This window comes from Tursiops truncatus, chromosome 1 (genome assembly GCF_011762595.2).
Source record: "Tursiops truncatus isolate mTurTru1 chromosome 1, mTurTru1.mat.Y, whole genome shotgun sequence".
NCBI lineage: Eukaryota > Metazoa > Chordata > Mammalia > Artiodactyla > Delphinidae > Tursiops > Tursiops truncatus.
Window position 1 is genome coordinate 145,118,518 of NC_047034.1, and position 144,179 is coordinate 145,262,696.

At 42.6% G+C, this 144,179-nt stretch overlaps 3 protein-coding genes and 1 long non-coding RNA gene across 22 annotated transcripts; 2 read left to right on the plus strand and 2 right to left on the minus strand.

Moving 5' to 3' along the window:
- Positions 1-2,337: 2,337 nt before the first annotated feature.
- On the minus strand, positions 2,338-34,219 carry CMPK1 (cytidine/uridine monophosphate kinase 1). Of its 2 annotated transcripts, XM_019937848.3 has the most exons (6): positions 33,896-34,216; positions 10,003-10,149; positions 6,107-6,259; positions 4,781-4,857; positions 4,442-4,538; positions 2,338-3,421 (listed from the first exon to the last, which is right to left on the minus strand). In XM_019937848.3, exons 1-6 carry the CDS (start codon positions 34,064-34,066, stop codon positions 3,380-3,382), a joined length of 687 nt encoding a protein of 228 aa, XP_019793407.1. In that variant the 5' UTR covers positions 34,067-34,216; the 3' UTR covers positions 2,338-3,379. The 2 variants fall into 2 exon arrangements, with proteins under 2 accessions (XP_019793407.1, XP_073646177.1); XM_073790076.1 differs by lacking the exon at positions 2,338-3,421 and having other exon boundaries at positions 4,454-4,585; positions 33,896-34,219.
- Positions 33,228-97,210, plus strand: STIL (STIL centriolar assembly protein). 7 transcript variants are annotated; one of them, XR_012325112.1, is made up of 19 exons: positions 33,452-33,607; positions 42,380-42,881; positions 44,966-45,052; positions 48,422-48,529; positions 50,922-51,034; positions 51,354-51,541; positions 52,493-52,740; positions 55,287-55,370; positions 57,231-57,317; positions 63,522-63,672; positions 66,182-66,291; positions 72,443-72,557; positions 73,705-74,673; positions 80,259-80,424; positions 81,633-81,861; positions 86,222-86,435; positions 87,721-87,971; positions 88,085-88,669; positions 95,709-95,841. XR_012325112.1 is itself a non-coding variant. In XM_019937846.2 (18 exons), exons 3-18 carry the CDS (start codon positions 45,009-45,011, stop codon positions 96,493-96,495), a joined length of 3,864 nt encoding a protein of 1,287 aa, XP_019793405.1. In that variant the 5' UTR covers positions 33,228-33,327; positions 42,380-42,881; positions 44,966-45,008; the 3' UTR covers positions 96,496-97,210. The 7 variants fall into 7 exon arrangements, 6 of the variants coding, with proteins under 6 accessions (XP_019793405.1, XP_019793404.1, XP_019793406.1 ...); XM_019937846.2 differs by lacking the exons at positions 33,452-33,607; positions 88,085-88,669 and adding an exon at positions 33,228-33,327 and having other exon boundaries at positions 95,709-97,210; XM_019937845.3 differs by lacking the exon at positions 88,085-88,669 and having other exon boundaries at positions 95,709-97,210.
- A 14,459-nt stretch (positions 97,211-111,669) lies between these two features.
- On the plus strand, positions 111,670-127,330 carry TAL1 (TAL bHLH transcription factor 1, erythroid differentiation factor). Of its 12 annotated transcripts, none has more exons than XM_033867042.2 (5): positions 111,670-111,735; positions 114,491-114,652; positions 118,093-118,530; positions 119,852-119,946; positions 123,700-127,330. In XM_033867042.2, exons 3-5 carry the CDS (start codon positions 118,094-118,096, stop codon positions 124,152-124,154), a joined length of 987 nt encoding a protein of 328 aa, XP_033722933.1. In that variant the 5' UTR covers positions 111,670-111,735; positions 114,491-114,652; position 118,093; the 3' UTR covers positions 124,155-127,330. The 12 variants fall into 12 exon arrangements, 11 of the variants coding, with proteins under 11 accessions (XP_033722933.1, XP_033722932.1, XP_073646188.1 ...); XM_033867041.2 differs by lacking the exon at positions 111,670-111,735 and adding an exon at positions 111,744-112,797; XM_073790087.1 differs by lacking the exon at positions 111,670-111,735 and adding an exon at positions 112,797-112,934.
- LOC109550382 (uncharacterized) lies at positions 112,566-114,181 on the minus strand. The gene is made up of 2 exons (XR_002176875.3): positions 114,078-114,181; positions 112,566-112,826 (listed from the first exon to the last, which is right to left on the minus strand). It is a non-coding gene; the product is annotated as an uncharacterized lncRNA (long non-coding RNA).
- Positions 127,331-144,179: the final 16,849 nt, after the last annotated feature.

Here is a 144,179-nt window from a genome sequence, read left to right on the forward strand (position 1 = left end):
GATGCAGTAACCCACCTCTGCAGATGCTTTTCCTCTGGTTGGCTAGGGCATCAAAGACCAGTGCTAAGAAGTTGCATAAAGTTACTTCAACATGTATCACAAAATAAAAAAAACAATTTTCTGTGGCTGCAAGAACTTCACCACCTAGAGAAATGCTGATTAATTACCTCTGTCTCACTGAACAGTACAAAATAATTAAGCCCGCTTCTCTTATGCCTGAGTCTTAGAAGGACAAAGTCATGAAACAAAAGCCTCTTTGAAGAATGAATGGGATGGCAGAGATCCCACAGGAGTCTGAGCCCTGGTGATAGCCTGGAGCTGGTATGGCTGACATAGGGCATAGGGTGGTAGCCAGAAATTCAACTTAGTCCTTCAGCTCTCCCCAGAACAGGAAAGATGATGACCTGCAGAATTTAGCTAAAGTCCAGAATTAACATCACAATCAAAATAACCACACCCCTTCAAAGGAAAGCAGACTTGAATCCAAGAGAGTACTTACACTGAAGTCAGAGATGAAGAAATAAAGGGATAAGTGATTAGGACCATTTTTACCTTTTCCTTTGGTACACAATATATGAACTTCCTTCCTTTCATTTAAAAAAAATTGCTTAGAATAAAGGAGTACTTAATTAAGCTGAAGTATGCAAGAAGGCTAGGGAGAATTGCAATAAGCTATATAAAAATGACTGAAGTTAGCCAACAGAAGACATCTGAAGGTCTGTCCACGTCAGAGTGTTAGTTTTAGATAGAAAACTCTTGGAAGGCAGAGTATGTGTTTATAGCACTGTGGCTTGTGCAATTAGTATATGTCTGCAGATGAAGGACCAAACCTCCAGGGAAAAGATGCTGACCTTGTCTGGCCAAAACTGTCAACCACTATTATCTCCAGGGACCACTGGAATGTCAGGCAACCACTTAAATTACATGGACAAAGCTACAAGGCCACAGAAAACCCCGCATCCTGATACACATTGCCTGCTGCCAATTTCCCCCTCAAAGAGACAAGCAATTAATGCTGCAGGCCAGTAATGAATTGGGCTACTTGTGCCTCAATCTGGATTACTTCTTGAAGGAACAGGATAAAGTCATGCTTTCTGCTTAATTCAAGACGCATCAACATCACACACAGAGCGGAAAATTCTCTTGGATCCTGAACTCTGCTTTTGCCCTGTGAGGACCCACATGTTAAATATGATACTTCTGGATCTTCGGTACGCTTGAGAGAACAGAAATCTGAACCAGCAAACAGCAAAGCCCACAGCACAGAATTTATTGGGATTACTCACTAAATATTGATAACTCATACACATCCAACATCATCGAATAAAAATAATGTTAGTCAATTTTTTAAAAACAGCAAGCCTTCCATTGGGGTCTTTAAAGTCAAAAACTCACTGATGACTGTATCTTTAATAAATGAAATGACCAAAACTAGTGAAGTCAGATGTAACTCAATCAACTCCTAAACTCAATATTGCCAACATGTTTTTCTACTTAAAAAGCAAACAAAAAGGAAAGCCTCGTAATTTAGCAATTACTATGTTTCTGGGTTTTTGCTCTCAAATGCCACAGAAAGATATGTGATGAAAGGAAGCAAAGCACCTAGTCTCAGCAGTCTTCTTAAAAACCTTAAGTTTGCTTTCACAATATAAATATAAATATTTAGATCCCCATCCAATGGATTTCTTCACTTATGTGAGCAGGAATGTTCTCAAAATCTTAGTCTTTACTCTTGCTTCATACTACAGCTGTTTGATTGAACTACCACTACCAGTAAAATCCCTCAGTATTGGCTAGATTAAATCACTAGATAAGAATTCATTACAATCTCTTCCAAGAAACCAAGATAATCTTAACACAGATTTTAGTGGCTAATATGTTACAGTACTTATGGATACTTTGTTTTCTATGGCAAGTATGTTGAAAATTCATCACTAATAAGTGAATTTCATAACACACACAGAAATAAATAAATCTATTACAATTTAAGAACATCCATAAATTGTCCTCACTATTCCCAATGATTTAAATATAAAATGTAATTATACAAAATCAAAATTCCTTGCCCAGTTTAACCCTGTATACCAAACAGTATAAGTGCTGAAAATGAGAAAAATTTTAATAAATCTCACATTAAGAACCTTGGATACCACTTTGCATTAGTGATGGCGGAAAAAGGTAAGGAGAAAAATTTTCCAGAGATTTTTAAAGGAAGAATGAATGTAAGAGAAAATTCCTTTGGACTCTATACTTTTTTAAGAATTCTGTACCTTTTAATACTTCAACATGATGCCAAGAAAAGAATTTACTGAATAAAAGTAGCCAGGAAGGGAATCAAACATTTGTAAGATAAATTTATTATTTTTCTGACCAAAGTGCAATTTTTAAATCTTCTTAAACAACTACGAAAAAAAGTATTCAAGAAAATAAAATACAAATGGGAAATTTAACCATTAGATTTCTTCTGCTTTGTACTAACCCTATGCTTAGTCTAGAAAACAAACAAAAAAAGCTTTGAAGTTTTACTAAAACGCTAACCAAATCATTTTACCATAAATCTACTAAGTACATGCATTTCAAGGTTCCACTACTAGGAATTTTGTTAAGATCAGTTTAATCATTAATAACATTATATAATAGAGCAAAAGGAACACATGTCATTAGATGTGATCCTTGCCCCTTACCCTCAGATTTATGTCAGAATAAAACTGACAATTCCACCAGGCTCTGAAACCCCAGTGCCCCCATCCCAACCCCTGGAAGCAAAGACTATGCCCTGCAAACAACTCTGTACAAACTGTAGTAAAACAAAGCTTAAGTTTTCTTACCTTTCTATAGGAAATGGTCAGCTATTTGATAAATACTAAAATACTTCTAGGAATTCATTTCATGACTTTGTTTACCAAACACACTGTCCAAGAACTCACTACACAAAAAGTTCCTTAGAATTTGGTCCATAAATTCACTTAACAGGTTGGAAATTTAAATCCTGCAAGAGAAAGAAGACGTGGGGAATCCCTAATCCAAACATGTTGTAATTACTTAAGGGATATACGCACATACTAAAAAGTTTTGCTCACAGGAGGCACAAACTATAAAAGGGATATTCTTTTTGAATAAAAACAAAGAACTAGCTAACACCCTTCTTTGTTTTGTCAGCACCATAGCTAAGATGAAGTTAGACTCGAATTCACTGTCTACTCCTGTGACCAAAAAAAAAAAGATGAAGATAAAAAATTTAATTTGTCTTACTACATACTTTCCAGCCATTAATTGAGATGTAATTATGAAAGATTAAAATTGCCTTAAAAAGGGGTTGTGATAGCAGCTATCAGAGCAATATTCAAGCCTGATTTCAAGGATGCTTTCAGGTTTAGAGTTAGCCTTCTTTGTCAAAAATCTTCACAACTTCATCAAAAACCTGTAAAGGAAAAGGATAATAATAATAATTTAAAAGGCAAATATTGTTAAAACACCATATGGCTAAGTTCCTGTTAAAAGTCAATTTTACATGAATTTTCAAAATGGATTATTAAAAAAAACACATTATAATTTCTTAGTTTCATCTATTTTACTTTAGACAGTAGTACAATACCGTAAATAATTATGAACGTGTTGCTTCAATATAAAATTATGAACATGTTGCTTCAATTTTACTAGTGCTTTTAGGACAAAACAAACTTCTTGATAGGCTACCAATATTATAAAAAGTAAAAGTAAACTGAAGTGGCTTATCTTCCTAGTTCTGATTCTAAAACACTAAGTCTTCTGTATTACCTCACCTCTACAGGAAGGGACCGTGGATAAAAAACCAAAAATGACTACATGATAAAAAAAAGGTCCAGGGGAAGATGATTCAGGGAATCAGGGAAAGATGAGGTGAATTTAAGAGATACTAGTAGCGGCTGGGCACTGAGAGTCCACAAACCACAGTACAGAGACCCAAGATTCATGAAGGAAGAGGCAAGCATTGGGTCGTGGAAACCCTGTACCTTTGGAGCTACATGCTCTGTGATGGAAGAGATGAAAGAAACCGGGGGCTCTTCAGCTAGATGATTTGCTATTCATGTTACAGATTTTTAAAAAATGATCATGGTCCAAATCACAGTTCTGAAAATGCCAATTTTCCAGTGCTTGAGAAAAGAGGTTTGGAATTAATACACCACCCACTTTTTACAAAGAACAAGTCTGAAATTGTAAAACCCATTTTAGACTCTATTCAAAAAGAAGTACACCTGAAACTAACACAATATTGTAAATTGATAAAATATACATACTTTAATTTAAAAAAAGAAGAAAAAGCCTAGCTTTTCATTCAGTCTCCAGTGTTTTGAAAAGCAAACTAATCTGTCATGGTATTTCTTTTTCTCCTGCATATTGCTCCCCTCCCTGCCCCAAATCACACTGTTACTTTACTATTAGGCAGGCTAGGGATACTCACTTCATCAACAGATTTAGAAGCATCTATTTTCTTGACTTTCCCCATTTCTTCATATAAGTCAATAATTGGCTTTGTTGACTGAAGATAGGTTTGAATTCTGCAACAGAAGCAAATATTGCGAAGTTCTAAGCATACTTCTCTCCCCTGTTTAGGACAGATCGGGGGACAATACAGAATAAAACCCAGTTGGCTCCCTCCCTTATCAGCTTTTTAGACAAGCCATTCTACATATTTAAGCATGACATTTTCTTTTTCTGGTCCAAAATGGGGCACGTGTTTAATCTGTTACTCAAGTTCCAAACTGAGACGTGGTGGCAATGTGTAAAAACTGCAAAGTACCTCTTTTCCAAGCTCTCTCTGTTGTCATCACTTCTACCACTACTCTTTCCCCTCTCAAGACATCGTTCAATACAGATCTAAAAAGAGAAATATATAAAAAGTTATTTTTAAAAAGATATGAATTTGCCAGTCTTTTAAACCTGAAAAGAGAAGAAAGTTCGAAGAGATTACCAACAAAACCCTGCATTAAACCCAATGTGTTTAATTCATTAATCAACATGCAAAGTTGAAACATGTGGTTCAATTTATATAAACTAGGTTAAATAAGTACAGAGCATAATAAGAATTCATTCATGACTCAGTTTTTCCTGTGTATTTTTTTTCAAACCGCAATAAAGAGATGATCTCTATGTGTATGGTTCCATCTATTATTAACTTATTAGGTATGAATTACATGCGTCAAACTTTGTTCCATTTTTGCTTACTTTTTGATAATTCCATAAATATCCAAATATTTAAGAGTTAACATATTTGCATTTGAATAAAGCATCCCTTGTTAATCGTGAATAAACATTCCTTAGTTATAAAGCTGTGGTAACATTCTAAAATTAACTCTGAAGAATAAGTGAAAACATATTTTTGGGGGTTGGAAAAAGAGAGTTACATTTTAAAACAACTCAAAGGCTGCAGCAAGTCTCTCCACCACAGGCACATTTGCAATTCAACCTAAGAATAGTCAACTTCCTTCAAGGCAGTACTGCTGATTCTTATTCTTTCAGGCCGTTGGCATTAATTTAATAAAGTTTATATTACAGCTGTCATACAGAGTCAGGCCTTTTAATTAAATGATTCCGGGAAAAAAAAAAAAGATACCGAGAAATTCATTTAGTTATTCGAAAGTATGTCTGGGTATGTTATTAGAAGAACCAGAAAGAAAAAGACTGCTTTCCTGCTTTTTTTCATTTCACTCTTAGAAGACAAATCAGGCTATCATACATGTTTCTTTAAAGTAGAAAGTTTTCCCAACTTCCCAGAAATGTGTGTTTCTTTTCCAGCAAACGACATCCTAAGGCAAGATACTCTCTGATAATAGTGCCTACTCAAGAAGTAACAATGCAGCTTCATTACCTAACATGGTATGAGTCAATTCTTCACGCAAAACACAAATTCTTGTTATTTTGAAAATAAAGCAAGTTTTAGGCCCACAATATTGCTGATGCCAAATAGCTTAAGACAGTGCTGTTCTGTGCATCCAACTTACCAATTCAAAAACTACTGCTGTCAATATAAAATGTAAATATAAGTGAAACAAATCACTTTCTTTTTCTCTAATAGTTGACCATCAGCTGTTTAAAGCCCATATAGGCAGATAAAGATTTTCATTACCTCATTATTACAGTCAAAAAACAAAACGAAAGATACATCAGCCTTCCCATCCATGGTCTTGTTCCAACCTTGAAGGTTGTCTTGATTTCTTGGAAACCCATCAATCAAGAATTTATTCTTCTGAGCATTGGCCGCCATCGTCTGATCCATTTCCTAATGAAAAAGGGAAGATTTAAGTTCAACACTACATTAATGCAATTTCTTAAGCAGAGTGGTAGCTATATGGGTGTGTTTTATTATTCTTCTTTAAATCATAAGCATGGAGGGTGCATAGGAAAAAAAAGACTTCAAGGAAATAACATGTTTGCCTCAAACTGGTAGAGTTATGGTTATGTATCCCCCATTTTATACACATACACACACAATTTTTTTCTGTAGTTTTAAAATTTTCTACAGTTAAGCATATATTATTTTCACGAAGTTATAAACAGCAAAAAGAGAAAAATAAGCATTAACCAGTATCTTTGCTCCAGTCAATAGAGACCCTTATCTTGCCTTCCCTTTCCTCGTCCCAGGTCATTTTGCTATGGTAGGAAGTATGCTGCTTCTATAGGTACTCAGATTCTCTGCAATAATTCAAGTCCAACTGCAAAAAGCTTTGGATATATAAAGAGATTGCTAGCATTAATTATTAGTGTAGGAGTCAATACTCTTTTTTTTTTTTTTAAACTGAAGCTAATTTAAACCTAAATGCCACTGGCCACACCAAAACACAGGTAGCAAAGGAAACAATACATTCAGAAAGACAGCAAGAATTGCACATTTCACCATCCTCTTCCAAAGTCTGAATTTAGGTAGAATGTGGAAATATGTGACTGGGAGATGCAGATCTCGAATCTCCAAATCCTTACCGCTATCAATCACCATGAGGTAAGCACAGATGCATGCCTTCAACAAACTCCAGAGGAGCCTCTACTCTAAAGCAAACCGACATCCAGTTCCCTCAGTGCTCAAACTTTCCTGGTTCCTCAAGAAGAACAATGGCTGTCAGGACCCTTAATTCCTTTATCTGAGGGTTGGCTTTAACCCAGCATCTAGCTTCTCCAATATCCACAAAATTTCAGAATGCTTTTGGACTCCTGCTATAGCATTTCTATCACAATTATGGTAGTAGAAGATATCTGAAGGGGTACATCAATATTCTACTCACTCAACATACACTCATTCAAGGCCTATCATCAGGGAACATGAAGAGCAAGCTCATGGCCCCTGGCGGGCTCACAGTCCAGTGCGTAACAAATATGTGTAAGTAAACGTGCTAAGTTCTATACTGAGGTATGCAAGGATGCTGTGATAAAACGAAGAAGCAAGCACAAACTACCTGGGAAACTGCCAGGAAGAGCTTTACCAAAGAGGTGGCAGAGGAGCTGAATTCTGAATAATGAAATGGCAGGCAGACAGGGATCAAGGTACTCCAGATGGTGTCAACTGGATGTTAAAGGCTCAGAAATGAAGAAGCATAACAGCTTTGATGAATCTGAAATAAGCTGGTAGAGGTGAACCTTAGGATGCGTGTAGAGAGTGGAAGGAGAAATGACTAGAAAGTAGGTAGGGCCAAAATTAATGAAGAACTTGTTATACCACACTAAGGATTTGGTTTTTATTCTGCAAGCAATACAGGATCACTGAGAAATTTTAAGTAATAGAAGAACATGCTCCCATCACCTTTAGAAAAAAAAATCACTGACTGTACCATGAAGGATGGATTAGAAGGGGACAAAGATGGATTAAAGGCAAAAGACTAATGATAAGGCTCTAGTGATGGTCCAAATAAGAAAAAAAGAGGATCTTGGGACTTCCCTGGTGGTGCAGTGGTTAAGGATCCACCTGCCAATGCAGGGGACACGGGTTCGATCCCCAGTCCAGGAAGATCTCACATACCGCGGAGCAACTAAGCCCATGCACTGCAACTACTGAGCCTGCGAGCCACAACTACTGAAGCCTGCAAGCCTAGAGCCTGTGCTCCACAACAAGGGCACGGGCTTGCAATGGGAAGCCCGCACACCACAACGAAGAGCAGCCCCTGCTCGACACAACTAGAGAAAGTCCGCTCACAGCAACGAGGAGTCAATGCAGCCAAAATATAAATAAGTAAAAAATGAAAAATATATTTCAGTGATTGATCTCCCAACATAATGTCTGCATTCTTCCCAATATTATTTAAAAAAAAAAAAGACAAAAAGAGGGTCTGAACTAAGATGATAGTACTAATAGAGGAGAAAAAAACTATCAATAAATGAGGATAAAGAGAAAGATAATTGAAAGGATCTTCTCACTGAGTAGATTTGGGAAATTGAGGAAGAGGTGGAAAATATAGGATGGCTCCCAGATTTCTGGCTTGGGCAGCTCGGTAGACGGTAGAACCATTAACCAGGATAGGAAATAAAGGGTGATCACATTTTAGATGATACAGTCAGACTCGGACATGTTGATTTTGAGATACTTGTGAGACATTCAGATGGATGCCTAATAGTTAGTTAGAAATATAGGTCTGGGGAATTCCCTGGCAGTCCAGTGGTTAGGACTCTGTGCTTCCACTGCTGGTGGTGCAGGTTCAATCCTTGGTCAGGGAACCAAGATCCTCCAAGAGGCAGAGTGCAGCCAAAAAAAAAAAAAAAAAAAAAGAAATATAGGTCTGGAGTTCAGAAAAAGAGATTTGTGCTAGAGTTATACATAGATTCTGGGATCATTAGCACAGTGTAAACCTTGGACATGGCTAACAACATCCAGCAAGAAATGTATAAAATAAGAGGAGGACCAAGGATGAAACCCCGAGAAGCATCATGGTTTAAGAAACTTGCAGAAGAAGAGTTATCAAAGGAGATTTAAGAAACAGCAGTCACTGAAGGAGGAAGAGAATCAAGAGAAATGGTGTCACAGAGAACAAAGGAGGAAGGAGTTTCAAAAAGACAGGAAGTTAAAGGCTACAAGAAAAATGACTGAAAATATCCCCTAGATTTGATAGAGATCACTGGTAACATCAGCAAGAATAGTTTCAATGAAGATGGAAATAGAGTCTTAGTGCAAAGAGCTGAAGAGTAGAAAATGAAAAAGTAAAAAATGTAGACTATTCTTTCACAATTAAGCATAAAAGTGGAGAAAGGGCATTAAATCCAGAGAACAAGGAGAGAGGATTTAGTTACTCTGAATGGAAGCATTCCAATCTCTGAAACAAGAGTTAAGAATGTGTGTGAATGAGCCACTCTTCAAGTTTCTCTGGTTCCAATCAGAAGCTCATGTATCTCTTTTCCATTGGGCTTCAACTATTTCTTGCTGTGCCCACTCTTCCATTTCTCCTTCACGTTTCTCGTATGTGAAAATATCTATTAATGACTATAATCTTGAGAATCTATAGTGGAGAGTTATCATGTAAATGCAAGGTATCTGTTTTTAGATGGGACCTATTTTAGTTTGACAGCTGTTAGTCTCAGCATTTCACACTGAAGATGGTGATGCATGCACCAGAAAAGGAAACATCAAGACTGAGAGAATGGCAGCAATGGGAGGGTCATGGGAGGGAGAGAGGGAGGGAAAGAAAGAGGGAGGGAAAGAAAGAGGGAGGGAGGGACAAAGTCTGGAAGAAAACGGAAATGGGAAAGGAGGAAAAAGAAATAGAAATGGAAGGAGGATGGACTGTCTGCACGCTGGGAAGGGTCAAGCGTACACATATGAATGTTCAGTTGTAGCTGATCCTAGACCAAGGTAGAGAATGTTTCCTACGGTCCAATTTCTTCCCAGGTGAAGTGGAATTTCCAGTTCTGCCATTCTCAAACACCATGACCACCCTCCACAATCAAGAAATTCAATACTCTGATTTTTTTCGTTACTCAAAGGGAAGCAGATTTAATTTCTCAGTTCCTTGGTGGTTTTAACTGGTTGGCATTCACACTCCTTACCCTCCTCAACAAACTGATGGTTATCTCAACTGGCACAATCTTTCCATCTTTAATGTACTTTTCAATGAGTTCACCATACTGTGAATCTGGGTTCTTCCTTTCATCACGAAGAAGCTCTCCTGCAGAAAGGTGTGTGTAGCCATATTTCTGAAAGAACAAACACATAGGAAAAAGATCAAAATACATTCAACCCAGGGTTAGGACTACTGTTTGTTTCCCTTCATGGTAACTTTTATATTCTAATTTTTCTATAATAAACAAGCTCTGCTTATATAATAAATAAGTAATAAAGAAAAATTGAAGAGAGATTTCATACAATCCAGTTTGCTTAAAAAATATCCTTAATCTATGTAGCATATGGTAGCTATAATGTTCACAAATCATGCAATCAACCCGAAACTTATTTAACCATTCAAGGCATTAACAGCTCATCATATTCCTTCACAAACACAAAGTTTAAATGTTTTTAATAATGTTCAAAGAAATGTCTAACAAAAATCTATATAATTCAAGGCAAAACCCCCCCAAATCTTACCACAGTTGGCTGTACCCACCTTCTATAAGATCTTCCCTTCCTTAAACTCAACACATCTAAATTGAACTCATCAGCACTTACACAAACCCCATTCTTCTGTTTTGTTCCCTTTCTCAGTAAACAGTACAAGTCCTACCCCTCCATGAAATTAGCTTTCCTGACCACTCTGGAGAGTGGACACATAATCAAATAGTGTCTTAGAATATCACTGTCTCTCCATCTAAACCAGTATCTTCTTTACCACTCTCAAAAGTCCATTTCCCACCTCTCTAGTTGTGACTAGAGAGGTCTCATCTGTAAAATGGGAATATAGATACCTATTTTATAATTCAGTGGTGATGATTAAATGAGATAATGTATTTATATAAAATGCCTACCAAAGAGCCTGACAGGCAGCAGGAGATAAAAGCCATCAATTACCTCCTTGACATCATGAAGATACTTATCTTAAATAACCTGGAAGCATTTTTATATTATATATACACACCATTTTTATATTATTACATACACGCGTGTGTGTGCATGTGTGCATATATATGTATTCACTTTAAAGGTTTTTGGGTTTTTTAAAAAATAAATTTATTTATTTATTTTTGGCTGTGTTGAGTCTTCATGGCTGTGCGCGGGCTTTCTCTAGTTGTGACGAGTGGGGGCTACTCTTTGTTGCAGTGTCTGGGCTTCTCACTGCAGTGGCTTCTCTCTGCTGCAGAGCACGGGCCCCAGAGCGCACAGGCTTAAGTAGTTGTGGCACGCAGGCTCAGTAGTTGTGGCTCATGGGCTCTAGAGCACAGGCTCAGCAGTTGCGGTGCATGGGCTTAGTTGCTCCGCAGCATGTGGGATCTTCCCGGATCAGGGCTCGAACTCGTGTCCCCTGAGTTGGCAGGCGGATTCTTGACCACTGTACCACCAGGGAAGTCCGGCTTTAAAGGTTTTGACAGAGAGACCAATCAAAGGACTTAAGTGAGATAAAAGATATGAATACACTGTGAAAGGTCAGGAGTATAGTAGTATTACAATTGTGATAGTCATTATTAAGGATTTACAAATGATGTATTAGGTCAGGGTATAGGATAATAGTTGAACTAAGTCACATAAGATGCTATAGTGTTATTCTGCCATTTCCCCGTGGTTGGAATGAGAAAACAATACAGATCTAAGAGACAATTATGAATACTGAAAAGCTTCTTCCTCCACATGAACTAGCATGTTCCCTTTTATTAAATCAAAAGAACTGTAAAATCTATTTTCATAATAATAATTTCCATAATAATAAAATAGATTATTTTTACTCTCAAATATCAGAACACTGAGATCTATATTCAATGTTCAATTACAGCAATCATCTAGTCCCAAATTTTTACGATTCCCTAAATGGGTTTTTATCTCATTCATAGTAAGTGTACCATAAATATTTGATAACTTAAATTTTATCTTTAATTTCAATGTTAAGATTTGAGGCAGCCCACACTCCCACCCCTCCTTCCAGAATAGAATGTTTCAATTGCACATTTTACAAAACTTAACTCTCTCAATTACTGAGGCTACAGTGAGTTTTCTCTCTCTCTCTCTTTTTTTTTTTAAGATTGCAGAAGCCATTCTTTACTCCTTTTCTATCTCTAAAAATTGCTGGCTAAACTTGTTCTTGTTTATTACTAAAGTGAGCCAACAATAAGGTAGTCAGCAAAGAAAAACAAACTAAATAGTTTATTTGCTGACTAAAATTGGATATAAAGTTTGAGGAGAATAAACAAAAACCATAGTATCACTCATGTCTCTCTTAGGCATACAATAGCTCCTTGCATGAAAAGAAATGATCAAAAGTGTATTTAGTTGTTGTAACAGGCTTTTAAAAACACTCCCATCATTTACAGAAAATGGAAATAAATACAAAAGTACTTAATTATTTAAATTGTTATTTTAAAATTATTTTCACACCACACCATTTTTAAATGTCTACTTTTATCACCAAGTATAAATTTTTGAAAGACGGGTATGGATATGGAAAAGACTTTATAAAAAACGAGATGTGACCTACTTTCCCATTTACTATGTACAATTTTCAGAAAGCATTTTGCAACGGCTGTCCACAAAATTTTACAGCAGCTTCATTTTCCACTGCTTACTCTGGCTCCTGCTTGGAAGTCTATGCTTGCTGGATGCTCTCATCTGGTCTAGAGATTATAGCATATGGTAATATTGAATAAATGCAGAGACAAACAGTGCTAAACAATGGCAAACGCTCAGTGAAACACCAACAATACAGATTGCTCTGTACAGATTGCCTTGGCTGTATGAACAACATATACATTTAGAAACCCAGCTAGTAATTTAGAAATTAGTACACACACTGTTTGTTTCCTGACATTGAAGAGCTCAAATCTGCAAGCTTACATTACATTACAATGGGTTTTGGCATATCACTTTTTTAAAAGAGAGACTAGTTGTAAATTGTAGAAGTGTACAAATGATATGTTTTTTAAAAATTACACAGAAAACAACCTTATCTGCAAAGTCCAAGGAGATAAGGAATTTAAATAAATATTATCATGTCAAATCTATATATGTCTATTTCTCATCCACATTCCATTTTTTAAAATCCTCTATTTACCAGTTACTTTTTTATACTATATTTTTCTTAAGGATTTTGCTGAAGCTTTCCACTTACCACAGAGTTTCTACAACAAAAAAGCAACTATCACTTACACACTAGTTATTATGGTATTTAATTATAGCTAGACTTTAAAGAGCATGTTTTCAAAGCATTCTGCTGTCATTAAATAGTCACTGATGCCAATTTTGAGGAAAGCAAGAATGGATATTTCCCAGGCTTAACCCAAACTTTTTCACATTCTCTGAAATTTCCTAGCAATTAAAATCTAGTGGGTCACTAATTACAGTCTTAAGACCAACATTTAAACCACAGCAAATTATAAACACTATAAACTATAATAGCTACAATTACAAGCCACTATTCAGCTAAAAATAGTAGTTTTCTAGTGACAAATGTATAAATTCAATTCATTTAGAGTAAACGTCTAAATTTTTTTACTTTCATTTTCTCCTTTAAGAAGCTGAAAAACAACTCAATAACTTCTGTGAATTAGACACTAAGATTTGGAGGGAGGAGAAATGCACCATACTCTCAGCAAGTACAGAACAGCACTCTGTTACTACAACTAAGCAAATGTTGACAATTTTACGGTATCAAATCTCAAATCATCTTGATAACTTCTCTCCCTTCTTAGCAATTCTCTTTCTTCCTTTCTAAATTTAGGTAATGTCGTTCTATGTGAATAAAAACAACAACAAAAAGAATCAAAACCAAAACAATAGCAAAAAAAAGAGTTCAAGGTACAAATGATGCGTAAATGGCAAGTCCTTGGGGGCAGAGGAGAACCACATGCCAGGCACCTCCTCCTGTGAGTATGGCAATTAGAAAGTGCCATTGGACTGCTACTGAGCCTTGAGCTACATAGAGGGAACACAGCAGAGATAGCAGAAACAAATATATTTTTAAAGCAACTGAATTAAAACTATTGGTCCTTTAAATAGCTGACACATCTATGAAGCATCTAAGACTAAGTTACTTTGCATTCCCTGTAAGATGAGTGAACCTTAAAAATCTAGTTCTGATTATGTACTGTGAACAAGGCACCTTCAGCGTAACACCTGGAAATGCTATCCGGAGCCATCCAGACTCACCAGTTTGGCACTGTTGCAAACAATGTCTTTAGAGCTTACAGCATCCCAGCAACACTTCATGTAAGGCTATCATTTATTTCAAAAGGCATTTCCAACAGAACTTTTTCTGATTACTTTGAGATGTCTGATAAGCACTTTCCAGTAACATTACCTGCCAGTCTTGGAGAACTTACTTTTGACTCTAAGAACTGCTGTACAGTGCCCAGATGCTTAAAATTGGTGAACTGTTTAGGGTTCCTTCCAGTTTTACCCACAGAGGGTTAGAAAAAGGATTTTTCTTATAATCACCATTTTACAGAGGTTAGAAAGAAAGAAAGAAAGGGAGGGAGGGAAGGAGGGAGGAATGGGAGTGGATAGAGAGAGAGAAAGGGAAGGGGTAGGGAAAAGAGGAAGGAAGGAGGAAAGGAGGCATAGGAAGGAAAGAAGACAGTGGGAGAAAGGTTAAATAGAATATCTGACTTAAATTGCTAGCTGATTTCCAATCTCATTTTTAGTCCGCCCTCATTGTATTTCCAAATGTGTACATCACGTCTGACCATGCCTATTTAATTACAAATCTACATATTAACTATAAACTATGAAAGTTATAAACCAAGCTAAATCTTTTCCTAGGCAAAATCTTTAGCAGACAGACTCCAAATTAACATGAAGCATATTTCTTTCTCTAATTAAAGAGTGATAGTTTAAAAGCTTATATCCTGCAAAGGAGAAAGGAGGAGGGATATAATCCATTCAACTGCAGACAATACAGCACTATTTTATTTTCCTCAATGTTTTGCTCTTCACGTAAGAAAACCTTAATTCAGGCAATACATGGAACTTATTTTAAATCCATAAATATTTATTAAGTCTCTATAAAGTGCCAGGCAATGTGCTAATTTGGGGAAATAAATAGGTTATATTCACAAAGGATGAAATAATGACTTACATATTTACAGTGACTTGAGCCCTACTATTAATTAATAAAGTCAATTTTTCATATTTGCATTAACTTTTCCTAAGGAATTCAGTCTTTACCAGCACTGTCTGCTTGGGGAAGAGGTGATTCTTCAGAGGCAATGACAAGAAGGTAGAACAATAAATAAAACTTAAAGAAAGGGTGATTTAGAAGCCATGAAATAGACTGTTTTCTCATTTGTGTAAGGCCTCAATATCCCTCTGACATTTTGCAGAAGACTTCTCAGAATATTGAGGATTTTGGCATCTGTTCTACATACCAAATGGACCCTATAGCAACTGTGAATTGGAATTTTCACACTCCAATTTCATTCCAGTTGGTCATTTCCAGTATTTTTACTTCTTTTAATTCATCTCAGCCATTCTGAATCAATGCACATTCCCTATAACAGAAAGGGATGGAAAATAGTCAAAGATGAAGATGAGGCCCAGAAGCCTCCAGGGATTCCAGGAGCTCAATAATTTGAAAATTTCCAACATTAATGGATAGGTACAGAGGTCTTGTTAATCTTAAGAAACACTCATCTCATCTTGTTAATTAAATAATCAGTTTTTTTTTTTTTTTTTTTTTTTTTGCGGTACGCGGGCCTCTCACTGTTGTGGCCTCTCCCGTTGCGGAGCACAGGCTCTGGACGCGCAGGCTCAGGGGCCACGGCTCACGGGCCCAGCCTTTCCGTGGCATGTGGGATCTTCCCGGACCGGGGCACGAACCCGTGTCCCCTGTATTGGCAGGCGGACTCTCAACCACTGCGCCACCAGGGAAGCCCTAAATAATCAATTCGTATAGTCACTGCAGAGCCTACAAGCAACACACTCATATCACTACAACACAAACGCTGTTGCAGGTGGTCTAAGAGCCTAGAATTCACAGTTAATTCAATTCCTGTGAGAACACTCAGAGGATATACATCAAACCACTCAAATGAATCTCTAGCCTCTATTCACTTTATGAAAGAGAGGTTTCTTAAACACTAAGCAGTACAGTACCAACTGTACTTATTTTTTTAAAAAAAGGTAAGTAACATTAAAATGAGAATACCATTTACCCAGGGAATACCAAAAGAAAGTCACCCTAAGAAATATAACTACTTGGGAATACAATTTGTAAAGAGCCTCACTACAAAATAACCACAACATTTTAACAGCTTGGGTTCTCTTTAAGAACTAGAATTTATTTGGATTTACCAATCAACACTTGAGAAAAATGTGCAAAGGATACCAAACACTGAATTCAGTAATATATGCAAACATAAAATTTGAGCACTTGCAACATTATCAAACAAATGGAGAAATGCATTTAGAGAAACACAGAGGCTTCAGCAAGGATCAGAAGAACATAAGAACCGTGCATGAAGTCACATACTTAGAACACTGAACTAATAATGTGAGATAAGGGTTTTTTTTTTTTGCGGTACACGGGCCTCTCACTGTTGTGGCCTCTCCCGTTGCGGAGCACAGGCTCCGGACGCGCAAGCTCAGCAGCCACGGCTCATGGGCCCAGTCGCTACGCGGCATGTGGGATTTTCCCAGACCAGGGCACAAACCCGTGTCCCCTGCATCGGCAGGCGGACTCTCAACCACTGCGCCACCAGGGAAGCCCGAGATAAGGTTTTATAACTAAACTCTTTCACAATCCAGTGTGACTCTAGGAAATTTATTTAACCTTTTTTAGACTTCAGTTTCTTCATTTGTAAAACAAATAATATCTATACTACCAGAAATCATATCTATACTACATTACACTATCAGCCACAGCCAAATATCATTATTAGCTGTTAAAACTAGGAGTGTGAAGAACATACTCCTAAAAACACGGTCTACGCTACTAGATTCAAGACCTACTATGAGAGCACTCAGACGGGTCAGGGAGGAGTTAGACTAACTCATATAGGCTATTCCTGGAGCAAAGTCCAAGATAATCAGTGGCTAAACTACTAATTACATAGCAATAAAGGAGTGAAGTCAAAGAATAACTATAGAACAAGGAAAATATGATACATGAAAATGCAATTCACTATGAAAATACCCTCAAACACACAGGCTCCAAAAACTGGCATCACAGATGTATTTGAGTACATTAAAAATCTTATGAGAACAAGAATGCTTACTATCTTCTTATAAACAAACAGATCAATAGCCTTCCAACCAATTAGCAATGGCTAATTAGAAAATATACATTTTAAAAGATCCTATTCGAGTCAATTGTACCTCAATTTAAAAAATCCTATACAAAACAGTACTAAAAACTTAAATTTAGGGATAAATCTAAAACTAGTATATAAGAATTATAAGAAGAAACTAGAAACACTTAAAATCAGTATCATAAAAAGAAGGCATTCTATGTTCCTGGATAGAAACATTCGATACTGTAAATATTTAAATTTTCCACAAATTAATCTATAAACTGATGGCATCCGCAATCAAACTTCACCTGGGATTATTTATTTTTTAATGAAACTTGATGAGTTGATTCTCAAGTTTATCAGGAAGGGTAAATGTGAGAGAATGACCAAATTCGAAAATAATATTAACAACTACAAATGGGAACGTGTCCTACCAGGTGGCATAAAATATTATAAAGCTACAGTAATTAAAACAGCATGATACTGGTATAAAAATAGACAAACGGAAAAATGAAATTCAACAGAGTCCATAAACAGACCCAAGTATAAATGGGAATTCAATAAGTGACAGAGTCATCATCTAAAAGTCAATGGGGAAAAGATGAACTATTTAATAAATGATACTATGCAACTGGCTACCCATCTGAAAAAAAATTAGACTCTTGCATCATATCATATGCAAAACTAAATTCCAGGTAAATTAGAGTTCTAAAACAATACAATATAAGCAAAAAACAAAACAACCCTAGGATAGTACCAGGGGAAGATAATCTTGAGATAGAGAAAGATACTCCAAAACAAGAACCAAAACAGCTAAGATTTATGTTTGACCACGTGAACAATAAAAACTTATCACAGATATAACCAAATGACAAGCAATAGCTTGGGAGAAAATATTTTCACCATACAAAGGTGATAGGGTAATATACGTTGTATACAAAGAGATCCTACTAACAAAGAAAATAGCTCAATACAAAAATGGGCAAAGAAAAAACAATTCAGAGAAAACAACAGATGCTCAACCTTACTGGTAATCATGAAAATGCAAATTAAAGCAATGAGATTTCATTTTTCACCCATCAGATTGGTTAAAATAAAGACATATCTCGCTATGGCAAGGGTGGGGGTGGGGAAGAACCAGCATCCTGACAGTTCGTGGGAGTGTAAATTGGTTCAGCCTTTTTAGAGGGCAATTTGGCAGAGTCTAACAAAATTTAAGTTTGCATACCCTTTGGCTCAGTAATTCCATTTCTAGGGGCTGTGCTACTGAAATAGTTGCACATGTGCACAAAGACATATGTAATGAATGTTTATGTCAGCATCATCTGTAAACAGAAAATCTAAATGTCCACAAATATATGAATAGTTAAATAGATTATTGTATATATTATGAATGGAGTTGAGCTATCTGCATGTTCTGATATGGAAAGCTATCCAAGATACACTGTTAAGCAAAAAAAATAACAATAGACAACGTTTGTGTGCGTGCATTTTTATCTGTGTATAAATACATCAAAAGAGGACCAGAAAGCCACACACAAAAACGTTGGTAGGTGATTACATAAGGAGAGTAGGCTGGGACTTCCCTGGCGGCGCAGTGGCTACGAATCCGCCTGCCAATGCAGGGGACACGGGTTCCATCCCTGGTCCGGGAAGATCCCACATGCAGCAGAGCAACTAAGCCCGTGCACCACTACAGAGCTTGTGCTGTAGAGCTCGCGATCTACAACTACTGAGCCTGTGTGCCACAACTCCTGAAACCCGTGCGCCTAGAGCCCATGCTCCACAACAAGAGAAGCCACTGCCATGAGAAGCCTGCGCACCGCAACGAAGAGTAGCCCCTGCTTACCGCAACTAGAGAAAGCCCATGCGCAGCAATGAAGACCCAAAGCAACCAAAAAAAAAAAAAGAGTAGGCTAAGGTTAAGGAGAACTTTCACCTTACGTACTTCTGAATTGTTTCAATCTCAATGTACATGTATATAAACTTACTAAATTTTTAATTTAAAAAAAGCATATATTCTATCCACACATCTCTAAATGGCAAATATCACAAAGACTGTTTTTTTTTAATTTTAATTTAATTAATTTATTTTTTATACAGCATCACAAAGTAAGATTGTTGATTTAAGTGTTTTATTAATATCAAATCCTAAGAGAACAGCAAAATGAACTGCCTCACATTAGGAATAAAAATCCCTACATAAAAAACATTGTCTAAGGGCTTCCCTGATGGCGCAGTGGTTAAGAAGCTGCCTGCCAATGCAGGGGACACGGGTTCGAGCCCTGGTCCAGGAAGATCCCACATGCCGCGGAGCAACTAAGCCCGTGTGCCACAACTACGGAGCCTGCGCTCTAGAGCCCGTGAGCCACAACTACTGAGCCTGCGATCCACAACTACTGAAGCCTGCGTGCCTAGAACCCATGCTCTGCAACAAGAGAAGCCACCGCAATGAGAAGCCTGCACACCACAACAAAGAGTAGCCCCCACTCACTGCAACTAGAGAAAGCCTGCGCACAGCAACGAAGACCCAACACAGCCATAAATAAATAAATAAATAAATAAAAATATATTCCATCAATAATGTGTGTAATGGAACGCTGTAAAAAAAAAACATTATCTAAGTTCAAGAAAAAAGAAAAACAGTACCTGTACAATCACAAACTTATTTAAAATTTAAAACTAAATCACTGTAGAGAATAGCAGCAAAAATCAAGTCAAATGTTTAGATAAAAATTTCTCTGGAAAGTGATCCATTCCTTAAACAAAGGAGAAACAAAAGTATAATATAGCAACACTGAAACACACTGCATGGGCATGAAGTCAAGAGTTATAGAAAGAGACAGAAAGCAGTCCAGTTTTATAGCCTAAAAACAGATGGAAATTTAGAGACATACTCAGTTGAGAGGATCCAAAAAGCACAGCAGCAAAAGTTTAAAAGGAAACATATTTCAGTGAAGCCTTACTCTAGACACTAGAGGTCAAAATTATAAGCAAGATGTTCTGGAAATGACACCTCCATGACAGACAATGTACCCACACTACTTCTAGTCTCCAGAATGACCCCTTGGAGCACTTTCAGAACTTTATTGTGCCAACCACTCTCAACTGACGTTTTTTTAAAAAGAGAAAATTAATCTAGCTTAGACAACAAAGAATCATCATCATTTTTAGTCCATCAACCTGTGCTAATAGGACAAAGTGTGAAGAAAATCAATATTTGGCTTTAAAAAATAGTATATGTTTCCAAACTTTTTTGGTGTAACATTTACCTTCATGATTACATTTTTCTCAATCTAAAATTAAAGTCAGTCTAAGAATATACATTTTTGATGGTATAGCCGTCATATCCTAGCCCAGCCTGGGATTCAATGTTGACCATAGACAACTGTACCCATTTATATAATGTAGAACAGGATATAAGGGATTACTGGTTCTTGATTAGAATCTAACTTCTTCACACAAAGGAAATGTCCTAAAAAGTGGTAAGCTTATGGGAAATATTTATGGAAAGCTTTCTTTCCTGCCACGACTACACAACAGGAAGAATGCTGAAAACCATTTTGCAAAATGGACAACCTCTCCCACCTCTCTAGCCTGACTTAACTTGGACCCAATTATGCCCTGTTGCAGAGCATGGGCTCTAGGCACGTGGGCTTCAGTAGTTGTGGCACACGGGTTTCAGTAGTTGTGGCTGATGGGCTTCGGTAGTTGTGGCTCACGGGCTCTAGAGCTCGGGCTCAGTAGCTGTGGTGCACAGGCTTAGTTGCTCTGCAGCATGTAGGATCTTCCGAGATCAGGGCTCAAGCCCGTGTCCCCTGCATTGGCAGGCAGATTCCTAACCACTGTGCCACCAGCGAAGTCCTGAATTCTACACTTTAAATGGATGAGTTGTATGGTATATAAATTATATCTCCAAGTATTTTTAAAAAAACACAGAATACAACTTCTGAAAAGTCAGAAACAAAATTTCCAAAACAAGGAATCAATTAATTAAATATGTAATCTACAGAGTACAATATCATATAGATTATGTAGTAAAAGTACATTTATTAACATGGTGATATGTTTGTGATATTATAAGTAAAAATCAGGTTTCCAGAGTATGAGCCTACTAAAAAAAAAAAAAAATCTCTGGAAAAATATGTCCCAAAATATTGATTAATGGTGGTTTTCTCTGGATGGTAAGATTACTGGTAATTTTTACACCCTTCTTTTTACTCATCTGTATTTTCTAATTTTTCTATAATGTATGTGTACTACTTATATAATTAAAAAGTAACCAAAAGTGGGACCTCCCTGGTGGTGCAGTGGTTAAGACTCTGCACTCCCAATGCAGGGGCCCAGGTTTAATCCCTGGTCAGGGAACTGGATCCTACATGCATGTCGCAACCAAGAGTTCACATGCCACAACTAAGGAGCCCATGCAGGGGGCCCAGGTTCAATCCCTGGTCAGGGAACTGGATCCTACATGCATGTTGCAACCAAGAGTTCACACGCCACAACTAAGGAGCCCATGAGCTGCACTAAGACCCGGTGCAACCAAATAAATTAAATAAATATTTTTTTTAAAAGTAACCAAAAGTAAAAGTATGCATATTTTTAATAACAGGACAGTTAAGGTGCATATTCAGGCTTAACTTATGAAACTTATCCAGTCATTAGGTCATTAGCTCCATCTGGCAACTAGTAACCTATTTTGAATATAAAGAGCATGTACACTATAAACTTTTCCTTAAATCCACTTGCCCTTTCTAGGATTTTAAAATCTAAGTTAACTCCAAACATTTTCTCTAAGTAGAAAGACCTTTCATGTTTGATAGACTCTAAAATACCATCCTGGGTTTTTAAAAATCTGTAAACTGATTAGTGTGGGTAATCATTTCCTTATGCTGTAGTAAACAATGGGAATACAATGCTCCCCAAAACTACTTTAATCTAAATTACTCTTTGATCTCTTCACTGTAGATCTTTTCTAAAACAATGCTAGCCTTTACAAATTTACTGAGTGCCATGTACTGTGCTGAACACTGTAGAAGCATTATGCTGTTTCATCTTTATAACAATCTAGTGAAATTGTCATTATTATCATCAGTTTACAAATGAAGATAACAGAATCAGAAAAGTTAAGCAACATAGCCACAGGTGTTAGACTGAGATGTGAACCAACAACTGACTTCAAAGTCTACATTGTTTCTACTACTATGCTATATTGTAAGAAAGTTGGCTCCAATGTCCCATTTCTTAAATATTTTTAATTAAAAAAAATTCACACACAATTGTTCTACTTCAAAAAACTACTCCTTTTCCAGCCTTTACACTTTCTTTGTTATCACTCTGAAGTTCTATGTAAACATGAAATACAGTGGGAATTTATTAAATACAATTCCTTGGTGCTCCCATTCATACAGCATAGAATGGCAAAGAAGATACACATATTCATAATGATTGGATTAACATGCCTCTTGAATGTGACTACACAGGATTACAACACTATCTAACAATGAAGTCTCAGTATACAGAACTGTTGTAGGGCTGGCAAGACCACCTATTTCCATATCTCTCATTTTATGAAAGGGGAAACTGAGATAAGCTGACTTGCTAGTTAGCAGACAGGAAACTGGCACTCAGGTCTCCTGACTCTCAGTGACGATTATTCCACAGTGGGCCTCTGAGGTAATTCCTAGGTGACAGACATGGAAATACAGAGTCTTGCCATCAAGCTACTATGGCCTTCGCATGACAGAATCTGCTGGTGGAAATTGAAAAGGAGACTCCAAGTTCATGGACTTTATCATTTTGTTGTATCCTAGCATGGAGAGAGGATCAGGAACTTTATCCACACACAGAGCCAGGCATATCTGACCCACCATTCAGCCAGATTCTGACCATCCTTCGTTTGCTTCGTTCTTGCCTTTCTCCACTTGTGACACCATTTCCATTTCCACTTGCCTCACCCAACAATCATTAAATAAGTAGCAAATAAAAATTTCCAGTTTAAAAACCTAAATTAACCATCAAGTCAATTCCCAATTACATAATATCAATAAAACATCTTCTGGACTGTCTCTTTACTCCCAGTAGACACCAAGAGAACAGAAATTCATGTTATTATCTACCTAATTATACTTAAAGTCTTATACGTTAAACACATAGAACTTTTCAGTGGCAAACATCAATGACTAATGCATCATGGAAATTCCAAACACAAAGTGAGCAAAGAAGCAGTCTTTTGTAGAGCCCCAAACTAAGCATATTCAATTGATTGTTGGTATAGAATATACCCTAATGATAAATGGAACCAACTTACCGGTCTTCTGGAGATAACTGATGGAAACCAAGCATGGAACATGTGGTTTTTTGGGGATCCAGTTCCTCAAAGTGAAAGTTTCTAAGAATGGTACGTAATAACTGGGGCTTCTTCCTTTACCAAAGTGCTGTTTGGTTAGCTTTGTTCACCAGCAGCAGGAAACTGTCAGCTAACAGTATGTTCAGTCACACCTGTTCTCTATTAAGTTCTAAATGCTCTTATCACATGTTCAGTCTATAAAAATGTCCTTAATTTAACTGAAATGTTAGAATAAATACATTCTCATATGCCAACTGGGCTAAAAGTACTAGCTTTAAGGTTAGCAAGAGTCAGTGTGATCAAGCTAACATGACACAAAGAGTAAGATGGTTATCCCGTCTCCACCTTTTCTCTCTTATCTAGTCTGAAAGTCCCACTACTAGAGTGGTTTCTCTGAAATGCTCTCAATTTCAATTCAGAAGAACAACCATTAAAATACTGTACTCCTATGTGACTTTCGGAGGTCTCACGTGACTACAGTCCTCTCCTATTAGCATCTTAACTAGGTGTTTAATCGATTACCATCACTAAAACTTTAATCCAAAGGATGTAAATCAAGTAGATTTCAATGGGAGTAAGGATAAGGGGAAGAACTGACATTGAAGAGGTGTTCTGAGCTAGGGCAGACCTAGGTAGAGGTGTCTAATTTTGATGGGGGTGGAAAATATACATTCATTCAGAGAAACTCCTCCCAGGACTTCCCTGGTGGTGCAGTGGTTAAGAATTCCCCTGCCAATGCAGGGGACACGGGTTCGAGCCCTGGTCCAGTAAGATCCCACATGCCACGGAGCAACTAAGCCCGTGCGCCACAACTACTGAGCCTGCACTCTAGAGCCTGCGAGCCACAACTACTGAGCCTGTGTGCCACAACTACTGAAGCCTGTGAGCCTAGAGCCCGTGCTCCGCAACAAGAGAAACCACCGAAATGAGAAGCCCACATAACACGATGAAGAGCAGCTCCTGCTTGCCGCAACTGGAGAAAGCCTTCGTGCCGAAGACCCAACAGAGCCATAAATAAATAAATAAATAAAACTTACTAAAAAAAGAGAGGAACCCCTCCCAGCACAGCACACTCATGTAGTTGGATACATATACATAATCTCTAATATTTGTATATTTATTAATATATAATTTTATTATTTTTTAATGTATGACTGAGCTGGCCAAAAATTAAAGGAGTAACTCAAATTCAGATAAATCAAGAAAGCACAAATTCAGAAGAGCGAGAGAGTGCTGGAGCTATGGCTGCCCTGGGGACTTTCCCCATCCCCAAATCACAGGTGGCTAGAGCCCAGGATTTAATCAGCCACAGAGAGGGGCAAGGAGACAAAGACTGAGACCTAAATAGGATTGGAGGTCAGATCAATGAGCTCCACATAAAGTCAGGACCTCTCAAGGATGATACCCTAGGTGCTTGAACTAGGAAAAAAGAACCTACCATGTAAAGAGTACAGCAAAATTTCCTAACCACAAGCCCATACTGATTAAAGAACCTTCTGAAGGATATACTTCAAGAAAGAAAATGATCTCAGAAGGAAGATCTGAGGTGCAAAAATAAATGGTTAGTAAAGAAAATGGTATGTATGTAAGTTATTCTAAACAAACATTTGTTATAAAACATTAACAGGTCATTTGCGGGGATTAAAAAAAAAGTCAATATAGAATTAAAATCCTAAAAAAAAGAATAGGACAGAAAATAGAGTTGTGTCCTAAGGTATTTGTATTGTTTGGGGGAGAGTAAAAATATTAATATTAGACTTAAGTTAAATAATATGTGTGCTTAAAATTTCTAGGGTAACCACTAAAAACAGATTGTACAGCTTCCAAAGTACAAAGGAATAAATCAGGAAGGAAAAAATTCTTAAGCAAGTCAAAAGGGCAGGCAAAACTAACACAGAAAAAGTACGATGATGATGATGATAATAAAAATAATAGTTAACATTTATATAGGAATTATCACATGCCAGGCACTGCTCTAAGTACTTTACATACATTAGCTCATTTAGTCCTCACAACACCCCTCTGAGTTAGATACTATATATTATTGTTCCCATTTTACAGATGAGGAAATTGAGGCATAGAGAAACTAAACCTTTGCTAAGATCTCACACATAGTAGGTGTTACGATAAGATTCAAACCCAGACAGTCTAACTCCGGAGTCTGAACTCTACATACTGCCTAGTAGACAATACACTGGTATGACACTTTGACATTTGTTCATATCCTTGCACATCAATTTTTCTTCAGTCTACTGACTAAGAATGACCGCCGAAGTGTAGCTACTGACGCTGCTCAAGATATTTCTTTCATTGACTATTTATAGATAAGCACAGAATAGGCAAGGAGAGAGATGCTAACATATATGAAGTGGCTAACACAAAGTAGGCACTGTGCCAGACATTTTATTACATGGATTCTCTTGGCTAGTCCTCATAATCACCCTGTAAAGTAGATTAATATCCCAAATTTTCAGGGGAGAAAACCAAAGAGCCAAAAATTTAAATAACTCACTAAATGGCAGAAATCCAGGTATGACTGGCTTCAAAATCTACTTACCAAATGTTTATTCAGCATCAATTTATGCCAGACATTGTACTAGACACTGAAGATATAAGAGTAAATTTAGAAATCTAAGGTTCTCATCCTTATGGAGCTTATGGTGTAATGAGGGAGACAATCCAATAACCATGAAATTAAACGTGAACTACAAACATAAATGTTATAAAGGACAACAGAATTAAAAACTGAAAGGACAAAAGAATAACAAACTGACAGATGTTTTGAAGTGCTTTGAGATCACATAATAGAGAAATCTGACCTAGTCTAAAAATGTGAGGGCCAGTTTCACTGAGGAAATCATTTTTAGCTCATGGTTCCCAAACTGAATGCCAAAGTACCCTGGAGCACTGCAGCGAATTCACAAGAGTGCCCTGGGTTTACATTTTTAAGGGAAACAGAGCAATACTGTTAGATATCATGTGAACGATCAGCTATTAGATACCATGTGAACTATCAGCTCAGGGTAGTTCACAATTTCAACTTTAGATCATGCACATTCTTTTCGAAGACACATCTTTGTGATGCTGACTTTTTGGTGGGCAGTTGCTGTGATAAAAATAAGTACCACGTGAAAATTAATGTGGAAAATAAAATGAGTATGGAAGCGTCTAACCTGATTCCAAGGTATGAGAAACTGGGCAGTGCCAACAGGCATTTACATCCAATTAGAAGTGATTGTGGTTACATAAGAATGAAATAAAGTTGCTACTTCTTCTCTTAATGTATATGTACTGTTTCTTCAAACAGCTACTAAGTTGTTAGAAAATACTTATTAAGTATTGTTTGGATCCAGTTACTCAATAAATACAACTGTTAGATACTTATTTTGGACTAAGGTGTTTGTGAAAAAAAATACTGACACACTAAGGGGACCATGAACTGAGAATGTTTGGGAATCTCTGAATTAAGCTAAGATCTTAAGGATAAGTAGGCACCTCAAACACCATGCAGTAGAATGAACAGGAGCAAAAGACAGGGTCCCCATCCTTGACGACATTACAATCTAGTTAGGGAGGCAAATCTAAAAGATAAACAGTTTTGTTTTGTTTTGTTTTGGCCACGTTGCACAGCTTGAGGGATCTCAGTTCCCTGACCAGGGATTGAACCCAGGCCATGGCAGTGAAAGCCCAGAATCCTAACCACTAGGCCACCAGGGAACTCCTGATAAACAATTTTAAAACAATTTAATGTTAAACTTTAATATTTGCAAAAATCTTTCATATCTTTTCTCATGAAATTCTATTAAGTATGTGTCTTATCTCTACTCTAAATTGAGAACCTCTAGAAGGCAGTATCCCCCAACACAGAGCAAATAGTTTGCACTTAGGAAGTGTTTTCTGGGTCAATCTCACTTGCGTCCATTTACTCTCCTTAGCCTTTTCTCAGAATTGAAACCTCCAACTACCCTATGCAAGGGTAACTCTGCTTTAAGTGTTCTCCACTCCCCCACATCTCCTGGCTGCTTCTTTCCTACTGTCCTTCTAAATTCAGCTCATACATATCACTGCCCCCGAGGAAGCCTTCCCTGACCCACTGAGCTGTAACTTAAATGTCCCTTATCTAAATGGTCTGTGTGTATATTTCTGTCATAGGACTTATCACTCTGTCCTGTCACAGTCACTGTTTAACTTCTATATCTCACAGCTCACTGTAAACTTTTGACAGTAGGGTCTGTGTCTTATTCACCTTAGCAACTATCACAGTGCCTAGCTCTCAAAGAATGTTTTCTGAATAAATGACAAGTAAAGGGAAATTTTTTTTTAAGTCTAATTATGCCGTTCACCTTAATGGACTTCTTGGAAAAAATGAGTAATTTACTCAGAAAAACTTTGAAGAGGAGATTAACAGATTTGAAAAAATTAAAATGATTGATAATCATCCAGTGCTAATAAAAAAAAAAGCATACAACTGATGATAGAAATGTAAGTATAATGTTTTTGAAAAGTAATCAAACAATTATCAATTAAAATTAAAAATGCACTTATCTTCTGACTTAGCAATCCCACTTTTAGGAATTTTGCTTGCAAAAATAAAAGCATCCATATGCAATATTATATTTACAAGGAAATTTACTGAAGCACTGTTTGCAATAGCAGAATAATTTCCTGAAATCTACCCTGAGTGTCCATCAATGGGGGGAATGGTACAACTATGCTATGGTAACATCCATATTATGGACTATTCTGCAGCTACTAATAAAAATAAGTTAAGTCTATGTGTAGAGGCCTGAGAGGGCCATGATACATTCAGTAAAAAAAAACAGAATAGTCCCATTTGGAGGTTAAAAAGGTAACTATATGCACTTTTATTTGTAAAAATATTGAGAAAGAGTTAATACCAGACAGTAAATACTGGTGAGAGGTCACCAACTCAGGGTTAGAGGTCACCAACAAATATGTATTACTACTGTAACTTAAAATGGAAAGAAAAAAATGAAGTTTTCAAAAGTAAGAATAGTAAATAACCTGAACATATTCTCCCCTCCTCCAAATTCTTAACAACAACAACAACAAAAATCCCACATTACCATTACCTTAATGAAAGGGTGGTGCTTCAGGAGAGTCGAGGATTCTGTGGACTCTCTTTTACAGATAATTTAAACTTTCCTTTAAAAAAAACAAAAAAGCCCAAAAAACCTATCTCTTACTCCAGCCCATCCCACCAAAAGGAGAAAGGCCTGTTCTGAAGCAAGCTTAATGTCCAGTGGATCTTCCTATCTCGTTTCTTTAATGAGTGGTAGTCTGCTTTAGGGATTTGTAACCAGGAGCTTAAAAGTTTTAGAATGCTCATCAGATTTTTACAACTATACCATTTATTCACTGAGAGTAAACTGAAGTGTTACATGAGAAATCAGAGTAAGACAGAGGTTTCATTCAAATGCTTCTGGTCCTGAAATTGGGAGTACTAACTGCTCCTTGGGCGCCCCCTGGAGACCGAATTTTAAATTTTTTTACATCTTTAGGACAAACTGGTGTGCTATCTGTTCATTCAAAGAATACTTATTAAGCACCTATATGTCAGGCACAATGTTCAACACTAGAGACAAAAAGATAAATAAAATCAAATTTCTGTTTTCTACATACTTAAAGTCAGTATCACCCAAAACTTTCTAAGCATAGCAGGTAGGGTACAATGTCTAAGTTATCCGTACAGGTCCTGGAGGAAGTTAAAACACAAGATGATAAAAATGCTTCTGGGGTGCTCCCGAAAGCAATTTGGCATGGATATAAACTTTAGCATAATTGTTCATTTAAGGAGAATGTTCACCTTCTTTAAAAGAGAGTAGGTTTAAATATCCCAGCTAACACATGCAAAACTGTGGTTGTTATTTTCAGACAAGTTTAGGTTATGGCACTATAATTTTTCTTGGGCCAAAACAATACAAATAAAGCTTAATTAAAAAAATTCAAAAATGACACAGTATCTTCCATCATGATTTTTTAGTCACAAGTTATTCCACAATAATAACTCCACTCTGAGCACTTGACTCCTGATTGCACTGCTTTAGAAAATGGCTAATTTTCAAAAACAAATTTGAGTGTGAGAAGACAGACTTAAAAATTAGTTAGAAAATAAAACAAAACTGAAAAAGATCAGTTCAACTAAATGGGCAAAATTCAATCTCAAAGCCTCCCTCAAACCTTTCCTTTCCAGTTCACAACACTTTCAGAAGATGCTGCATCAGATTTGCCTTTTCTTCCTCAAGGTCTGGGAGAGCAAGTAGTACAGGTAGAATTCACAGCAGGAAAAAAAAAAAAAAAACAAGCAACAGCTTCCCTGTGGTGACACCCTCAACCATAACTGCAATGTCCCAGGATATTAGAGGGCCAGATATTCTCAGGTTCTGTAGCAAGGGTCCAAAGATGTACTTCTGGTGGCCTGAGTTGGAAATTAATGTAATCTTCCCAAAGAAACAATTCTGTTTCAGCCACATTTCAGGTACCCTGTTAGCTAAATTAGTAATGGCATGATAGTTGGGGAATTTAACCTTGATTTATATAACTTTTCCCCTACAGAAAAAAATTAGCTCCAAAAATTACAATCGTTTGGGATTCAGCTTACATTTGCCCGTATAATAAAACACTGAGTAAAAATGCAAGAGACTCACAAAAGAAACAAACCAAAAAATCCTCTGACTTAACTGACCATAGACATTCCATTGTTTAATCCACTAGAAGACAGCAACTGCTGAATTATAAGCTATTTGCAATTGTAAGAAAACAGTTGAATTTAAGCTCATATAAGTGTTGAAATCTTAAAGAATAAGATAATACATTATAGAACATATCTCATCATGGAAACCTTATAATTCTTAATTAACAGGTTTAAAATATTATCCACCATTATCAAACAGAGTAAAGAATAAATACTAATTACAGAATGTGGAGATTATTTTTAACCCATTGGAGTAATATGGGTATTATCAGTTTGGGTGTGAACACTTAAAAGTCACATTATGATTCAAAAACAAAATATTTAAATACATTCCAATACATCAGTCATAAACCAATTTTTTTTTTTTTTTTTTTTTTTTTGCAGTACACGGGCCTCTCACTGTTGCAGCCTCTCCCATTGCGGAGCACAGGCTCCGGACGCGCAGGCCCAGCAGCCACGGCTCACGGGCCCAGCCGCTCTGCGGCATGTGGGATCCTCCCGGACTGGGGCACGAACCCGTGTCCCCTGCATCGGCAGGCAGACCCCCAACCACTGCACCACCAGGGAAGCCCCATAAACCAATTTTTAAAAAGTAAAACTACAGTGCACTTCAAAGTAAAAACAACCAACCTCATAAATTAAGAACAGGAACTCTAAAACAGAGGAAAAAATTATTTGCATCCATGCATGCCAGATATTTTACCTCATTTCATATTCATAAATACCATACCAGACAGGTGTTATTTCTTCCTTCTTACAGAGGAACCCAAGGTAAAACAACAACTTCTCTGGGACTAAAGAGATAGTAAATGGAACAGTTAGGGTTTGAACCCATATCTGTTTGACTCTAGTAAAGTCTTTTCCCCCTCAGAATGGGAGAAAATATTAGTGACCGACAACAGATTCATCTCCAAAATATACAAACAGCTCCTGCAGCTCAATATTAAAAAAACAAACAACCCAATCAAAAAATGGGCGGATGATCTAAATAGACATTTCTCCGAAGAAGACATACAGATGGCTAAAAAGCATCATTACATCATTGCTAATTATTAGAAAAATGCAAAATAAAACTACAGTGAGGTATCACCTCACACACATCAGAATGGCCATCATCAAAAAATCCACAAACAGGGCTTCCCTAGTGGCGCAGTGGTTGAGAGTCCGCCTGCCACGGGTTCGTGCCCCGGTCCGGGAAGATCCCACATGCCGCGGAGCAGCTGGGCCCGTGAGCCATGGCCGCTGAGCCTGCGCGTCCAGAGCCTGTGCTCTGCAACGGGAGAGGCCACAACAGTGAGAGGCCCGCGTACCACAAAAAAAAAATCCACAAACGACAAAGGCTGGAGAAGGTATGGAGAAAAGGGAACCCTCCCACACCGTTGGTGGGAATGTAAATTGGTATAGCAACTATGGAGATCAGTATGAAGGTTCCTTAAAAAACTAAAAACAGAGCTACCATGTGAGCTAGCAATCCCACTCCCGGGCATGTATCTAGAGATAACCATGATTCAAAAAGATACATGCACCCCAATGTTCACTGCAGTGCTATTTACAATAGCCAGGACATAGGAGCAACCTAAATGTCCTTGACAGAAGAATGGATAAAGAAGATGTGGTTTATACATACAACGGAATATTACTCAGCCATAACAAAGAACGAAATAATGCCACTTGTGGCAACATGGATGGACCCAGAGATTGTCATCATGAGTAAAGAAAGTCAGACAGAGAAAGACAAGTATCATATACCTCTTACATGTGGAATCTATAAAATGGTACAAATGGACTTATCTGTAAAACAGAAACAGAGTCACAGATGTAGAAAACAAGCTTATGGTTACGGGGCGGGGGGGGGGGAAGGGAGGGGGAGGGATAAATTGGGATATTGGGATTGACATTTACACACTACTGTGTATAGAACAGATAACTAATAGGGACCTACTGTATAGTACAAGGAACTTTACTCAATACTCTGTGATGGCCTATATGGGAAAAGAATCTAAAATAGAGTGGATATATGTATATGTATAACTTATTCACTTTGCTGTACACCTGAAACTGATACAACATTGGAAATCAACTATACTTCAATAAAAATAAAAAACAAACAAAAATAAAGTCTTTTCTCCTTCCCCTACTATGCTATTTACATGTAAGAGGTTTCATATATACAACAAAAACCTGAAACCATCCAATTGTCATGTCTTTTAAAAAGTGAAAAGAACGAACAAAAATAAGGAGAAAAATATTTATGTATCTTTTGCTTGAATTAGCTCCACTTATAGTCTTACAAATGATCAACAATTATAAATACAGCTGTAAAACACATAATGAAGATTTTACCATCCAACTTTTTCTGGATGCTCTTTAGAGAATAAAATATAGGACAGGAGTGGGTGAGGAGTAAAATCCCAAAGCTAATAAAAGCCATAACCTGGAAAAGAGGAGGAAACTATTTTAGAAGTTCTGGGTCAAAACTTTTGCTGGTCACCGAGTTTCACAAGGATTCTTTGGTGTTTTACAGCACTACTGGTCTGCTCTTCTGTTTCTAGATATCTTCTGTTTTCCTTCTCTCCCAAACATTCCCCAGATTCTCCAATAAGCCTTTCACCCACACTGCAGCTAACCACGTATCTGTTCGAAAATTGTTAACGGAATTGAAGCATTAACCTTACCACGCTTTGGGGGAAAAAAAAAGTAACACCATTTTAGACTTGGGAGGCATTTCATACTGAGTTTAAATCTGTGTGCACAGCCTCTACTGTTCTAGTGGGGGCAACCGAGACTCGGAGAGAGGAAGTGACTTGGCCATCGACTCAGGGTAAGTTGGCAGCCGGGCCAGAGGTTGAAGTTTGATCTCATACTCCACGGCTTTTTCCAACCACACCAACCCGGGCTGAGCCTCAGGGCTGGTACTGACTTGGACGGGTTCAGAACACCTAAGGTAACGCCCTGTCGCCCGGGTCTCCTTTCTAGGATAAAGACTAATTAGTAGACGGTTCAGAGTTTAGAGGGCCTGCAGGAATGGGCGTGGTGGAAAAACCGGTCTCCCCTTCAGGCAGCGGTGAGCTCACCCAGCCTCTAACCCAAATCGACGCTGCTGCCGCCTCCGGCCGCCCCACAACCAGCGACACAGTGACCTCTGCGCGCTGGGGGCCCCGGAAGCGGACCCTCCCGGGATACCTCTCCCAGCCCACTCTCGAGACGAACTTGGTCCCCAAAATGTAAGGAAAGAGGGGCGCAGGAACAAAGCAATCCCAAACGGTCCCCCTCCTTTCTGGGTACCCCCGAGGCGGGCGGACGTGGACTACCAGTTCCGACATGCCGCGCGCCGGCGGACCCCCGAACCACCGCCACGCCGACGGTGCGCCGGTCGTCGGGACCCGTAGTCCGCGGCTCCGGGGCGGTGGGGGGTGGGGCGCGTGGGGGAGGCGCGGACAGACGCGCGCTGCGGGACTGGCCGGCCCGGCGTCCGGTCAAGCACAGGGAGCCGCCGGCTGCCCGGGCCTCACCTCGACGATGCGGGCGCACTGGGTCCCCTTGCCGGCGCCGGGACCGCCGAGGACGAACACGACCTGCGGCCTCATGAGGCGGTGCGGGCAGAGGAAAAGCGGCCGGCCGGTCAGCAGCGGGAAGCTAAGGCCTAGGACGTACAGCAGCCGGCGGCCGCAGCGGCGAAGCATGCACCGTGGTCGGTAGGACGCTGATGCAGCTGACAGCGGCCGGGCAGGCGTTGGAGCGGGAGCGGGGCACGGAAAAGGGGGCGGGCCGAGCCGGCGCCAGCCGCGGTCCAGCCGCCGTGGCTGCCGAGGCGTCCGCGCCGCGGCCGGAAGGGGCGGGCTTCCGCTGCTCTCTCGTTAGCCGCGCCCCTACGTCCCCCACGCGGGGCCGCGCTCGCGTCCTCCCCGCCCCTCTGCTGGCTCATTGATTCTTTCGGTCCGCGGGTCTTTTATCCTGAGCCTCCTGGTGTCGGGTCTGTGCTGGCGTAAGGGATGTGACCCACGGGAGAGCAAAGCCCATTGTCGCTGCTCGCAAGTTTAAATTCCAGGGGCCAGGCAGCCGACCTGAACAAGTCAACACACGAATAAATAAATGCAAATAGCAATATCGGCTTTGAAGGAACCAAAAGGAGGAATAACAAGAGATGAATGTAATTTGGGTAAGGTAGTCAGACCTCTGAAGAGGTGACATAGAAGCCAAGGCATAAGGATAGCAAAGAGCAAAACTAGGCAAAGACTGGGATAGAGTGTCCCACAAAAAGAGAAAAGGCGAGTGCAAAAAGCCTAAAACTTTCAACTGTTAGAGCAATTGAAAGGCCAGTGAGATCAGAGTTGTGTGAAACGAAGGAGGGAATGAAAGGTGGGAGAGTTTGGCCGACGGCAGATCAGTCAGGCCCTTTGGTTAAGGAAAGCAGTTTGGATTATATTCTAATTGCAACGGGAAGCCCTTTTAACTATAACTCCATTTCCCTGCCCCTTGCATTAGGGAAAAACCTTGAGAACAAAAGGAGTCCAAGGAATGAGTCTTAGTGAACAGACCTTTAAAAGTTGGAGAGAGAAGGAGGAACCTGAGAAGGCAGAGCCAGAAAGGTTAAGAGGAAAACCAGGAGAATGTGGTGTTCCAGCAAAGAGAGTGTTTGGGGTGGGACTGTGGTGGTGTAGTAGTGAACACTTAAAAACAAATGAGTACAGATAAATTGGATTTGGCAGCAGGGAAACTTATGAACTCTACAGTTCTGCCCAAAGCAAATCATACACTGTATCTAATTTGAATCCCGATTGAAAAAGGAGTGGATAGGAGATGAGTAAATGAAAACAATACTGAGAATAAGGGTCAAGGCAAAGTTCATTTAGGATGGGAGATAGGGGCCCTGCTGTCTAATATGGTAGCCCCCATTTAAAAATGCAAAAAACATTGTTAGTTTGTAAGTCTATACCAAAACAGGTGCCCACAGGCTATAGTTGCTGCCCCCTGGCCTAGCAGAATGCCTGGTGTTAGAAGTCCAATCCAAGCTTAGAGGAACGCTCCAAATCCTCCACCTACCAGGGAGGAGGACCTAGGACATGTCAGCTGAAAGTAAGAATGACTGGTCATGTTATAAAGAGGTAGTAGGAGTACAAAAAAAAGGCCATATTGAAGCAAATGTGCCTCTTTTCCATTGTGCATGTTCTCTTAAGTGACTTTTCTGTATCTTATGGCATAATTGCCAGATTTGAAAGATGTTAAGGGGATGGGGGTCTGTGGAAAAGGGCCTAGGAAGCTATTCTTTGGCTTTTAGTGAAAGCCTTGTGCCCTTTTCACATGCGTTAGGAGAGAAACAAAAAGATAGTCTTTCTGGCTCCCATGATAGAATCCACCAGTACTAATGATTCCACATATGAGTCTGGGTTCAAAACTTCATTGTATACTTAGAGCAATATGTAGTGACTTTTCTCTCTTTGACTCCCTGGAGAACTTGACTACAGTAGGCTAAGTTCTTAGTATCCTCCACCTTGCCCATCTCCTGCCAACCATGCTAGGCAACTGAGGAACATACTAAAGAAGAAAGATATAAAAAAAAGTGAAACCTAGATATCCACATCCACCAAGGGTTTTCCAGGAAGTTATTTCCAGGAAGAACAAGACTAGGCCAAAAGGACAGTTTATTATTTGTTGGCTCTTTGGGCCTATTCTGGTTATCTGTTCTTACACAGCAAACCTTAGTGGATTACAACAACAACAAATGCTTGGCGTGGGAACACCACCCCCAGCCCAAACGTCACACACATTTGGTGACCAGAAGTGTTTGGTTTGAGTAGTGCTGTGGGTAGAGAGAGGAGACACATGGGAGTGTCTTTCCAAGACACTTGTTTACCACACCAGGCAGTCCCATGGAGCCAAGCCAAGGAGGCTAGGATCCGTAAACGACAGGGTGCTACTCTGATGCTCGAACATTTAACCCCTCTGCTTGTCTAGAGTGAAAGGTCTAACTCTTAGCGCCTTGGTCCTCATTTGTCCCCAAAGAATTCATTTTGCCTTAGCCTTATATCAGTGCTTCTACTCCTTGGAGGTGGCAGAGAAGCAATGAGTTCCACCTAGATGCAAACAATCAGACCCTCAATAAGAAAATGTCTCAATAAGAATATATTGAGTAAATGGCTGTCACCTGTAAATGGTAGAGGGCCATTTCCTACCTAAATCCATAGATTGAATCCATAGATTACATAAATTTGATTGATATCTATTGAATATCCACTATGTGCCAAGGATTTCACTTATATTCCTTAGTTTTTGGATGATATTCAAACTTTTAAATAATCAGTACAATCAGAATATTTATAGAGATTTCTGGGGCGGAGATTTGCTGTGCCAGGCATCAGTCCTCTAATTGTGGGGTCTTAAGGAGGTCCTAGGTGTCCCAGGAGAGGGGAAGAGGGCATTCAAAGTTCTCAGGAGAGAAGCTATATCTAACTCATATGGAAATAATTCACTTTTAACCACCAACACAATCTCACCAGTTGTCTGTTGGCTAAACATCAAGCCTTGCCTTATAAAATGCTCGTAATGCTATGAAGTTAGTACTGTCATTTTGCAGATTGAAAAAGAGAACCAGGAAGTGGAAGTACTTTGTTCAAGGCCACAGAGGCAGTAGATAGCAAAGTCAAACTCAAACTTAGCGTGTATAGCTTCAAAATATGCATTCTTTCTATACATTACTGACCCTTTATGAGATAAGAAGTTCCATACTCACAAAATCCCTTCAAAGTAAGTTCTGTTACAGATGAGAAGACTGATCTCAGAAAGATGTATAACAAGAGCTATCCTCAAAACCCACTCCTACCCATATGAGTTTATTTATCAAGTACGTTAGGTCTTCGGGGCATATATTCAGTGTATGCATACTGTTCCCAGAGTATAGCTATGTTCCTAGTGAACTCTTGAGGGTCTTGAGAAGTAGGGCCTTGTCACCATTTATGTCCTGTTTATCATAATTGTCCTTTAGATATCTGTTCCCATACTTTCATTTTCCCACTCTTGACCACACCTGTTTGCTGGTATGTGCTGTTCATTTTTCAGGATTCAGCTCAGATTTTACTTCTTCCGGGAAGCTCTCTCTAAATTCCCAAGACTGGGTTAGGTGCCCCTCTTTTGTTTCTACACCCACTACCACCACCACCACACTTACTCCGTTCCTTGTTTACTTCTGGCCTAACACTGTGGCGTATTGTGTATCTCCCTACTAGATTTAGAGCTCCTTGAAGGAAGAGACTATGTCTGATTACTCTTTGTACAACATAACAATGTCTTACTGTTACAATGTGATTTGCTCTCTTAAGGGAACTCCAAGGTTCTTGGAAGATTCAGAATATATAACTTGGTTGCTGCCACTCAAGTTCTATCTACAATGGTCTTTGGCAACTACTTCCTTGTAATTCCAGAAATACCTTTCTTGAGTGTACCTAGGAACTGGTTTCTAGGATCAGTCTGGGTGATGGAGCAAAGATAGGGCATGTGGGTGGCACAGGTGGGTGGGTGGCAGGCCATATGCTTTGCATTCAGGACTTCACAGCCATCTGTTATATTGTGATCTATTTCCTGGAAGGATGCTTAGCCCATTACGCAGCCTGATGCTTAATGGAGGTTCTAAAATGAAGATTCACGTTATTCAGATTTGCACGGTTATTGCTGTAATGCTTTATCAAAGGAGCTTTTATCAAAGATTCTGAGAGCATTGGTTAAAAGAAACATGGTCTTTTAAAAGCTGATGTGCCAAATCTGGCAACAGACAATATGCCTACCCTCCTGGGAGTGACTGTCGGCTAAGCTCAGTCCATACTGCAGAATGGCAGCCTGACCAGTGAAGGGAGATTGTCTTTGGCAGGTCTTACAGTGTTTTTGCCTGTTAACTTTGCAAGCCTAGGTAGTTTGGTTATGCCTACAGTGTCTTTGTCTGCAAAATCAGGATGATGGTAAAAAAAATCAGTGTGGCCAATACTTACAGAGAATTTACCGATGTGTGTTATTTGCTCATTCTAGTCTTTATTCCAAACAATCCAAGCTCTAAAAAATAAGTAAAATAAGTCACATGACTTGACACATAAATTATTATTACCTCTCCCAAGAGGTTTGAGTCTCAAGGAATTGTGCATAAATTAACAGATTAACAGTCCCCCTTAAAAATATGATGTTGCTTAAAAGCAAAGCTGTAGTTGTTTTGAAAAAGCAGCAGTCCAGCTTAGTTCAGAAGTGTAAATACAGAAAGGGAAAGTTGGGTGTTTGGAGAAATTTAGTAAATAAGGGCAGAACCGGTAACTGATTCCAACTTCCCTGTTCCTGGTGAAAACAATAGCTCTTTAATTCCCACGACTAGCCTATTAGCAGGCACATCAGGGTTTATAACACTGAACATTTACCAGGTCTTATCATAAAGAGCATGTCACGTGGTCAGGGACTGAAAGGGAATAAGGAAAAATGAAAACAATTGATATGTTAGAATGTAGAATTTTGGATTAATTTTTCTCTTTACATTTTTTTCTTTGTAGCATTGTTTATGCGACAAATTCATACATTTTTTTAAAAGTATGACATACTGAGAGGCCCGCGTACCGCAAAACAAAAACAAAAACAAAGTATGACATACTGGAAATGGTTCTCTGTGAAGCAAATTAAAGTGCTTAGAAATTTGAAAAATAATACCGGTAGCTTTTCTCTGTAGGGGCCAATAGCCATAGCAATTCCATGGTGTCCTGAAATAACATAAATATATATAAGTAAGGATCAAAGAATAGCACAGTATATATTCAGTCTATTTAAACTGGCCTGTAATCTAACAATAATTCATATTTGCTTTGGATAATTACCTCTTATTACCCCCCCATAAAATTGTGCCTTCCTTGTTCTTTGCTTGTCATGTCCTTCCAATTCCCCATGCCATCTAGCACAAAGCTTAATGTGTAGTAGATCCTTGGTAGAAAATTTGTAGATTTTATTTCACTAAGCTTATTCTCTAATTTAACAAATCAATTCCCTTAATCTCTATGTACGTACAGCAATGTGTTGCTCATTTATTAACACTGGCAGTTGTCAGTATACCTGGACTAATAATATATGGGCAGCCTTTTAATTAACTTTCACACTTATTATGAATTAACTCTTTTATGATAATATACAATATACAAATGAGGAAAATCAATCTTAGAGAGTTTAAATGGCAGAATTGGGGCCAGATGCCCAAAGCCAGTGCTTGTTACATCATACCATATTTCAAAAAAAAATTTTCAATACCTAAGGAATAAGCCCTTTGGACTCCTCCACGTTGTCCTAAATATGAGGCTGAGTCATTCCAATCCAAAAATGAAGTCAGTAATTACTTTTCATTCAATTCAAAAAATATCTACTCTATCCATAGCATTTAACGTATATCCTGCTTAGAAGTCCAGTGGTAATAAAATGTTTAATTGAAGTCTTTTTGAGTTATTATTAAGCAAAAAAGAAGGCATTTATCTTATTTTATTGCTGTTGTTCAAAAAATTAGCATATACTTCAACTCTCCTTTTGTCCCCTCCTTTCTTTTTTTTTAAACAGAGTTTATTTTTAAGAACAGTTTTACACTAACAGGAAAATTGAGAATATAGTAGAGTCTCCTCATACCACCCCCCCACCGCCACCCAGTTTCCCCTATTATTAACATCTTATATTTAGTATGGTACATTGTTACAATTAACTGTCCAATATTGGTCACTATTATTAAGATCCATAGTTTATTTACATTTTCTTAGTTTTTAACCCAGTCTTATTTTTCTGTTCCATGATAGCCCATTACATTTAGTTATCTCTTTAGGCTCCTCTTAGCTAGTTTCTCAGACTCTCCTTGTTTTGATAACCTTTACAGTTTTGAGAAGTACAGTTCAGATACTTAATAGGTTTCCCCACTGTTGGAATTTGTCTGATGTTTTTCTCAGGATAAGTCTGGATTTATAGATTATTGGAAGGAAGACCACAGAGGTAAAGTGCCATTTTCATCACAGCATATCAAGTATACATACTATTGGCCTTGATCACCTGGCTGAAATACTGATGGTCAGGTTTCTCCACTGTAACTCTTTTCCCCACTCCTTTACATACTGTACACCTTGGAAAGCTGTCAATATGCCCAGCCTACACCTAAGGAGTAGAGAGTTGTGTGTTATGCTTGCCCCTTCCTTTTTGTCTAATTCATTTCATCTTACATTTCTCTTTCAGATATTTTAAAGTAGTTCTTTTTTTTTAAAATTAATTAATTAATTAATTTATTTATTTTTGGCTGTGTTGGGTCTTCGTTTCTGTGCCAGGGCTTTCTCTAGTTGTGGCAAGCGGAGGCCACTCTTCATCGCGGTGCACGGGCCTCTCACTATCGTGGCCTCTCTTGTTGCGGAGCACAGGCTCCAGACGTGCAGGCTCAGTAGTTGTGGCTCACGGGCCTAGTTGCTCCGTGGCATGTGGGATCTTCCCAGACCAGGGCTCGAACCCGTGTCCCCTGCATTGGCAGGCGGACTCTCAACCACTGCGCCACCAGGGAAGCCCTAAAGTAGTTCTTAAAAGAAAACATAAATCATGAGGGGCCCACACAAAGTTTTTTTCTTTTACATCCTAAATTCACTCTGTAATCAAATTCTGTTGAGTTTACCTTCAAAATATACACAGAATCCAGCAACCTCTCACCACCTCCATTGCGGTTCAAGCCATCAATCTCTCCCTTACATTATTGCAGCAACCTTCTAACTGGTCTCCTTGCTTCTGCCTTTGCTCCCTACAGTTTATTCTCTATGTGGCAACCATAGTAATGCTTTTAAAACCTAAAATCAGATCTTGTCATTCTCCTATTTAAAATCTTCCATTGGCTTCCAGTCTAACTGAAGAGTGCAGGTAAGTCCTTATAATGCCTTATTTGATCTACCAACACCTCCTCCCTCTTCAGCTGCTGATATTCTTCTAACCCACTTTGCTCAGCACATACTGGCCTCCTGCTCTTCGTTGAAGATGCCAGGAAACTCTCACCCCAGGGCCTTTGCACTTAATGTAAAGCATGGCAGCCATCTAAGTGTGCCACCTGTATCTCTCTCTAGAAAGAATTTGACAATTAGCTGCGCAGAGTACACTTAGCTGACAGCCTCTTGTTATGGTCTTCTGGATCTGCCTTAATTTTGTGCTTGCTCTTTTTGGGAAGCTCCAGGCAATGAATGAGCACAGCAAGGGTTCTAGTCATTTCTGCCTAATGTGGGACTCCTCCAATGGGCAATATTTGCTCCAGAGTTCCCCACTGGGTCAGCCAACTTTGTCAGACGTGCATCACTGGCTAAGCCTCTTCCTGTTCTCACACCAGAGCTGAAGAACTCACCAGCATTTCTCTTAAAATGTGTGCCCTAGGTTCTAGGAATTTTTCCAGGAAAGCAGAGAATGACGCTCTATGGAGCATGTATTTCTTGGCTCGTTTGATACATTTTTCAGGATGGTGTTTTCACTCTGTCAAAAGGGTGGATGCATATTCAGAACAAGACAGGCTACAAATGCAGCGCAGACTTCAACACACTTCCACATTGCTCAAGAAACTAACAAAAGTCTAGAGAAACGTGACATTTGACATTTCGAATCTGGACTCTGCAATAACTAGCTGTGTGATCCCTTGTTGAATAGGGATAGTAATACCTACGTTGACTGTTAGGACAGTCAAATACGATAATGGAGAAGGCTCAATTACCAACGATACTTGTGGAGATAACTATAAATCATCACACTAATACTAATACCATATGCTATATATATAATACCAATACTATATATAATACCAATACCATACATCATACATAATACCAGTTTTCGTTGTGGAGATAAGTATAAATGGCTTATAAATTTGTCACGTTCTTTTCTGCTCAAACAGGAAGGAACTAAAATTTTTTTATGTTATTGAGAGGAAAGGACGATTCTTAGGAAAGAAACTGGAAGAAATCTAACTTCCCCTCTCTTTTTGTCCAATCAAGGGATTTGGTACGCTTCTAGTCGCCGAGCGAGGACCAGGGCAACGAGCACTTCCGGTTTCCTCTGCCATCCTCTCATCCGCCAGGCTGGGCTTTTCACTGCGCGTGCGCAAATCCCGCCCCACCCCGGAACTTAACCGTTGACGAAATTGAAGTGTTTAAATCCTCCGGAATCTAATCCTGGATGGCGGGTGGCGCCCTCCTTTCTCCACGGAAGCTTGGGATTGGTCGGTATGGGACCAGTGCGGGACGCTGATTGGCTGGAGCGCCAGGGTGTCGCGGCGACCGTGAGTGACGCCTTCGGCACCGCCCTTGCTCCCTGACGGGTTGGGCTTCTGACCAGTCAACAGGCGCGGCGCGGACTTCGGTTTCGCGAGTTTCTGTTTGCCGCCCTGGTTCCCGCGACCTCAACGTCCCAGAGGCGGGGCGGAGTCGGCGGAGGCGCTCCTTGGGGCCGACCTCTGTTCCGGCCCAACAAACAAACCTCGACTCGGCGGAGGTTGAGGTGAGTGGGGATATGTGCTTCGGTTCCCCTGAGGAGCGGCAGCAGGACGGGAGGAAGGAGGGTGGGCAACACTCAGGGCCCAGTGGTGGGTTCAGGCCTCCAGGAGCCTGGACTAATGAAATGAAGGGAAGCTAGTAGGAGAAACAAATTAAGCGGACCATGAATTCCTTGGGAATCGTTTGTACGTAGGTGTGTGAACGTGGTTTGGAATCGATAACGTGCCGTTTAAAGTTTTTACTGTGAAAATTTCTTGACTAAAGCCCTGTGTGCTCGGACAGCTACATAGTAGGGAATCAGTTAACGTTTGAAGTTCGTGGTCTACTGGAAGTAATGTATAAACAACAAAGCGTGAAAATGCTGTGTATGTGAACACAGGCGGTAGTAACACCACCATGGTGCCTAGGAAATGGTTTCACAGAGGAGTTGACATTCGGATTGGATTGTGAAGGATGCTGGGGGTTTACCAGAGCTTTCCAAGTAAAGGGGACAGCCTGCATGCAGAGATACTCGGGAACTGCAAGTAGTTCACTTTGATTGTGTTGTTGGAGGAGTGAATAGGGGTTAAGTTTGGAATAATAGGATGGGGCCAGATTTTGAAGGTCCTTTATTCTGTACATAAAGAAGAGCCATCAACTCTTCAAGCAGAATAACTTGATCAGATTTATATAGAAATAACCCTTCTAGCAGCACTGTGGGGACATTTCAGTAAATCTGGTGAGAGCTGATGAAGTCAGGAACTCAGGTAGCAGAGATGGAAAGACAGAATTTACATCGGGGAAGAGGGAGGAAGGAAGAGGTAAGGATGACTTGATGCTTTCTGTTATCCAGGGAGAATATGTTTTGCTAGGTATATGTGTTATGTTTCACTAGCTTTAATTGCTTGTGTGTTACTGTCAGAATAAACTGTCTCGTGTGTTTTTTTAATAATGAGAAGTAGGTCAACATTATCTTTTTACCCTAATGCATAAAGGAAGAGCAGACAAATATGGAGTTTTAAGACTCTTTTGTTTAATGAAGAAAAACGGCACTTTATTACTTCCTAGAGTTACGACTATCGATCTGAATATTGTTATCCATGACAACCAAGTAGCATAGAAGGACTTTAGAGTTTAAAACATGCATTGCCTGGAAGCTGTGTGACGTCCAGATGCCTCTAAGAGGGACTTTTTATCAACCTTACAAGGGCACTTTCAATAGGATTTTGTTCTTGTAAATATTTCCAACTTCTGACTTTAACTAAAAAATTCTTCTAAATGACTTCTGCACCAGCATGAATAACTCTCTCCTTCCTTATCTTGCTTTAAACAATTCATTTTTGCTAGAATTGAAGTAGAATGTACAGGGCCTAAAGATTAACTCTAAGATTTAATAAAAAGACATAGCAAATAATGAACTGTAAAGAAAGGACTTTGAGGTTTGTATTTTGCTTAGATAATATCTAGATTTAGATATCCAGTGGGCAATTAGAAATATGGGCTTGAAACTCAAAAGAGAGGCAGAAGCCGAAAGTTTGGTATATACAGATAGGTGTGGAAACAATTGAGAGTGGATGAGATTACCCAGAGAAGGTATGTGGAGCCAAAGAAACACCACTGACTTGGCACTGATACAAGTTAGTTTGTGGATATGCAGCATTTGCCTCCCATCTCCACAAGATTGAAGATTCATTGACTTTATTATAGACCTAATAAACATCTGGCCCAAATTGTTCCTATTTGCTTCTTTGTGGTTTTCTGAATATTATGAGGCTTTTGGTCAAAATCTCATGCCCAAACTACGACTGCCCTACCCAGCTCACTAAATTCATACAAGGATCTTGGGGCAGAATCTGTACTTTCTTTAATGAATAGATATATTGGTGGGTTTTGCTGCCTAGAATAAATATTAACATTAATTATACTGAATACTGTAAAGTATGAAAATGATCAGAATCCACAGGCACTTTATCTTATTAATTATGGTTGAAGACACTTCACTTAAGTAACCTAACTTTGTCTGTTATTTTCTTAATATGTGGTTAAATCGTGTTTCCTTTTGTTTTTCGTTTTTGTCACTCATTAGTAATATTCTTTTTACTTCTTTAGGATCCTGAGCATGTGAAATTGAGTAAATCATTCACCAACTATCATGGAGCCTACGTATCCTCTCACAGGGACCCAGATGAATACCAGGTATAGAAATATTTTTACAAAATGTTTTCTTTCACAGCTGCTCATATAACTTGGGTTGGAATAGAAGGGAAAAAATAATCTTTAGAACCAGGAAAATCTGGGTCCATATCCCAGCTCTACCTCTTATTAGGTGGATGACCGTGTTCAAGTTATTTAACTTCTCTAAGCCTCAGTTTCCTCATCTGTAAATTGGGGACAGTAATCTCTAACAGAAGATAATTGTGAAGGGTTAAATAAGATTACTAAACTAAAGGATCTGGGACATAGTAGGCACTCAGTAAATATTAGTCTTATTTCCTCCTTCCCTTATTTTAGTTTCACAGAGGGTCTTTTTATTCATGAAATAGTACCTGAACTTTTGAGGCTAAAGATCACATACATATTTATTTACATCCTAGACAAATGGGAAAGTGGTTGAGTTCCTTCTTCTAAACCCTAATTCCTTGATGGGAAAAATTTCACATTGGATGTATCAATTTTCCTACATGTCCGTAAGCCTTTGCCCACTCAAGTGGTATAGGAAGGAGGAGCTTGCCAGCTGTCTCCTGATTTTCTCAGTTTGTCATTACTGTGAGGACCAGGCAAATTGGCTTGTGTTATTTGGCTCTTTGGATCATTTATTGTTCTTTTCTCCCCCAGAGAAGAACAATTAATGCTGACGTGTGAATTTTTTTCTTCTAAACTAGAATTGCATCCATGAGTTACCTTTATTTTCTGTATTATTTTTCTTTGTGCCAGATGTTCTTGATGAAGACAATGGGAAGCATGACCCAAAGAGGCTATCATATTCCTTTTACTTAATTTTGGCCCTTCTGTTCTGTCCTGTTGCTACCTCTTATTCTTTGAAAATTTGTCAACCTCTGTTCTTCTCTTTAATTTTATTATTGGGTCAAATCCATTCCTTACATTCTAGAGAAGTTAATATACTCGTGTGATTTAAACTGATTATTCCTGGTATATTCAACTCTAGTTTTTTAATTCATTTATTGAACTCTGGTTTTCAGTAATCTGTGGGCTTTAGGGCAGCAGTTTTGAATTATTTTTGGTTACAGACCCCTTTGAATATCTGATAGCCATGAATCTCATTCCCTATAAGGAAGAATACTTTTATACATACATGCAACATTTTGCACCCAATTTCAGGGCATTTGTGTCTCTCTTGCCTCTGAAGTCTACCTGTATACCTTAGATTAAGAAAAAAGACTAATAATGGCATTTATTGACATCTTGCTCTTGTGCTAAGCACTTTGCATACATTATTTTTATTTAATCCTCACAACAAACCCATGAGGAGTAGGTACTGTTATTATCCCCCTCTTTTTTTTTTTAAATGAGGAAACTAGCATAGAGAGATGAACTAACCCAAAGTTATATAGTTGGTAAATGGTATAGCCAATATTTAAACCTGAAATGATTTCTACTCTGTACTGCAAGGAGGTAAACCTGAAGTAGTGTAGGTTGGGCTTTAAAGGTACAATGGACTACTTAGAGCAGAAAGAAATAGCTAACATTGAGCACTTAAAATAAGCCAGGAATTTTTCTAAGCATTTTACATTAATTGACTCATATTCAGTATAACTCTACCAGGAGATACTGATGTTATTCTTTTTAACAGCTGAGGAAACTGAGGCACGGAGACATTAAATAACTTGATCAAGGTCACACAGCCAGCAAATTTTGAAGCCAGGTTTCAGACCTAAGCAGCTGATTTCCAGGCTTTGCTTTTAACCCTTATATCATACTGCCTCTCACCAATTGGTAAATAATAAATATATTAGATATAGAGGTATAGATAACTTGACAGTTGGTCACTTACTACCTTTGTGACCTTGAACAAATTTCTTAATTTCAGACTGTGTCCTCATTTCAAAAAAGGGAGATTAAAAATCCTTATAGATATTATGAGCTCAAATCAGACAAAGATTTGAAAGCAAATAGCTAAGAATGTGGTGGATAAAGCACTACATCATTCAGTTTCTACTAGTATAAGCTTTGAAATCAGCCACACTTAGATTCAAATTCCAGCTCTGCTACTTAGTTGCTGTATCAAGTTATAAAAGCTACAGTTTGTTATCTATAAAGTGGACAATAAAGTGTTTCTGGAACAGTTTTAGTGAGAAATATTGTATATGTAAAGTGGCCAGTAGGATGCCTGGTACATAGTAGGTGATCAGTAAATGGGCTAATATATGTATATTTTTTACTGCAATTGACTTCTTTTTTTAAAAAAAAAAAATTTTATTTATTTATTTGGCTGTGCTGGGTCTTAGTTGCGGCACGCGGGATCCTCCGCTGCAGTGCATGGGCTTCTCTCTAGTTGTGGCCCGAGTGCTCATTAGTTGAGGGCACTGGAGCTTAGTTGCCCTGAGGCATGGGGGATCTTAGTTCCCCAACCCAGAGATCGAACCTGCATCCCCTGCATCAGAAGGTGGATTCTTAACCACTGGACCATTAGGAAAGGCCCTGGGGCTAATATTTTAGTTGAGAAGTTTTATCAGATGAAACATGAAAGTAAGATCTAGAACAAGATATTCTTAGTGCATGATATGATAAATATTTTTTCAGTTCAACTATTTCATAATCTACTACCATGCAAATGCACTTTTGTAGGTAGCTCACTGTCAGAGATTTCTTGCTTTAATTACATGTGATTAAAAACTCTGTGATGATATCCTATATGATTTAACATTGAAATCTTGCTTTACATTGCTTGCGTGATCTTTGTGGAGATTTATTAATGAAGTCCTTTTGATGCTTCACTAATTAAATTTATGTGTGGGACTTCCCTGTCCATCCAGTGGTTGAGACTCCACGCTTACACTGCAGGGGGCACAGGTTCGATCCCTGGTGCCTGATGCCACGTGGCACTGCCAAAAAAACCCCCAAAAAACACAGAACAATAACATAAAAAACTCATGTGATAGGGCCCAAGATACCAAATTTGAAAACCCTGAAAAGTTTTTGTGCTTTTCATGATTTTTTAAGTGTTATCTAGAAATCAGTTCAGAAGGATGGATATTAATTTTAAATTTAAATGTAAATACGTGGTTTATATTCATTTTTCAGTTACTTAAAGAAGATTATATAGAATTGATATTCCCAGTTCTTTTTAAAAAGACTCACGTGTATATAAATATATATATGGATAGGATAAAAAGGACAGAAAGTCATACCTAAATTTTGAGTGCTTATTCTCTTGATAGCAGAGTTACAAGTGATTTTTCTTTCCTTTTTACTTTTTAAAAATATTTTTCAATTCTAAAATTACAAAAGTAATCTGAAAACCCTATCATTTACAGTTAAACTGTTTCTTGTAAAATTTCTACTGTTTTTCATTGTGCTTTGATTTAAAAAAAAATTTTTTTTAAGGTTTTCTTCAAGCAGGATGGTGCCTTTCTATTTTCCTCCATCAAAATGTGCACTTTGGAACCCAATGCCAATTGGAGATTATATCTACTTACGTCTCAATTACCACAGGTATAAAACTTTTCTCTTTCCAAATCAAACCAGGTTAAACAGGAGTCAAAAGAATATGTAAGGCAATGATTACAGTGACCCAATTTTTTTTTTTAAACTTTTCTATTCAGGAGCTCCCCTCATACAAAGTATTCTTTCTGCTGCTTCTTAAATCTGTTCCTTGTGCTTTTAAGAAGTAATCTTAATTTCACAGTTAAAATATTCTGCAAATCTAAAGTTCTAAGTATTATAGGAAATCAAAAGAGACAAAATATAATAAAAACTGAGTTTTTCGTCATGTTTCCACATGGTGTCTTTGAAGAACACTGAGAAGATTGATTTTGAGTTGAATAGACCATATTAGAAGGAACATAAAATATTTTGGTTATGGCCAGGATTGTGAAAGAAAGACATAGAAGCTTAATCTTCAAGTAATAGAAAATAGAGATCCACTGAGATTTTGTATTTAAGAAAGTTACTTGCTAAAAGCAGAGTTCTAAGAAGGATGGATCATAGTGGGGAGACCCTAGAGTCAGCCTAATGCAAGATGGTTTTCTGTAATCCAAGGAACGTAGATTTATTCTGTAGTGGTTTAAGGTGGTGTAACTGGAGTCAGACTTCCTGGAGGGTCAAATCCTGATTTTACCCTTTCTTATTTAAGTGACCTCAGTAAAGTAGCCAAGGATCAGTTTCCTTATTTATAAAATGGGGATATGACACTTGTTTCATAGTACTTTTGTAAGGATTAAATGAGACAGGCTGTAAAGCAGCAGTTGGCACAGTACCTGGACATAGGAGGTAGTCAATAAATGCTAGCTCTTATAAGGGTTTAGAGCAGTGTAGCAGTGTTGAGACCAAGAGGAAAGAATGAAACAAGGTGTTTTGAAGAAATGTATAGCATCTGATGATCAACTGAATAGAGGAACTAAAGGAAAATTACAAGTCAAAAAGTATTTAAGGGCCTCCCTCATGGTGCAGTGGTTAAGAATCCGCCTACCAATGCAGGGGACACAGGTTCAAGCCCTGGTACAGGAAGATCCCACATGCCACGGAGCAACTATGCCCATGCGCCACAACTACTGAGCCTGCGCTCTAGAGCCTGCGAGCCACAACTACTGAGACTTCTTGCCACAACTACTGAGCCTGCATGCCTAGAGGCCGTGCTCCACAACAAGAGAAGCCACCGCAACGAGAAGCCCGTGCTCCTCAACGAAGAGTAGCCCCTACTCACCACAGCTAGAGGCAAGCCCGCATGCAGCAACGAGGACCCAATACAGCCAAAAATAAATTAAAAAAAAAAAAAAGTATTTAAGTTCTCAGAGAAGGGTGGTATCATTGACAAAAACAGAGAGTGTCTTGTGGAAGTTTAAATATTTGTCAGACTTGTTCATTTTCTACATGTCTGTTAACCTATATTTTCTATTGCCATCTTTCTCTACTTCATTTTGAGTAATTTCTTTTGCTCTTCAGCTCTTCTAATTTTCTCTTTAGCTGTGCTTAGTTGCCATCTAATCTGTTCATTTAGGTTTTTTTTTTTTTCCTGGGGTAGTTTAGAACATATACCTTAATTTGATTTTTAAAAAATATTTGGTTGGGTTTATTTTTATTTTTGGGTGTGTTGGGTCTTCGTTTCTGTGTGAGGGCTTTCTCTCCTTGCGGCGAGCGGGGGCCACTCTTCATCGCAGTGCGTGGGCCTCTCACTGTCACGGCATCTCTTGTTGTGGAGCACAGGCTCCAGACGCGCAGGCTCAGTAGTTGTGGCTCACGGGCCCAGCTGCTCCGTGGCATGTGGGATCTTCCCAGACCAGGGCTTGAACCTGTGTCCCCTGCATTGGCAGGCAGATTCTCAACCACTGCGCCATCAGGGAAGCCCTCATTTAGGTTTTTAAATGTGGGAGTATGCTATATATGTGAAAGATTATTTATAATATATACACACAGTTTATAGAATAATAAATTTGTCTTGTCTTTTTTCATAGTATCTTGTTCCTTACTCATATTCTAGAGTCCTTTTTATATTTCTTTAAACATGTGAATTGTATTTATATTCTATATTCAGTAATGCTAGTATCTGAAGTCCATAGATCATATGTAAACAAATGGATGTGACTATTTCAATCAAACTTTGTTTACAAAAACAGGAGGGCTCATAGGTTCTTGATCCTAAAATTCATAAAATTAAGAATTTTATGAATGCCTGGAGAACAACTATAACTTCAGTGTCTGCTTATTGCAATTCTGCTTTCCAGGTAGCCCTCCTTACCTGCTGCCTTTGACCCTAGGATTTCCCAACAGTGATCTTTCTGTACATTTTAAAAGATGTGTATTATATCTTAGGCAACATTTCATGGCAGGAAGGTTTTTTAGGCTGTCAGATCCACCACATTCGTAAAAGACATTTGTTATTTTTCAGAAATCCAAAGCTTGTGGTAACTGAAAAGACCATCCGACTTGCTTGTCGTCATGCTAAGCAGAATAAAGAAAACTTGCCATGCTTTTTACTTGGTTCTCTCACAGTAGATGAAGGTAATATACTTTGAAAAATTATTTTTATGAGTATAATAGATTTTATGTTTACTGTTTCAGTCAATTACTGTAATGTACTTTGGCTAATTTTCTTTACTGTATACCAACGTTATGAAGATGAGTAAAAGTTGACACTACTCATCATAGACTTTACAGTTTGGTCAGGTGGATAAATATATATGTAAGTCATTTTTTTTTAATGAAAGTTTAATGTACTCTTAGTATGAACAAAATACTTTCCTGTAATCTAGGCTTGCTTGGTTAATTTCACATTTCATAATTGGCGTGCTATATAATAACTGCTATTTTTGTTCTTCAGATGAAGAAAGTGTGACATTGACAATAGATCGTTTTGATCCTGGTCGAGAGGTACCTGAATGCTTAGAAAGAACCCCTACTGCTTCTCTTCCTGGGGACTTTGTGATCCCATGCACAATTCATACTCAAGGACTTTGTTCAAGAGAAATAATAGTGCACAATGCAGATGACTTCAGTTCAGCTTTTAAGGTGAGATTTGTTGATATGTGATTATTTCTTATCCAACACAAGAATCAAACTATGTGTACTGTGTTATATTTTAATAAACCCATATTTAATAGGTATTCATTTAATTTCTGACTAAATGATGTTGACCTAAAATGCAATTAGATATGGTTTCTGAGGACAGAAATCCTAGGTAGGTAATATGGGTAGCATTCCAGAAGAGGAAGCAACATGACCAAGATAGCAAAGTGCAACATGTACTCAGGGTAACATTGAGGGTGGAGAGTTTTGCTGGATTTGTGGGCAGTCAGACTTGAGTATTAGTTTGTTTAGATCATAGAGAGCCTTGTCTGCCAGGCTACGGAATTTGAACTTTATCTAATGGGCCATGTTTTTCATTGAAAATTTCTGAAAAGAGGAAATACTGTTAAATCAGGGATGGTTAATGTGATAGGGAGGGCTGACTGAAGTCAGAATAGTTAGGCCATTGCAGTAGTCAGGTGTGTATTAGAGGGGGGTGTATTAGCCTATAGCAGAGTGGTGGCAGTGAGACCAGAAAGGGCACAGTCTGCATGAGCAACTACAGAGGAAGAACTAACTTGACAATTTGGAGTAATAGAAAAGAATCGGAGAGGAATGGACCTTAGATTCTCTGAGACTGAGTCAAAGTTAATTTATGTCCATTTTTACCCACGTAATAAATATTTATTGAAAGCGACATTCTCCAGTAAGAGTTTAAAATGCTGCTGGGACATATAGGTTGGAAATATATGATGGAGCTTGGTATATAAATCTTTTTTGCTTTAACATAATTATTCATATAACCTTTTGGTCACATGGAAGAAATAAGAGAATTGAAATGTTGCAAATCAGAAATTGTTTAATTTTATTAATATAAGATATATGAAACAAAACCTTCAGAGATAAGGACAAATTTCAAAGCTTTAAAATAATTGTGTAATATTGATTCCTCAGGCTCTGCAGCATCATGTGTGTAGCAAAGATTCCTTGGATTGTGGTAAACTGCTTTCCCTAAGAGCTCATATCACTTCCAGGGAGAGTTTGGACACTGTGGATTTTGACTTGGATTGGGCAGCAGTAACTCTAGCAAATACCTTTAAATGCACACCTGTGAAGCCCATCCCCATTATTCCAACAGCTCTGGCAAGAAACTTGAGCAGTAATCTGAATATTTCTCAAGTTCAAGGTACCTATAAATATGGGTAAGTAAAAGACCTATTCATCCAAAATTTTAAATATTTGTCACATTAGTATATTTTCATGTTATTCACATAATGTGAAATAATTGGTCAGTTTACATGCCTGAGATCTGTGGCAGCTAGATAAACAACCAAGGAAGGTGAAAAAATTGTTAATTTTTGCTGAATATAGTTTTCTGATAATGAGCCTAATGGAGGCTGGAGAATTATTTATAATATGCAGGCGTTTTAAAATAATTAATTTATTTATTTATTTATTGGCTGTGTTGGGTCTTCATTGTTGTGCACGGGCTTTCTCTAGTTGCGGTGAGCGGGGGCTACTCTTCGTTGCGGTACGCGGGCTTCTCATTGTCGTGGCTTCTCGTTGCGGAGCACGGGCTCCAGGCACGCAGCCTTCAGTATTTGTGGCACGTGGGCTCAGTAGTTGTGGCTTGCAGGCTCTAGAGCTCAGGCTCAGTAGTGTGGTGCACGGGCTTAGTTGCTCCGCGGCATGTGGGATCTTCCTGGGCCAGAGCTCGAACCCGTGTCCCTTGCATTGGCGGGCAGATTCTCAACCACTGCACCACCAGGGAAGTCCTATCATATGCAGTTTTAATTGTGAATAATGAGCACTGCAGATAAAGGAGATTATTAAATTATAATGTATGATACTCTTGCTTACCAAATTGTCAACCACTTGAGGGTGGAGTTTCCTCACATAGCTGAAGCAGCATCCTCTCTAGCTTCCTATTAACACTCTTAGTTTCTTAGGAAATGTAAGCCAAATTGCTTGCTTTCTGATCCTCAGCAGGGCTGCTTCCCTGAATCCTCATCCACTTTCTTTATCCATTGTCTACTGAGCTAAATCAGACAATGTAAGCACCAACTGCTTTAAAGTCTAAGCAGTTCACTTCTGGCTTCCTTTCCCACTGACTCCACCCTAGTTCCTGTTAGGTCTCTAGAGCTCGAAATGTTTGGCAAAGTAAACTCAACTTCAAGTCTTGTCTACCAAATATGCCTCTTCAAAAGAGGATAAGAAAAAGGATTTTCTTTTCAGAGTGTCCCTGGAACAGCAAGAAAGTTCCCACATGCTGATCAGAGCACCTTTCTGGTTGGGGTGGCACAAAAGAAAAAGCGTTGCTATATTCCAAAATCATGGAATGGTCAAAGGTGATAGTGATTAAAAAGTGTTTGAATTAAATTGAACATTTAATTCTCTTGGAGTAATAAAATACTTCTCAATTGGTACATAGAAATTTGTGTTAAAATTAACCAAAAAATTAATTTATTTTCCTTAGTACCTGAGTCCATCTAGTGAAGCATGAATTTACCTTTCTTTGAATTATTCCTTTGTGACCCCTTGGCATGCCAGTAGTAACCCAGGATGTTCAGTATTCTACCTAATCACCTATTCCTCTTGCCCCTTTCTACCTAGAATTATTTAATTTATGACGTTTGCCTTTTTCTTTGACCACATTCACTTGTTTACCCTAATATTTATTAGGATCCATTGTGGAATAGTATTGTTTTATACACTGGCATTAAATATATTAAAAAACCGTACTTACTGTCCACTAAGTATATTATCATGTAAACACAGTGTGGATAAACGTAATAGGGGTTTATATATAGTGCAGGGAAAGCAGGAAGGTGTGTCCAAATTGCCTGGGAAAATCATGGAAAGCCTAAGCTGGTTTATCAGGTTGTCAAGGCAGAAGAGCTCTCAAAGCAGGTGTAAGGGTCATTGTTGATACATAAATCTCGTGCCAACTCAGGCTTAATCATATTGTCACATGGCTTGATAAATTCATCATCTTTGTGTTTTAGGGTTATTATAGCAATAAAATGTATCCTCAGTGATACTATTAAGACTTTATATCACAAATGGCATTGTTTTTACTTTTGTGTTTTAAAGCCATAACAGTAAACTCTTGACAGTTGTACTGTACTTATCAAATTCTTAAAACTTATTGTCAGTAATAAGTATATTATATTAACAAAGTATAAATGTAGTATAATGTCCTTTTAGGGAAAAGTGAGCTTTGGGGTTCTATCATGATGGTTGCAAAATTCTTTGATAGCGGTTGGAGGAATATAGTACATGGAAGATTGAATATCCCTCACCTAATTCAGCCTCCTTCAGTGAGAAGTCACATCTGTTGCAATCTTGTCAAGTCACCTGCATGCTTGAATACTTCCAGCAACAGGAAATTCATTTCTCCCAGGGAAACCTATTTGGTTCTGCACTTGTTAGCCTTGATTTTAATACTTTTGATTTAAAAAAGTTGATACTTTTTAGAGCAAACTTTTTCAAAAGGTATGTAATCTTCAGTGACCATTTTAATACATAGAAATTTTAAGATATTAAATCTCTTCCATGTCATCCTCATAATTAGTAGAATATTTTTCTACACTTTGAACTGTTTTCTTTGTGTGCATGTGTATGTAAAAGAAATTATTCATTTGAATCCTCTCCTCTGCCTAAAATATACTTCTTCAGCACTCAGATTATCTCTTTTAGGTAAAAGTGCATATTTCCAATTGTTTTTACATGAATGTCTTCTGTTTAGATATCTTACCATGGATGAGACACGCAAATTGTTACTTTTGCTGGAAACTGATCCCAAGATTTATTCTCTCCCATTAGTGGGAATGTAAGTATTGCATTACTTATGAAAACCTTTTCAGCCATGTATGTATTCAAATGTATATTATAAGCATGTGAATCATTTGTACTATGAATATGTATTAATATTTGGATCACCTTATAAAACCATAAATGCTAATGATGCTTAAGCTTTCTTATTTTAACAGCTGAATCAGTTAAAATAAGATTTTTGTCCAATCTTAGGAAGAATTCCAGTATATAAAACAAAACTGAATTCTTCTGGTTGAAGTTGAAGCCTTAGAGCCCTGTTTCTTTAACCTTATTCACTACCCCTGTCCTTAAGGCATCTTGAAGAACTCAGGACTCAGGATAACACTGTTTAAAATTCACTGCCAGGCAATTTTGCAGAAATTCTCTTTAGTGTTTATGGAGATCTCTTTTCGAGTTGGTGGTTAATGACATTTAGATAGATTATTCAGTCAGAAATTTATACTAATTCAGTATTTAATGAGTGCTTACCCTATAAATAGTATTATGTTTCATACTGTGTTGGGATTTAAAGCTCCTCAAGGAATTAATAATTAAAGGTGAGGCGATAAAATATTCAAATATTCCCACATAGAAAGATAAATAATAAGAAAGTGTATGATTTACTATGAAATAAACAATTTAGACAGTGAGCACTATTACTGTTTGCAAGAGAGATGATAGGGGACATTTTCTTAGAGAAGGCAAACTTGAGCTGGACCTTTAAGTGTATAGATAATAGAAGAGAGGATTGACTGGGAAGGGAACCCATATGTGGGAATGGTGTATGCAGACAAAAAATGAGAGTACAGAAATGTTCTGTGGACCACGAAATCTCCTTACAGTCTTTTTGCTCTGGTCCTGGTAGTGGCTGTGTGTTATTGCTGCTAAGTGAATATCTATTAAGAGTTTTCTGAGACTTCCCTGGCGGTCCAGTGAGTAAGACCCCGTGCTCCCAATGCAGGGGACGGGGTTCAATCCCTGGTCGGGAAGCTAGATTCTGCATGCATGCCACAACTAAGAGTTTGCATGCTGCAACTAAGAGCCAGTGCAGCCAAAATAAATAAATAAATACTTAAGAAAATAATAAAAATTTTTTTTAAAAGCGTTTTCCGTTTTTCAGCCTACCTGTATAATTATAGACTTAAATCCTCTCAATAACTCTATGGTTTTAGGCTGCTAACTTCTTTCTCCCCTAATTCAGCCTATTCTTTCTAGTGCAGGCTAATTGATTCTAATTGATTTCTGCTTTCACCTCTATTGTTAACCATTTTCTTTCCCACAGTTTTACCATCATTTCAGTGGAAGAGGACAGAAAGTAGTGCTCTGTCTCTGAATCTGTCTATGGTTATATGTATATCTATAGTCTCCCTCTTAATTATCAGCATGGTTTAATGTTCATAGATTTCTTATTTATGAGCCCTTTTATCTGTTCCTGATGAATGCCAAGAATTTCTGCCACATTACCTTGAGAAGAGCATAATCTAAAGGATGTTAAGGGCTTCCCTGGTGGCGCAGTGTTTGAGAATCTGCCTACCAATGCAGGGGACACGGGTTCGTGCCCCGGTCCAGGAAGATCCCACATGCCGCGGAGCAACTAAGCCCGTGCGCCACAGCTACTGAGCCTGCGCGACTGGAGCCTGTGCTCTGCAACAAGAGAAGGCCGCGACAGTGAGAGGCCCGCGCACCGCGATGAAGAGTGGCCCCCGCTCGCCGCAACTAGAGAAAGCCCTCGCACGGAAACGAAGACCCAACACAGCCAAAAATAAATAAATAAATAAATTAATTAAAAAAAAATAATAATAAAAAAAAAAATAAAGGATGTTAAGTACTAATTTGTAAAATGACTATAGTTTTTAATTTCTATTTTTTGTTTTAGCTGGCTGTCTGGAATTATACATATCTATAGTCCTCAGGTGTGGGCTTGCTGCTTGCGATATATGTTCAGTTCTTCTATTCAAGAAAGGTAAGTGATATTTTTTTCTGTAGAGTTTTATTTTGATCTTCACCTCCATTCATGTTTTACTGGTGTTATTTAAAGTTCATGCAATGCCTTAACCTTTTATAATACTTAGAAACCAGAAGAACAGGCACACTAAGGAAGTCAAACATTATATTAAATGGGAATAAAACCAGACAAAAAAGGTGACATTGTGCTATACTTGGAAATGTGAAGGAATTCACTTGCCTAATGACAGTACTGTAACACAAAAGACATACTTTTTATGAGTGGAAAAAAACCCCTAGGGATCATCTACTCTAGCATCCTATTTTATAAAAAAGATTAATTTTCATGGAAGTGACTGAAAATGAGTTTGAATTTGTTTCAAGTGTTTTATTGTTACCCTGTGCTGCTGATAGTACCTTAAGAAGCACTTGGGATGAAGTTTAATGTTCTTGGAACTAAAGCACAAGCATTGGAACTAATAGGGAAACTTTATTTCTAACCTCAACTCCTCATTTAATTTTGTTATTTTGTACATGTTGCCATTATTTGCCTCTTACTTTCTTCATCTATTAAATGAAAATTCCAGAGTTTGTTTCTGTCTGCTTTGGTGGCTATAATACACTTTTTAAAAAAAACTTTAATGAAAAGGCAGTATAAGTACATGGCACTAAATCAGATATATATAAAGATACATAATAAAAATGTCTCTTCCACCTCATTTCCCCAGATCCTATCCCCAGAGACAATCACTGTTAAAGGAGTATCTTGTGCTTCCTTCTTGAAATACCAATGCATAGACAAATAACACCCTTCCCTGGTCTGTAAAAGTTAAATCACAAATGGGATCAAACCGTTCTACCTTTTCTCTGTTGCTTTTTTCTTTATATCATTATACCTTGGAAATCATTACTAAATCTTGGCACATACAGATTTAATACACATATTTTACAACTGAATAGTAAATAATATATACTATATTTTAAAAACTACTCCTTTTGCTTGCGGACAACTTTGTGTATACATCTTTGTGTGTATATACTAGTATATTTGTGGAATAAATTCCTAAAAGTGGTTTTTCTGGGTCAAATAGTATATCACTTTAAATTTTGTAGATATTGCCAATTTGTGCTTCAAAGACTATCAGTTTATAATCTTTCCAACAGTGTTTGAGAGTGCCTGTTTTCTCCATCCCCTCACTAACACTGTGGAACAAGTATTTGTTGAGCACCTACTATGTACCAAGCACTATTCATGATATTGGCAATAAACAGTAAACAAAATAAAGACCCTGCAGAGATAGGCAGTAAACAGAAAAAATAAGTAAAATAAATAGTATTTTACAAGGTGATGAGTGCTGTGGAGAAATAAGCAGGGGAGGTGGATGTTGTGTCTCTGGTAGTGGCAGGTAGGGTTGCAGTTTTAAATAGGGCAGTCAGGCAGACAAAGACTTGAGATGGGGGAGTAAGCCATGTGGCTGTCTGGGGCAGTATCACAGGGTGATGGGTACAAAGCTGTGGGTGAAAGATCACCTTGCATCTTCAAGGAACAGCAAGGATGTAGCGTGGCTGGAGAGGAGTGAGGGAAGGGAAAAACAACAAGACCTCAGAGAAGTAACTGGAAGGCCATTATTAGACTTTTTTTTTTTTTTTTTTTAATTTTTGGCTGCGTTGGGTCTTTATTGGGGCGTGGGCTTCCTCTAGTTGCGGGGAGCCGGGGCTACCCTTCATTGTGGTGCGCAGGCTTCTCACTGCAGTGGCTTCTCTTATTGCAGAGCACGGGCTCTAGGTGCGCAGGCTTCAGTAGTTGTGGCGTGTGAGCTCAGTAGTTGTGGCTCGCAGGCTGTAGAGTGCAGGCTTAGTAATTGTGGCGCACAGGCTTAGTTGCTCCATGGCATGTGGGATCTCCCTGGACCAGGAATCGAACCCTTGCCCCCTGCACTGGCAGGCGGATCCTTAACCCCTGCGCCACCAGGGATGCCCCCATTATTAGACTTTTGATCTTTGCAAATCTGACGTTTTATAATCTCATCTTCTGGGAACCTCCTAATCATGTCTCTTGCCATTATTCTGTTGGGTTGTGTATCTTTTTCACATTGCTTTGTAAGAGCTCTCTTTTTCTTTTTCACTCTCTGTATATATACATTTATATAATATGTAAAGTATATATTTCTTAAAATATATGTTATATGCTGCAAAGATTTTATATATGTGTATATAAATATGTTATAAAAATGTGCGTGTGTACATACATATATGTATTTGTATTGGTATAGATATGTGGCAAAAATTTATTTCCCCCAGATTGTCATTTCATTTCACTTTGGTTAATATTTTTTCCCAGACTTTTTTTTTCTTTTAATTATATGTTCAATACATTCTAAGCCAATATCCCATTGTGTTTGTGTGAATACATGTGTATTAATTAATTTATTTATTTTTGCTGTGTTGGGTCTTCATTTCTGTGCGAGTGCTTTCTCTAGTTGTGGCAAGCGGCAGCCACTCTTCATCGCGGTGCGCGGGCCTCTCACTATTGCGGCCTCTTCCATTGCGGAGCACAGGCTCCAGACGTGCAGGCTCAGTAGTTGTGGCTCACGGGCCCAGTCGCTCCGCGGCATGTGGGACCTTCCCAGACCAGGGCTCGAACCCGTGTCCCCTGCATTAGCAGGCAGACTCTCAACTGCTGCGCCACCAGGGAAGCCCCCAGACTTTTTTTAAAGTCCGATTTATCCATCTTTTTTTTTCTATTTTGCTTAGAAAGGATTTTTATTGAAATGAAAATCTCTTGTTTTTTCTCCAGAAGCTACAGTTCTACTTTTTACATTTTATTTTAATTATATAATATAGTTAGTTTTATTTGCAATAAAAGAGAAATTAAATATTCATTTTAACGTATTAGTAATATTAAGTTTTATTATCAGTGACGGGTCTTGCTTTAATTATTTATTGATAGTAAATGCTTGGTGAAGTTAGTTTTGAAGCTCTCTCTGTCAAAATGAAGCGTTAGGGAATTTCTTTGACACCTGGACTCTTTAATTACTGCCGGCCTTTAACCAGGGAGGTATCAGCACTGCTTGGCATAGCTTAGGTTAGTACTTTACAGCATTCTGATCAGTGGTCTTGTCTGACCCTAGAGAGAGGAATTGAGCAGAATAGGCATTCTGCCTCCTAAACCCTCACTGCTTTGTTTTGTTAATAGTGTAATATATCCCCAAATTATCTTTCATTCAACATTTTACAAAGTAGAGACAACTACTAAAAGGTTTTTATTTTTTTTGGGTTCACGGGCCTCTCACTGTTGTGGCCTCTCCCGTTGCGGAGCACAGGCTCCAGACGCGCAGACTCAGCGGCCATGGCTCACGGGCCTAGCCGCTCCGCGGCATGTGGGATCTTTCCAGACCGGGGCACGAACCCGTGTCCCCTGTATCGGCAGGTGGACTCTCAACCACTGCGCCACCAGGGAAGCCCTAAAAGCATTTTTAAATAGTGGGTTTTGGTGTGTATTTTAAGGACTCTTGATTACTTTACAGATATTTGTTGAGTCATGTAGTGAATAATAAAATGAATGTTCATTTTATCAGTGTTTATAGTAGTGAACTATTGTGAATAATTTAAATATCCACTTTTAGAAGTCTGGGTGAATCAATAATAGCACATCTATAAATTGTAATACTGGATAGTCACTAAAAAAGAATAGGGAGGTCTAAGGTATAATATAGAACAGTGACATGGAAAGAAATCCAAGATTGTCAAATAATAAATAGAAAATGCAATTAAGGAAACAATCCCATTTACCATTGCAACAAAAAGAATAAAATACCTAGGAATAAACCTACCTAAAGAGGTAAAAAACCTGTACTCAGAAAACTGTAAGATGCTGATGAAAGAAATCAAAGTTGAAACAGATGGAGAGATGTATACCATGTTCTTGGACTGGAAGAATCAATATTGTGAAGATGGCTATACTACCCACAGCAATCTACAGATTCAGTACAATCCCTATCAAATTACCAATGGCATTTTTCACAGAATTAGAACAAAAAATTGTACAATTGGTATGGAAACAAAAGACCCCAAATAGCCAAGGCAATCTTGAGAAAGAAAAACAGCTGGAGAAATCAGGCTCCCTGACTTCAGACTATACATCAAAGCTACAGTAATCAAGACAGAATGGTACTGGCACAAAAACAGAAATATAGATCAATGGAACAGGATAGAAAGCCCAGAGATAAACCCATGCACCTGTGGTCACCTAATCTGTGGCAAAGAAGGCAAGAATATATAATGGAGAAAAGACAGTCTTTTCAGTAAGTTGTGCTGGGAAAACTGGACAGCTACATGTAAAGGAATGAAATTAGAACACTTCCTAACACCATATACAAAAACAAACTCAAAATGGATTAAAGACCTAAGTGTAAGGACGGACACTATTAAACTGTTAGAGGAAAAAACATAAGCAGAACACTCCTTGACATAAATCACAGCAAGATCTTTTTTGACCTACCTGCTAGAGTGATAAAAATAAAAACAAAAATAAATGGGACCTAATGAAACTTTAAAGCTTTTGCACAGCAAAGGAAACCATAAACAATACGAAAAGACAACCCTCAGAATGGGAGAAAATATTTGCAAATGAAGCAACTGACAAGGGATTAATCTCCAAAATATACAAACAGCTCATGCAGCTCAATAACAAAAAAAACCCAAACAATCAGAAAATGGGCAGAAGACCTAAATAGACATCTCTCCAAAGAAGACATACAGATGGCCAAGAGGCACATGAAAAGATGCTCAACATCACTAATTATTAGAGAAATGCAAATCACAACTACCATGAGGTATCACCTCACACCAGTCAGAATGGCCATCATCAAAAAATCTACAACAATAAATGCTGGAGACGGTGTGGAGAAAAGGGAACCCTCCTACACTATTGGTGGGAATGTAAATTGGTAGAGCCACCATGGAGAACAGTATGGAGGTTCCTTAAAAAACTAAAAATAGAACTACCATATGACCCAGCAATCCCATTCCTGGGCATATACCTGAAGAAAGTCATAATTCAAAAAGATACATACACCCCAGTGTTCATTGCAGCAGTATTTACAATAGCCAGGACGTGGAAGCAACCTAAATATCCATCGACAGATGAATGGATAAAGAAGATGTGGTACATATATACAATGGACTATTACTCAGCCATAAAAAAGGAACGAAATAGTGCCATTTGCAGAGACGTGGATGGACCTGGAAACTGTCATACAGAGTGAAGTAAGTCAGAAAGAAAAACAAATATTGTATAATATCGCTTATATGTGGAATCTAGAAAAATGGTACAGATGAACTTTTTTGCAAAGCAGAAATAGAGACACAGTTGTAGAGAACAAACTTAAAGATACCGAGGGGGGAAGGAGAGGATGGGATGAATTGGGAGATTGGAATCAACATGTATACACTACTATGTATAAAATAGATAACTAATGAAAACCTACTGTAGAGCACAGGGAATTCTACTCAGTGCTTTGTGGTGACCTAAATGGGTAGGAAATCTAAAAAAGGGATATATGTATACGTATAACTGATTCACTCTGCTGTACAGCAGAAACTAACACAACATTGTAAAGCAACTATACTCCAATAAAAAATAATTAAAAAAAAAACTATATCACAGACCTATTGAATATGTGGTTTAGAAATACACTAGTAATCATGTTGTGTACTTTTAATTAAATGTTATTTCTCTTTTCCCTCAAAAAAAAAAGGAACAAATGCAAATAGTGTGTATAGTATCTTGTTTTTGTTAAATTGTATAAAATGTTTGCGTATGCCTAGGGGAAAATTCTGGAAGTAAATACTGTAAACTGGAGAGTGGAATGGGATGTTTTCATTTTCTATTTTATACATTCCTGTTTTTGTTTAAAGTATTTACAAGGAATATGTATTCTGTAATAAATGTATTTTAAAAATTAAAAATTAGTAACATTAAAAAGTAAGCATAGGGAATTCCCTGGTGGTCCAGTGGTTAGGCTCCACGCTTCCATTAAAGGGAGCATGGGTTCGATCCCTGGTCAGGGAAAAGTAAGCATAAATTTGCCCCTCAGTTTTCTTCCAAAAATTGGACTGTTTAGTTAGTCTATTAACTAGATTGAGGGACTCACATAGAATTCTTTGAGTGTATTCTTGTTATTCTCAGTAAATTTTAATTAAATGGCATTTTTTTATCCAGGGTTTTTTCAGAATCTGGAAATTTCATTATAGTTCTCTATTCTGTGACACATAAGGATCCTGAGTTTTATGAATGCCTCCCTTGTGATGGCAGGTTGCCTGACCTTCGATTCCAGCTACTAACTAGTAAGGAAACATTACATCTTTTCAAAGTAAGTGATTTGATTTCCTAGCACACTTATGACTATTCAGGGTTGTACTCAAATTATTAGGCTTTATTTATAATCAGTCTTACTAAATATTAACTTTATTCATTTATGGTTAATTTTGTTTTGTAAATTTTAGGCCATATCTCCAGAACCAAATTCTAATGCAGGATCAAACGTTATCTACAGAGTAACTTTCCCTTGTTTTCCTAAAACCTTTGAAGACTATATCAAGAATTTAATGTATATGTTGTATCATTTTATGATACTGAGAGTTAATTTGTGATCTTAGTGTTTTCTTTGTCCTGATTGTTAATTTTTAAATGTATGGGTATAACAAATGGTTTCTCATACTTAAAAGTCAGTGTCTATAATATATAACCCTAGGAATCAGAATAGATTAATATGACTGGCAAAAATATTCGTTTGGGTTTTTCTGTAAGATCTTATGGAAAAACCTGAAAGAACTTTTTGGCCAACCCAATACATTTAGGTGATGGTCGCAGAAAAAGTAGATCTTTGAAACCGTAAATGTCATTATGTAAAACTATTCTAAGGCCAAAAATGAACAATAATTCTGCTTTTTTTTTTTACAAAAATATTGACTATCCCGGGCTTCCCTGTTGGCTCATTGGTTAAGAATCTACTTGCCAATGCAGGGGACACGGGTTCAAGCCCTGGTCCCAGAAGATCGCACATGCTGTGGAGCAACTAAGCCCGTGTGCCACAACTACTGAGCCTGTGCTCTAGACACCGTGAGCCACAACTACTGAGCCCACGTGACGCGGCTACTGAAGCCCACGTGCCTAGAGCCCATGCTCCACAACAAGAGAAGCCACCGCAATGAGAAGCCCGTGCACTGCAACAAAGAGTAGCCCCCGCTCGCTGCAACTAGCGAAAGACCACGCACAGCAACGAAGACCCAACGCAGCCAAAAATAAATAAAATTTAAAAAAAATTTTACTAGCCCTAAATAACCATGTGTTACCACTCAGATCTTATTTTGTGCCTTTAATTTCATTTATAGGTTGTATTGATTCATGAATCAAGTTTTTGTATTTTAATTATAAACATAATCATCTTAAATGAGGTCTATTTCCATTTTAGAGACATATCTCACATATATATCACTCATTTTATTCTTCAGATTGTATGCTCAGTTTAAAGTTACTATTTTAACTGAATCCCTGGTTATTGAGTAAGTTACATAGTAAAGATAATTAGGTTTTTACTTTCATTTATGTAGTAGGGAGACGGATAGTTTTTTTAAAAGGTTGCATAAAAATAGAACCATATGATTCAGCAATTCCACTTCTGGGTATTTATCCAAAGGAAACAAGAACACTAATTCAAAAAGATATGTGTACCACCATGTTAATTGCAGCATTATTTACAATAGCCAAGATATTAAAGCAACCTAAGTGTCCATGGATGGGTGAATGGATAAAGAAAATGTAATTTATCTTATATTATATTACATTATATCATATTATATTAATATAATGGGAAAATATTCAGCTGTAAAAAAAGGAAGGAAATCCTGCCATTTGTGACAACATAGATGGACCTCCAGGGCATTGTGCTAAGTGAAATAAATAAAACAGAGAAAGGCAAATACCATATGTCACTTATATGTGCAGTATTTAAACAACAACAAAAAAACATTTCATTGAACTCACAGACACAGAGAACAGATTGGTGGTTTGCAAGAGGTTGGGGGGGGGGGGTTTGAGGGTGGCCAAAATGGCCAAAGGTGGTCAAAAGGTACAAACTTCCAGTTATAAAGTAAATAAGTAATGGGGATATAATATACAGCATGGTGAGTATAGTTAATAATGCTATATTGTATTTTGAAAGTTCTTTTTTTTTTAAATTTATTTATTTTATTTACTTTTTGGATGCGTTGGGTATTCGTTGCTGTGCGTAGGCTCTCTAGTTGTGGCGAGCAGGGGCCACCCCTCGTTGCGGTGTGCAGGCCTCTCATTGTGGTGGCCTCTGCCGTTGCAGAGCTCAGGCTCCCAGTGCACGGGCTCCAGCAGTTGTGGCACAGGGGCCAAGAAGCTGTGGCTTGTGGGCTTCAGAGCACAGGCTCAGTAGCTGTGGCGCATGAGCCCAGTTGCTCTGCGGCATGTGGGATACCCCCGGGACCACGGGTCGAACCCGTGTCCCCTGCATTGGCAGATGGATTCCCAACTACTGTGCCACCAGGGAAGTCCTTGAAAGTTCTTATAAGAAAATATTTATCATTCTGCATGGTGATGGATGGTTAACTAGATTTATTGTAGTGTGTGTTTCACAGTATATTCAAATATTGAATCATTATGTTGTTCACCTGAAAGTATTATGTCATATGTCAATTATATCTCAGTTGAAAGAATTATTTTTTTTAAAAGATTATAGTTTCAGAAATCAGAAGTCGCCTTCCCCCCAGTGTTTCAGAGCTACTTGTCATCTAAATAGAATTCTCTGGTGTTTATGTAAGTCACATCTCAAAGTATGACATACTTTATTTCAGAATGTTGAACCTTCTGACAAAAACCCAGTCTATTTTGAACTGAGTGCTGAAGGCCAGAATGCAGAAAGAGAGTTTTTTAACAAAGTTTCCAAGAATCTTTCAATTAAGAGGTAAAAGATATTTTATTGTCATGTGTACTTTTTAAATTAATTTTATTAGTTTTTTGGTGAGTAATTAAATAACTCCCTAAATATTTCTGAGGAAACTATTTGTAAATCTTTTACCATAGGTATCCTTGCTTTAAATGCATTCCTTCATACTCAGAAGTTGGATGATCATTTTAATGAAGTGACAACTCTAATATGGTTCTCATTTGAGTTGATTTATTACATAGGGGAACAAAAGTATTTGTCGAGACATTATCTTGTTTAAGAAGAAGCATCCTGTTTTTGTTTAGTTTGCCTTCTCTTCTTCCCTTCCTTGTAGTATTAAACCTAGGCCTATCAGATAAACTACTATAAAAAATAACTCCTCTACCTAAAAAAGAAAACTTTTAAAGCAAATGCACTTGGAGAATATTAAATAATGGTTGTGAATTTTTGGGTCCATATATACCTTTTATGGTAAAGTAGATATTTCCTTTGTATTAGGGTTCTCCAGAGAAACAGAAGCGACAGGATATATATACATAGAGAGATTTGTGTTAAGGAATTGATTTGTGCAGTTGGGGAGGCTTGTCGGGGCCAAAATCTGCAGTGTAGGCTGGCAGCCTGAGAAAAGTTGCAGTTAGAGTCCAAAGGTGGTCAGCTGGCAGAATTCCCTCCTCTTGGGGAGGTCAGTCTTTGTTCTATTAAGGCATTCAGCTGATTGGATGAGACCCACCCACATTATGGAGGATTATATGCTTTACTCAGAGTCTACCGATTTAAATGTTAATCTCATCTTAAAAACACCTTCACAGAAACATCTAGAATAATGTATGACCAAAAATCTGGCTACTGTGGCCTAGCCAAGTTGACACATAAAATTAACTCTTCATATCCCTATTCTAGCTTTCTCATTTATTTTACTATGTGCCTGATAATGTGCTAAGAGCTGGGGATATAGTGGTATTAAAAACAGATGCAGACACGATCCCTTTCCTCATGGAATTTATAGTTCAGTAATGGAGTGTTGAATTCTCTGTATTATTTGAGAGGTTCATTAATTTAAGTTAATATTTGCCAAGTATTTAATAACCTCATTTAAAAGTTACTTTGGAATGCTGGTTTATTCTTTGATTCTGTAGCTCAGAAACTTGTTATTTTTAACTTGCACTTACAACTGATTTGTCCTTTTCTCAACTTTTTGATTATAACCTTAACCTATCTTTGGGCCTCTTTAATACTATCTGTTTAGTATCTTGTATGAGAAACAAGCAGGTATAAGGTTCATTATAGATTATTGCAATTATTGCGAAAATAGCTTCACCTTTTTTTTTTTTTTGGCCGTGCCGCCTGGCACGCAAGATCTTAATTCCCCGAACAGCGATCAGACCCGTGCCCCCTTTATTGGGAGCACTGAGTCTTAACCACTGGACCACCAGGGAAGTCCCTAGCTTGACCTTTTTTGTTTTTTTTGCGATACACAGGCCTCTCACTGTTGTGGCCTCTCCCGTTGCGGAGCACAGGTTCCGGACGCGCAGGCTCAGTGGCCATGGCTCACGGGCCCAGCCGCTCCGCGGCATGTGGGATCCTCCCGGACCAGGGCACGAACCCGTGTCCCCCGCATTGGCAGGCGGACTCTCAACCACTGCGCCAGCAGGGAAGCCCCTTGACCTTTTTTAAATAGCATTCATTCATCTGTCCTTAACACTTGATTCTGTAGGTGGAAGTTAACTATGATACAGTTTTAAAATAAGTGCCAGCTATGCCAACTATTTATAGAGGCTACATAACATAATAGTTGTGAGTTCAGGTTATGGTATAAGACATATATGTGTTCAAGTCTTGGTTGTAAACATCACTATCCCATCTGTAAAATGGGAATTATGACTATATCCATATTGGTTTCCTATTGCTGTTCTAACAAAGTACCACAAACTTAAGTGACTTCAAACAATACAAAGTTATTATCTTCTAGTTCTGGGGGTCAGGAGTCCAAAATGGATCTTTGGGGCTAAAATCAAAGTGATGGTAGGGCTGCATTCCTTTTGGAAGCTTTAGTGGTGAATCCATATTCCCTTTTCCAGCTTCTAGAGGCCACCTGCATTCCTTGTCTTACTCCATCTTCAAAGCTAGCAGCATAGCATCTTCAAATCTCTCTCTGACTTCTTCTATCCTCCTCATATCTCCATCTCTGCCTGACCATCTTGCCTCCATCTTATAAGGACCATTGTGATTACATTGAGCCTCCACATCTCAAGATACTTAATCATATCTGCAAACTCCCTTTTTCCTTTTACACTAACATATTCACAGGTTCTGGGGATTAGAAAGATGTCTGAGGTATACGCTATCTTTGGGCATTTTAAGTTGTTCTTTTTTTTTCTTTTTTTTAAGAAGATGTTGAGGAGTTTATTTATTTATTTTTGCTGTGTTGGGTCTTCGTTTCTCTGCGAGGGCTTTCTCTAGTTGCGGCAAGTGGGGGCCACTCTTCATCGCGGTGCGTGGACCTCTCACTATCGCAGCCTCTCTTGTTGCGGAGCACAGGCTCCAGACTCAGTAGTTGTGGCTCACGGGCCTAGTTGCTCTGCGGCATGTGGAATCCTCCCAGACCAGGGCTCGAACCCGTGTCCCCTGCATTAGCAGGCAGATTCTCAACCACTGCGCCACCAGGGAAGCCCTTAAGTTATTCTTGAAGCGGGTTAGATCAGCAGAAAACTATATTCTTACAGACTTGCAGGACCACCTTCATTGTCTTAAGGTTTAAGGTTTTATTCAAGATTTTATTGAATGTTTATGGAAGAAAAAGCCAAATTAAGGGGGCACTTGGAATTTCTTTAACATTGTTGAAAAACCGTGTCTATTTTCTTTTTTTATTTATTAATTAATTTATTAATTTACTTATTTACGTTTGGCTGCATTGAGTCTTCGTTGCTGCGCATGGGCTTTCTCTAGTTGCAGCGAGCGGGGGTTGCTCTTCATTGCGGTGGCTTCTGTTGTGGCCAAGCACAGGCTCTAGGTCCACAGGCTTCAGTAGTTGTAGCACATGGACTCAGTAGTTGTGGCTCTTGGGCTCTAGAGCGCAGGCTTAGTAGTTGTGGTGCACAGGCTTAGTTGCTCCGCGGCATGTGGGATCTTCTGGGACCAGGGCTCGAACCTGTGTCCCCTGCATTGGCAGGTGGATTCTTAACCACTGCACCACCAGGGAAGTCCGGCCGTGTCTATTTTCAACTCTGACCAAAGCTTTGATGAGGATCAGTTATTTTTACTCTTTTTTTTTTTTTTTTTTTTTTTTTTTTGCGGTACACGGGCCTCTCACTGTTGTGACCACTCCCTTTGCGGAGCACAGCCTCCGGACACGCAGGTTCAGCGGCCATGGCTCCCGGACCCAGCCGCTCCACGGCATGTGGGATCTTCCCGGACCGGGGCACGAACCCGTGTCCCCTGCATCGGCAGGCGGACTCTCAACCACTGCGCCACCAGAGAAGCCCCAAGGATCACTTATTTTTAGATTTTAATTTTAATAAAATGTTTATCTTACCTAGATAACTGGTATTAAAATTATACAACATTAAGTTTTTTCTTTTTGTCTTGGGTGCTAAAAAAGCTCAGAAATGAATATTTTTTGTTTTTTGTGTTTTTTTGGCTGTGCCACGCAGCATGTGGGATCTTAGTTCCCTGACCAGGGATTGAACCTGCACCCCTTATAGTGAAAGCACAGTCTTAACCACTGGATGGCCAGGGAAGTCCCTCAGAAATGGATTTTATTGCTCAGCGTTGGGAAATTTTATATGTGTGTATCTATGTGTATATTTGTATATGTTTATCATAAGTAAGTATGTAGCAAATATTAATTCCTTGCCACAAACTCAGGTGTACCAAAAATGTAACTTTTTTTGTTTTTATTCTTTTCTCTTTTTTGGTGCAGCATGTGGGATCTTAGTTCCCCAACCAGGGATCGAGCCCGATTCCCCAGCATTGGAAGTGCAGAGTCTTAACCAGTCGACCACCAGAGAAGTCCCCTACTTTTTTTCTTTTTAAAAGTAATTGAGGGAATTCCCTGGTGGTCCAGTGGTTAGGACAGCGTGCTTTCACTGCTGGGGCCTGGGTTTGATCCCTGGTTGGAGAACTAAGATCCCACAAGCCGCGCGGTGCCACAGCCAAAAAAAAAAGTAATTGAAATTAATTTCTATTTTGAGCCCCTATTCATTTTGCTCAGTTATAGAAGCCAAATTTCAGTTAATTCAAGGTCTGTTTATTCTGTTTCTTCTGAGATTATATGTAATTTAGAGGGGACTAATGCTCTGCCACTACTGGTGATGTGGGGTGACATGATTATCATCCATCCACACCACTCAGCCATCTGCTGAGGTGTTTTCTTTCTTTCTTTCTTTCTTTTTCTTTCTTTCTTTCTTTCTTTGGTTGCACCAGGTCTTAGTTGCAGCAGGCAGACTCCTTAGTTCTGGCTTGCGGGCTCTATAGTTGCCGCTTGCTGGCTCCTTAGTTGAGGCATATATGTGGGATCTAGTTCCCTGACCAGGGATCGAACCCAGGCCCCCTGCATTGGGAGTGTGGAGTCTTACCACTGCGCCACCAGGGAAGTCCCTGAGGTGTTTTCATTTGCATCTGGTTTTTGGCAGTTGGTTTGTGCAAGATCCTGCTGCGACCTCCTTACCCTATTCAGGTCACTGGCTCTCTGGGTCATGCCCATGCTGCACTGAGGCATATGGAATATCATTCTGTATTCTCCATGTCCTTCTTGGGTGTGGGAGGAGAGCTTTGTGAGATTGTTTCATTGCAGCACCTTGGCACAGAAAGAACTCTGTGTTTGCCTCTACAGACTATCAGGGTTTGGGACTAAGGTCTATTCTGCTGTCAAATCTTCCATATCTACTTGGGGGTTTCTGTTGTTCTCCTGCTAAGGAGACAGGACCCTTTCTTAGGAGTTCCATTGATGTCTAAGCTCTCTTAGCTTCCTTCTGGCTTTTCTTTTGTCTTCCTTACCTCATCTACTGAGATTTTATTTAGTTTAGGATGGAAAAAAACTGGATGTGTATAGTCTTTCAAATTTTAGTCTTAAACTCTAATTTCAGCTTTTGAAACTCAGTACCAGCACTTAACATTTTTCTATGTTCTACTGGGACATGGCACCTGTGACACAATAACTTCAACTGACTAAATGGAAGGAGGTATTTCAATTAATGTCTCAGAGTTTTTTACCATCACAGATATAAGTACATAGAAAATGTAATTCCTTACTTGATTTTTCTTTCTAACACAGTGTTTAATGCAGTATGTTTAATACAGTGAGTATACATTTCTCTTATCAGATAATAAATTTTTGATGGCAAGCTCTGTATCTTATTAATTTCTATACTCCCCTAAGTGATTAATCAGAAAATGCTCAGTAACTATTGCTTTATTATGACATTAAGATTATCTGGGTTATGGATGCAACTAGAGATAATCATACTAAGTGAAGTAAGTCAGAAAGAGAAAGACAAATACCGTATGATGCCACTTATATGTGGAGTCTAAAATATGACACAAATGAACCTATCTGTGAAACAGAAACAAAATCAGGGACGTAGAGAACAGACTTCTTGTTGCCAAGGGGGAGGGGGGCAGGAGAAGTTTGGGTTAGGAGTTTGGGATTATCAGTGCAAACTGGTATATATAGAATGGATAAACAACAAGATCCTACTGTGTATAGCACAGGGAAATACATTCAGTATCCTGTGATAAACTATAATGGAAAAGAATATGGAAAAGAATGTATGTGTGCCCGCACGTGCGTGTGTGTGTGTGTGTGTGTGTGTGTATATAGATAGATAGATAGATAGATAACTGAGTCACTTTGATGTACAGCAGTAATTAACAACATTGTAATTCAACTATACTTCAATTAAAAATAAATTAAAAAAAAAGAATAACTGGGTTAAACTTGCCATGATCAGGAGAAGAGGGTAGATTATTAAGCATGAGTCTGACTGGCTCAGCTTTCCTGATCATCTGGCACTGGCCTGAAAAAATAAAATAATTTTTGGTTGTCAGATACTAAATTAAATGATCCAGATACTATTGTGGCTTATTAAAGGACTTTATTGAGCTTCAGAAAGAAAGAACAAATGAAAACTAAATTACTGAAGATTTATATTTTCTCCCCTCTGTTCTTTAGGTCTTCTCAAAAGTTACCTCCAGGGAAAATGCCAATAAGTGATCATGACTCTGGTGTTGAAGATGAAGATGTTTCTCCAAGACCAATTCCTAGTCCTCATCCAGTGAGTCAGAAGGTATCACTGATCTTAGAACTCACCTTTGTGATTAGAAACCTAAAAGTCTCTTCATGTTAAAGCACTCAATAATATTACCTAAAACTTCCTTAAGTTCATTCTAAGATATCTGTAGCTATCTATATGTATATGGCTTTGACTATATATAAAGAGATATATATATATTCCTCACAGGTACATATAATTATTATATGTAATAATATATATGAATATGTACACATATTGTAATAAGTATATATAATTATTATTCCCAGAGAAAACTGAGGAACAGATTGGTTAAGTTACCTGCCTAGGATTATATAACTATTAAGTAGTAAAGCTGGAATTCAGGAAGTTTGGGATTTGGTAAACCTAGTGATTTAGGAGGTTTAGTTTCAGAATCTGGTGCTTTTAACCCATATAGACACAACATTCTGTACATTAACCAGAGCTCAACATTGTTTCTTATTACCATATTCTGAGAAAACATTCTATTTCCTTTTGGAGATTGCTAATAACCTGCCATAATTTTTTTATTGAGGCCAACTAGTGGGTTATTTTAGAATTGTTGTGTCTTAATTACTTATTAGAAGAAAAAGGAATGAGAAAGGCTTTTTAAAATTAATATTAAATTATAACCAAATTCGCCACAGCTAGTATTTTGTTTATTCTTTTTGGCTCTCTTCCAACTCTTTTAGTTGATATCAGTAAAAAGAATAGCAGTGAATAATTTCACTTAGTAGAATATTCTGAATACTTATTGGAAGACCCTTATTTAAGATGCAGAAACATTATTCTTTACTAGATGTGTTGAAGCATCAGGTCTGATAATTTTTTTTTCAGAGAGGGTAAAAAGAGATCTGTTATAACATAGTTTCCCATATTGTGTTCTGTGATCTAAGCAACATTAATCAGTGTTCCAGTGAAAGGAGTTTCATTGTTAAATAAGTTTGTGAGGGCAAGGACCTTATTTATTTTGTTCACAGTTGCATTTCTAGTACTAGCACATAGATGCCCAGAAAATATTTGTTAACTGTCTAAATAAAGAATAAACACTTTTTAATAAATAACTGGATGTAATTTGGAAAATACTAATCAAAGGAAAATGAAGCATATATCATTATCCTAAAAGGTACTTTTTCCTCTTTAATTTCTTTCGCACTTACAGGTTTCTAAGATCCAGCCATCAGTTCCTGAACTTTCACTTGTATTGGATGGCAACTTCATAGAATCAAACCCTGTGCCTAACCCATTGGAAATGGTGAATAATGAAAATCCTCCTTTGTTGATTAACCATTCTGAACACTTTGAGCCATTGCAACCGCAGCTTTATGATGAGAAACACAGCCCAGAAGTTGAAGCTGGAGAGCCTTCCGTGAGAGGGCTACCAAATCAATTAAACCAGGACACTGCTCCTTTGAGACACTGCAAAGTAAGACGGCCATCTACCTGTAAGAAAGGGAACAACCCCCATATCAGGAGCAGTGTTACACCATCTTCTTTTAATGGACCGTCTCCTGAGGCATCTGAAAAGCTTCAAACAGTTTCTGCTGGAAATGTACACAAAGAAGAGTATCCTGTAAGATCCTCCACATTTAATTCCAGGCAGTCTTCCTTTGCCCCACAGTCCCACCCACACAATTTTGTTTTTTCACCCCATAATTCAGGAAGACCAATGGAATTTCAGATACCTACTCCCCCACCACCATCTTACTATTCCACAAATGTTTGCAATTGTTTTCAGCATCATGGCTGTATTCAATATAGTCCAATAAATTCTTGGCAAGGAATGAATACAGTAGGATCCACTCAAGACCTCCAGTCTGAAGCCCTTCAAAAACATTCATTATTTCATCCAAGTGGATGTCCAGCTCAGTATAATGCATTCTGTTCCTCAAGTAGTCCTGTAGCCTTGAGACCTCAGGGAAACATGGGGGGTTGTTCTTCCCACAGCAATGTAGAACCATCGCCTGTGGCAAGACTACCTCCACACGTGGACTCATGTAACCCACGGCCTTGTGCAGTATGCGTGCACACCCCCAAGACTGGGTCAGATAATGGAATGATGGGACTATCTCCGGATGCGTATAGGTTCGTCACAGAGCAAGACAGACAGCTGCGACTACTTCAGGCACAGGTTTGCTAGCTTTCTTCTGTTAAATTCTTGGTATTAATAGGGTTTTGAAAAAATAACTGGCAACTCTTCAGTAATTATAGTTTATGGAGTAGAATTGTAGAATGTCAGAACTAGAAGAGACCTTGGAAACTGAATTCTAGTCCCTGTTTTACAGGTAAGTAAAATGAGGATTAGAGAGAAAAAATAATTTACCCAATGACACATTGCTAGTTAGGAGTAGAACTAGGCCTAGAAAGCAAGTCCTCTCTTCTCTGTCTTGTGCATATCCTAACCTACAACATAATTGTATTTTTCTTTCACTTTTTGCCTCTAATGAGAAGTCTGTATAATTTACTAAACTCTATATACAACTAAATATAAAGCCTGCACAGTAGGTTCTGATACTCTGTAGTTTGTCAACCCTATAGTGTGTAAACTAACCTTTAGCCAGTGTACCCTTACAGAGTACATGTAGTGCCGCCTCTGTGTATCTATACTAGGCTTGTTCTACTCATTTTATTCTGAAATGCTTCCTTTCTTCAGACCTTTATGACAAAGTTCTTAGTCTTTTAATTATATCCTTGCACAGTTTAGTCTTTATTGTATTGTGTCTTTTTCTTTCTTTGCTAACTGACACCCTTCTTCCACATACCTACCGCAAACCCCCCACTCCTTCCTTTCCCCGTGGTACCAATGGAAACAACCTGAAGTAGATACTTTCATAGTTTTTTCCATGACCCTATAACTATACTAATATATGTAAAATGGACATATATACATGTGTGATTTTTTTTTTAAAGTCTTTTATAAAATTGGGGTCATAGTGTTCGCATTTTGCAAAAACAAGATAATGACATTTTTCAAATTCTGCTTTAAAATGCTTTAGATAAGACACCCAAGAAAAATTCAGCTTTGCTGTTTTTTTGAACCCAGGTATATCCTCTGAAATTGTAAAATGTAACAAAAGATTATAAACATTTGGCAGAATTTTTAATGTGGCTAAATATTTCACATTGAAAAGAAATTTTTCTTTCTTTCTGGTCTTTTTTTTTTGCGGTATGCGGGCCTCTCACTGTTGTGGCCTCTCCCGTTGCGGAGCGCAGGCTCTCGACGCGCAGGCTCAGCGGCCATGGCTCACGGGCCCAGCCGCTCTGCGGCATGTGGGATCTTCCCGGACCGGGGCACGAACCCACGTCCCCTGCATCGGCAGGCGGACTCTCAACCACTGCGCCACCAGGGTAGCCCTTGATCCTGTTTTTTGAAAAAAGATAATAGCGGCTAAAAAGGTCTTCTAAGCTATTTAGAAATCTTAGTACTTGGGATTTATATACTTAAAATGTAAATTATAGACTACTGGCTCTGGTGTAGATTATGAGTCATACTTGGAGAACACAAAAGATGATGTAGAAAATGCTTCTATGATAAATTCACATAGTATTTTGCTAACATATTTTTTAAAACTTTTTTAAGGTAACATCTTATTTAACTTTTTTTTTAAACTTTTTTTTTTAAGATGTTTTTGATGTGGACAATTTTTAAAGTCTTTATTGAATTTCTTACAGTATTGCTTCTGTTTTATGTTTTGGTTTTTTGGCCACGAGGCATGTGGAATCTTAGCTCCCCGACCAGGGATCAAACCTGCACCCCCTACATTGGAAGGCAAAGTCTTCTTAACCACTGGACTGCCAGGGAAGTCCCTATTTAAATTTTTTGAGAGTATCATAACATTTTCTATATACGTTTCTATAGAACTGTCTTATTCTGCATAGGATTCCCTTGTTATGTACAAGAAATCGTCTAATTGGTCTCTTATCAATTATTTCAGCAGTTTGAAGTTTCTGCTTTTGTAAACAGTGCAGCAGTGAACACCCTTATACTTGTATCTTCTGTATATATGCATGTACCACTGTGGCATAGATCTCTAGAAGTAAAATTTTGAAGTCAAAGGGAACACACATTTAAATGTTCAAAGGTACCCAAACTTGCTCCTCTTCTAATATTCAAAGTCTTATTTTGGTGTAGTGGTTAAAGAGAGTGGACTCCTTGGGTTCTAATCCAATTTTGGTGTGACGTAAGTTATACAATCTTGGGCAAGTTACTTTATGTGTCTGACTTAAGTTTTCTCATCCACAAAAGAGGAATATACATAAGTGTATGGAGTTCTAAGGGCTGAATGAGTTACTAGGTAGGGGCCAAGAATAGTGCCTGGCATATAGTGCTCAGTAAATGTTAACTATTATTATTATTTTCATTATCGTTACTATCTCAGTTAATGACATCACTTCTCATCCTGCTGCTCAGGCCAAAATCCTATGCATAAAAACCAAGGCTTTTACTTTTCTAGCTGTATCCTGAACTTAACTATTCTTTACCATCTTTCCTGCTACCACCCTAATTCAAACCATCATTTTCTCTTCTCCATACATGCTGCTTCCAGTACTGTTCCCTCATGTTTTCCTGCAGTTGGAAACATGAGAGCCATCTTTTTAAAAGCCCAAGTCAGATCATAGGGATCCTGCTTAAAACACAATGGTTTTCCATTGCAATTAAAATAAAATCAAAATTTCTTACCTTGACCCTCAAAATCCTTTGGGTTCATCTTCTGTCTCCCTCTCCTCGCTCATCTCTTGCCACTGTCTTCCATGTTGACTACACTTCAGCTGCAGTGGTATGCTTTTTGTTCTTCAAAAACACAAACATCTTTCCACTTTATGTGCTTAAGCTTCTAGTCCCCTTTGCCTGAAACATTCTTCTAATTCTACTAATGGCTAGCTCTTTCTCATCATTCAGTCAGGCCTTAATTACATGTTTTAGTTTTTTGTCTCTAGGGAGCTCTAGGCAGGGAGCTTCATCACTGTATTCTTTAGCACCTTGAATAATACTTCACTTAAAACAGTTGTTCAGGGCTTCCCTGGTGGCGCAGTGGTTGAGAGTCCACCTGCCGATGCAGGGGACACGGGTTCATGCCCCGGTCCGGGAAGATCCCACATGCCGCGGAGCGGCTAGGCCCGTGAGCAATGGCCGCTGAGCCTGCATATCCAGAGCCTGTGCTCTGCAATGGGAGAGGCCACAACAGTGAGAGGCCCGCGTACTGCAAAAAAAAAAAACAAAAAAAAAAAAACAGTTGTTTAATACATATTTTGTAACTTGAATGAGTGAAAAAGGCCACCAGAAAGGCTATACCAATTTAATACTTGAAAATTTTTCCCATGTCTCTAATACTGGACATATCTACTCTTAAATTGTTATCAGTCTTTATTAATAGAAATGTTTGATTTGCATTGTATTATTATGAGTGATCATTTTATTGTTTATTGGCCATTTGTATTTTCTTTCTATAAAGTCTCTGCTATTTACCCATTTTTCTATTAAGTTCTTTTCTAATCAATTTATAAGAGCTTATTGTATATTAAGGAAATCGGTTCTTTATCATCTGTATGTGGTATTTCTTACAGTTTGTCTTAAGTGTTTTGTGTTTTAATCATTTGTACAGAATATTCCAGCTTAGACATAATTAGATTTATCAGTCATTTTCTTTTTGGGTTTTGTATTATGTTTAGAAGAGCCTCTTCCCTTTAAGATCATAAAAAATTTAGTCTTCATTACCACCACGCCCCCAGGATTATATTTGTTGCTTTATTTTGGTATATGAGATAAAAGATTTTTTTATTTTTAATCCTTAGATGACTGACTCCATATATTTACTGAATAATATATCTTTTTGTTAGTGATTTAGAAATGCATTTTTTATTGTATAATTAAAGTATCATGTGTTTGTATCTGTTTCTGTACTGTGTTCCCCATTGATCTGCCTGTCTATTCCAGCACTATTACCATTCAGTTTAATCTCTATAGCTTTATAATAAATCTCTTATCGAGTACTTCCTAGGCAGTCTTTCTAAACCTCACTTTTCTCAGCTGTAAATTGAGGGCAGTGATTGGTATTATATGTAGATTTGATGGTTAAATGAATTTATATGTATATGTATATATATTCACACACACACACACCTGTCAGTCTAGATAAAGTGCTTACTGTAGGATGAGGCTATAGTAAACACTCAACAAATTACAGTTATTTTGTTTATCTCTTAGTCCTCACAACAACCTTAGTTTTAGGTAATGTTGAAGCTCATAGTAGCTAAATAGCTTTTCCAAACGGTAGCAGAGTAGGATTTAAACTTATATCCTCATGACACTAAAGCCCATGCTCCAAACCACTATAAGTACATATGCCACTTTGTATTATTAATGCAGGTCGTATTTCTATTGATCTCAACAATTATTGATAATACTTATTTTCCTATATTAATAAAGTTAATCTACTAAAGTTAATGAGTTGAACACAACAGTATAACTTACAGGGAAATAGAAAATTACAGTGTTTAAAAAGGGAGGCTTTTCCACTCCTAGGTGTATATCCAGGGGAAATGAAAAAATATGTTCACACAAAAACTTGTATACACATGTTCATAGCAACATTATTTATAATAGCCAAGGATGAAATAATCCAAAGTCTATCAACTGATGAATAGATGAACACAGTGTGACATTATCTATACAATGGAATATTTCAGTCATCAAAAGGAATGAAGTACTGATAGGTACTACAGCACAGATGAACTTTGAAAACGTTATGCTAAGTGAAAGAAGCAAGATGTAAGGCCACATATTGTTTGGTTTCATTTATATCAAATGTCCAGAATAGGCAAATCTACAGAGACAGAAAGTAGATTAGTTGCTGCCAAAGGCTAGGTTCTGGGGCCATGGAGAGTGACAGCTAATGGGTACAGAGATTTTTCGGGGGTTGATGAAAATATTGTAGAGTTAGATGGTGGTGATGGATGCAGACTTTGTGAATATCCTAAAAACCATGGAATTGTATACTTCAAAGGGATAAGTTTTATTGTATGTGAATCACATCTCAATTTTAAAAGGAGGAGGGGAAGCTTTTGGTGTTTGAACTTCAGCTTTGCTACTTGTTAGTTATGTGATCTGGGCAAGTAACTTTATTTTTAGTGCCTCAAGTTTTTTTCTGTGTAAAGTGTGCTTAATAGTAGTACATTCTTCATGGAGTCATTGTAAAAATCATACATAAGAGCTCTTATTGTAGTGTCTTGTAAACAGGAAGCACTCAGTGTTAGAGACTGTTATTAATATTTCCAGTTTCAGCATGACCAAATGCGGGCAATTCTGGTTAGCTTTTATAAGATGAATCTTGTGTAAAAAATTGTTCAAATTTGGTATATGGAGTTAGAGTATGCCTCCTATCTTACTTTTGGTTTGTAAGTGAAATAGGAATAAAATGTTTGAAGTGTTAACATTAAGGCTTTTCTATGTGAGTGTCAATTTATGAATGCTAATCTAAACACGTGTATGTTTTTATTTTTAAATTTATAGATAGCCCACTTAAGTTCTTAATAACTAATGACAATGATTTTCGACATTGATTAAGTTTTATGGTATAATGTAGTTGAAATGTGAGAAAATATAGTTAAAAGTCAGTTATTTATAACGGGGGCACTTTGTAATTCATTTTTAAACTCTTATGCCAGTTTGGTTGATTACTTCACTGTCAGTGTAAAGTATGTTTTTAATTGATACAGATTCAGCGTTTGTTGGAAGCACAGTCTCTGCAGCCCTGTTCCCCTAAGACAACCACTGTTGAAGACACAGTGCAAGCTGCCAGACAAATGGAGTTGGTTTCCATGGAAGCACAATCTCCCCCTGCTTTGCACATGAGAAAAAGTGTAAGCATTGCTGTAAGCACAGGTAATTTCATTTTTTAAATTTGTACATGGTACACATAATGTCAAAACCAAGGTGATGAGAGTATAACTTAAGTCTTTGTGTAATATTACTCTTTCTGAAAACTATACCTGAAAACAGATTGGAAACCATATAACATAATATATTGTTTGTTTTTGCTGCTTTCTCAAGATGAACCCCCAGTTCTAATGAGAGAAGTCATCTGTGGTTTGAGGGATCAGGGAAGGTTTCATCTATGCAGTGTTATTGATTCTGGGCTTTGCAGGGAATGTAGAATCTTGGTGGAATTGAGAGATGGCAGAACAGATGGTAGAGAAAATAGGGCTCAGTGGGGAAACACAGGGTTCTGAGTTGTCTGGGACTCTACACATTACTGTGTCATGGACAGGCTTTACTGCATATTTCACAAAGCCATGTCTACTTCATTTGGTAAGCAAAATAGAAGGCCTTTTTTTTTTTTTAATTTATTTTTGGCTGTGTTGGGTCTTTGTTGCAGCACGCGGGCTTTCTCTAGCTTCGGCGAGTGGGGGCTACTCTTCATTGCGGTGTGCAGGCTTCTCGTTGCGGTGGTTTCTCTTGTTGTGGAGCACGGGCTCTAGGCGCGCGAGCTTCAGTAGTTGTGGCACGCAGGCTCAGTAGTTGTGGCGCACAGGCTTAGTTGCTCCGCAGCATGTGGGATCTTCCCGGACCAAGGCTTAAACCCGTGTCCCCTACATTGGCAGGTGGATTCTTAACCACTGCGCCACCAGGGAAGTCCCGACATTTGATTTTTAAATACTCGCCTGATATTATGTATGTCTGATACATCTCTAATATAGCATCATAAATATTGTATTTAAGAATCAAAATCAGAGAGCCTAAGGATTTGCATTTTATATATTTTCTCCTGTTTTTCAGAACAGCAGTTTTCAAAACACATATACACCCCAAATCATATTTAGAACCTTGATAGGTAAAACACATCATTTGAGAGCCACACCTCTTGAAGAGGTAGGGCCCAGAATGTCCTCTTTCCCTTTGTACCCCAGTTTTCTCTCTTTTCACCTTTCACTTACCTCTTCATGGCATTTCTGAGAAAATATAATCTGAAAACAGTTCTGGGTAATTGTGTTAAACTAATATAGCTAGTGTTACTTAACAAAGGTTTGTCAGAGAATTATTTTTATAAGTGAATGTTTGTTTCAGTATCTGTTAAATCATCTAACGTCTAGGTGCCAGCTTGTTTTGGAATGCGGCAGGTGATGATCAAGAGCCTGAATCTCAGCTGAGACAAGATGATACCAAGATTTCCAGTGAGGACATGAATTTTTCTGTCGATATTAATAATGAAGTCACAAGTACTCCTGGTAGTGCATCTTCATTAAAAGCTGTTGATATTCCCAGTTTTGAAGAGAGCAACATTGCTGTGGAAGAATTTAATCAGCAACTTTCTATATCCAAGTAAGATCTCTTTGATTCAGTATTCATCTTACCTCTTTTTTTCTTTTTAAATTCTAATATTCTTCTGGTACTCTAACTCAGAAACTGTTTCTTTTCTAAAAGTATTTTCATTGGTGTCTTTCCTAATGTGATTCCTATGTAACAGACAATTCTTTTCTCTTTTTTTTGAATTTTCTTTTTTGGCCGCATTGCGTGGCATGCGGGATCTTAGTTCCCTGACCAGGGATTGAACCTGTGCCCCCTTCAGTGGAATCGAGGAGTCCTAACCACTGGACCATCAGGGAATTCCCTGTAACAGATAATTCTGAGCCTTCTAGAACCATTCCCAGATGTCGCTCACTGGATGTGTAAAACAGTCTGGCTGAATCAGAACATTTGAAGAAAATTTCAAAAATATGTATGCTCAGGCCTCACTGTAGAGATTCTGATAACACTAGATCCCAGTTGGAGCTGGGGTCCTGAATTTTGTAAATTTTTAAAGATTTACCATATTGCAATTATATATGTATAGCTAAGTCTTTATTTCTGAGAGATACAACCTGTTACCTGAGATATACTTCAGAATAAGCTGGTGGGGATGAAATGGCTAGGGGTATAGTTGAAGTAAGGTAGACTGAGTAGGTAATTTTAAAAAGTGATGGTACATAGTGATTTGTTAAACTATTCCCTCTTGTGTCTGAAATTTTTCATTATGAAATTTTCATTAAAAAAAGATAAGGATTGTGAAGTAATTTAGATCCTTAGCAAATTTGGAAATAAATTCAACAAATATTCTTTGAGTTTCTGGTATGTGCTGCCACAGAACTAGGCCCTAGAGATTGAGCAGTAGGTCAGACAAAGCTCCTGACATCATGGAATTTCCATGAGTTGTAGAGACAAACAGTAACCACATCGGCAGGAAATCATATAATTTCATATAATGACAACTGCCTGAAGAAAATAAACCAGGGTGACCAAGTGGAGTGTAACTGGGATAGTGGCATGGGAGTGAGGAGGCATTATTAAGTAGGGTGGTGAAAGAAGCCTTCCCTGAGGGGGTAACATTTGAGCAGTGGCTTGAATGATGAGAAGAAGCCAACCATGACAATATCTGGCAAAGAGTGTTCCAGGTGGAGGAAATGGCAAGTGTAGACCCTGAGGTGTGCGTGAGCTTGAGAGTTCCAGAAACAAGCAGGAAAGCCATTGTGGCTGAACTTAGTGACTGAGAGAGCACAGGAAATATGGTCAGAGATAACAGGCAGGAACCAAATTATGTAGGGCTTTGTAGGTTGTAAAAAGGAGTTCTGAATTTATTTTGTGTTCATTAGAACCAGGGAGGATTTTAAATGATGGGCTGGTATGATCTGATTTTCTTTTTTTAAAGGCCATTCTAGCTGTTTTGTGGCAAGTGAACTGATGAGGATTAAGAGTGGAAGTAGGGAGACTCGTTAATAGACTAAAGACCAAGTGAGGTGAAGGTGCCTCGGAATTGACTGTGGTGGAAGGGATCAGGTGTAGCATAAATGTTAAAGGTAGTGCAATAATGTAAGTTAAAACACTACAGGGTAATATATCACATGAAACAGTTTTAAAAGAGGTGAATTCAGTGGTGGGGGTGGCATGGGGCAGGCCGTTGATTACTTTTTAAAATTATAAGCCTTTTGATAATATTTGACATTTTAAATTATTCTGGTTACAATAATGATTAAAACAATAAATACACCCCTCCAGAAAACTAGAAATATTTATCTGCTTTGCTCAGTAGAGTATATGTCTTAACCTTACAATTCAATTAAGTACTCATAGTATGTACCACAAGTGTATTAAAAAGATCTGTATATGTGTCTCCCCGACTAGACTGAATTCCTACAGGATAGGGATCCTACTCATTTCTATATCTTTAGGACTTGACCCAGTGTCTGGTTCCCCATGTTAGCTCCTTCATAAACGTTCAGTGATAGGAAGAGCAATTTGGGGTGAGCCCCAAAATAAGTCCACATTTTATTTGGAATAATTATAGAAACTGAGAACAAAGAGGCATGAACTGTGGTTATCCTTATTTATTCTCCCTAACTTCTGTAAACTGTAGACTATCAGGAATTAGGAGGTTTTACCCCTGAAATAGTTTTTAAGTCAGAACTTTAAAAAGTCTCCAATCCAGGGACTTCCCTGACAGTCCACTTGTTAAGACTTTGCCTTCCAATATAGGGAGTGTGGGTTTGATCCCTGGTTGGGGAGCTAAGAGCCCACATGCCTCTTGGACAAAAAAACAAAACATAAAACAGGAGCAATGTTGTAACAAATTCAACAAAGACTTTAAAAATGATCCACATCAAAAAAAAAAAAAATCTCCAAGCCATTTTGGTTTTTAACTTCAGAAACAGATCTGAGTTCATTGATAGAATGCAGTTAATTGCTTTTTCAGGGCAATTAACTAACTCTGTTGATTCCAACATATAACAGATGTAAATCTGATTTTTGTTCAGCTTAATATATGACTTGGATTAAATAGTATCTCCAGTGTGGTATATGGTGGTTTGGGTGCTTCTTTAGGAGATTCTTCCCAAACATCTGGTCTGATTCATGCTGTGGTTCCCAGTGCTAAGTATTCATACATGGCACCTGGCCACCTGGGTTCCCTGCCCTCTTTGGATGTCTTGCTGAATCAGTCTAATGTTAAAGCAGTTTGTGAAAGATAAATTTTTTGGCTTGCAGCATATATGATAATTGGTTGCTTTTTCCCAGGGGAGAGTGGTAGATGATATTTCTTTTGACACAAGCTTGCTTTTTTTTTTTAAGAAGTCGTGCTTTGGACATACCTACTAATACTTGCCATATTAGAATCATCTTTAAACAATTTTTTTTAATTTGAAATCTTTAATGTTTTGGTTCTTGTCTTCTTTTTTAGCTTTTATTTTTGTTTGGTAGGTTAGACACCAAGACACATATTTTTAAATTCTTGAAAATGCAATATAGTAGAGTGATTAAGAGCATGGTGCCAAACTGCCTGGATTTGAATCACAGCAGTGTGACCATGGGCAGGTCTCATAATGTCTAGAAGACTCTGTTTTCCTGTCTATAAATGGAGACGGTGAAAGTAGTACCTATCAGCATTGTAAAGATTAGATGAGTTGATGTATTTAAAACACATAGAATAGTACCAGAATTAGTACCTAATTATTGTCATCATTTAGCTAAAGGTAGAATAAGGCAAACTCAGTAACTGACATGGACTCTCCTTATAAAGTGCTTTTGCAAATGTTTGCATGATAAAAATCCTGCTCAGTACAAGTACTTTCCCAAAAAGCCATAAAATCTCTAAAGGCTGGATTTCTGCTTCTACATTTGAGTTTTGGTATTTTCACTAAAGTGAAATTAGTTAACATGGTTGAAGATAAAGGTTCAATGTGATATTTAGGAAGCAAGGGGATAGCAGCAGGAGATGAAGAGAACTAGCAGTTATGGAGCACCCACTATGTTTATCTGGTACTATGCTAGGTACTTTGTATCTCCTTTAATCCTGTCTCATGTTTTTCAACTCAGGGAGGTGGATATCATTTTTCGCATTTGATGAATGAGGAAACTGAGGCCCAGAGAGATTAAGAAATTTGCCCCAGACACAATGAACAAACTATATTATAAATGAGAATATATGTGACCTAAGAGATAAAAGGAAGTGCTAATGGGGGTTGAAAGAAGCAAGAGGACATACCCAGTTAAGGTTTTAGAACATCATAGAGGAAGCAAAGTTTTAAAATGTCCCTCAAGCAGTAGATAGGATTTTGATGAGAGTGTGCCAATTTAAAGGCATTAGAACAGTAAGTCTTGGCTCAGTGGCGCTTGAAAATACAGGTAAATTTGGACCCTTCACCAATTCAGAATCTCTGAAGGGAGAAGTCCAAACAGTTGTATTTTTTAAAACTTTACAAGTGATATTGATTTGTAGCCAAGATTGAGAACTGTTCTGTTGTAGACAAAATTTATGGGCAGAATTCAGAGTACTGTTAGTAATCCAGTTTGTTCAGAATATAAAATAAAACAGGCATTGAAAGAGATTGGCTGAAAAGCCAAGTTGACTACCAAATTTCAGAGAGCTTTGACTGACAGTATAAGGAATTGTGTTTGTTTTAATAAACCTTTTAAGGTTTTTGCTTGTTTTTTTGTTGTTGTTGTAAAACAAAATAACATAGAATTTACCATCTTAACCATTTATATACAGCCAATCAAGATGAAATGCTTATCTAGTACCACTAAGAGCTGACGGTACAAACCAGAATGCTGCCGAGTCTTACCCCGTTCTCCCAAAGTTACTGCACTTCAAATATACATTAAAGATACCTTGATAACTAACACTTACTTTATATATGTATGTCCTTTCAAGCAGCTCTTCTCCACTTGTGGAAAAAGAACCTGATGTGCCTGTATTCTTTCCAAATCCTCTGCTGGCGGAGAGTGTAAGCATGTGCTTCCAAAGTGGACCAACAGAGGGTGCCACTAATAGCTCTGTAACATCAGGGGAACCCAAAACTGAGCAAGTAATGCAACCCTTGCCTCATCAACCATCTGATAACCAGAAACTATTCCAGGATGTGTTGGTAAGAAAATGTAAAGCATTTCATCTTTTGTGAGATGGTTATTTAGTCTAGGATATGTGAGTTAAGCCTTTCCTATCCTTAAACTGATTGGGACCTTGATATAAAAAGTTTTTCCCCAAATTAATGATATGTCACTTATTTCTTTTAGCTTTTCATAAATTATGATAACCTAAATTCAGTAACTCATTGTAAGCATGCCAGTCATCAGATACTTAGATAGCCAGGGAAAAAATGTCTTATTTTAAAAATATGTTGACATTATGCCAAATTCAAACTAAAGTTAGTACCAGAAAAATAAGCGAGAGTTTGCAGGAAACTTGAAAATTGGAAAGTAGTAGAATATTTATGATAATATTTACTGACTTTAGTTCAGATAAGCAGATTTTTATTGAATATTTAGCTTAGTATAAGAAAATGAACTAAGTGGATAATATACAGATGAATATGACCGTCTCTGCCTTTGAAAACCTATGGATAATAGCCCATGGATACCAGTAACAAATAACTATAGGACAGGCTGAGAAGTGCTGTAAGCAAAGGCAATACACAATAAAAAGGGGTAATTCTGGTTGGAGGAAATAGTCATCTTGGAAAAGCTAGAATGTAAACTGGGACTTGAAGGTCAAATGACCGTGGCTGTCGCTTACCAATTGTAGACTTTGGAACATTTGATTTCTCCATTTATAATTGAAGGCTAATTAAACATATGTCATAGGGCCTTAAGTATTCATGAGTTAACACATATTTGTTATTTGCCTGCTAGGTCCTAGACTGGTGCTAGCAGCCGTGTGCTCAAGGGAATGAAATATGATTTAATGTCAGGAAGGCAGAGATAGGATCACAGGTCATTCTCATTCAAAGCGAGAAAAGAGAGGAGTCAAATTCTCAAAGTAACATAAAGATCAAACTTATAACTCTGAAACATTATCATTTTTCAAATGAAGGCATGATTTTAAACTTTTGTTTATAAAGAATTTACTATAAATCCTTAAAAATACTTGAAATATTACTCAAATGATTTTAAATCTTTTGGTTTTAAAATGAACAAATTCTGAACAAACATGCTAAGTTTTCTGTAGGATCTGATGAAATCATTCATTCATTAAGATGGGCTTCTTTTATAAAAACTCCATAAAACTTGGCAAATGTATTTGATATTTTGTAGAATTTAGCAGGATAATATTTTGCTCTTCTCTGGCATTACTTACCACTATTATTTGCATTTTTGTTTCCTAAGACTGTTAATAGTGATTTTTCAAATATGTCCTTTTTCTTTTTTCATCAGGGTCAAGGGAACCACCTATTGAATAACTCCCACAAGGAAACTGAGCAGCCATCCACCAAAGCAGTAATTATCAGTCACGAATGCACCAGAATGCAGAATGTTTACCATACTAAAAAAAAAAACCATGATTCAGGACCGGTGGACAAAGATTGTGTTCTTAATGCAACCCTTAAGCAACTAAGAAGCCTTGGAGTAAAAATTGATTCTCCTACTAAAATGAAGAAAAATGTACATAAAGTGGATCATGCCAGGTAACTTTAAAATTTGTTTTAAAAGATAAAGAAAAATTTAAATGTATTGCAGCTGTCTCATGAAAAAAGGTATAAGCTTGCCACTCAATTCAATTGGCTTATCCTTTTTTCAGGGTCTACTATATGATGAATATAAGAGATTGTTTCTACCCTTTAGATTTTTCTAGTAGAGGAGCAGGTTATATACCTAAGTAACTTGAGGGATATTGGCCAACAATATGCTCTGGGAGTCTTATAGAAAGAGAAATGAGCTTTTGCTCATTTTTGATGTCTGGAAAAGTTTTCCTGGAGGTGATGGAGTCTGCGCCAGCTACTGGATGTACAGTTAATGCAGTTATGCCATCTAAAAGGCAAAAACATTCCTTTTTGTGCGACTCCCCTGGTGGCGCAGTGGTTAAGAATCCGCCTGCCAATGCAGGGGACACGGCTTCGAGCCCTGGACCGGGAAGATCCCACATGCCGTGGAGCAGCTAAGCCCGTGCACCACAACTACTGAGCCTGTGCTCTAGAGCCCACGAGCCACAACTACTGAGCCTGTGTGCTACAACTACCGAAGCCTGCACGCCTAGAGCCCATGCTCTGCAACAAGAGAAGCCACTGCAATGAGAAGCCCACGTACCACAACGAAGAGTAGCCCCCTCTCGCCGCAACTAGAGAGAAAGCCTGCACGTAGCAACGAAGACCCAACGCAGCCCAAAGTAAATAAATTTTAAAACAAGATTATTTCCTTTAAAAAAAAATTCCTTTTTGTAGAAATGTGTTTTGAAGAATATAGTTATATGAACCTTACTTATTGCTCACCAGTTCCAACTGGCCATGTTCTTCTGTTTAGATTCCTCTTCATCAAAGATCACCTCAACACATACTTGTTTTAAAGAGGATAAAATCTGGAAATTATGTTATTAAGGCTAGTGTGCTTTCTATTAATTATTTTTGATGTCATTTTCTAGTTACAAAAATAATACAATTTCATGATTTAAAAAAATATCAAATAACATGCAAGAATATCAGATAGAATGCAAAAGCCCCCACGTCCCAGACTCCTCAGTCTGACTCCTCCTAGATTATTTCTCTTAACTGTTTCTTTGGTATTCTTCTAGAAATGCTCTAGGCATGTTCAAGTATGTATCTGTGTGATAAGTGTTGCAATTTGGGGTTTTTGCTTAACGTTATATCTTAGGTACTTTTCTTTATAGGTATATGCAGTTCTTTCTCATGCATTTAAACAGCTGGATAATATTCTGTTGTGCCCATGTACTATAATATAGTGAACCCAAGTTCTCTATTAATGGACTTTTAGGCTGAATCTCTTATTTCTTATCTCAAACAATGCTAAGTGAACATCATTCTACATATACTTGTACAAGTGTCTTTGTAGGATAAATTCCTGGAAATAAGCAGGATCAAAGGATATGTGCATCTGAAGTTTTGGTAGATGTTGCCATTGCCGACCAAAATAGTTTTACTAGTTTATATGCCTACCACCAGTGTAGGAATGAGTCTAGCATTTTTGAAGGTTTTATTTCAATACTCTTGGGATAGAGGCTATATACATCTGTTAAAATGCATAAATCACCCTGCTATCTGTGTGGAGCCCTTACGTTTTGGTATGGCTACCTGTAGGGAATAGTTTTTTTGTTTGTTTGTTTGTTTGTTTGTTTGTTTTTGCCGTACACGGGCCTCTCACTGTCATGGCCTCTCCCGTTGCGGAGCACAGGCTCCGGACGCGCAGGCTCAGCGGCCATGGCTCACAGGCCCAGCCGCTCCGCGGCATGTGGGATCTTCCTGGACCGGGACACGAACCCGTGTCCCCTGCATCGGCAGGCGGACTCTCAACCACTGCGCCACCAGGGAGGCCCGGGAATAGTTTCTAAGTAATGTATTTCTTCATAGTGGCCACCCTGTTTTAATCTCTTAAGTATGAAACATTGAAATGAATAAATTTTCAGTATATAATGAACTTGATTCTGTTTTTAAATGCCTATAATGAAATGGAAAGTAACGCCTTTTTGATGTATCAGTGTGGAGTAGTCACATTCTTCTCTTTATTTAAATGACAGTTTATATTATAAATTTATGCTATAAAAATAATACATGCTCGGGGTTGGAATTTTACAAAGTGAAGAAAATGTCATCTGAACTAATAACACCCAAAGAAAATTAGGAAACATAGTTGCTGTTTTCCTATATATATAATTTTGTTTATTTTTCTTTACTTACCATTACAAAATAGACATTTTCATTTAATATTGTGGGCTGTTCCCATTTTTAAAATTCAATTACCTATATGAGTTGAAAAATCCATAGATATACATTCATAGATAGGATTTTAGTTTCATGTAAGATGATTTTCTCAAGGAAGTAAAAGCTGATGTGAAAAAAATTATTTTCAGTTCAAAACAATATATTAAATTAATCATTTCCATAGAGGGGTAAACTGGCTAAAATTTTACAATGATATAGCTATATCTTCACATGAAAACATTTTTTAAAAAGCTTTATTTTATGTTATAAATTGTGTAAAATATTGTAGAGCTTTGGAAATAGAGTTTGTTTTGTTTCCATTGTCAAAGTAATATGTTTATTTTGGAAACCTTGGAAAATTTAGAAAAGTAGACAAGGAAAACTCATATTCAGGGGAATTCCCTAGTGGTCCAGTGGTTAATACTATGTGCTTTCCCTGCTGAGGACCTGGGTTCGATCCCTGGTCGGGGAACTAAGATCCCACAAGCCGCGAGGCCAAAAAAATCAAAACAAAACATATTCATACCAACCAACTTCATTTACTATTAAAAATTTTGCTTTTGTATTTCCTTTTATTTTTCTAAAATAATTTTAACAGCAACCATTTATTGAGTGCTCATAATGTATGAGGAACTGTGCTGAAGTTTTATGCAACATTATTTCAGTTAATCCTTGCAATAATCTGTGTGATAGATACTATTATTATACATGTGTTATAGATGAGGAAATTAAGTACCAATTTACTCAAGACCCCACACCTGTAATTTTAAACCTACTCTTCTAAGTCCAAAGTCCATAGTTTTTTTGTTTTGTTTTTTTACTATTTTGCTCTATGCTTATTGCTTGTTTAAGTTTTTGGTGGGGTCTTAACGGTGGTGTATATTTTGCTGCTTTGTGTTTTGACCATACTGTATATACCCTCCCAAAAAAGTGTTTTTGGTTTTACACTGGAAAATAATCACGTTTTCAAAGTTGTTGTAACGTCTTCTAAGCATCATCTTTAGTGGGGAACTAATAAACCAGTAAGTAGGGCATAGTATTTGTTTACTTAACCCTTCCCCTCTTGTCAGAACTGAGTCAAATTTTTTTCAATGTCTACTATTTTAAATATTGCTATGATAAACATCCTTTTGCCAAGATTGCATTTTTTAGGTTTAGGATTATTTCCTTAGACTAGAGTCTCAGAAGTAGAAAGACTAAGTCAAATGGTAGGAAAATTTTAAGGCTGTCACTACATTGCTTTCTGAAAGAGTAAGATTTTTACCTTCCTACCAGCTATATGTGTTAGTAGTTCACCAATACTTTTACTCATTTTACTTCAATAAATATACAATGAGCTGCTACTGTGAGCCAGCTATGAGAAATATCATGGTATACAAGATAACCTAGGAAAGACATCTTTCCCCTCATAGATCTTATAGTTCAGTGGAGAAGATGCACAAATAAATAGTCAATTATAAAATACTCTGATACCTGCTATGAAAAGGAAGGATATAGTATATCATGGAAGCACATAGGAGAGGTACCTAGCATATTTTCATACTGTATTATAATTACCCTATATTAAAATTGACCATTTTAAAGATCTGTGCTAAATTAGACCAAAAATTCTTAAATTATCTTTAATTTATATTTTATGCATTATTAATGGATTCTCTATGTTATTGTGATTAAAAATGAAACTGCACTGAAACTATTTCTCTAACACATATAAGTCATATTTTGTTGTCAGTAGTCTTAGGCTGAGAGGAGATTCCAAGCATAAGACTATCTAAAGCCTACCTAATTAATTCACGTTGTTTCACAGTTTGTCTTGAACTTAGTTCTTTTAGTATAATCTCCTACCACTCTCTACCAAATTCCAGTTTACCCCTCTTTGGCATTTGCAAAGTTCCTTGCTGTTAGTTTTACCTGGGATGCTCTTTTTTATCTTTCTGCTTGCCAGAATCCTTATCCTTCAAAGCTGAACTCAGACGTCACCTCCTTTGTCAATGTTTCTGGGACCCCTCACCAGAATATTGATGTTTTGTACTCTCAGAGTACCTTGTTTCTAATAAATTATATAGCATGTTCTTGTGATAGCCTTTCCAGCAAGATTGTGAGTTTTATCTATCTGTGAATCCTCATTGCTTCTACCACATTTGGTGGGTCTTCATGAATTGATAAAGGAAGGAAATCCAAACTACTCGGGTCATCACTGAGGTTTACAATGAATGCCTTATTTTTATAAGTACCTCTGTAATACTTATTGTCAGTATTTATGGCCTTGTGTTGTTATCTTTTAACAGATATTGGTATAATATAGTTGGTGTGCTGAAAGTTCATAAGGCAGTTGTTTAGAATTTAAGACACATTTTTCCTATAGAAATAGTGTATAAATTGTAGTTTGGTATTCCAGAAAAGTAATCTTTGTAATCCTTGTAATGCCTGTTGTTGTCCTAGTTCTATAAACCAGCTACCTTTGTCATTGTACCTATGTGAAAACTTATTTCACGTTCCAGTTCTGGACTGCAGGAGCATATCTTCTAGCCAGAAGAGTAGCTGAGACAGGGGAAGGAAGATTTCCTTTCTGTTTTCCTGTTCCGTAACACTGCAGATTAAGAAGGTCCAAAAACAGGAAAACAATGAAAGAAGGTCCCAGACATACCTAGAAATTGTAGGGAAGATGGAGGACTGGCAGCAGCCTCTACAGGCATATTCCCAATTGGAGTGACCTTTTGAATTCAAAACAGATCCTTAGCAGTCTCTCTAGTTATTTCCTTGCTCTCTACTTGAAAATGGTATGTTTCCTCTAGTTGAAAACCCTATGTAGGATAAGTAGGAGGTAACTAATTGGGATTCAAACAGGACAGTAGTCAGGGTTGGTTTTCATCTTTAAGTAAGCTGGAATCGTTCCCTTAATTGTTGGCATGTGACTCTCATATTTAAACATAAATGGACTCTCATCATCCTTTTGTGACTGTATATCTAATGAGATTCTAATATAGTATATCTGTGATCAAGGCTTTTAGGATTTGATCAGTGGAATGGCCTACTTTTGCTTTTCATCTTAATTACACTAGTGTTTATATGCATTTGTCCTGAGTATTATTGATTTGTTTTGTTTTCAAAGTAATGGTGTTTCCTCCAGACCCCAAATCGAAACTAGCTAGCTGTGTTAGACAATGAAACTTGAAGAACCTTTTGAACTGGTATTGATTGTTTTCATGGATTTATATGGATCTTTTAACCATTCTATAAAAGATCTATTATTACTCAGCCATAAAAAAAGAATGAAATAATGCCATTTGTAGCAACATGGATGGACTTAGAGGTTATCATATTAAGTGAAGTAAGACAGAGAAAAACAAACATCGTATGATATCACCTATATGTGGAATCTAAAAAAAATGACAGAAATGAACTTACTTATAAAACAGAAATAGACTCACAGACATAGAAAATAAACTTATGGTTACCAAAGGGGATGGGGGGAGGAGATAAATTAGGAGTTTGGGATTAACGTATGCATATTACTGCATATAAAATAGATAAACAACAAGGATCTACTGTACAGCTCAGGGAACTATATTCAATATCTTATGATAACCTATAATGGAAAAGACTCTGAAAAAGAATATATATATAAATAACTGAATCACTTTGCTGTACACCTGAAACTAACACAACATTGTAAATTAGCTATACTTCAATTTTTAAAAATGGTTTAAAAGAAAAGATCTAATTCAAATTAGATCTACTTTTTCTTAATATTTAACATTTTGAATTAGAAGTTTTTATTTGCCTTCATATTATTTACATTAATATTATCTATAGATATATTTTTAATATGTACAAGTCTGATTTAATATGCAAATTGCTTATAATTTTGAGGAAATAGGCAAAGAAAGTAGAAAAATGACTTTATATTCAGAAGATATTAGCACTATGAATATATCATAAAAGAATAATATCTAGATAGATTGGTACTATCTCTTCCATCTTATTAAGACAGTCTCCAAAGCAGTAAATACCAAGAAGGTTGAGGAAGAATTCCAAGGTAGTTATAAAGAACAGCATTATTAAGCACATTCTTCCATTGTTTGGTAATGACATCACTGGTTTTAGGGGATATTGATGGCTGAAAATAGTTTCTTCAGAATTTCAGGTACTTGTGAGAATAAAAATACCTGATAGTTATTTGGGTTTTGTGAGGGTAGGGATGCAGGCAGTGGCTGGCATGTATAAAACAGCTGAATTTCTTCGTTGGATGGTATGGAAAGTCATAGCATATTGTTTGACTGGAATATAATAATAATATACTATATTGTAATATTATATATATAATATAATAGTACACAGAGGACTCTGATTTTTAGGGAATAGAAAAACTCTGATAGCAAAATACAAATTGCTGAATACAGTGTAGTGAAACAGTGGTTATAGAGTCCCAGAGAGTAAGGCAGACCTGGGCTCAGCTTGCCAGTTACTAGCTGTTCAACTTAGGGAAATTAGTTAAAATCTCTATTCCTTAGTTTTCTCAACTGTAAAATAAAGATAATAATACCTATTCATTCAGTAAATATTTATTGAATGCCTACCCTGTGCCAGGCACTGTTCCAGGCACCAAGGATACTGCAGTGGTGGGGGAAAGAGACAAAAAATCCCTTGCCCTCATGGATTTTCATGAGGGAGCTAGACTATAAATAAGAACTGTGAGTTAAATATATAGGTAGCCATAAGTGCCGAGGAGAAAACAGAAAAGTAGGGGAAGAGAAATGTGAATTGTTGTAATGGAGAATAAGTTTGAAATACATGATAGGGACAACCTCCCAGAGAAAGGTTTCTGCAAGGATTAAATAAGGCACTGAATGTTTAGCAGAGTGCCTAGCACATAATAAGGCATCAATAAAAATTAGCAGCTATTATTGTATATGTGATATACAGGAAAAGGCAAGTCAGTTGATTACTGTTAATGAGATACACCAGCCAAAGTGAGTGAGGATTATATCTAACAAAAGAAAATTGGTGTATACACACACACACGCACACATGTCCATATCCAGAGACTGGTTGATATTTTTCATTCATTACAAATGGAATCTCTTCAACTATGAACAATGTAACATTCTGAGCTACTCACCAAATCTTGTTATATTATCAGATGTGTTTTCTGTTTGATTTTATTTATTTTTATTTTACCAGTATTAAAAAGCTTTACATTTTGGGGTCTTATATTTGGTCTTAAAACCATAACTGATATAAATTTAGGAAAATTAATTTGTGTTCCACTTTCAGTCTTTGCATCATGGATTACCTTCTAGGTTATCATAGTTACCCCTTGAATGTATCTGGATCATCAAGACTTAGATGTCTGAGCTTTCAGATAAAAAGCACCATCAAGCTTAAAGCTGAAGACTTACTGTTACCTTCATAGAATGGAACATATTTACAATTACACTGTTTAGTACTCAAAATAAGATAAATGATGGCCTGCTCTGTTCTGTCTTTCAGTGTGTTGGCATGCATCAGCCCTGAAGCAGTGATCTCTGGATTAAACTGCATGTCATTTGCTAATGTTGGCATGAGTGGCTTAAGCCCCAACGGTGTGGATTTGAGCATGGAGGCAAATGCTATAGCTCTGAAATATTTAAATGAAAATCAGCTGTCACAACTGTCTCTCACTCGATCAAACCAAAATAACTGTGACTCATCTTTTAGTCTTCTACATATTAATACAGACAGAAACACAGTGGGCCTTAGTTTAATTTCACCAAACAACATGTCATTTGCAACCAAAAAATACATGAAGAGATATGGACTGATTCAAAGCAGTGACAATAGTGAAGATGAAGAGGAGCCTCCAAACAATACAGATACCAAGAGTGAACATTTAGCGAATCAAAACCTTACATGCATAGCTGAACAACTTGATTGTCAGAAAGAGCCTTCTAGGAATGCTTGGGAGATAACTACTTGTAACTGTGACTCCATGGGCACCCACACAGATATGCCAGTATTGAGAAATATTACAAATGAAGTTGTTCAGCCAAAAGCAACACCACAGTTGAATGAAAACCCAGATTTCTTATTAAAGAACCTTAAATCAAGTCCTGCAGTGAAACTCCGAACTGGAAAAGCAGAGTTCACCCAACATCCTGAGAAAGAAAATGTCAGGGACACTCCGATTTTTCCTGAAAGTTTGAAACCTTCTGACACTTTAAAGCAAATGAATAGTATGAATTCAGTAGGCACCTTCTTAGATGTGAAGCGTCTCAGACAGTTGCCAAAATTATTTTAAACTTTTAATTCCCCCGCCCTCCTGATATGAGGATGGGATGTCTCCTGAAGATACTTATGGAAGCCAGAGCCTTTTGATAGTTTTGGAATTCCTAGTCATTCTAGGGATCACTCTTTCTTGGTAGCAGCTGATGGCAAAGAGCTGAACAAGTGACCTGATTGTCTATGAGATGGCTGGCTATTAGGAGGGCTAAATGCCCTTTGTTCAAATAGTGGTGTTCAGCATCACTGGATTTTTTTTTTTTTAAACAAATCCTAAGATCAGTTATTTCAACAAATTTAGATAAGCAGATGCTATCCAACTATGAATCTGAATTGCTCTTTTATACTGTACATGTTGAAAAGTAAGTCTGTTTTCCTAGCATTTTGCATCTACCCATTATCACCAAAAGAATATAAAGTTATCATGACCCTGAGTAAATTAGCTAAATCAACCCTTATTGAATTTAAGGGGAAAGTTTTATTTTTAAAAGTAACTTAAGATCTTTTATACAAGGAGTATAGATGTTGTCTTAAGATGCATATTTGTTAAATACTGTGGAAGTAAAACTTTTGCACTCTTGTGGGTTGATGTTAATGTAACATTTTCAACATACAGCACTAGCGATCACATAATAAAATTATTGAGTATGAGTGTGTTTTATAAACTTTGTGAGTTTTTCAGATGTTTTAATATTTTTTAATGGAACTTAATAAAAATGTCTAGATTGACTACTTTCCTTTGTCCTCTGCTGTAGCATATCCTTCTCCACTTTAAAAAAAAAACTTTTTAGACTCCCCAAAAATTACAAAAATGATACAGAGAGTTCAGGTGTACCCTTTATCCAGCAACCCCCAATGATAATATCTTATATAACCATAGTAAATGATCAAAACCAAGCAATTGACATTGGGTACAATATTAGTAACTAAACCACAGACTTTTCAGGTTTCACAAGTTGCTGCACTCATTTATTTACTTTTTGGTGTATAACTATGAAAATTTATCACTTATAGATTTGCATAACCACCACCACAATCAGCATACAGAACTGTCCCATCATCACAAAGAAACTCCCTAGTTCTACTCTTTTAAAATACAGCCTCCCTCCAACACTAACTCCTGACAACCAATGATCTGTTCTCTATCACTGAAGTTTTGTCATTTTGAGAATGCTAATATAAATGGAATCATAGTATGTAATTTCTTGAAATTGGTTTTCACTCAGCATAATATCCTTGAGATCCATCCAACTTGTTTAGTGCATCAGTAGTTGCTTCCTTTCCTCACCTTCTTAAGAAATAAGTTTTAAATTGTTATTTCTGAACGTAAATGAAAAAGTCCTCATTCACTTGAGAGAGAATGCTCTTCTGCTGAAGTTAAATTAAGACGTCGTTGCCTTATATCAAAATTTGATACGTAAACTGGAGAGAAATGGACTTTGGGTCTCTAAATACCCAGCTGGGGCCTTCTAAGGTAATAATCTGATGAAACAATTTATACTTAGCCAGCCAAAGTATGGCAACATGATGCTCTCTGCTGTTCCCCACTGGAGCCAGGCACCAGTTAGTGTACACTTCCCTGTTACATTGCCCTTTCAGGTTAAAATCAAGATATAGAAATGTCACTGATGGTGATTCTCTGTGTTTACCTTTGTTCCCATTGGCAATGTCTGGGGCTTCGGTTATTTTAATAAATATTTTAAAAATCCACTTATAGGTTTCATTGGAGTAAATTTTTAAGTAATGGAATTGTCATCGCCACTTCAAGTGTGTTCTGTTTAACTTTAGCCCTCAGTGTTTCACCCAAGAAGTGGGTGTAAGTACAATTTATATTGCATATTATTTAAAAAACTGAGAGAATGCTGATGCACTGACCTCATTAACTATACCATTATCTCTGGGAATCCTGTAATTTTCACACCAAACAAGAAGCTCTCTATCTGAGCAATAAAAACTGAACTCAAGGCTTTTTAGGCTTTTTTTTTTTTAGCAATAAAAACTGAACCCAAGGCTTTTAATTCCATCACTACTGTTAGCACATCTAATTCAAGGCCTCTGATAAGACACTTAAGCAGTTTTGGAGACTGAATTTAGACTGTAGATTAATTCAATAAAACATGTCTCCTACTAACATCCAGAGAAGAGGGACCATCACTGAAGCCTCTCTAGAAGTTCTCTAAGAAGAGAACTCACTCTGGAAGCTATCTGACAAATTAGCTATCTACAATAGCTTTTCGGCATCTTTGGAAACAGCATTAATACGGGAAAAGTTGGATGAAAAGACTTTGGAGATGATTGCCTCTCAAGTGACGTTTGTCTGAATTTCTTTCTTTCATCCAGTCCCACAGAATACTGTTTATAGATATGTGGGCGCTACGTCAAATGGAATAAGGAAATGATGGAGCTTCTATTACCTGGGAAAGAAACCTGTTAGTCTAGGTCCTGGCCAGTCGGCACCTCCACACCCTTCATCAAATGTCCCTTCACTCAACCTCTGAGCCCCTTGATGGTTAATTACTCTATGCTCACTTGTCCTCTGCCTTTCCCTGCCTGTGCTAAATAAGCTCCGGAGAAGTGGATGTAGACATGTTAGACATAAGTCTTGCCTTTGCCAGTTGTAAAGGCTCTAGGGGAAACAGATGCACACTGGAAACAGTGGCACAACAGTATGAGACAGTGTATGATGAAAAGCCAAAACGAGTGATTCGGACTATGAAGAGCCACAACAGTGTAATCACGATAGCTTCCATCTTTTAAGACTTAACTACATGCTCACAGGGCGCTGCGCAGAGCACTTCACATGCCTACGAGGCACAGATCTTGAGCTGAATGAATGATTTTGAATACTACAGTCAGTGCTATTTCAGGTATGTGCTGTCCTCCAAGCTGCCGGCCTTATTTTCTGCCAAGAAGTCCCCCTGCCCTTTAGCCAAGACTAGAAACTACTGGTTTTTTGGTCAACAGTCCTAAAGAAGGGAACCCCAGCTCTGTTAATATTAAAGAGTTCACGTCAATGATTTTACATCGTGGTAACCTCTACTGAGTACTGTAACGGCTCCAGGAAATTAGAGGAGCAAAAGAGTTTTCTGTGCCCTCGTTTTCTAGACATTTCTCTTTTTTTTTTTTTTTTTAAGATTAATTATTTATTGGCTGCGTTGGGTCTTCGTTGCTGTGAACAGGCTTTCTCTAGTTGCGGTGAGCAGGGGCTACTCTTCGTTGTGGTGTGTGGGCTTCTCATTGTGGTGGCTTCTCTTGTGGAGTACAGGCTCTAGGTGCACAGGCTTCAGTAGTTCTGGCATGTGGGCTTCAGTAGTTGTGGCTCGCGGGCTCTAGAGCGCAGGCTCAGTAGTTGTGGTGCACGGGCTTAGTTGCTCCGTGGCATGTGAGATCTTCCCGGACCAGGGCTCGTACCTGTGTCCCCTGCATTGGCAGGTGGATTCTTAACCACTGTGCCACTAGGGAAGCCCCTAGACATTACTCTTGAGGGCAGAACCTTTCCTAGCTCCTAGATTAACAGAGACCTTTATGCCTGCAAAATAAATTTAATGATAATGTCTTAGATTTGCAGACTGCTTCACACTCTTCAAAGTGCTTTCCCACACATTTCCTCATATAATCCTCACAACAAAAACCCAACTGAAGTATGTATGGCAGACATCATCAACCTCTTTCTACAGATGATGAGACAGACACAAATAAGGTATAAGTGGGCCAAGGTCACACACTTATAGTTAACAACCTAGCCCTTCATAGCATCCAGCCCAGCAGTAGCCATTCCCTCCATTCTTCCTCTCCCCACCGGCACCTTTTATACCCCTAGTCATTCAGCAGGTGTCTAATGTTGATTCTGCTGGGCTCTGGGCTGGGATGCTGAGCATACCGTGATGAACAAGACAACTTGTCCTGTAGGATCTCGATCTAATGGGGGAGACACATGCAAACATTAGCAATACAGTGAGGTCAGGGCTTATAATAAAACTATATGACGTGAGGATATATTAAGAGGACAGTTATTTTGCGAATGCTCCAGGTTTTTCCAAAATCTTACAGGAGCAATATGGAAGAGAAGGGGAAGATGTGATATTTCTGACAGAGGGAACAGCTTATTGGAAAGCATGGAGATCTGAATAGGTATAGCATTGGAGGAGGGGGTTTGGGGCAGGAAACCAAAGATAGGAAGGGAAAAAAGACACATCTAGAACACTGAGTTAGGAGTCAGCAACATTTGGGTTCCACTTGTCCCTCTGCTCAAAATTCCATAACATTGGGCAAGTCACCTCATATCACTAGGTTTATTTCCCAGTTTTTTAGGTGAAGGGGTTAGCCATGTATCTCTAACATTCTGTGATTGTATGAAATGTTAACACAGAAATAGGCTGTGAGGAGTGATTTATAAGTCCAGAGGAGGGAAAGGCTTCTGCAAGAGATAGCATTGGAATTGGGCCTTGAAGCATTTTGAAGGATTTCCACAGTCATCGATGAGGAAAAGATTTCCTTACTTTTAATAATACCTAATTATTTAACACTTTAAAAAGAAAAAGAATTCCGTTTTCACCACCAAAATGTTGAGTAATAATATCTGTTCAAAGAGGTACCAACATCTCGTTCTCCAGCTCTGAATTAATACATTCCCTGACTTTAAGGAGCTCAAACTCCAGTGTGGAAGAAAACATCAAACCCACAGAAAGGGGCTTAAGGGTTTGCAGGCCTGGGTGATGTTCCCTATCTCCTCTCCGCTCCCCAAACGGGAACTGTTTGGATCACAGAAAACATCCTCACAGGAAATCCTGCTTTCCCACCTCCTGGTAAGAGGCTGAACTCCAGGAAAAGGATGGATTTGGGGAGAGCCCTGTGTCCTGCCTCTTCACGGGAGGTCTGGGACCAGGAGGACAAGAGGAACTAATTAAAAACACAATGGAAAAGGCGATGTCAGGTATTCAGAGCTGCAGTGCCCTCAGAAATCACTTGGTCCTCACTGTACAAATGAGGACATCAGGGCCCCAAGAAAAGGGACTTGCTCAAATTCACACAGCTCAGTAAGCACAGAGCTCAGGCTGGAACTCAGGACTCCAGCCTCTCAGAGCATGCTGTCATATGCCATGGTATTTGAGTCAGTAAATCAAGTACCAAGCATCAAACCTAGCCTTGCCTCCCCTGACCCCCATTTGCCTTTCTACCATAAAGGAACGAAAAGGCTCTGTGTGCACGCGGGCACGTACACACACACACACACACACACACACACACACACACACACACACACACACACACACACACACACACACACACACACTCCAATTGCTCCCTTTGCCTCCACACTCTCCATGGGCTCAAAGCTCAGGTTAGATGCTTCCCCGCTCCATGACTCCTCCCCACCCTGCAGGAAACCTTCCCAGAATCTTCTTGTGAGAGTGATTTTTTTCCTCTCTTGACTTCTCATTACCCTCTCTCTGGTCCTCTTCTTGTCCTCTTCCAGATGATTACAGCCAGCTTGTATGTTGGTAGTGAGTATCCAAGCTGGGAGCTTCTTGAGGGCAGGGACCCTGTATGATCGCCTTGTCCAATGAAGAGTCACAGGGACAAGTCTGTTGAATGTCCCCACTATGTCTGGGACCTTGTGCTAGACCCTTGGGAGCAAAACCAAGAAAGAGAAGGTTTCTGGTAGACACCTGCCACTGTAAAGATGCATCTATGCGTGCATGGACATAGGTGCAGAATCCCACTCATCGAACACTTATCTTAGTCCTACTCAGTCTCGTTAGACCTCACCCAGTCCTGCGAGGTAACAGCAGCAAATGTGCAGTTTCTCATGCAGTCACAGAGGTACTCACGACCACAGAAAACTGGAACAAAAGCAGAGGAAAAGACCTGCAGCGAGAGGCAAGATCCTGCTTGAGGGCTGTGGTAGGAGCATGTGATGGGGGAAAGGAACACAAGATTATTCTTAGAGATCTTTCTGAAGATCAGAAACTGCCTGTTACAGAGTCAGTACAGTTTGCTTACTGCCTTGCGGATCCTTCAGGTCACAGAGGAAAGCACAATTACATTTGTTCTCTCATCTAATCACCATAACAACCCAGTGACTTAAGAACAATAGTTAACATTTACTGACTACATCTGCTATGTACTAAGCCCCCTACATTGTTAGCTTACTTATTCCTCACAACAACAATATGAGGTAGATACTCTTATTATCCCCCATTTTAGGGAGTAGGAAACAGGAACAGGGGGGTTACGTAATTTTCCCCAAGGTCACACAGCCAATGTGAAGAACCAGGTTTCAAACCCCAGCAATCTCGCTCCAGAGCCCTCGGTCTTCACTGGAGCATTCTATGGGGACTATCCCTGAGAGGAAATGTACACTCAGTGATAAAGTGCTGTGCCCAAGGGGCACACGGTGGAAGGCAGGATTTGAATATAGGCCTGTCTGGCTTCTCTTCTCCTTTTTCTCCTCCTCCCTCAGAGCAGAGGGTTGAGGGAAGCATGTGTGTCCATTCCCTAAAGATCCTGTTCCTACCTTGATAAGGTGATACCAGGTCATACATGCTGGCTTCACCACAGCTGAGTCAATCCTGGTGAGTAACTTGCTCCAAACGCCCAGAATCACCCCCAGGGGGTGCGCTGTGACTCTTGCCTCCTTCCCCTCCCCCACCCCCAGCACGGAGAGTACCACCGAGCCAGGGAGAGTCCAGCGCCCCACCCCCATCAAGGCCTGCATTCCCTGGGCCGCCCAGGAAGGGGCTGCGACTCACAGCCTGTGTAATCGCGGAACCATTTCTCTCTCCTACAAGGGCCAGACAGGACGCACTTGCACGTTCTCTGGGGCTGTTTTCTAGAAGCCGGAGGGCTGACCAGTTCTGTTTCCTCTAAGTTCATGGCCCAGGTTCCTGCTGGGTGGTGTCGCTCTCCCTCAATTTCTTTCTCCAGTCCTGTCTCTGTCGCTCTTATTTCTTCAAAATACATTTGTGGTGCTCCTGCTCTGTCTCTGTGATAGGCTGGGACGTGGACAAACCAGACACGGTCCCTGTCTCCGAGGCCCCCATTGGGGTACACAGAAACCCATCGCATGTGGTTGGTACCACAATGGAGGGAGGTTTAAGGGCCACAGGAGAAGGAGCTGGAGGCAGGAACTCCTACTCTGCTGGAAGTCCCAGGCCAACCAGAGTCCCTGGCTCCCTCTGTCTTCCTCCAGAGATTCACCTGGTGTTCACCCTTGTCCCCGCCTCCTCCTGCCTCCCCTGTGCAGCAGGGCCCCAGCGCACGGTCCTGGGAAAACAAGACAGTGTTGGGACTAATCCAGGAGAAGCAAGGTACCCGACTGTGTGCTGCCAAAGGCCCTAGATCATGGACATGATTTCATTCGACTCCTCTCCGTTCTCCTAAAGGTGAGCCTTGGCTCCTTGAGGGCAGCCCAGCTGGACTCTGCATCCTCTCCCATCCCCCGCAGCCAGCATGGGGTCCAGAACTACCGCTCCAAAAGTGTTTGCTTAAAATGGACAAACGAGCAGGGGCTGTGCCCACTGTGCAGATGAGGAAACTGAATTCCAGACAGGACAGGAGATTGCTCCCCCACCACAGCTTTTAGTAACAGAATGAGAAGGAGCCCAGGTTTCTTACCCTAGGACAGGGCATGCTGTCTAAGAAAGGGGAGCATGTCTTATTTGTCTCTGTCACCCAGGCACCTAAGATGTTGTCTGACACGAACTAGATGCTTAGCAAATGTGGAATAAAATGAACGAATGGAGCTGGGTGGCATGCGATGTGGAGAACCCTGGCCCCCCATTCTCGCTGCATCTACCACGGAGTCCCTGCGGATCACTTGAGCCACAGTCACACTGAGCTGCTTGCTGTCCCCATCTGTGCCCTTCACTTCCCACCACTGGGCCTTTGTACTTGCTATTACTCTTCCCTGTCATCTGCCCCTGTTCCTCACAGTGCAAGACAGATGACACCAGTTCTGTGAAGTCTGGTCTTATCCTTCCTGGCAGAATAAACATACACACATACACACACACACACACACACACACACACACACACACACACACACACACACAGAGTCTCTCCTGGGTTCCCAGCACACTGTGCACACTCCGCCCTAGTAGCATACTGATTAAGCTGCACTATAATTCTTTGCTTGTGTGTCTGTCTCCTCCATCTTAGGATCCCTAGGTCTAAATACAGAGCTGGTGCAAAGTAGAGGCTCCTCATAAAAAATAAGAGCTTCTGTGTATCAGATGGTGCTAGGCTCTGTGCTAAGTTCTTTCTATATGTCTCATAAGCTTTCCCACAATCCTGTGAATCATATGTTATTTTTACCCCCGCTTCAGAGATGAGGAAACCGAGTCACAGAAAAGTGATGTAACTTGCACAGGGACACCACCTACTGAGTAGCCAAGGAGGAACTCTAGCCTAGGTTGGCCTAACAATCAGTAACATATGCTTAACCACACCATTAGGCTCTGCCCTGTGGGAGGGTTCCGGGCTGGATACACAGGACCCAGGCCATGTGGACAAGAGGGCTCCTGCTGCAGTGTTTTCCTGGTGACTCAGAGCTGGTGACAGAGTCCAGTAGGCCCGTGTGTGTCTTTAAATGGTGACTTTATAAACTCTCCCCTTCCCTTTCCACCTTCCTTTCCATCACCCACCCCCTCACCCTGGCCCAGAACAACTGACAGACCAGCTTATAACTCTCTATCTGGTCTGACTTGTTAGAAATATGACAAGGGAACCGAGATGTCTGTTGGTACGGGTACCTGTGGGGGAACTGGAGTTCTCAGTGAGAGTCGGAGCAGAGACCGAAAAAAGAGGAAGGAGGCAAAGATGAGAAGTAAATTAAGACAGAGACAGAGAGTGAGGACCAGAGGCAGGATAAAGAGCAGACCCAGGGAGAGAAACAGAGACAGATAGAGAGCGCAAGCTTGAGATAGAGGTGGCAGAGATGAGAGGCAGAGTGAAAGAAATGATAAGAGATAAAAGGGAGAGAGGGATCCTGTGGTCCCCTCACCCCATTACATTCCCTATTACAGATGGGGAAACTGAGAGTCAGAGGGAATGACACTACTTCCTGGCACATGTCTCTGTCACTTTTCTAAACATCATTCATTTAGTTCCTCTCGTGTCCCCAGATACGTACGACTGCCTCCTGTGCTGGCCCTGAGCAGCACGAGTTGGACTGTAGTGGAGGGTTCAGGGGGGTGCTCATCAGAAGAGAAAGAGGTAAGAGGAAATATCCACGCAGGATTGACCAGGGAAGGCTCCCTGGACAAGATACGATTGAAACTGGGCCACAAAAAAAGGTTTATAAATGACTTTATTGAGGCATGATTTATGTACAATAAAACACATCCTGTTTGAGTGTACAGTTTGTTGAGTTTTGACATGCATACACTCATATAATCACCACCACAATCAAGATATAGAATATGTTCATTACCCAGAAAGTTCCCTTGTGCAATTTGCTGTCATCTTCCCTCTCCCACCACCCCGATCTGAGCTCTGTCATATTATAGATTAGCTTTGCCTTTTCCAGAGTTCCCTATAGGTGGAATCAGACACCAACACGCTCTTTTGTGTCTGGCCTCGTTCACCGAGCATAATGTTTTTGAGATTCCATATGCTTGCCTGTATCGTAGTTTGGTTCTTTTTTTATTGCTGTGTGGTATTCTGTTGCATGAATGTACCACAGTTTATCCATTCACCTGTTGCTGGGCATTTGGATTGTTTCCAGGTTTTAGCTATTATGCATAAGGCTGCTATGAACATTTCTGTACAAGGGGTCCTGTGGATGTATGTTTTTCGATTCTCCCACGTCAGTGTATGTTTATAAACTGCATGTTTATAAGGAACTGCTAAAGACCCACCGAAGTGGTTGAGTCATTTCTGCACTCCCTTCAACAACGTATGAGAATTCCAGTTGCTCCACATCCTCACCAGGACTTGGGATTGTCAGCCTTTTAAATTTTAACCATTTTAGCGAATGTATCATGGTATCTCATTGTAGTTTTAATTTGCATTTCCCAAATGCAAGTTTGCACATCTTCCCATGACATTTTGGCTATTTGTTTATCTTCTTTAGGGTCACAAGGGATTTAAACCAGGACGTACCACAAGATTTTTAAGTAGTTCTCCCAATGTAGCAAATATTTCCTTATAGCCAGCAGGAATGGAAAGGTCACTGGGTCCGAGCTGACATGGGTGCGCCTGGCTGAATCACCTTGGGTAAGTTGTTTCCTCACCTCTTAAGTTGGGGTCACATTAGCAGCCCAGCAGGGTTATTGTGGAGGATGAAGTAACCAACAGAGGCAGAGCAAGGAGCAATGCAGGCACACACAGCAGGTAGTCACCCTCATTGATCCCACCCACAAGTATTTACATTACACAAGGGCCAGGGCCCCATCTGGGTGACCAGTAACAACTATTTGCTGGCCAGAGGGCTGGTGGCTGCACACATGTTCTTCTGTCCTTTTCTGACAGTTCTGGGAGCGAAATCATTTATGGCAGAGCTGTGTGGGGTTCTCGCCTTGTGAGGACAGACCCACTTAGGTACTATCGGCTCTATAAGTCTGGGGAGCAGCTCTGGTCTTCTGGATGCTCCTGTACAAAGCATGGGTTAGGGAAAGGGAAATGGCTTCAAAACATTGGGAAGCACAGAGCTTTCTAAATACATTCAATTCTTTTACATTGGTCTTTGTGACACGAGGGTTGTAAACCAGAGCAGTGGTTCTCACAGTTTTGTGCTCATCAGAAATCACCTGGTTGTCCTGTTGGAACACAGATTTCTGGGCCTCACTCCCAGAATTTCTGATTTAGCAGGCTTGGGGTGAGGCCCGAGAATTTGCTTTTCTAACAGGTTCCCAGGTGATGGTGATGGCTCCCTTTGAGAACAACTGAATTAGAGTGAAGTCCTTTCCATCCCTGAGCATTGTGATGGCAGCGCTGGGTTTGGCAGCTCAGAGATGACTCTCCTCACATCTCAAGCTTGGAATTCTGGGCTCAGATGTGCTTACTGAGGAGGCGAGGTTCTTCCAGGGCAAGGAATGGAGACAGTGGTCATATGGAGGTAGAAGGGGGAAACAATGACATCTCAAATCAGAGTTTTTACTGTTAAAAATAATCCTAAGAACAGTATGATGTATAGACAATTATCAACTCCCTTCTACAGATGAGGAAAGTGAAACTCAGAGATTAAGTAACTTTCCTGGAAACATCGGGCAAGTTGGGGAGCAGGGTGGGAACTCAGGACTGCCTGACTATTGCACTCATTCTGCTGCCCTAGGTGTGCAATCTGACTCCACCACCTACCAGCTGGGTGTTCTCTGCAAGTTGCTCAACTTCTCTGTGCCTCAACTGGCTACCTACAATAATGGAGGTAACGGTAGTCCCTCGTCACTGGGTTGTTGTGAGGATTAACTGAAATTAATATTTATGAGGTGTTTAGGACAGCACCTGGCACATAGTACCACCATATACGTGTACTGAAAACAAAGCTGGCTGCCCACAACGGTGCACACACACTGCATCCCTCCAGGGGACTAGCTCTGGGGAGAAAGCTCAGAGATTGCCTAGGACGCAGAGACAGGGTAGGCAGAAAACACTTGAAAAAAATTTAAAGCCTCGAATCTGGGGGAGAATCCGGCCTTTGGTGGGGGTAGGGGACAGGTCGGAGAGTGGCGACGACGCCCTCAGGCCCAAAGCCCCAGAGCCGGGCTAGGCTGTCCTCTCCAGGCTGCTCCCTCCAGGACCAGACTCCGGACGCACAAGTCTGGGTCCCCACGTCCCCTCCCCCTCGACATCCCCAGCCCAGGAGCTCCGGGTTTCCTGCCCGTCCGAGGCCCCTGCTTGGGGCAGGCGGAGGAGGGGTGGCATTTCCTGGCGGGGCCGTGGGCAGCGTCACTCGCTCCCGGACACTCGGACAGCGCGCTGATCGACAGGCACCAGACGCTATTTCGGGCGGCTCTCGGCTCAACGCGCAGTTTCCGTTTTTCCATCGACCGTCGGAAACGGGGAAAGGGGGGAGGGTGTAGACGTCACGAGCCCCCAACCCCAGGCAGGGAGTTGGGGGACAGGTCAGGATGGCTGCCAGACTGTCAGAATCTGGAGCTTCGAGAATAGAGGGGGATGGGGAACATCACCTCCCCTCGCGTCTCTCTCTCCCCGCTCGGCAGGGCTGACAAAAGCCTTGCCTGTCCAACAGCCTGTAGGTGCCTCGAAGGCACCTAAACTCAAGAAATTTAAAACCAAATGCAGAATCCCTCTCCGTTTCTCTTGGCTTCCAAGCCCCCATCACCTGGAATAACACTCCCATCTAGGCAAATACAGCCAGAAACCCAGAGGGTTCCTGATTTCTCCTTCCCCCTCATCCCTCAAACCCAATTCTTATAAACCCGATTTTGTATCCTAAATACATGTCATCTGCATCTGCCTCTTACCATCTCTCCTGGCGACACCCTAGTCCACGCTCCCCCACATACCCCTTCTCCACCGTGCAGCCAAAGAGCTTTCTAGAAATGCAAAGCTGATCTTTTATAGGACATTACGCACCCCCTCTAACCTAATGAACAAAATGGTGCCCCCCCACAATTCTTTGAATTGTCCACAGCCTTGCTCCAGCCAGTACTGGACTCTTCTCTATGCCTTTCATGAACCTCAAGCCCTTCGGTTCCAGCCCTTGGCTTACCTGGAAGGTTCCCAATGCTCACTCCTCTACCTACCCTCAGAACCCACTCTCCGATCTCAGTCCAGGCATCAGTTTTCAGAGAAGCATTCCCTGGATGGGCTCTCCTTTTTTGGAGGGGCTCAAAGATGTGAAATGACTGGCCCAGTGGTGCCACAGCCCAAGGGTGGCAGCGCTGGGCTTTGAATTCAGAATTATATTTAGTGATGCAATCAAGCAAAGACAACAGGGACCAGGGGAGGGAGAGATGAAAACCAACCCCCGTTGCAGAGAGGCTTCAAGAAGGATGGAGCAGAAAGACTGAGTCTTGAAGGATGGATGTGAGAGGAGAGGGTGCGGTAAAGCAGAGGCTGACACATAATGGAGGGTGAGTTGAATTTGATAGCAGTGGGTGATGTGTGGCTAGAGCCGCGGGGAGAGAGTATGAGATGGGGCTGAGCAAACCACAGAGGTCGGTCCCCTGAGTCCCTGCTGAGCAGTTGGTGTGGCTGGGCCAGGGGAGGCCTTGTGGCAAGTCCAGGAATTAGACTCTTTTCCTCAGGACATGGGTAGCCCTTCTCCCATGGGATTCTGTAAAAGTTACCTGTATCCACATGGCATCCTGACCTCCGCCAGAGAGCATGACAGGAACAGAGGGAACAGGCTGCACTGGATTAACTGTATCTTCACGGAGAGTTGCCTGATGGCCAAGGAGGGGCCAGACTCAGACTGCAGCCACACTCTGGGCTCAGTCCTCGACTGGCACTCAGTCTGTGAATTCTCAGGCGCCAAAAGGAGCTCAAAACCAGAGATGCTAGAAGGACAAAGCAGCCTGGCATGTTGGGTAGAGTTGTGGACTGGGAACTGGATAATTGAGTTTGGGTCTTGGCTTTTCCTCTAGGTCACTGTAAGCTTTGGTCAAGTCACATCTCCTCATGACCTAATTTCCTTCCCTATAAGGATAGACCAGAACTCCTGTGTGCAAGTGCACATGATGTCATGCTGGGCTCCAGGCTGGTAAGTTTCCACAGATTATTGCCCTCACCACCTTTTAAAGATCATCTTATATAATCCTCGTAACAGCTCTCTGAGGTGAAACTGAGGTTTGGAACTAAGTGACTTCTAGTTATTTATTTTTGGCTGCGTTGGGTCTTTGTTGCTGCGCGGGGGCTTTCTCTAGTTGTGGCGAGCAGCACGGGCTTCTCCTTGCGGTGGCCTGTCTTGTTGCGGAGCATGGGCTCTAGGCACGTGGGCTTCAGTAGTCGTGGCTCGCCGGCTCTAGAGCACAGGCTCGGTAGTTGTGGTGCACGGGCTTAGTTGCTCCGTGGCATGTGGGGTCTTCCCAGACCAGGGATCGAACCCATGTCCTCTGCATTGGCGGTGGATTCTTAACCACTGTGCCACCAGGGAAGTCCCTAAGTGACTTTGGGACTCCACCCTAAAAGAATGAACCCAGATACCCTCCATGGGCTGAGCCCATTGCCTACCCCTCACTGAACCCAGATTTCTAGGACACAGTACAGATCTCAGCTCCTGCTGCGAGTTGAGCCCAGATCCCTCCTCCAAGCCTAGGCTCTAGCTGGGCTCCAGAGGACTCTGGTGCCAGATTTCCATCAAACCCAGGTTCTACCACTCACTAGATACGTGACACTGGGGAAGTTACTTTCACTCTGCCTCAGTTTCCTCATCTGTAAACTGAATAATTGCACCAACCTCTTAGGACTGTTTATGAGAACTAAATGAGTTAATATTTGCACCCTGCTCAGAAGACTGCTTCAGTATCGAGATTAAAATGTTAAATTATGAGGGGAGGGATGTTTCCCAGCTCTGGGCTCAGCCTGAAACTCGGTATAGTGGATACTTTAAACTCTTCGTTGACACCAGTTCTGCCTCCATAGAGCCTCTTGGGTGTGACCTCAGTCCCAACATTCAGGCAAGCAGGCTCCATTTTAGAACAGAAAAGAGCCAGGGTTGAAGCGGGTGAGAGTCGGGGGGAACTGGGGAGCTTTCTGGGATAAGAGGAACTGCCCATTGAGATCCGAGTATCCAGGACACTGGTATGAATGAATGTCAGGGAAGGAAGGGTTGGATGTGATCATTTTGGTGGTGTGGTCTTGCTGGGGTGCGAGTCGTTGGAGAAATGTGTCTGGAAGGCCGAGGGACTGAGGTTGTGGGGAGCCCGGGTTCCCGAGAGGCCTCGGGATCAGTAATGAGGCTGGACCCGGCGGGTCCTAGACAGAGCGCCCGCCCAACTCTCTCCGTGGCGCATTACGGAGACGGTCCCAGAGCCGCGCAACCAGTCCCCACTCCCTCCGGTGAAATTGCCAAATTAAAATGAATCATTTGGCCCGTAATGGCCGAGGCGCTTATCGGGGGCGAGCGGACCCGCGGCAGTGCCTTATCTCCGCGGCACACACGGCCCCCGCGCGCCTCGGCCCATGCTAACGAGGCCTAGAACGTGAGCGGGATTAGAGCGCGGCGGTGGAGGAGCCGGGCGCGCCGCGGCGCGGAAGCGGGGGACTGGAGGGGGGGGGGCTGGGGGAGGGCTCGGCACTAAGGACCAGGCCTCAAAATGGCCACACGCGTACCCCCTTAGCGGCAAAACGTGAGCATTCTGGCCTTTTTCTAGGGGCAGGCAACCTGCAACCTCCCACGGAATCCCCATCCAGTTCCTCCCTCTTTTGCCCGCTCGCAGAAGAGGTTTCGCTCCTTTTCCCTCGGTTTCTTTCGATGGGGGGCATTTTCCACCGACGCCCTTGAGCTCGCCGCCGCCGCCCCTCCCGCCTCGGAGACTCTCTTCCTTCCTTCCCCTTTTCCTTACGCAATAGACAGAAATGCGCGAGGCGGTGGTTGGTTTTCATTTCTCCTTAGTGGTTGTGTGCATGCGGTGGGATTGTGAGAGGGAGTGTGTGAGCTGTGGGCAGTGTTGACTTCTTCTGAGGGTGGTCTTCTAGGCGATAGGTTGTGTGTCCAAGTGTGATGGTGTTTGCCCTCTTTAGGGTGTAGATTTGAGTTCTCCGAGGCCCTTCTGCGTTTTCATCGTTGTATATAATTACGCTCGTTTGCCTTCTCGACATGTGTGCGGGGTTGCTTGGCCTTTGCGATTGTGTTTGTATGGTCTCGTTGTGTCGGGCGTGTGTGAGCCTGACTGCGTTGGGTTGTGCGTCCCTGAGCGATTGCGTTTGATCGATTTCGTTGTGTCGTGCTGGACAATGTGTGGGCCTGACCGAGTCGGCTTGTGGGGCAGTGTTGCGTTGTGCTTACTTCGCTTCCCTTCTATGGAGCTGGACCGCGTGTGGCCCTGTCCGCACCGGGGTGTGTGCCTGTGTGCTGGTGTCCTTTGGAAGTGCGTTTGTAAATCGCTGGGGGGTGGAGGGGAGGGCGAGTGAGCGAGAGATGGATGCGCGAGTTGAGGAGGCGGCATGGGGGCGGGGAGAGGGATTTCACGTTTTATTCCAAATTATGATGTATTCGGAAGCCAGCGTTGGCTTGGATGAGCAGCCCTGCTCTGTCCAGAGGCCACTCTGTGCCTCGGTGTTGGAGGGGTTGTTAGTGAGTGGGAGGCTCTTCCAGGCTGGAAGCTGAGCAGCGCTCGCGGAGGCCAGCGCCTTCAGGCCGGTAGCCGCCGGCTTCGGTTCTCGCCGCATTCAGGCTTCGTCCATTTCTGGTCAGTTTCGCGGGTACGGCCGCCGGGGTCTGCGGGAGAGGCCCGGAAAAGACAATGGGCGCATTCTCCAGGCCTCGCGCCTCGGGTGGGGACCTTCGGGATCATCTCCAAGGAACATTTTTCTACCCCCTCCCCGGGTGAGCGACATTCCCGCGTGGGTCAGGTACCCGTCACATCGATGACCGGGACCGGGCTTCCTGGAGGGACGGGGTCAGTGCTGCCCTAGCTCCGAAAGAAAGGATTTTGTTTTGCCAGTTACTGTGGTTGCTAATGTCATCATCATCACCACCACCACTACTACCACCACCACCATCATCATCATCATCATCGTATTTTAATTAAAATAATCGTCCAGGAGCGAAGCGGCTTGTCCCTTTTAGCTTCTTCGGGGCGATAACAAAGCAGCGCGGGTTTCCTCCCACCAGCGCTGATCTTTAAACTGCTGGGTTTGTGGTAGGGAGAGAAAATGGAGAGAGGGACGAACACAGAGACTCCGTCCTAAAGCAGAAATTAAACCCGACCTCAGACACCGGGCGTGACTGGATTCCTTCTTGTTCCCACACCTCCCCCCTCATTTGGATTAGAAGAGGAGAAAGAAAATCTCCCGCATTGGACTGAAACCGCAGGGAATAATTATTACTGTATTTCCACTAAAGCCGGGGCAAAAAGGAGGTGGCCTTAGCAATTAATCCAAGACTTCGATGTGTGACCATAAACTGGACAATTTAGGCAAAACAAATTAAACAAACCTTCCGGAGGGAGGGAAAAAAAGGTGAACTAAATTTCACTACCGCTACACCCTGGGAAGCAGTACTGGATTTATTTTTACCCTCCATCCTTTCCTTGTTTATTGCTGAAAAGAATTACTAAAATTCTCCCCTTCTCTGACGATCTGAATGCCGATAAATCGAAAATCTTGTGTAGGGATTGTTGAGGGAAAGGCGAGGGCCTTTCCTTTCTTTCTTTTTCCCTTTCTTTTCTTTTCCTTTCTTTCTTTTCCTCCTCTCCCTCTTCTTCCCCGCCCCCCTTAATCTGTAGGAAGAAAAAAAGGGACTGGGTTACATCAGATATCCCCCCACCCACCCCTTTCTCTGGGATCTGCGCCGTTCAGACTGTATCCCTTCGGGAAAGTAGCCTTTGGAATTGGGTTCTGGTTTCGCTTTGGGTTGGAGGTGGGCAGGTGAGAGTCATGGAGAGAATGGGGTCCTCAGAGGTTCTGTCCCACCGACCAGGGTCTGAAGATCGGATTCCCCTTTTCGGACACACATCCCCCTACCCACCCATGCCAGGCTGCGGACGACTCCGCGCTGTGGCCACAGCTCCGGCCTGACTTCGGTTCCCGAGCCAACGGCGTAGACGAGTCTGCTTAGAAAACAAATGGCCACACTGAACCAGACATCCCGGTTGGAGGGTCCGATAATGTTCCGGGCAGTCTGCGGCTGGGTTGTTGTTGTTGGACTAGATAGTTATTCCTGATTGGTCAGGTGTAGGGTTCTTTTTTATGGGGGTGCGGGGGAGGCTTCAAACACCTGCAGGTTGGGGGCGGAAAGCTGCTGGCGATTCCCGGGGCGGGTTGGCGAGGACATGAGGTAATTCCCAGCCATTGACCCCCATTTCTCTCTCTCCCTCCCTCTCGCCCTCCCTCTTTCTCTCCACCCCCATCTTTCCTGGAAACTCGCTTTGGGCGCGGCAGACCGCCCAGGACCACACCGCGGCCTAACTGCCGGTCTCTCAGTGAGAGAGGGGGAAAGCAAAGACCCCTTCCACAACCTGGACCTCGGCTCCTGCCCCTCTCCCGCCGGAGGAGGAGTGGAGATCCTATTCAGAGGGGCCGCTCTCTCTAAATATGCCCCAGGTGAGTTTTTGGGGGAATAGCACTGGTGGAAACAGTCACCAGGAAGGCCTTGGGATCTGGCCTGAGGTGGGGAAAGCTTGGGACAGAGGACAGACCAGTTTCAGATTGGGGAGGAGGAGGGGAGGACGAACCCAGAGTTGGGAATCCGGGATCTGACTCTGCCACTGACTGTGGCCTCTGTGCCACTGTGGCTTCCAGCAGGGCCGTTTCCTGGCCCTGGGTGAAAACAGCTAGTTGGGCTTAGTCCCCCCTCACCCAAGGTCCCCCTCTGTCCTGGTTCCGTGGACGTTTCACCGGGCTCATAACTTTGGGGCGGCTATATCCGGATAGCGCAGGCTGTGTGCTCCCGGGGCTCTGGCAGGAAGAAGGCCGCAGCCATCCTGGCTAACGCAGTCCCAACTCGGGTGGGCCCAGGCTGGGGCCTAAGGCCTAGGGTGGGGCTGCGTTCAAACACCGCTCCACTCCAGTAGCAGCGGGAAAGTGGTTCTGTTCACGGGCGATTTGGGTTTGCGTGCAGGCTTGGGGCTCCCCCAGTGGGTCATGCGGGTGTGGATGCAGTATCAGGGACCAGAGGCTGTGTTTAAGGCGGCGGCTCTAGCCGGGGCATGGCGGAGGCTGTTTTCACATAAGAAATTTTCCTTGCTGGGAATTGGAAGCTGCCGGAGACCAGGTGCCTGTCCCCCAGGAGCTCTCGGGTTCCCCTGTCGTGTTCAGACACACATGGAAGTTATGTGGCTGGCTGTCTGGCAGCAGGAGATGAGCCGGTGTAGGGGGCTTTGAGCTGGGTCTTGGTTGCACAAAGAGGAGTTGTAAGGGTCCAATAGTCTAGTGCTGTTCGGTTCGAAATCTGAAACCTTCTCACCCCCTTTTTCATTTTCCCTAATAAAAATAAATAAACATCACTCCGGCTTTCCTTTTAATAATCTTAACCAAAGCCAAGTGATGGGATTTAGTCACCGACCACCGAAAGTGCTTGTGAGTTCTCTGGCAGCTTCCTCGAGAGCCTGGCCCTCTGGCCTGGGTGATCCTGGTTGCAGATGAACCGGCAGGGTTTTCCTGAGGTCCTGGGAGGGGCGGGGAGAGGTTGACCACAGACCCCTGGGGACCAATCATAGGTTTGGGGGGGGGCTCAGAGATATAGATATTTATAGGCGTCTGGAGAGGGCATTTGGGGCCAGAGTCAGCTCATCTGAGATACGTGCTCCCCTTGCCCCTCTGGGATCTGCTCCTACTCAGAGTCTTGGAATTAATCAGAAGGTACAAATGTGTCATATGGAGAGCTTGAGCTCATTCTGGCAATTGCTGAGTGAACGGTTTGTCACTCGGTTAGGAGCTGGGACTTAAGCACGTGTCACTGGGTGCACAACGGTGCCTGGGGACAGTAAGGTAGGGAGCCAGCTCCTTGGGGCTTGTACGCTTTGCCAGAGGACGGTATATTTCTAATGCATTTCACTGTTGCAGGGGAGCCAGGAAGTCTCCAGTGGTATACCACTGGTGCATTTCTAGTGGCCGCGGTGTCTTGACGGTTGGTCCCATTCTGTGGATACAGACAGACCTATTGTTTCCACCATGAACATAAACTCGTTTCCAATGAAGTGTTGCAGACCTACTGCCTTTGCAGCCAGGGTGCACCAGGTCTGGGGGAATTTTGTCATTTTGGGGCACTGCCCATGGGGCTGGCAGAGCTAGGGCAGGAGCTTAATCTGAATGGTGATTCTCCATCAGCTGTGTGTCCAGTGGCCATTGAGCTGAGCTCCTGAGGAGGTTTCAGAAGGTCGGGTCTCTCTTCTGGGGTGGGAGGATGGTTCCCAGGCCGACTCCAGTCCAGAGTGGTGCAGTGGCAGAGTGGCTGCCAGGAATGATCAGATGGACTCTGCTTGGTGCTGAGTTGGATTTTTGTGTATTTGTTTTCTGCTATAAAATACGCCAATTATATAATTCCAACAGCAGAAATCTTATTTTGAACATCTTATGAAGCCTGTTGAGTTGATTATATTTTTATTGTTTTATTAAAACTCACAAGCATTTCCCCACTCTGGACCCAGAGTCTCATAGTTTTTCTGTTTTCATCCTTGAGGGGGTGGGGTGTGTGTGTGTGGTGGGTTTTGGAAGAACTGGAGGGAGCGGTAGTGGGGAGTGGAGCCTCTGCCTGCGGTCACCCAGGAGTATGGTTGAGGAGGAGAGGACTGTCCTTTGCTGGAGGGGGGCGGGCAGGATATATGAGAGGGTGTATATGGGAGGATAACAAAGACAGAGCGAGACTGGAGTTCGAGTCCTGCTCTGTGGCAAACAGGCGAGTGTGACCTTGGGCAAGGTAGTCTCCTTGCTGGCCCAGTCTCCCAGTCTATAATAATGTTTACTTGAGCATTTGCACAGTGCTTTTAAATGCATATATGAGGTACACCTCCCATTTCCCAGAGGACAACACCGAGGTAGGAGAGGGGGATGGGGGAGTGCTGGACGAGTTCAGCAGCCATCATGACACCCCTTCGCCCCACACTCCTGGATGGGAGCCCAGACCCCAGTGGCCTCAGGAGCACCCTTTGAACGTCGGGGCTTCACACTGCCTCAGGCAGGCTTCCCTTCTAGACCCCACCTCACTTTTGAGTTCAGCTGAGCAGAAGCGGGTATATATAGTGTGCGGGGAGGTATGGCCGGGATCATCTTCTTCCCTTCCTTATGTCCCGTCTCCAGTCCCAGGAGGAGTAAAAGTAAAGGGCCACTGGGGTTTCTGGCGCTACACAGAATACAGGTGGATTTGCGGAGTGTAGACGGACGCCGTCCCCGCAGGGGTGAATATGTGTTGAAAGGGAGAGCTGGCTCCTCCGGATAATTCTCTGCCAGCTCTGATCCCTCTTGCACACACACCCCCACCAGGTTTCTGGGTGTATGTGTGTGGCGGTAGGCTGGGGGCAGGTATTGCTGAAAGGCAAGGGAGGTTCGAAAAGCACCCCACCTCCGCGCGACAGGTTCCCCGCCAAAACCAAAAGGGGGGCGGGAAGAACACGGTCGGGGATTTGTTCCCTCCTCTTCCCTTGCGGCCTGAGAAGGGGCACGGGGTGATATTTCTTTCTCGTCTCTTTCTACATTTCCTTCCTCCTTCCCCCCCACCCTCTGTTTTTCTTTCGCTGGCTGTATTCCTTTTCTTCCAATGTCTTTGTCGTCCTTCTCCACCTCTGTCCTTTTGGCCCTCAGTCTCTGTCTCCCGGGCACCCTCTTCTCTTCTCCCAAACCAGAGGCCCCCTTTCCCTCCTGCCCCAGCACTGCGGGCGGGTGTGTGTCCACGTGGCGCTAAGTTTGTCCGCCTCTTCTCACGTTTCGGTGCGTGAATTTCTCTCTGCCTTTTACCCCCTCCCGCACCCCCCGCTCCGATCCCACCCCACGTGGATGGGCCGGGGGCGGTGGTCAGAGCGGGTGTCCGCTTGTCTGTCTGCCCGCAGGATGACGGAGCGGCCGCCGAGCGAGGCGGCACGCAGTGACCCCCCGCTAGACGGACGGGACGCGGCCGAGGCCCGCATGGCCCCCCCGCACCTGGTCCTGCTGAACGGCGTCGCCAAGGAGACGAGCCGCGCGGTCCCGGCGGAGCCCCCGGTCATCGAGCTGGGCGCGCGCGGCGGCGGCCCGGGGGGCGGCCCCGCCGGTGGGGGCGGCGCCGCGCGAGACTTAAAGGGCCGCGACGCGGCGGCTGCCGAAGCGCGCCATCGGGTACCCACCACCGAGCTGTGCAGACCTCCTGGGCCCGCGCCCGCCTCGGCCCCCGCAGAGCTGCCCGGCGACGGCCGCATGGTGCAGTTGAGCCCGCCCGCGCTGGCGGCCCCGGCCGCCCCCGGCCGCGCGCTGCTCTACAGCCTCAGCCAGCCGCTGGCTTCTCTCGGCAGGTCAGGGCCGGCGGGAGGGGCGGGTGGGCAGGAGGCATGGGCGCCGGGGCTCCTCTTCCGCACGTCGGGAGCCGGCTGCCCTCCTCCCGGCGGGGCAGTGTGGCTGAGCGCGCTAGGAGAGGGGGAGAGGGGGACGTTTTACACCCGGGGTTGGAAAAGTCTTGGCTGGAGTCCCCGTGCAAGTGAGGAACGAGCCCTCTGCTAGTGTGTGTGTGTATGTGTGCGCACGCGGGGGGCGGTGTGCAGGTGTCTTGTTAACGCGGCGTGCTGCGAGCTTGGAAGCCAAAGAGGGGGAGTACCGGCATGCGGCTGGCTGTGAGCAGAAGCGCGGGGCGCTGCCTGGTGGTGGTGGTGGTGGGGGCGTGGGGTGGACAGGAGGAGTCTGAGTGTGAGTACCAGGAAGGAATGTGTCTGAATGCGCTCCGCTGTGAAATTCTTCTGGAAGCTGCAGCCCTCGGTGGACAGGTAAGAGATGTGCTTGCAAGAGGTCTCCCTCCTCTGAAACTCCCTGCCAGGGCCTGCCTGGGGAATAGATCCCTCCCTCCTCTCCTGAGCTCCTCTGCCCCTAGCTGCGATCTCTGGCCAGGACCTGTGCTCCCTTTGGTGTGAGGGTATCCATTTTCCTGCTGGGGCCACTGAGGTGGTGGAGAGCAGGAGACACGGTTGGGGTGGGGACAGGAAGATGAGGCAGGGAGAGACAGTGGGGGGCAGTCGGTGGGACACTGGAGGAAGAAGCTACGGAGAGTCGAGTGGGTAATGGGGGGGCATGTCAGTGGGGCTGAGTCAGGGTTTCCTGTCTGTTGTCTGTCCTTGGGCCCCATGGGGCTGGAGTGAAGGTGGGGTGAAGTTGGGGGTAAGGAACAGGGTGCCCTTATGTGGTGCAGGAATTGCACCCTGCCAGGTGTGAAGGCCGTGTCTGCCTGTGTGAGCACCTGTTTGGGAGTGGAGGTGCCTATGGCTTGTGCGCTTGTATGTGGGGGGGTGTATGCTCATTTTTGTGTTTGCTCCCTGTGTTCACCATTAATTCTGTGTATGTGTGTTTGTGTGTGTCTGAGTGTGTGTGTGTGTAGGGGTGTGTGGCCACCCTCCCCTTGTTTGTCTCACCACAGAGAGAGTCTGGGGGTGTTGTGTGTGTGTGTGTGTGTGTGTGTGTGTGTGTGTGTTTCATGCTTCTTCTATCCCCAGTTCCGATGTGAAGGGACCAGGGTTGCCCTTGTTTTTTGGGGCGGGGGCTCAAGAACATGTGGGGAGGATCTGTATGGAGCCCCTCTCTCCCCTCCACCCACATGTGATCTTGTGATCTGCCTGCTCCCTCCCACAGTGGGTTCTTTGGGGAGCCAGATGCCTTCCCTATGTTTGCCACCAACAACCGAGTGAAGAGGAGACCCTCCCCTTATGAGATGGAGATTACTGATGGTGAGTCAACCCCCCCCCCCCCCCCCCCGCTCCACTTGTGTACTCACTCCCTCAAGGTGTTAGAACCCTGAAGGAGGAATCATCGGGGACTACTCCCTAGGTGTCTCACATAGATGGGCAGCTCTCTTGGAGCCAAGAGAAGCTGTTGAAGTCCTCGCCCTATTGACCTGGGACTAGGGGAGGTCATGGGTGGGGCTGGGGGTTTACCACGGTCCTGGGAAGAGAGTGCATGGGAGTGAGGACACACTGTGGCACTTAGCCCAAACCTCCACCGTCAATTGTAGTCCCCACTCTAGCTCCATTCCTACAGTTGGTAAGGATCCCCCGGGAGGGCAGAAACACACAGTGTTTCTAAGCACCAACCTCCAGGGATTCTCTGTATCTCCTCCCAAGTCCTCTTTGGAATCTGAAGTCTTCTCCCTGCCTGGAATTGCACCTTTAAGGGTCTTGTCCCAGGTCCCTGCAGAGTGGGGCCCTCTTGTGCCCTTTTCCACACTCTGAGCTGAGACTCGGAGTTCCCTTCCTGACATCATAGATTCTACCCTGCTCCCTCCCTCCCCCCGACCCCAAAGGCCTCAGCATTTTTAATGTGAACTACCCGAGTAGTCTTTGGCCCCGAACTTGGGGGAAGGAGTTGGATGAGTGGGAAATTTGGAGGACCCCCTCCCTCTTCCCAAGGTTGACTAGATGTAGTAGATGGGGCCCAGCACCAGGGGGCAGGAGAGCAGGCTCTTCAGAGCCGAGGGACTTCCTGGAGCTCCTGGTGCACACCGGAGGCCTTGAAGCCAGACTGGGATTTCTGCAAGTTGCTGGTGGGAGGGATGTATGTTGAGCTGGGGCTTCTGGAGGGGATCCCTCTGTGGTGTTCTGGAGAGGAGGCAAGCTAGCATCTGGACAAGGAACAGATCTCAAAAGACCCAGCCAGCCTGGGGCACAGGGGTGTAGGGCCGGGAGGGAAGGGTGTTGGAGTGTCAGTGCTGCTAGGTTAGAGACAGGAGGTGGGTGTACCAAACAGGAAGTAGGCAAGACCAGCCCTGAAGTTCCCCAGGGAAGAGGCATTTTCTACAAAGGTCAGAGACGACAGAAATCAGGCACAGAGGAAGGGGCAAGGGGTGAGGGTTTGGGGGGAGTGCAGGAGTGTAGAGAGGAGATTACCCATGAATGATGCCAATATTTACCAAGCACCTACTCTGTGCCCTGCCAGCGTGAGACAGAGGACATGGAGGGAGGTACAGACTCAGGAAAGAGGAAGGTGTGGAGAGGTGGGTGGTTCTCTGGAAAGGACCAAAGAGGAATAGACAGAAATGGAGGTGAAGGGAAGGGTGGAGGGGTGCAGGATATGCCCACAGGATTTTGAAATCAGAGATTTAAATGAAAAGAGTCCATAAAAGTGGGGCTAACACAAGGTCTAAAGCCAGGACTCGACGTGCATTCCTGTTGCTGAACTTTTCTGGGCCTCCGTTTTCTCATTTGTAACGTAGGGAGAATAATAGCTTCCTCACAGGTTGTTGAAGGAGCACAGTGGGGTAAAGTGCTTTTAGGGCCTGGCTTGGGGTAGGCACGGCTTCTGGAGTCTGTGTAGCTCTAGTTGTGACAGCGGCCATAATGCCTCTCTCCCCACCTAGGAGCGGCCATAATGCCTCTCTCCCCACCTAGGAGCGGCCATAATGCCTCTCCCCACCTAGGAGCTCCCTCAAGATCAGCCAGCTTCAGCCACAGAGCAGTGGTCCTCCTGGTGGCACAGCTGAGGGACTCCCCTCTGTCTGTCCTGGAGGCCGGAGAACAGCAAGTTATTTCCTCTGAGGCACCCAGGGTAGGACTGCCCAGCAGGCGTGCTGTGTTTTTCCCAGCCTGGGTCTGGCCTTTGGCAAAGAGTCAGCTGGGCTGGGGCCTGCTGGGGTTTGGAAAGATAGCTTCTGAGGCACTGTGGGCAGAGGATGAGTGATTCTCCCTGGGGGAAACATGGTGTGTGTGTGTCTGTGTGTGTGTAAGACTGGTGTGTGTATGTGTAAGAGATGATTAAGCGGGAAGTGTCGGCGCGGATGAGCTGGGTTGCAGAGGCAAGGTCTGCCTCCGTCCTGGCCGCCGTCTCCATAGCTGTGAAATGAGCAATGGGTCTTAGGTGATGTCTTCTCTCCTACCCAGCTTTCCACGTTCTGAGATCCGGTTCCAGGGTCATCAGAAGAGGGCAAGCAACCATCCCAGTACTGGCAGTTCCTTCAGTGCTCAGAGCTTCCTGAGGACTGCCAGGAGCTGGCTCTGTGCCTCAGGGTTGCGGAAGGAAGCAGCCGCCTCAGCCCAGGAGCCTGGGAGCACTAGCGGGGCGCTCCTCTGCCTTTGCTGGCTTTGGGAATCCCAGGTCACGCTTGGACATTTAGTGCAGTGCTTTGTATACCATAGGTGCTCGATACATGCACACTGGTGTCTGCCCCTGCTCTGCAAGTCTTAATACATGAGCGCTAGTGAATACTGTTCTAGTCTGTGATCAGTGCACTGTAGACACGGGGAGACGGAGGCAGCCCTCAGACGCCTGCCTAGAGCCTCAGGCCATGCCTGTGCATGGCTGTCTCTCCACTCCTCTCCTGGGGAAGAGAGCCTGCAGTGTAAGTCATTTCCCCACCACTCTGCTCTCTCCTCCATTCCGTACCTGCCAGCATGATCAGTTGGTCAGCAAATATTTATTGAGCTCCTGCCTACTCTGTGCTTCCATCACCCTTAGAATAAAATCCCTACATCTTACCACAGGGCCCTATGGGATCTGGACTCAGGCTCCTCTGATCTTACCCACACTAATCTCTCCGGGCTGGCTTCAGCCATTTCCCAGCTCAGGGCATGTGCACATGCCCTTCCAACTTCCCTTCCTGTGTCTGGCTGGCTCTTCTTCGGCCTTAAGTTCTTCCCTTATAGATGTCACCTCCTCCAAAAGGATGTCCCCAACCACCTCAGGTAAACATGGCCGCTCCTTTCCATCTTTCGTTTACATTCAGCTTCCCGTTTGTTTGTTATTTGTTTGCCGATTGTTCATCATCTGTCATCCCCATTAACATGTAAGCTCCACGAGGGCAGGGACTCTGTGCACCTTTATTCCTTAATGCTGAGCACAGTGCCGGTTGTCAGGAAATAACTGATGAATGGATAATAATAGCTAACATTTATTGACTGTTTCGTCAGAGCCAGGTATTATCTTAAGTACTTTAACTGTATTAGTTGTTAGATTCACAAGACAATCTTATGACTTGAGTTACTAGTGTTATCTCCATGGTACAGGTGATGATGCTAAGACACAGAGAGTTCAGGTAACTTGCCCAGAGTTACTATCTAGGGAGTAACAGTCAGGAATTGAACCTGGAACGTCTGGCTCCAGAGTTTAATCTTTCTAACTAGTGCCATATGGCCTCTTAGCACAAGTGAATGAATGAATAATATATGGTTCCTGTCCTCAAATGTCTCACAGCTCAGAGAGGGGGACAAACATGGAAACATAAGTGATGATCAAGAGTGATGGAGATTACAGGATTATAGGGCCATGGTGGTTGGTTAGATCTGTCTGGAGGGATGAGGGAAGTTCTCAGAGAGGAGGAAACAGATAAACAGGGTTTTGAAGGACAAGTAAAGAGTTTTCTGAGTAAAAGGAAAGAGGGCATTCTAGGTTTCCCAAGTTTCCAGGTGGATGGCTTCTCCGCTTCCCCACAGGAGAAGACGCCCTGGGGGATCCCCGACCCACTGTCCTAACCCTTGTCCTCCTACCTCCAGGTCCCCACACCAAAGTCGTGCGGCGCATCTTCACCAACAGCCGGGAGCGATGGCGGCAGCAGAATGTGAACGGGGCCTTCGCTGAGCTCCGCAAGCTGATCCCCACGCATCCCCCAGACAAGAAGCTCAGCAAGAATGAGATCCTCCGCCTGGCCATGAAGTACATCAACTTCCTGGCCAAGCTGCTCAATGACCAGGAGGAGGAGGGCAGCCAGCGGGCCAAACCTGGCAAGGACCCTGCGGTGGGGGCTGGTGGAGGGGGTGGTGGCGGAGGGGGCGCTGCACCTCCAGATGACCTCCTGCAGGACGTGCTGTCCCCGAACTCCAGCTGTGGCAGCTCCCTGGATGGGGCAGCCAGCCCGGACAGCTACACGGAAGAGCCGGCACCCAAGCACACGGCCCGCAGCCTCCATCCTGCCATGCTGCCCGCCGCGGATGGAGCCGGCCCTCGGTGATGGGTCTGGGGCCACCCAGGACCAGCCAGGAGGGTGCCCTCAGGCCACGGGCACCATGGGCTTTAGGGCAGGTGGGGTGAGGATTGGGCAGCTCTGAAGCAGGGCATGGACTTTTGATGAGCTTTCCTTGATGTCTGAGCTGTGGGAAGTCCCAGCTGCCTCTGGGGCTGGCTTTCCTGTTTCCTGCCTCAGTAGGAGAACAGAAACATGGAGCAAAGTGGTAGGTACTTTTTATGAAGATGGCACGGTCTTCCCCCTCTTCCATATCCCTAAGACTTCTCCAGTGAGAGGCTGGAGTGGCGTTGCTTTCGGCCTGGCGCACGGGAGCCCTGTCTTCGCTGAGACCTGGGGTTGTCAGCTCTCTCCTGTGTCCGGCAGCCTCTGCCTCGCCTTGAACCCCTCCCAAACTCGCTGGGGTGGCTTTTGTGGCCACACTGTCCAAATACACAGGTACCCAATAGCTGCCCGTTTCTTGAGCCCCATCTTCACCCAGGCCCCTGTTGGTCCGTCCAGCTGCAGAGAGTCACAAGCCTCGAGGTGCCTTCTTCAGGGCCTGGCTGAAGAAGACGGCCAGTGGACAGCCTGCTCTCGACTAGCTGGGCCAGAGGGTCAGAAACCCAGAAGCCCTTACTCCTTGCCCTGGGGATCGAAGCTCTGCTCTCTCCCCACTGAGACTTGCCTTCCTCATCCTTGTGGCTGTGGGGACTGAGTCTGCGGCTGTGAGCGTGCCCTGTGAGCTTTGTTCGAAGGCAGACAAAGGAGAAATGATGAGAGTGAAATTGAGCAAGAGCTATTTGGGGCACGTGGGCTTCAAATCGTGGCGGTGCCTAAGAGCTACCTGCCTGCGTCCTCAGCGACACGTCGCTGTTCACGCAGGGAGCAGATGCCAGTGTGCTGATCGGTGTGTGTTGATGCTGAGAGTAGACGTGCGGCCCCATCTCGCGTTCTCCTAGCTCCTCAGAGGGGCCTCCCTGCTGCAGGATGTCTGTTTGCTGATGGTCTGGTCTGTGTCCTGAAACTGAATCGACAACAAACTCTGTCCTATGAATTCCTGGCATTTGGGATTTTGCTTAACTTCAGGTATTTGTGGGATCTCTAGGTCTTGATACGACCCAGGATCTAGCCCCACTTCTAGGGCCTGGGGAGCCCAGTGAGAGACCAGGCCCTGGCGGAGACCCAAACACATTGACATTCACTTAGCAGAACCTTCGGCATTCCTGAGCGCACAAATTTTGGTCATCCAGGGTGTGTATGGGAGGCTGGCGTGACGCAGTAGGAATACTCCCCCCCAGAAGCTGTACATGACATTTTTGTAAATCAAATCCTTATCTTCACCTTTTAAAGAAATACTGCCACGAGTCCCTTGGTAAAGTGGAGAATCCTTTTGTAGAGTGGACTGCTGCCCCCTCATTGATCTCCCGTGTCAATCCAGATGGTGGGACATGGTTTTCTTAAGGTGACGCCTGCCTGTGACCCACCTCCCAAGCCCCTGGAACAAACTGCACACAAGTCCTACATACCTGTCATTGTGCCCTCAAGTCACCCCAACCGGCTCTGACCAGGCGCTGCCTTTGAGGTCAGAGGGAAAACAATGCTCTGACTTTGCCCTGTCCATAGCAATGTGGAAGAACCATCGCTGCGGCTGTCGGGAAAGGCCCTCACACCTTATGGGCTCCAGCCTGGTGGTTCGCCTTCACCATGGCAGGACCTTGGGGACAGCCACATGCCCATGGGGAATGATCCCTGCTCTCCTCCCCTTCCTTTTAAGTTGTGAGAGGAGAGGTCCAGTTTGTGGGGGTGGGAGCAACATGGTTACCCTTGTAGCACTCTGTCTGTCCCATTTCAGCGCCCCCCCCAATCATATTTTGATGAACATTAGGATTCGTTCCTTTCTGATACTTGGACGCTCCTGTGAAAAATCCCATCTGTCTAAAGATGGAGCACCTGTTCTAGGTCCTAAGGCTGCGTTTGCTTCCGGTGGGTTAATTTGACCTGGGAGTGAAAAGTGGCCACGGTGAGCATAGGTGGATGGGTTTTAGGAGATGGATCACACATTCTTTGAGGAACTCCAGCTACTGGCTTCCTCTTCTCTCAGACTTGCAGTGTGACCTGGAAAAGTTCTCTCTCTGAAAGTCAACTTCTCATAAATACGCTAGCTTGGCCTGTCTCCTAGGGCTGTGGTGTGGACTGAATGGAATCGTGAAAGTAGAAGCATTTTGAGATCGTATGGAACTCTGTCCCCCTCACTATCATTCCTGCAGTGGGGTTTCCCACCCTGAGTCCGGGACCTAGGCAGTGGGCCAGTCTGCCTGTCTGCATAGCATTTGGGTAATTTAGGTTCTAAACCACTTTATCCTGAGTTATCTAGGTTATCCTTATCTCTCCAGATTGACCTCATTTCAGTCTCATTCCAAAGCAAGGCACAGGAGGGAGACTAGAAAAGAGAGATGGGAAAGAGGCAGAATATGTAAAAAGTACTACAGCTACCCGAGACAGGCCTGGGTAGGGGTGGGCAAAGCTTTGTGTCTTTGTTAAGTACTAGAAAAGATCCATAATTTTCACTTTCCTTTCCAGCACCTCCCCCCACCATACTCTTCTCCTTCCTCTGCCTCCTCTTCACCCATGAACATTCTCCATCCAAGAATAATATCTGTACAAAAAGGAAAAAATGTAAAAAAACATGAGGAGGACAAAGATGACTGTTAATGACTGGAGGGAATCATGTCTTTTAAGACAAATTCGTATTCTTTTATTTGTAGTGGCAAACGACAAGATGGTACAACCTTTATCCTTTTCCGAAAGCAAAACAAAGGGCACAGCATCGGTAGTCAGCCGACAACTGTCTCGGCCTTTGGGGGTGGTCGTGTCGTACTTGTGATGTCAATGGTACGTGGCCCCCGCCGAAGGCTTGCCCCCCAGCCCATGTACATAGCGCATCGTTCCTGCGGGCGGGCCCAGCACTTTCCGTCAATGTTGTACTGTACGTGATGCATTGCGTTGGTCTCTGCATTTTTCTGCAGAAGAGGAGTAACCGCTCCAGGTACCTTGACCTTTGTACAGCCCAGAGGCCAACACTGTGGGCGTGTGACTCTAGCGACAAAACCCATGTGGTGATGATGTGTGTATATATATAAGGATATATTGGGAAGATTTCTAAATAAAAGTTTTACAAAGGGGCCTAGACTCTGTGCTTGCGTGTTGCACCCCTAGGATGGGACATTAAAGGAAAGGCGTGGCACGAACCTGTCTCCCCTGAAATGGGTTCTCCCGGGGGGGCTCCCACCTTCTACCCTGAGGCTCCCCCCTTAGGGTTTCTGTTCTTTTCCCTCTGCCAGGCCTCATGGAGGGGGGCCTCTTCTCAGTGCTGTGCACGCACACTTCGGACACGGGGCCTCGGGCTGGAGAGTCCTCTCTGCGTGTCGGGTTCAGCTCCATGGCTGGGGCAGTGGCTTTTGTCATAGGTTCAGGGCAGATTAAGTTCTCACCAGAGAATGGTCCCAGGCTCCCCAGTGACTCAGTGGAGGCTGCTCTTGAGGATTGGGGGTGCGGGTCTTACGTGGGGCTCAGCGACAGGGGCTGAGGCTTTGGGAGCAGTGAGTGGAGGCTCAGGCAGAGAGCTGCCGTTCAGAGGCAGGGACTGTGGATGCCAGTGAGGCCTCTGCGTGCAGACTGTTGGATCTTCGGGAACCTCAGGAGGTCAGGTAGGCACTTCCAACGAAGTACCAATCCTTCTTTCTTTGGTTCATTTAGCAAATATTTATTGAGCCCCTATTGGGCCAGGTATTGCTCTAGGTTACTAGGATCTAGCGGTGAAGAAAACCAAGATCCTTGTGTCTGTGTCGCTTAAATTCTAGGAGGGAGACGGTAACCCACAGACACACGGCCATATGAATATGTTGATTGTATAGTAGGTTAGAAGGTGGTTAGTATTAAGGGAAGAAGATGAGCCAAGGGGGGAGCTCAAGGGGCCCACAGATAACTTTGGCTCTTTTGGGGTGAGCCTTGCTCATCCTGCCAGGCTCTGATCTTGGCCGCCCCTGTTCCGGGGGTGCTTCCAACCGTTGCTAGGAGGGCAAAGGCACAACAGGGCATGGGGACACTGCTCTGGCCTGTAGGGAAGCTCCTCGGCTTTTGAAAGACGCCAAGTGTGCCTCTCGCCAGCCCAGAGCAAGGAGGTCCCTGGGCAGAGAGATGGTGAAACTCAGTCATGGCATGAGGACACCAGGGGGAGTGGGTTGCAGGTCTTGGCGCTGGTGGTGGGAGCAGCATGGTGAAGGGACATGAGAGAGAGACAGGGCAGGGCAGTCAGAGGAGTAGGAGAACTACTGGCAGAGTGTGAGTGTGGGGTGTCAGAGGCTAAGGCCAAAGGGTGTTTGGGGAAGTGGTTAGCCAAGCCCGAGGCAGCCGAGAGGGCAAGCAAGCAAAGGTCTGAGAGTGCTGGCTGGACCTGGCAACGTGGAAGTCACTGGTGGCATTGGCGAGAACAGCAGCAGGGGAGGGGTGGAGGCAACAGTCTGACTGTCGCGGACACAGAGTCGGAAGGGAGGAGCACCCATTTCCAGGAGGACCTTTCTCAGGAGAGAGCGAGGCAGTCCATGTCCAGAGAGCTCAGGAAGAGCCCATCAGCTCTGTGGCTACCAGGCAGAGACTACGAGGCCATCGACTGCCCAGGCTGGCTGGTGCCCCATCTCCAGATGGGGAGACTGAGGCCAGAGAGGAGAGGAATCTTCCCAGGGCCACACATCCCTTGGACAGCGGCAGGCAGGGCAGGGCCGGGCCTCCTGCCCCCGTCCCCCTCCTCCCCCCGCCCCCCCCCCCCCCGGCTGTGCCTGTGAGGGGGAGGGGTGGCCACGGGCCTCGCCCAGATGGTCTCTCCAGCCTCATTTCTCACCACTCTACCCTTCGTTCTCTCTGCTCGTATTTCACTAGCCTTTCTGCTCCTGCTACTATTTTTTTTAACTGTCCAGTTTTTGCACTTTTGGTTTCTACCCATCGTCTGTTCCCACCGTCCTTTCATCTAGGTAAGTTGCCTTCAGCATCAGGAGACTGTCCTGACTCACTGGGGTCAGCTGCCTCCTTTGTGTCCCCACAGGCCTTCCTTCACTCTCTGTCTGCTTGTCCACTTATCTGCTTTCCCACTAAAACACGAGCTCCTTGAAGGTGAGGCCGTGCCTGATTTGTCTGTTCGCCTCCAGCGCCCTGTGTCAGACCCGGTATGGGGCCCTTTCAACATTTGCTGAATGAAGAGGTTCCCCTGCATGGAATCTCTCAGCTCGGTGTTGAGGCCAGTGTGGAATGAAAGGGTAGAGGGATGGATGGGTGGGAGGCTGGGTCATTACTGCAAAGATGCCCTCCGCCTAAAACCGTGGTCCTGGGCTGGTCAGGGGCAGACGGACAGCTCTGCCCCTTTGGGCTGGTAGAGGACCTTGGGCTGCTTTGGTTGGTGGATAGGAAGGTGGGGTATGTATTTTCTTGGGTTGGGCCCCCCTAGCCTGGTTCTCGTACTGGATCCGGGTTGGGGTGAGGTGGGTATAATGAAGATCAGGAGGCTGGTGATCTGGTCTGCCCATAGCAGCCTTACCTCCCCATGCTGCCCACTCCCCTTTCCCCAGCTTGCAAAACAACTAAGTGTTCCCCAGCAACCAGCTCTCCCCCTCTGGCTGTGTGACCAGACTGCTGGGGACGGGCCCTGGTGCTGGGCACCGTGTCCAGCAGTAGAGGCTCAGCCATCATGACTGTAAGGACAGGAGTCAGTCAAGATCACCCAGGCACCCTCTTTATCGTCCAGAGGAGGAAATGAGGCCCAGAGAGGGTATGGGCTTCACCAAGGTTACACAGGATTTGAATTCAGGTCTGATCCAGAGCCAGTGCTCAGGGCCCCTCAGGAGAGGAAGAAGAAATGGCCAACAGGTAGTTAGTGCTCTTAGAGCAGGTGGGCCTGTGCTAGGCTGGGGGCAGATAGCAGCTCGGTGTGTCCAGCAATCTGCCCAGGACCATGAGCAATCAGTGTGGGCGCTGGAGAGCTTGCCGATAGCTACAGGCCCGGCTGGAGGACAGGCTCGCGGGCAGTGAGGACAGTTGATGTGGTATCAGCTCAGGGAGGGAGAGGCCAGGACAGGAATGGGACTGAGCAGGAAAGGCAGCAGGGCCACAGAAAGAGCCTGGCCTTTGGGGTTAAGTTCCAGGGCTGCCGCTTCTTGTGCCTGCTGTGTGACTTTAGGTAAATCACTTAATCTCTCTTAGTCTCAGTTTCCTCATCTGTTAAATGAAGTTATTAACACGTATCTTACAGGACGGTCATGGGACTTCAATAATATATGTAAGTGCTTGTGTCTTGTAGAAAGAACCATTACTCTCGCTGGAAATGGGTTTGGGATAGGGCTGTATTTGGAATGGCAGAAGAGAGAAAGAGGACAGAGGGGAAGTGGGAACATTACTCATTCACAGCAGCAGGAATTTCTCTGGACCTGCCCCATGCTGGGCAATGCTGGGGAGCCAGCAAGGGACCTTCCTTGTCCCTGTCCTCAGGGGGCTTGCAGGCTGGGTGGAAGTGAGATGTAGGGGAGGAGATCCAGAGCAGGACAACCCTGGAGGCAAGTGCTGTGAGAGGGAGGCCCAGTGGGTGTGGGAGACCTGGCTCTGGCAGTGGAGGCCCAGAGTAAATGTTTGCTGAATTGAAGGAGCCTGGGAGGAGGCTGGGGAAGGCTTCTTAGAGACGGTGTCATTTCCATTCTTCCGGGTGCCTTTGCAGGTTCGCACAGCCTGTCCCGAGCCCCAGCATCTTCTCTCAATGGCAGGGGCTAGCTGCTCCAGAGATGCTGGTCCTCCGTCCTGGAGGCCCTGCTCTGGTCCAAGCCACCTGGGGCAGGGCTGCGCTGCTGGAGCTATCCATGCCCACCAGGACATTCCCTCTGGCTCCTCCTTTCTCTCCCCACTCACTTGGTCCGAGCCCTGCCTCCCTCCCCAGCTCCTGGCCTTCTCTGTCCACACAATAACAGGATGTGATCCGTTCGAAGAGAGGAAGTGGGGAGGACGGGCAGTGCTGATAGCGAGGTTCTGACTCTCCGCTCTCCGTGCCTCCCCTCCCCTTTGGACCAGCCCCTGAGGCCGCCTCCTGTCCAAGGCCCTGTCTGCCTGGGCCTCTCTCCCCGTTGGGAGGGATGAGTTTGGGGTCTTCAGGCTTGACTCAGGCCTGTGTAAGCCCATGGAGAGATACACACTGGCCCTCTGCACGGCCTGCCTCCTGGCTCTGGCTTTGCTGGCCTGTCTGAGACGCTGAGACTCAGGGAGCCTGGCCTGACAAGCTCGGGACTCCAGGGTGTTTTCTGGAGTTGCCAGAGCCTGTGGGTGGGCAGGTGGTTCCCTCAGGCTTCACCCACTCCCTGTTTCCACGTGGGCCTGATCCAAGGCAGCGGGGCGATAGGGTCAACCAAGAGGTCCTCATCAAGCACTGACTCTGCTCTGCCTTGCACAGAGTGTGGGGTAGGCCGCCATAGGGGGAAACTGAGGCTCCGAGAGGCAAAGGGAATGTCTGAACTCAGCATGAACTAGGAGCTAAGCTGGAGCTAGAACCCAGCCGTCCTGACCCGCAACCTGGAGCTGCCTCAGCCCCTTAGGCCAGTGCGGTCCGACAGAACTCCGTGGTGATGAGCACGTTCTATCTGCCCTGTCCAGTATGGAAGCCTCTCGATCAGAGCGTGCAGCTCTCCGGCACTTGAAATGTGGCTAGTGCATAACTGAATTTTGAAGTTTGTTTAATTTGAATTAACCTTAATGTAGACCTGTTAAACTACCATCCCCTCAGGGAAGAGCCGGTTTTGGTAGAGCGAGGCCAAGGGTCCCCTGGCCCCAGACCTGGGGAGCTTGGGAAGAAGATGTTGGTCACCAAGGTTAGCCTCACCTGTGCTCAGTGTCTGCAGTTTATACCGAAGGGCTGTGCTTTCAGCTCTGCCATCTCACTGACTCCTCCCAAGAACCCGGCGTGAGGGGACAGTCACTCCCATTTCCCAGATGAGGAAATTCCAAGGTCAGAGAGGTTAAGCGACCTGGCCAAGGTCGAGTGGCTGAGAGAGAAGCCCAGCTGGGATTCTGATCCGGGCTGTTTGGGGAACCTGTTCCCTCACCCCAATGCAGATGAGCCCCTGAATACTGCCGGGATTACTGAGAGGGGCACCACCCAGTCCCTGGCTGTTAGTGTAAGCCTACTCAGAGGAGCCATCAGAGGAGGGCTGCCCCCCATGCATTGTTGGGGGGATGTTTTGTTATATGTTATTTTTGTGAGTCCCTGTTATGGGGGAGACACAATCTCTCCTGACTCAGTCTCAGTTCTGCAGATGGTGATCTGAAGATAACACCCCCTCCCCCAATTGGCCCCCACCCCCTTCTTATCCCATAACTGCCACCACCCCCTGCCCCCTGCAAGACCCTTGCGTTTCTGAGACCCAGTGGAGTTACGGGACCAGGGTAGAAAACCCTTTCCCACCCCATGCCTGGTGACAGCCCAGCCAGCTGAGACCCGGGAGCCCAGGGTCCTCAGCCCTCCCCAGCTCACCCCCAGCAGCCTGGGACCTGTGGTGCTCCCGGGTCCCAGGCTCTGTGGGATCTCGGTGGGGGGCGGGGGGCGGGGGCCAGGCCTTCTGCCCTCTGGCCGTTCCCACACCGGCAGCCCCAGTTCCTTCTCTCAGCGCTCCGCCCCTTCTCCATCAGTCCCCCGTGAGCTGCCGCCTTCAATGGGCTATCAGGCTTCCTCATCACTCTCACGCCCCTTCCCCACTACCCCTGAATAGGTGGGATCCAGACAGACACTGGCACTCCCAGCCCCAAGCCCCCAGGCAATCTCTCCCAGGACCTCCTGGGACCTCGCAGCTATGATGCCTGCTACCTGCCTTCCATGCTCAAGACTCTAGGTCCTGAGGCTGCAATTCTGTTGTTGAGCAATGACGCATTCTAGAGCAGCGGTCCAAACAAGGGGCGACATGCTGTGATGACCCTGAACTGAGCTAAGATTTGACTCCATGAGTCTAATGACAGGTAGATGTTGATGTCTCTACGATCCTCAGGTCCCATCGCCCTAGGAGCTGTCATTCAGGGATCACACGCTTACTGGACTCCCTTTGGCTTTTTGGCGGCCGCAGCAGGTTCCGTGGGGCAATGCGAGGAGAGGCTGATGGGGTGGGCAGAGTCGGGTGGGGATTGCCTGGCTTGGTTATATTTTGAGGAGGGGGGCCAGGGTTGGCCACAGGCCCCTTCAGGGTTCACATCTGCTCGGTTGGGGCTCGGCCAAAGCTGGGCTGCCGGTCCAGTTGCCTGGCTGCGGCTAAGCGGGGAGCCTGGCTGGCAGGCTTTCTGTCTGATGCTAATGAAGGCAGTGGCAGGCGAGGAGGGGGAGGTACCGCTTTTGTCTTGCACTTGTCCATGCTGGGGTCCTCAGAGAGAGACAAGGGGCCCTCCTCACACCCAAGTGGCCATGATTAGCCTGCCGCCACTCACTTTGATGGCTCCCCGTGCTCTGGGGGTGTGGACAGAGTTTCGGGGAGGGAAGGGGGAGCAAGTATGGTCCTGTGCCCGCCCCCCGCTGTGTTTTCCAGGGAGTATCCTAAAAAATAGGCTAGTTTAAGAGCTGAGCGAAAAATGTGGCCCCATTCTCTCTCCTCCAAACTCTCTTTAGGGCCTGTTGAGCTCCCCAAGTGTTCCACATCCATCCTTACTTTCCCTCCTCTAAGCCTTTGTATAAACCCGAGATGCCCTCTCTGTAGACTCCCACCACCAGTAACACTTCTGTGTGTTAAACTTTATCTGAGGCTGCATCTGCTGGTCCACCTCCCGCCCCACCCCGGACCGGGGTCTCTCCTATTTCTGAACTCACAGAGACCCTTGAACCAGATCTGGGTGCTGTCTGCCATCTGCCCATGTTTGAATCCTGGCCTCATCTCCCTATTTGTCTGTGAGCTGGTCATTGCTGGGACAGTGTGTCACTGGTGCCTCCGTCAGGCCCAGTGTGTGTGGGGGTTACACAGGTGCTCAGTAAATGTTTACTGAGTTATTTCATCAGATCCTTGGGGTGAGTGGGCACAAATGGATCATTACCGTCATTTTATTGTGGGCATTTTCAAATATACATGAAAATAGAGAGGATCATATAATAAATGACAGGAATCCATCACCAACTTCAACAATTGTCCACATGGGTAATCTTCTCTCATTTATACCTTCATTCCTCCCCACACTCCCTGTCCTTGAAAAGGATTATTATGAATCAAATCCCAGACATCATGTTATTTCATCTGTAAATTCAGTTAAAATCTCTATTAGTTGATTAAATTAATATCTACTGAATATCCATTCTGTCTGGTTGTGTGCTACGCCATTCTGGTAAATTCCTATTCATCTTTCAAAGCCCAACTCAAATGTCACCTCTTCTTGGAAGTCTTCCCTGATTCTTCCTTTTCCCAGGGGTGTTTAATGGCTCCTTCTTTGGGGTTCTAATTGTATACCTTCTTCACAGAACTCATTGCTTTTTAGTATTGTTTGGTTTTGTTTTGTTTATGTGAGGAGGCATTGTAATGTATACTTAAGAGATTTAGAATCAAATAGATGTGGATTCAAGTTCTAGATCCATTTACTTAACGAGTTTAACTTCTCCGAACCTCAGTGTTCTTGTCAGTAAAATGCAGATCTAGTACTCCCCTCATACTGTTGTGAGGATTAGATGAGCAATGGATCTGAGGCGCCTGGTGCAGAGCCTGGCCCACAGTAAGCATTCCTTCCAGAAGTGGCAGCATCACTGATGGGACATGCCTCTCTCTCACCATGGACTGAGCTGGATGGCAGGACCCAGGTGCTTCCTGTGTGTGTCCTGGCACCTGAGCGGCCTCTGTAGAAGAGTATGGTGGGGGAAGCCTCCAGTTAGCCATACAGACTGGGCTCTTCCACAGAACTCTAGTGGCCCTGCCTGGCCAGGGATGGCAAAGAAAGGCTCTGGGTTAACTTTTGGGCTACTTAAGGGCATCAGTAAAAATTTGGAAAAGTAACTTGATTTTGCCTTTTTAATGCACATTTTATTTTATTTTTAAACTACAAGATCTCTCGCCACTGCCCCCTACCCTCCACCCCAAACAAACATTCCTTGTTATAGAAAATCTGGAAGGAACAGGAAGAGAGAGACTTCCCTGGTGGTGCAGTGGTTAAACTGCAAGCTTCCAATGCAGGGGGCCTGGGTTTGATCCCTGGTCAGGGAACTAAATCCCACATGCATGCCACAACTAAGAGTTTTCATGCCACAACTAAGGAGCCCGCCTGCCACAAATAAGACCCGGTGCAACCAAATTAAATAAATAAAAAATATATTAAAAACAAACAAACACAAACTCAGCCCAGGTCACCACTGAATGTTTTCATGTATTTCCTCCCTTAAACCACATCCCCCCCCCCCAAAAAGCCCATGTTTTTCTTTTCCCAACTGTGAAATTGCAATTGCATTTTGTTTAACTTTTGCATGCAGCCTTTGAAAGTTATTTTCATATTGAAGGTCAAAGTCTGACCTTTCAGATAAAAGCTCCAAGCGTGAAGTGGCCCGATGGTTTGGGTGTGGTTCCTTCTAGACTGAGTTAGAGGTGGTGAATATGTGGCCAGCAGAACGTACCCCTCTCCACCCTGCTGGTGCTTCCGTTCTGAAAAAGGAGCGGTTTGGGACAGGGCAGTACAGCTCAAACACTTGACACCTTGTTCAGATCTGGGAGCTCCTAACATTGATCGAGTATCTAAAGCTACAAGGTATTCAGATGCATTACCCTCCAACCAATCTGGTGCAGCACTGCTGGGAGATGAAGGCTCAGAGAAACGAAGAGACTTGTTCAGATCACACAACTACTGGTGGGTGATAGCCTTGACCCTCAGCTCACACCTCCTGGTCCCCAGGGACTAGGCATTGAGTCTATTCATCCCTCCCCTGCCCCTTGCTGTGCTCTACCTCCCCCCTGCAAGCTCACAGCTCCTGCTTGCACACCTCTAGTGATGGGGAGCTGAGCACCTTTCAGAGTCATCTCTGCTATCACTAGACAGCTCTGTTAGACAAGCCTTCCTCTCGCTGAACCAAACCCAGCCTCTGTGTGACTCCTCTCATCACCCCCAGCTCGGCGCTCAGAGGGCACACGGCACAATTTCGCTCTCGGATCTGGAGACAGAACCCTCTGAGGCGGCTCCTTTTCAGGCTGAAAGCTCAGCTTCTCCAAATATTTAATAGACCAATGGCAAAATTAGTAACAAGGGAAGAAAACAGTTTTAGTTAGGATGAAATAGAATCAGTTCCATGACTCCAAAGGCCCTGAAATGTGAGGCATGCCTGATGCTTGTAGATCGTAAGGATATAAAGGCTGTATGTGCGGCTTATCTTCCCTTCAGTTCAGATGGAGACCCACGCTCCATCCATTTAAGTAGGGCATTTCTTTCTTTTTTAAAAATTAATTAATTAATTAGTTTGTTTAATAGATCTTTATTGGAGTATAATTGCTTCACAATACCGTGTTAGTTTCTGTTGCACAACAAAGCAAATCAGCCATGTGCGTACACACGTCCCCCTATTAATTAGGGCATTTCTTAAGGCTGGGGCCCAGCCTGATGTCTCATCCTTCCCTATCATGGCCATATCATCTCTGCCTAAGGCCTCAGCCACCACTCATGCGCTGCTAAATTCTAAACCTCTAATTCCAGCTCAGATCTCTCTCAGGAACGCCAGACCGACACCCCTAGCTGCATCCTGAGAACTGTCCCCCAGGCCCTGCGAACTCAGCCTTTCTGCACTAGAAGCCCGGATATGTTTCATTGCTCATTGCTTGTCCTATCCACTAACATGTGGGTTCCCCCAGGGCAGGGCTGCATAGCTGTAGTGCCTAGAACAGTGCTTGGCACAGAGCAGACACTTTGAGTGTTTTGTTAAATGAAGGAATACATGCTCTCTCCTCACTCCTAAACTGCTGCTTTTCCAGTATTCTCTGGTTTAAAAACCAGCACCAACATCCAAGCATTGTCCAAGGTGGGGACGCGGGTGCCGCCTTGACTCTTCTCTTTGGAGGCCCTTCCTCCCTGCATCCATGCGGTCACCGCAGCCTGCCAGTTGTACCCCTTCAATTGATCTTTGATCCTCCCACTTTTCTCCACGCACTGCTCTAAGCCTTGCCACACCATCTCTCTCCTGGATTCCCGCCCCCCTACTCCCCTACCCCCATACACAGCCTGCTTACAGCTTCCTGCCTTATCTAACCCATTCTTCAAGCTGTGGTTGGAGAGATCTTGCTGAAATGCAAGACTGCCTATAACCCCATAATGGCTCAGTATCCTCTGTAAGGTAGAGACCAAACCTCTTAACAGGTCCTGCAAGGCCCTCAAGACCCCTTTCCCAACCACCCTCTGCTCTCCGGCCAAGCCCATCCCCCTTCAGTTCCTCCTGCTGGGGCTCCTTCCCATAGGCTTTTATCCAGCCTGGAAGGGCTCCTCCCTACCACTGCCCAAGCCCAGCACTTCAGATCTTCTCTCGCTGGGACCCAGGGGAGCCTTACATCACTGCCCCACATCTCCCAAATGTACATCTCCAGCCTGGACCTTGCCTCTTAACTCCAGATGCACGTGCCTGTCTCCAAACCAAACTCGCAAATCCTGCCCCTTCTGAGCAAGAATGGCCGGCATTCCTGAGCCTTCCCCATCGCAGCCCAGTGCGCTGAGCAGACTCAAAACCTTGATGCCATCCTCTTTCCCTCACATTCCAAGTCATGTCGCTTTACCCTCAAAAGACACCTAGATTCAAATGGCGTTATCCCCAGCTCATGGCTGCCCTTGACCTAAGCCACTGGAACCTCTTGCCTGGAGTGTTCAGTAGCCTCCTAACTGGCCTCCCTGCTTCTGGTCCTCTTGCTCCCGTGGCCTTTTCTCAACACAGCAGCCAGATCACGTCTTCTGTGCTCAGAGTCCTCGAAGAGCTTCTCGTCTCAGTCTGACTAAAAGCTGAAGTCCTTCTGGCGCCCACAGGCCCCAGAGGAGTGGCCTCTTGCAGCCTTTCAACCCTCCTCTCCTGCCCTGTCCCTGCGCTCACTTCCCTCAGCCACAAGGACACCTCCCTCCTTGCTCCTTCCCAGGGCCTTTGTACGTGCTATTTGCTCTCCTTGCCTGCAATCCTCTCCCCTCTGACAGCTGAATACCTTGCTTCCCCACTTTCAGCTCTCCTCAAATGTCACCTCTGGAGGAGCCTTCCCTGAAGTGTCTGTGTAAAGCAGCACACCCTCCCTGCCAGGACCCCATCTTCCTGATCCTGTCTGGCCTTTCCCCTACTGCCATGTGACCTATTTTATCTGTTGATCCCATCTGGCCTTTCCCCTACTGCCATGTGACCTATTTTATCTGTTTATTTGTTTGCTTCCTGGCTAACCTCTCTAGAATATAAGCTCTGTGAGGGCAGGGACTTTGTTTTGTTCACTGCTCTATCCCTGGCATCTCGAAGAGTGCCTGGTCCACAGAAGGCATTCAGTAAACATTTGCGGAATGAATGAAGAAGTGAATTTTAGACTTAATACTACCTTTTCTTGATTTCGTAAACTAGAGGGCATACCCATTTATATACTCTTTGCGCCCTTCCATCTCCTGTGAAATATTAGGTGCGACGGTAATTAGATAATAGTATAATGGAAGCGCTACCTTGTTCACTACTGTGTCTCCAGCCCATGGGAGACAGTACATGTGTGCTGAGTGAATGAATGAAAGCAACCGATTGCTGACCAACAAGTAGGTGCTTCACAGTGGGACTGGGCTGGACATAGGAATGCTTGGGCCTTAGCCCTATCTTGCCTGCTATTGATAACTTACAGTGTGACCTCCAGTTAGTGACTATCTCTTTCTGGGTCACAATTTCCCCAGCTGAAAAGTGAGGGGCAAGATCACGCTACTCAGGAGGAGCCTTTAGGCCAGGAGAGACCGTGATTCGAGAAACCACACCCACCATGTGGTTCCACTGCCGACCTACAGCCTGGGGCAGGGGAGCAGGGCCGTGCTGGAACCACTGGGCAAAAATTTGGTCTCGGGACCTCTGCTGGCAGGCTGGGCTCTTGGCCCAGGGCCAGCCCTTTAGTTTCTTGGCCCAGTGAGTGGGCAGCAGGAGGTGATTGAGCTTCCCCCACTGGGGGGTCCTGGCCCTAAATCTCACCAGCCCAGTGGGGTCGCCTAGGACCCAGGAGTCCAGCCAGTACATTCCTTTCTGCTTTCTGCTCCTTGCAGCCCCCCGGGGCACTGGGGCCCTCTATGGGCAATCTGACTGTAGCCCCCAGCTCTGAGCCCCAGAAAACCTCTGTCCAGAAAGTGACAATCTTTCTTCAGGTCTGACCTTGAGATCGTGTGGCTTTGCTTTGAGCAGACCTGCCCCAGGCTCCCTGTGTCAGGACTTCCTAACTCTTTGTGCCATGGAAACCTTGGGCAGTCTATGGACCCCTTCTCAGAGTAGCGCTTTTATTTAGTTAGTTTTGAATAGATTTTATTTATTTAGTTTTGAGATTTTATTTATTTATTTATTTATTTTTGGCTGCGTTGGGTCTTCGTTGCTGTGCACGAGCTTTCTCTAATTGCGGTGAGCGGAGGTTACACTTCGTTGTGGTGCACGGGCTTCTCATTGCAATGGCTTCTCTTGTGGAGCATGGGCTCTAGGTTCGTGGGCTTCAGTAGTTGTGGCATGTGGGCTTCAGTAGTTGTGGCTCGCAGGCTCTAGAGCGCAGGCTCAGTAGTTGTGATGCATGGGGCTTAGTTGCTCTGCGGCATCTGGATCAGGGCTCGAACCCGTGTCCCCTGCATTGGCAGGCGGATTCTTTTTCTTTTAATAAATTTATTTATTTAATTTTGGTTGCGTTGGGTCTTTGTTGCTGTACGCGGGCTTTCACTAGCTGTGGCGAGCAGGGGCCACTCCTCGTTGCGGTGCGTGGTCCTCTCACTACGGTGGCCTCTCTTGTTGTGCAGCACGGGCTCCAAGCATGTGGGCTCAGTAGTTGTGGCACTCAGGCTCAGTAGTTGTGGTGCACGAGCCTAGTTGCTCCGTGGCATGTGGGATCCTCCCGGACCAGGGTTCGAACCTGTATCCCCAGCATTGGCAGGCGGAGTCTTAACCACTGTGCCACCATGGAAGTCCCTGGCAGGTGGATTCTTAACAACTGAGCCACCAGGGAAGCCCAGTAATGTTCTTAAATGCATAAAATAAAATGCGTGGCATTGCAAGGAAACCAATTACATTGAAATACAGTTATTAAAATATTAAAAATACAAGTTTGCAATATAGTAACTATATGTATTTTATGATAAGACCTAGTGGAAGTCTAGTCCCAATGACTGTTATATTTCCATAGTGATGAGCAGAAATAATCCATCCAGATATCTGCAACAATTGTATGGTGACAGGAAAAGGTCACAGAGGGACTGTGGTTTAATGCCTTCATTCCTAATGGCAGAATATGGTGAATTTCAGTTAGAGGTTAGTGAGATACAGATGTAATGTTTTTCCCATGCAAGTTCGTGAACCGAGTACTGCCCATGGGCTCTTGTGGAGGGACTGCTAAGTGAAGTGAGCTGGGGGAACCAAATGCTGAGTCTGAGAGGAGAGAGACTCACCCCTAACCAGCCCACTTCCTCAGAACCTGATTAAAATACAAAAATCTACCATAGTCTTTTAACAGAGTCACAGAATCACAGGCTTCCAGAGACGGAAGGGCCAGAACCCCTTCTGTAGTTGCCCCCACTGGGGGACCTGGTTCCCAACCCTGGCTGGTGCACCTCTAGGGATGGGAACTCATGCTCATCCCGGGCTGGCCAGGTCCAGCTTCCCTGCACAGCCGTGACCCTGTCTCCTCTCACCCAGAGATGAAGCAGATCCCTGCTCTGTGCCCACAGCTAGAGGACAGAGAAAGATAAGATCCTGACTAGAGCTAAAATACCTTACTCATTCAACAGTCATTCTCTGAGCTGCTCTCCGCCAGGCCAGAGGTAGGCGCTGGATATACTGAGACTTACATTTGTTGCGTGTGTGCTCAGTACTAGTGTGCTGGGGCTGAAACGGACACGATGCCTTCTCTCCAGGGAGACAGAGACTAAATGAGTAAACACACACATCAACATGTCATTGCAATTTGTGATAACGGCTGTGAAGAGATGAACAGGGGACTCACAGAAGGAGTGACTTCAGATGGGGGAGAAGGGAGATCAAAGAAAGCCCTTTGGAGAAAGTGACACCGAATGCAAGACTTGGAGGAGTGGTTAGAATCCTCCAGGCAAACAGAGGGGAAGAGCAATTGTGGAGGAGGCCCTGATGCAGGAGAGAGCTTGGCTGCTGTTAGGAAGTGACAAGGGCCCTGGGGCCAGATGAAGCTGGAGAGGAGGGTAAGGGCAGGTGGTGGAGTCTTCAAGCCGATGCTAAGAAGACTGCGTATAATCTGAAGTCACTGGCAGCCCTGAAGGGGTTTAAGTAGGATCTGTTTGAATAAATAAAACAAGGTCTCCAGGAGCTCTCGGGCTTGCAGCAAAGACATTAGCAAGATGAAATATAAGAATGAATTAAGAAACATTTTACTTCTGTGCTCTAAGCCCCAACGAGAACGTGCCTCCGTGCTTTTCCTCAGGCTGAGCTCTCTGCCTGGATGCCTTCCCCCTAGCTGTCTCTCTGCTAGTTCCAACAATTCAGCTAAACTTTTCCTAGCATCAGCCCCGCCAGGACGCCATCCCTAACGATTTAGCTGTAGTGCTTCCCTAGAGCATAGCCCTGAGCATGCCAGGTGCGCTGTTCACAGCATCACTGACTGTTTAATTGTCAGCGTCCACCCTCCCTTCCTTCAAACTACCCCTGGAAGGGGTCGGAAGTGGGGCGCTGGAGAGAGGAAGTTGCAGAACCTTCAGCGGCAAACTGGCTCCCCTCCATCCCCTCCCCAACTAGTCTGGGATCGGGGCTAGACTCTGCCACCTGCTGGCAACAAGTGGAATGGCAGGCTGGATGGGGTGCGGAGAAAGGGGACCCCTAGAAGCAGTGAGGCCCACTTTGGCTTTTCTGAAGGGTAATCACACAAGACCTAGCTGTGTGGAGGGCATAAGGGGGCCTGATGACACGGAGTGGCAGAGCTGGGCTGGGAACAGGAGGGAGGAACTGAGCGTTGATGGAACAGTGGCTCAGCGATGAGGACACGGGGTCCAGCCCTGTGGGGCGGCTGAGGCCTGAGTCCAGATCTTGGACCCAAGCCAGACCAGCAGGGGCTCCAACCTGTTACCATGGGGACCCATGGCTGTGTCCATATAGCTGGGGAGATGACCCCCCCCTCCCCTCAGCTGGATGAGGACCCCTAGAGAGAAGGGACCAGCCTCAAAGCCAAGTGTCCACCCACACCCCCCTTTTCCGGAACAACTTGTTTTGCTCTAAAGCTTGGGACTTTGACCTAGGAGGTGTGTTTTCCTCCTCTTGGTCACCTGATGTCCTTCCTGCTCACCCCCCTCCCGCAGGGTCCCCAAGCATGGCCCAGGGAGTTCTTGTCCTTCCCTGGGTTCTATAGGGAAGGGGGGTGCTTGGATGAGAGAGGCAGGCGCTGGGACTTGGGGACTGATGGGAGAGGCTGGGCTGCTCTGGGGGGGCACTGGCTGGATGGGGGTCCCTGCCTGTCATCTCTTCTTGGATCTCACCTTCCACACTTTCTGGGACACCCACTCTCTTGGAGTTTCCCCTCCTGCTACACCCTGACTCCTCTTCCTCTGAAAGACCCTATGCGTTCAACTGCGTCTGGGTCTCTCACTGCTTCCCTCCTTGCCCTGGCTCTCTCCTTGCTGCATGCGCGTGCACACACCCACACAGAGACACCCCGGGGAGACCACGTGCTCCCGTGCCTCAGCTACGAACGCCATGCCGAAGGCGGCTCCCAAAACGCGCCTCTCTACTCCAGACCCAGGGATCCCGCTGCCTTCTTGGTGCTTCCCTCTGGAGCATCCACAAGCACAGCATCCGAACCTGCAGCTCGGCATCCCGCCCTACCTCCTGAAACTTGGTCTGGCCCCTTCGGAGGCACTACTAAGCCTGAAACTGGGAATGACCCTCAGCTCCCTCCGTCCCTCACTCCCCACACCCAGCTGTCAGTGTTCTGGTGACCATGTCCCGTCCATTTAATCCTCCTAAATATGGCTCAAGCCCATCCCCTCTGCCCTGCCCTGCTGCAGCCCGCGTCTCCAGCTGTTACAGCAGCTTCCCCATGACCTCCCTTTCTCCGGTCTTTGTGCTCCCCTTTCATTCTCCACGCTGTCCAGAGGTGTTTTCTTGAATGCAAATCTGACCCTGTGACTTCCCTGCTTAGAAGAAGGCGTCAGTGGTTGTTTGTTACATTCAACCCAGTTCCCTGCATTCTAATCAGTGATTCCCTGGCTGTTCATTAACGCACAGGGTGCCTACTCTGGCCAAACTTTGTGCCGTGAACACTCTGAAGACACCCAGTTGGGGTAGGACAGACAACAACTGTCTAGGTATAGGAGGCGTCACTCACCTCCAAGCCACGTTCCCCTACGTCATCTTGAGACCCCGTCATTGCATGGCTGTGTGTACCACCCATGGTAGTGGGCACACACATACACACACAGGAAGCAGGGACGAGGCATGATGTCTGGGTGCTACCACTGGCAGGAGAAAGGGCTGCCCAGGAGGTCTTGTGAGCAGCCGTCTGGTGGCTTCTGGGCAGGGACGCTGTGGAGGGGCTTCCAGCTCACGCCCTGGCTTCTGAGGACCCTCCATCTCTGAGACTTTGCCCCAGTCTTCTGCCTCCTTCTTTCTTGACATCTGTGGAGCCAAACTCCAGCATCCCTGGCTTCCTGTACTCCTGGGGGAGGGGAGGGGGTGGGGAGAAAGGAAACCCAGTATGGCCCTTGGCCCCGGGGCCTCGACAGGTACTTGGGTCATTCTCAGTTCCTGAGCTGGAGGGTCTCATGGGCTCCACGGGATCTTAGGAGTTGAGGGCCCAGGGGTTCAGGGCCCCAGACTTGGAC

Bases quoted from the DNA above. Each gene is read 5' to 3' on its own strand.
- CMPK1 (XM_019937848.3), bottom strand. From the start codon at position 34,066: ATGCTTCGCCGCTGCGGCCGCCGGCTGCTGTACGTCCTAGGCCTTAGC. The intron at 10,150-33,895 runs GTGAGGCCCGGG...TTGTTCTTTCAG, and splicing joins AGTGCGCCCGCATCGTCGAG to AAATATGGCTACACACACCT. The intron at 6,260-10,002 runs GTAAGGAGTGTG...CTTTTTCATTAG, and splicing joins CCATCAGTTTGTTGAGGAGG to GAAATGGATCAGACGATGGC.
- TAL1 (XM_033867042.2), top strand. From the start codon at position 118,094: ATGACGGAGCGGCCGCCGAGCGAGGCGGCACGCAGTGACCCCCCGCTA. The intron at 118,531-119,851 runs GTCAGGGCCGGC...TCCCTCCCACAG, and splicing joins CCGCTGGCTTCTCTCGGCAG to TGGGTTCTTTGGGGAGCCAG. The intron at 119,947-123,699 runs GTGAGTCAACCC...TCCTACCTCCAG, and splicing joins TGAGATGGAGATTACTGATG to GTCCCCACACCAAAGTCGTG.
- STIL (XM_019937846.2), top strand. From the start codon at position 45,009: ATGGAGCCTACGTATCCTCTCACAGGGACCCAGATGAATACCAG. The intron at 86,436-87,720 runs GTAAGAAAATGT...TTTTTTCATCAG, and splicing joins AACTATTCCAGGATGTGTTG to GGTCAAGGGAACCACCTATT. The intron at 87,972-95,708 runs GTAACTTTAAAA...TCTGTCTTTCAG, and splicing joins CATAAAGTGGATCATGCCAG to TGTGTTGGCATGCATCAGCC.